At 49.0% G+C, this 132,511-nt stretch overlaps 8 protein-coding genes across 13 annotated transcripts in view; 3 read left to right on the top strand and 5 right to left on the bottom strand.

The window, feature by feature from the left end:
- Positions 1-10,905: 10,905 nt before the first annotated feature.
- On the bottom strand, positions 10,906-25,586 carry Ccs (copper chaperone for superoxide dismutase). The gene is made up of 8 exons (XM_021151626.3): positions 25,441-25,586; positions 25,072-25,144; positions 19,242-19,379; positions 18,414-18,591; positions 17,898-17,958; positions 11,481-11,558; positions 11,307-11,410; positions 10,906-11,201 (listed from the first exon to the last, which is right to left on the bottom strand). The coding sequence occupies exons 1-8, from the start codon at positions 25,477-25,479 to the stop codon at positions 11,048-11,050; spliced, it is 825 nt and encodes a 274-aa protein (XP_021007285.1). The 5' UTR covers positions 25,480-25,586; the 3' UTR covers positions 10,906-11,047.
- An 84-nt stretch (positions 25,587-25,670) lies between these two features.
- Ccdc87 (coiled-coil domain containing 87) lies at positions 25,671-28,833 on the top strand. Its single transcript, XM_021151628.2, has one exon. It carries the CDS (start codon positions 25,726-25,728, stop codon positions 28,291-28,293), a length of 2,568 nt encoding a protein of 855 aa, XP_021007287.1. The 5' UTR covers positions 25,671-25,725; the 3' UTR covers positions 28,294-28,833.
- A 13,793-nt stretch (positions 28,834-42,626) lies between these two features.
- On the top strand, positions 42,627-48,447 carry Ctsf (cathepsin F). Its single transcript, XM_029472899.2, has 14 exons — positions 42,627-42,968; positions 43,180-43,278; positions 43,552-43,636; positions 43,729-43,790; positions 43,985-44,060; positions 45,495-45,608; positions 45,716-45,861; positions 45,945-46,041; positions 46,121-46,201; positions 46,940-47,059; positions 47,139-47,203; positions 47,284-47,374; positions 47,778-47,836; positions 47,920-48,447. Exons 1-14 carry the CDS (start codon positions 42,750-42,752, stop codon positions 47,992-47,994), a joined length of 1,389 nt encoding a protein of 462 aa, XP_029328759.1. The 5' UTR covers positions 42,627-42,749; the 3' UTR covers positions 47,995-48,447.
- Positions 48,448-49,163: 716 nt separating this feature from the next.
- On the bottom strand, positions 49,164-65,570 carry Actn3 (actinin alpha 3). Its single transcript, XM_021151533.2, has 21 exons — positions 65,427-65,570; positions 60,457-60,571; positions 60,062-60,181; positions 59,613-59,699; positions 59,439-59,526; positions 58,933-59,011; positions 58,768-58,849; positions 56,697-56,782; positions 56,254-56,346; positions 55,422-55,652; positions 55,150-55,297; positions 53,192-53,342; positions 52,577-52,685; positions 52,349-52,489; positions 51,889-52,071; positions 51,323-51,457; positions 51,048-51,227; positions 50,231-50,377; positions 50,077-50,142; positions 49,499-49,657; positions 49,164-49,417 (listed from the first exon to the last, which is right to left on the bottom strand). Exons 1-21 carry the CDS (start codon positions 65,568-65,570, stop codon positions 49,259-49,261), a joined length of 2,703 nt encoding a protein of 900 aa, XP_021007192.1. The 3' UTR covers positions 49,164-49,258.
- Positions 65,571-66,413: 843 nt separating this feature from the next.
- Positions 66,414-73,144, top strand: Zdhhc24 (zDHHC palmitoyltransferase 24). Of its 2 annotated transcripts, none has more exons than XM_021151534.2 (3): positions 66,414-66,748; positions 67,826-68,103; positions 71,152-73,144. In XM_021151534.2, exons 1-3 carry the CDS (start codon positions 66,468-66,470, stop codon positions 71,445-71,447), a joined length of 855 nt encoding a protein of 284 aa, XP_021007193.1. In that variant the 5' UTR covers positions 66,414-66,467; the 3' UTR covers positions 71,448-73,144. The 2 variants fall into 2 exon arrangements, with proteins under 2 accessions (XP_021007193.1, XP_021007194.1); XM_021151535.2 differs by having other exon boundaries at positions 66,420-66,455.
- A 1,392-nt stretch (positions 73,145-74,536) lies between these two features.
- Positions 74,537-94,041, bottom strand: Bbs1 (Bardet-Biedl syndrome 1). The gene is made up of 17 exons (XM_021151793.3): positions 93,945-94,041; positions 93,533-93,609; positions 93,376-93,410; positions 91,030-91,302; positions 90,494-90,540; positions 90,362-90,400; positions 90,191-90,263; positions 88,136-88,267; positions 86,853-86,959; positions 85,197-85,317; positions 84,907-85,065; positions 82,677-82,746; positions 81,961-82,119; positions 80,557-80,690; positions 79,254-79,388; positions 78,602-78,688; positions 74,537-78,407 (listed from the first exon to the last, which is right to left on the bottom strand). Exons 1-17 carry the CDS (start codon positions 93,989-93,991, stop codon positions 78,321-78,323), a joined length of 1,782 nt encoding a protein of 593 aa, XP_021007452.1. The 5' UTR covers positions 93,992-94,041; the 3' UTR covers positions 74,537-78,320.
- A 571-nt stretch (positions 94,042-94,612) lies between these two features.
- Dpp3 (dipeptidyl peptidase 3) lies at positions 94,613-118,708 on the bottom strand. 4 transcript variants are annotated; one of them, XM_021151421.1, is made up of 18 exons: positions 118,654-118,708; positions 117,219-117,493; positions 115,017-115,106; positions 114,403-114,540; positions 113,653-113,727; positions 112,466-112,559; positions 109,537-109,667; positions 109,311-109,441; positions 109,163-109,221; positions 106,901-107,095; positions 106,707-106,819; positions 106,284-106,376; positions 104,950-105,012; positions 104,741-104,865; positions 104,512-104,632; positions 101,841-102,020; positions 97,264-97,426; positions 94,613-95,178 (listed from the first exon to the last, which is right to left on the bottom strand). In XM_021151421.1, the coding sequence occupies exons 2-18, from the start codon at positions 117,486-117,488 to the stop codon at positions 95,003-95,005; spliced, it is 2,217 nt and encodes a 738-aa protein (XP_021007080.1). In that variant the 5' UTR covers positions 117,489-117,493; positions 118,654-118,708; the 3' UTR covers positions 94,613-95,002. The 4 variants fall into 4 exon arrangements, with proteins under 4 accessions (XP_021007080.1, XP_021007078.1, XP_021007081.1 ...); XM_021151419.2 differs by having other exon boundaries at positions 118,659-118,701; XM_021151422.3 differs by lacking the exon at positions 118,654-118,708 and adding an exon at positions 118,502-118,628.
- A 1,448-nt stretch (positions 118,709-120,156) lies between these two features.
- The window catches only part of Peli3 (pellino E3 ubiquitin protein ligase family member 3), a 14,431-nt gene continuing 2,076 nt past the window's right edge, over positions 120,157-132,511 (bottom strand). For both annotated transcript variants that reach the window (XM_029472875.2, XM_021152000.2), the window contains exons 3-7: positions 128,602-128,731; positions 126,658-126,759; positions 125,453-125,647; positions 124,952-125,140; positions 120,157-123,415 (exon numbers count right to left, since the gene is read on the bottom strand). In XM_029472875.2, the coding sequence (XP_029328735.1) occupies positions 122,846-123,415; positions 124,952-125,140; positions 125,453-125,647; positions 126,658-126,759; positions 128,602-128,731 (1,186 nt within the window). In that variant the 3' untranslated portion in view covers positions 120,157-122,845. The remainder of the gene's footprint in view (positions 123,416-124,951; positions 125,141-125,452; positions 125,648-126,657; positions 126,760-128,601; positions 128,732-132,511) is intronic.

The raw sequence follows: 132,511 nt of genomic DNA, 5'->3' as shown, positions 1-132,511 counted from the left end.
TAATAAAAATATTTAAAAAATAAAAAAAAAAAAATAAAGTCCCGTTAGGGCCAGTGAAGTGTCTCAGTGGATATGGATGGCTACAACCTGTCTGATGACTTGAGTTTACTTCCCAAGACCAAAATGGTGGAGGGAAAGAACTGATTCCTTTGTGTTGTTCTTGAAATTCTACAAACACCTACTTCCCGCCCCCCCCATGCAAAAAAGATACATATATACATATGTATATATGTATGATTGTACACACACAATGTTTAAGCCCCTTTCTCCTAGATCAAAGGTGTGTCAAAGACTTTACCCAAGTTAGGTATGGCTATGTGACTCACTCTGGCCAATGAAAGTTCGAAGTGCTGTCCTTCGGCTGATAGTGAACAGCTAAGGTTTCTGTCATCCAGAATGACTTCAGTAGACAGAACCCTCACCTTCATACTGAGCCTATCATTACCTGTACAAACACATAACCATTATTAAACAGTAGAAATAAGCCCAAAGATGTTTCTAGGCAAGCCCCCTTGAAAGGCATTTCTAATAATGCATATGTCATGTGAAGTGTTTTTTGTGAAATATGATCTTTATGGTTAAATACAAATTGAGGGACTGAAGAAATTCCTCAGTGGTTAGGAGCAAAGGGTCTTCTAGAGGGCCTGCACTCAGTTTCCAGCACCAACATGGCAGCTCACAAGTCTGTAACTCCAGTTCCAGGGGATCTGTGGCACCAAGCCTGTATGTGGTATAAAGGTATATGCTTGCAGGCAAAATATTCATACACATAAAATCTTTAAACAAAAAACAAGAAAAGAAAGAAAATGCTAATTGACTAGTTTTTATTGCCATCTTACCTCTGGCAGTGCTTTCCAAAATGGTGAATACAATTCAATTCAATGTGTTTAGTGAAAATGCTTTGTTTCTAAATGAAATAAACTGAGTTTTACACAGTGTTGAGGTCTGCTCTGTTACTATGGATTGAATGCTAAATTCTGCATCTCAAGAAGAGCAAATTCTCACATATGCCAGGTTTTGTCCTGCAAACCATGCTCCTTAATTTAGAACTGTTGGTTGAATAAAGATGTTTAGGGAGAGTAGGCAGGGCTTTGGTTCCAGAGCTTGGGAATCTGAGGCGGATACATGAGAAAAGACGAGGAAGAAGGGACCATGGCCTGATGGTTTGTGTATGCCTGATCCAGGGAGTGGCGCCATTAGGAGGGGTGGGTCTTGTTGGAGAAACTGTGTCACTATGAGGATGACCTTTAAGACCCTCTTCCGACCTGCCCGGAAGCCAGTCTTCTACTAGCAGCCTTCACATGAAGATATAGACCTCTCAGCTCATTCTGCACTGTGCCTGCCTAGATGCTGCCCTGCTCCCACCTTGATGGTAATGGACTGAACCTCTGAACCTGTAAGCTAGCCCCAAATATATGTTGTCCTTTATAAGACTAGCCTTGGTCATGATGTCTGTTCACAGCAGTAAAACCCTAAGACAGAAGATGGTACCGGGAGTGGGATATTGCTGTGATAGTCCTGACCATGATTTTGCTGGGAAGAATGTGGATTTTGGGACTTTGGATTTGGAAAGCAGAGGAATGCTTTAAATGGAGCTTAAAGAGCTATGCTAGTAGGGCTATGGAAGACTTTGTTACTGAGAATGATTTGAATCGTGCAGAACTGGCCCAAGAGGTTTCAGGGGGGGGAATTTCACTATGTGGCCTAGAGACTGCTTTTGTGTGATATTTTGATAAAGAATCTGGCTACTGGGCTGGAGAGATGGCACAGTGGTTAAGAGCACTGTCTGCTCCTCCAAAGGTCCTGAGTTCAATTCCCAGCAACCACATGGTGGCTCACAACCATCTGTAATGGGATCTGATGCCCTCTTCTGGTGTGTCTGAGGACAGCAACAGTGTATTCATATACATATATATAAATAAATCTTAGAAAGAGAGAGAGAGAGAGAGAGAGAGAGAGAGAATCTGGCTACTTTTTGCCCTTGTCTGAAGAGTTTGCCTGAGACTAGGGGAAGAGACTCAAATTAAATGCCTTGAGAAAGGAAGTCTCAGAAACACTCATTATAGCCTTTGTTCTCTGGTTAAGTCTCAGGAAGAGCATTTTAAACAAGCATAGCAAGCTGAGAAAGGAAAAATAAAAAATAAATGGTTCAAGCTGGGCAGTGTGGCTCATGCTTTTAATCCCAGCACTTGGGAGGCAGAGGCAAGCAGATTTCTGAGCCTGGTCTACAGAGTGAGTTCCAGGACAACCAGGGCTACACAGAGAAACCCTGTCATTCATGTATGTGTGTGTGTGTGTATGTGTGTGTGTGTATGTGTGTGTGTGTATGTGTGTGTGTGTATGTGTGTGTGTTTGTGTGTATGTGTTTGTGTGTGTGTGTTTGTGTGTGTATGTGTGTGTATATGTGTATATGTGTATGTGTATATGTGTGTGTGTATGTGTGTGTGTGTGTGTATGTGTATGTGTGTATGTGTGCGTGTGTATGTGTGTGTGTTTGTGTGTATGTGTTTGTGTGTGTGTGTTTGTGTGTGTATGTGTGTGTATATGTGTATATGTGTGTGTGTATGTGTGTGTGTGTATGTGTGTAAAATCTGCTGAGGAAAGCTGCTAACAGGAAGTAGATCCAGCTTAGGAGAAGGAACTTTTCTGCTGCTAACAACGATGAAAAAGGAGTGGAGATCTGAATATTGGCATCAGACATGGAGATGCTTGGAGTTTGCCCAGTTGGTTTCCTGTCTTGCCTTGGGGATCAGAGTTAAGTGATTGGATGAATCTCAGAAGAGACCTTGAACTTTGGACTTTTAACATTGTTGATACTGCTCTAGGCTATGGGGACTTTGGAAGTTGGACTAAGTGTATTTTGCATTATGCTTTGTTTAGGTGTTGCGCCCCCTCCCCCCCATAAACTCCTATGTTTGAACAAGCCTGTGAAGTCCAGGGAGTGGAATGTGATGGTATGTATGTGCTTGGAAGAGGGAGTGGCTCTAGTAGGAGATGTGGCCTTGTTGGAGTAGGTGTGTCCCTGTTTGCAAGGGCTTAAGACCTTCACCCAAGCTGCCGGGAAGTCAGAAGTCAGTCTTCTAGCAGCCTTCAGATGAAGATGTAGAACTCTCAGCTCTACCTGCACCATGACTGCCTGGATGATGCCATGCTCCCTCCTTGATGATTATGGACTGAACCTCTGAACCTGTAAGCCAGTCCCAAATATATGTTGTCCTATAAGACTAGCCTTGGTCATGGTGTCCATTCACAGCAGTAAAACACTAAGACAGCTGGCCTGTTGGAGTAAGAGCAGCCCAGGTGGAACATTGTGGAGAGCCTGTGGGGGACCACTTGGCAGGAATCTGACATTGGCCAAGGACAGGGAAATGGGCTTCAGGCAGGAATCTGACATTACGCCATGACAAGGAAGTAAGTTCAAGCAAGAACCTAACTTTAGGCTAAAATAGGGAAGTAGGATCAGGCAGGAATTTTAATCTTAGGGTGGAACAAGAGAAGTAGGCTTCAGGCAAGAATAGGATTTTGGGCTTGGACAAAAATCTGGGCTGAGGTATTTTGGTCATTCTGACAAGCCCTTGGAAAGGACTGTCATGAGAGTGATCACAGGGCTTTGCTTACTGCCTTGCTAGTCCCTTGTACTGCTCCCCCATAACACTTGCATGTAAGGAAAATGGTATAAAAGCGGGTTGGAAAAAGTTAAACCTGGCTTCAGTCTCAGAATTGACTGGGGTCATGCTGCAGCTTTGTCAAGTTGTCTCTTTCTTTTCAATCCTTGCTCCTGCACTGGAGAACCTGTTGACTGACTGAGCGGGAACAGGCTTGGTCAGAACATGGCAAGTGAATATCTCAAGATTGCTGACAGAAAAGTAGACCAACTAGTGTAAGGGCTGATATCTGCCCACCTCTAGTCTTTAAGGCTTGTTATGAATATAAAAGTTTTGTCTTTTATTTGGGAACTAAATGATCAGAGGTGGGGTATAAACCCCCAAATACTACTAACCGTAACACACAGATTCAGCCAACCACAGATTGATAACATTCCAGAAGGGTGGGTGGGAAGGATGCAAACACCCAGCACTCCCATGTGAAATCCTCGAAACCCCAGGAAAAAACTAACAAGGCATGCTAACATTTACATAAAAAGCATCTATGTTACTGGGTGTGATAATGAGTTAAAGAAAAGCTTCTTGAACTGTGAGTCAAACCTTATATACGGGGTCGTATAACTTAATGTGGGGGGAGGTCCAGAATGAAAAGTTTCTAAAAACATGTTGAGCAAAAAAGTCAACTCTCAGTGCGGAGTCCGACTGAGAGCACCGGCACACACCTGCCCCTGCTCTTGGGAGGTGAAGCAAGTGAGTCTCTGTGAATCTGAGCCCAGCTTGGTCTATATAGCAAGTTCCTGGCTAGCCAGGGCTACACGGTCAGATCCTGTCTGGAATAAATATTAAAGGGCATACAGAGGTTCAGTGCAAATAAATATCTTACCATTTTATATATGCACTTGAGCATCTATGAATTTTAATATCCTACTAGGGTCCTGAATGGAAACCCTGTAGACACTGGGGAATGATTAATTGGAAATTAATCATTAATTTAATGTAAATTAAATGTGTTTTTTTTTCAGCTACATTTAGTAGCTCACTTTTCTTGCAAGGGTAACCATAAACAAGAGTGCATATGAAAGAACCTAGTGGGGAAACCCCCACTCAATTCCCGATTTGGCGTGCACCCAAGAATCACGAACAGACGACCATCTTGATGTAAAAGCATGAGGTTTAATGACGGAGTTCCTGCCGACACGTATTTCCAGCAGGAGACAGAGGTGTGGACCACAGGGTGGAGCCATAATGGCAGAGCTCCGATTCAAAACGTATCTCACGCAGGAGACAGTGGTTTCTACCCAAGGCTTGGAAGCTAGGGACTTTTATAGAAAAGGGGTGGGGCTGGGGGAGGAATTGGCGAGATTTCACCTGATCGGTCCATTTAAACATCAACAGACTGTCAGAAGGGCAGGAGATAGGGAGGCACTAGGCCAGTCAGGACATGTAACAATGGGCCTGCCCGGGAATGACCTGGCCTGTTCTGCTATGTTCTCAGCCCCAGGTATCAAAGCTCACAAAAACTCTTTGGGCTATTTGACATAAATTACATGAATCACATGTCTTAAGTTTTATTTCCTTTCACATGCAAATGTCCAGAAAGTGGGGAAAGAGATCTTGGGTCACAAGCTTTACAAGATTGGCTCCCTGGACCCAAGGAGAGATGAAAAACAACAAGCAGAACAGCGAGAAGGAACAGGGTCCGAGGTCTGACACTGCCAGATCGGGGAACTGGGAACAGAGCCAGGAGGCTCCAACTCCAGGCCAACTGTAAACCACTGCCCAGCTCAAATCAAAAGGGACAAAGTCTGGCAGCTCACACAATCATAAAAGCTGCTCTGTCAAGAACAGGCAAGCCTGGGCTGGAGAGATGGCTCAGTGGTCAAGAGCACCGATTGCTCTTCCGAAGGTCCTGAGTTCAAATTCCAGCAACTACATGGTGGCTCACAACCATCTGTAACAAGATCTGATGAAGAAGTATTGCAAAGTAAAAACAAAATTCGAGGCTTTTAGGCTCAGGCTTGGGAGTGTGGTCTTTGTGGCTTAGTGCTACAGGTGCTGGTCATAAAACAGATAGCGACATTCCTTCCTCCACCCACCTGCTTCCTGGGTTCAAAAAGTGTTCATTCAAAGAAAGTCACCCTGACCCACCCTGACCCATTGCTGGAACCTGCAATGTAAATGTGCTATCATTAGGGGCTCTAAGAAATTGTCTTGAGAAATAACCCTCACAATGTCATAGGTATTCCTTGTGACATTTGTGACTTTGCACTTCCTTGTGACTCTTAACTGGTATTTTTGGTATTTTCCAACAACGCCCTCCCCACCTCCTTGAGTTGTGGTTTCTTCCTTTAAATACCCCCTTACTCAGCTACTCGCGCGCCAAGGTCCTCTACCCCTGCGTGGTGTATGATCGTGGGCCCGAGAGTGCTCTTGAATCAAAATCCTCTTGCAGTTGCAGCAAGACTGTTTCTTGTGTGATTTGGGGTGTCGCCTCTCCTGAGTCAGAACTTGGGGGAGTCCTCACGTTGTGGGTCTTTCACTGACTCCCTCTTCTGGAGTGTCTGAAGACAGCTACAGTGTACTTACATATAATAAATAAATAATAAATAATTAACTAATAAAGACCCACATGCTGTTTCCTAGTTAGCAGCCATCGGCCAAGAACGGATTTTTGTTGGGAGTTTCTCCATGTAGCCTCAGGTTCATAGCCACATCGTCCTGAACTTGCGCCTCTCAGGTTCTTGGCCAGGGCAAGGTAATCTTAGCATTTGGAGGTGGAAATGAGATGACCTGGAGTATAAAGTCATCCTCAGCTTGTAGGGAGGAAGTCAGAGACTAGCCTGGACTACATGAGACCTTGTCTCAAAAAACAACAACAAAAAAAAAAAAAAAAAAAAAAAAAAGGAGGGGGAGATGACTCAGTGGTTAAGAACATTGTCTTAGTTAGGGTTTTACTGCTGTGAACAGACACCATGACCAAGGCAAGTCTTATATAAAAAAAAAAAAAAATTTAATTGGGGCTGGCTTACAGGTTCAGAGGTTCAGTCCATTATCATCAAGGTGGGAGCATGGCAGTATCCAGGCAGGCATGGCACAGGAGGAGCTGAGAGTTCTATGTCTTCATCCAAAGGCTGCTAGTGGAAGACTGACTTCCAGGCAACTAGGGTGAGGATCTTATACCCACACCCACAGTGACACACCCATTCCAACCAGGTCACACCTATTCCAACCAGGCCACACCTTCAGATGGTGCCACTCCCTGGTCCAAGGATATACAAACCATCACAAACATATATTTTTATTTCTGAAGAGCAAGGTTCAACACCAATATGGCAATTCAAAACTGTCTGTAAATCCAGTTTCCAGATCTATTACCCTCTATTGACCAATAAGGGCATCAGGTATATATGTGATGAACTGACATACATGGAAAGCAGCCAGAACACTGAATATAACTCATATTGGTTAGCTGGAGCTAAGAAATTAGTGGTGATTAAGAAGAGACCAGCATTTAAGTCCAAATCCCAGTATCAACAATGTTAAAAGTCCAAAGTTCAAGGTCTCTTCTGAGATTCATCCAATCACTTAACTCTGATACCCAAGGCAAGACAGGAAACCAGCTGGGAAAACTCCAAGCATCTCCATGTCTGATGTCAAAGCCATATTCAGATCTCCACTCCTTTTTCATCGTTGTTAGCAGCAGAAAAGTTCCTTCTCCTAAGCTGGATCCACTCCCTGTTAGCAGCTTTCCTCAGCAGACAGCTCACAGCTCTGGCATCTTGAATGTTTTTGGGTCCCCAAAATGTTACAGCTTCTTGTTTCAGTGTCTGGGATCCACACATGATCTTCTGGGTTCCTCCAAAAGGCTGGCCTCACTTCTCCAGCTCTGCCCTCTGTAGCATTCTAAGCTCAGGTTGATCCACTCCACTGCCACTGCCATTCTTGGTGTCATCCCATGGCACTGGCATCTCCAACACGATGGGGTCTTCCTCTGCAACTAGGCTTCATCAATAGCCTCTCGTAGGCTCTCTTCATGGTGCCAAGCCTCAACTTCTTTGCATGACCCCTTCAGTCTTGGGCCATCAAGTGCAACTGCACCTTCACCAATGGCCTTTCATGGCCTCTCACAGTGCCAAGCCTCAGCTACTCTTTTTTTTTTTTTTCAGCCGCTCTTCATGACCCCTTCATGCCTTCAAAGCCAGTAACACGTGGGTGATTCCTTTTTTTTTGTTTTGTTTAAGATTTATTTATTATTATATCTAAGTACACTGTAGCTTCAGAGACACCAGAAGAGGGCATCAGATCTCATTACAATGGTTGTGAGCCACCATGTGGTTGCTGGGATTTGAACTCACAACCTTTGGAAGAGCAGTCGGTGCTCTTAACCGCTGAGCCATCTCTCCAGCCCTCCAACCCCGGGTGATTCTTACACATTACTAAGTACAGCTGCAGCACGAGGTACAACCTTGGCTATCTCTGGAACACAGCTTCTTTGTGCTCTCAGTAAACACTTCCCAGAAGATTTCATCTCAGTGATGATGGTCTCTTTTTAATCACCACTAATTTCTTAGCTCCAGCTAACCAGCATCAATTGTCCCAGTAGTCTCTTCTATTTTACACTCTAAAGCCAGAGCCACATGGCTGAATCTGCCAAGTTCTGCTGCTTGCAGGAGCTGGGACATGGCTCCCTTGTTCTATTATTATCACTGGCTGTTTTCCAACTCCTTCACCACCTAAGCTTGGTTGCTCTGGATCTTGCTCTGTAGATTAACCTTGAACTCAGAGATCTGCGTGCATTTCTCCTGAGCATTGGGATTAATGGTGTGGTCCACCAAGGTTGGATTTAAGATTTCCTTCACCTAGAACTTGCTCTGTTCTAGGTTGGCCTTGAACTCAGAGATCTACTTGGCTTTATCTCCTGGGATTAAAGGTGCATGCCACCATGCCTGGATCTAAATTTAGCAGGGTAGCCCCAGAGGCCCATTCCCTTAATTGAATTTAATATCCCTGAACACAGGATTTAGCTCCATTTCACTTTCTGGTGCCCCCTTTAATACTTGAACTATATATTTTATATTTTTCCTTTCTAAGCTTACTATGCTTGTACAAAATGTTCTTCATGATATTTAACCAGAGAATAAAGTTTCTGCTGGGCTTTTTTCGAGACTTCCTTTTAAATCACTTTACCTCAGGTAGGCTCTTCAGACAAGGGCAAAAAGCAACCACATTCTTCACCAAAATGCCATAAACTGAAATGCCATAAACAGTCTCTATGCCACACACTGAAATTCTCCTCTGAAACCTCTTGGGCCAGGACTGCACAGTCCAAATCACTCTCAGCAACGAAGTCTTCCATATTCCTACTAGTATGGCCCATTAAGCCCCATTTAAAGCATCCTACCACTTTCAAATCCAAAGTCCCCAAATCCACATTCTTCCCAGCAAAAGCACATTCAGGCCTATCACAGCAATACCCCACTCCTGGTACCAACCTCTGTCTTAGGATTTTACTGCTGTGAACAGACACCATGAAAAAGGCAAGTCTTTTTTTTGGGGGGGGGTGTCCCAAGCTATTGTTCTCGCCTGCAAGAATACACTCGGACGACCGGATTCTTCTGCAGCAAAAGCTTTATTGCTTCTTCAGGAGGGAAGACCCAGAACCCGGAAAATGGTGCTGCTTATATAGCCCTCAGCGTGGCATGTCAGGCGTGTCAGCACCTGATTTGTTGCTCGCCCATCACCTCATTACTACGCCCCGAGATGGGCAGTGACTTGGCGTGAATTCACTCTCGCACCTACACACAAGGCTTGTTTACTAGTTAGGCACAGCAGAAGCCAGCACCATCTTGTAATCGAGGCTCTCTCCACGGGGGGGGGGGGGGGTTGTTTGTTTGTTTTTCGAGACAGGGTTTCTCTGTGTAGCCCTGGCTGTCCTGGAACTCACTCTGTAGACCAGGCAGGCCTTGAACTCAAGAAATCCGCCTGCCTCTGCCTCCCAAGTGCTGGGATTAAAGGCATGTGCCACCACGCCCGGCCTTTTTAAATTATTTTTTAATTTGTTTTTTTAAGATGTATTTTATGCCAGGGCAGTGGTGGCACATGACTTTAATCCCAGCACTTGGGAGGCAGAGGCAGGCAGATTTCTGAGTTCAAGGCCAGCCTGGTCTACAGAGTGAGTTCCAAGGCAGACAGGGCTATATAGAGAAACCCTGTCTTGAAACAAACAAACAAACAAACAAACAAACTCAAAAAAACACCAAAAACAAAAACAAAACAAAAAAGATTTATTTATTTGATGTATAGCACAGATGGTTGTGAGCCAGCATGTGGTTGCTGGGATTTGAACTCAGGACCATCAGAAGAGCAGTTAGTGCTCTTAACCACTGAGCCCAAGGCAAGCCTTAAAAATGACAACATTTAATTGGCTGTCTTACAGGTTCAGAGGTTCAGTACAGTATTGTCAAGGTGGGAACATGGCAGCATCTAGGCAGGCATGCAGGAGGAGCTGAGAGTTCTACATCTTCATCTGAAGGCTGCTAGTAGAAGACTGACTTCCAGGTAACTAGGGTTAGGGTCTTAAAGCCCATGCCCACAGTGACACACTTACTCAACAAGGCCATACCTCCAAATACTGCCACCCCCTGAGTCAAGAATATTCAAACCATGACAACATGTATGCAGATACACATGCAAACCTGCATGCATATAGCCAGGCACAACACGTACACACAAAATGAATAAAATAAATCAACTCAAGACAAATTAAGTTCTTAAAAGAGAAGGGATATGCATTGCCGGGGGACATAAGTGCACCTCTTGACTCTCAGGACAGGAAGAAGCTGGCTCTACAGTGACCCAACTTGAGGACTGCAGGGTAGCCAGAACTTTGCAGCAGCTCTCAGGTTCTCTCCAGGATCTGCTTCATTCCTGTGTCTTTTTGGCCCGGCTTTCTTCTGATACTCAGTTGACAAAAGAGGAAAAAAAGGGCCACTGTGGTTTCCCTAGTCCTTCCATGGGACCTAATGCTAGATCCCTGATTTCTTGGAGACATGGGGCTCAGGAAAGGTCAAGAGTTCTTTTAGTTCTAGTCATTAATAGTGAAGGACCCAGGGAGATCACACACAGACATGTGACTGCTATGGTCCACTATAATGACTTCAAGAGGATGAGGAATACCCAGGATATATGTAGACTTAAAGTTCGTTTGGTACCAAAGCCAAGGGGTGGTTCTGGGTAGAGACAGCAGAGAGATTCTACTCACCAGGCCCAATAAAGAACACAGAGACACAGAAACACAGAATGCCATATGAAAGTAACAATTTAATTTGTTCAGGCTACAACACTTATCTGCCCTGTACTTAGGCCTGTACAAGCAAGGGCCCGCAGCTCCCTCTGCAAGATGTTCAGCTACGAGGACCAAATAACCTGACATGAGGCTCTGTTTAGAGGTGAGCAGGGGGTTGGGCTGAGTCCTTTCGGCCTTGACCAGCAATGGGCCGGCCTCGCTCCTCCCAGATAGTGAGGCCATCACAGGAGCAGATCTGCTTGGGATTCTGGAAGAGGCCGGCCGAGCGTGCAATGATGCCACAGGCCAACCTGTGGAAGGATGTATGATCAGCAAAAGGCTCCTCTAGGCTTCCTCAGGCTTCCATGTGCCTCACTGGCATATCACTGCCTCCTGTTGGGGGTGGCATAACTCACCTCTTCCCAGAATTTCCTGTGATCTTGGATAAGGGATGGCCTCCCCGGCCCAGGTCATCTTCTCCCTCATCGATAACCAGGCTGCGGCCAATCACATCCCACACCTTTGAAGGGAAAAAACAGCCTTGTCTCCATTGTCCTCCAAGGAGGGTCCCCACACTCTTCCCATCTCACCTTCAGCTGTTTATCCTCTATCCGGAAGGTAGCTCGGCCACCAGCTTCAGCCTGGACATTGCCCAGATCTCCCCGGTGCTGAAATGAGACCCCATAGGGGAAAGAAAACGTTACAGACTCAAGAGATCACCAGTCACTCCTTTTCCTAGGAGTGAAATCCTGGGCAGAAAGCCACCATGCTGCAAAGACCCAGCATTCCCAGTCAGACTCAACCTCTTTCCCTATAAGCTTACTGCCAAGCTGGTTTCCATTCCCAGTCAGCTGAGTTCCTGTCCCTTCCCAAGTCCAAATGTTCAGGAGCTCTGGGATCCTTAGGCCAGCCTCCATTCCCTGAGGCTTAAGCTTTTTTTTTGGAGACAGGGTTTCTCTGTGTAGCCCTGGCTATCCTGGAACTCAGTTTGTAGACCAGGCTGGCCTCAAACTCAGAAATCCACCTGCCTCTGCCTCCCAAGTGCTAGGATTAAAGGAGTGTGCCACCATGCCCAGCAAGCATTCTTTTTCTAATTCCCAGCCTCAAGGAACAAGAGGGGAGAAATATGAGAGGGTGGGCAAAGAGATGGCTTTGCCTACTTCTCCCGAGAAGGTAAAAAAAAAGCCATAGGGCTGGGGAGATGGCTCAGTGGAGGTCATGAAAGTATTCAGGGCAAGAGCTCAGATTCCCAGCACGGAGATGAAAGCTGAGTGTGGAGGTACATGCCCATAATCCCAGTGCTAGGGATACAGAGACAGATCCTGGGGGCTCATACTGGTCAGCAAGTCTAGTGAAAACAGCAAGCTTCAATTTCAATGAAGAGACCCTGTCTCAAATTAAAATGAAGAGCAATAAAGATAGATAACCAAAGTCAACCTCTGGTGTGTGTGTGCACATAAGTGCACATAAACATACATTCACACACACACACACACACAATGTAAGGCATTCTGCCAGGCACAGTGAGCATTATATACAATGCCCTGCTTTGAAGAGCCTACAATATGAAACAGAGGTCATTAGAGCACAGTGAGGGGAAGTGACAATGAGTTTTGAGGTGACAGGACCCAAGTAGTGAGCCTCAGACACCTACATCCGTACAAACCAAGCATTCCCAACTTAATTCATGAGTAGACAGCAATGCCTGGCCTCGGGTGAGCTGGTCCCCACAGTCTCACTGCTGAGCAGTGAAGAATGTCAGTGCCTTCTGCAGTCATAGCGGTATATGCCTTTAATCCCAGCACTGGGAGGCACACAAATCTCTATGAGTTCAAGGCCAACCTGGTCTACAGAGTGAGTCCAGGACAGCCAGGGCTACACAGACAAACCCTGTCTCAAGAAACAAACAAACAAACAAACAGAAATTTGGCTTCAATTTCATCTTGTCTCTAAGGCACAGCTGACACACCTGGCACCTGTTTTGTTGTTGTTGTTGATTTGTTTTATTTTGTTCTGTGTTTTGTCACAATGCCCTATGCTAAAGACTTAAATGGTGGAGAGCCAAAGGTGGAGAAGATGACAGGGACCTTGCCGACTGTTTCTGGAGCTGAAGAACAAGCCAAGTAGAGTGACTGAAGGCATGATCTTGAAAAGGAATTAGGGAAAGGCAGCCTTTTCAATCCCTCCCCTAAACACACAGCAGGTAGACCTGGTGAGAAGCCTTCATGTCTGCAGGATGCTAGTATACTCTTGGGTCCTGGGGAACCAAGAGGGTTTCACATAGAGCATGGCAAGTCTCCTTGATGCTTCAGAGGACTAAGGGAGGTGAGATGGATGGGACCTGAGACACTGTTAGTGGGTATGCAAGAGACAGCCAGGCTTGGGTGCTGATCCTAGTGCCGCCTGGATGAAGAAGAAACCTGCTAATCCTGTGCTACGTTACATTACATTCTTATTCGTTTCTTACTTCACCTTCTAGAGAGATGGCTCAAATGGTTTTAAAAAATCAATAATTTTAGAGTCATACGTGCTCTATATGCTCTACAAGTAGACTACATATATAACTGGTTTTTTATTTTTACATTTATTCATGTACTTACTTTTTACTTATTTGGTGTGTGTGTGTGTGCGCGCATGCGCGCATGTTCACAGACACTCAGACATGAGCATATGGAATTCAGACAACAGCTTACAGGAGACAGTTCTCTCCATGTGTCATGTAGGTTGCTGGGGTCAAACTCAGGTTGTCAGACCTGGCAACAAATGTCTTTACCCCTGTTTTGCTTTGTGGGAAGGTTATTTAGTTTTTGTTTTTGTTTTAGAGACAAGGTCACCTATAACCCCGGGTAGCCATGAATTTGCTATGTAGCCAAGGCTGGCCTTAAACTCCTAATCTTCCTGTTTCTACTTCCCAAATGCTATGACTACAGCCATGTGTTGCTGTCACTGGGACACTCCTCCTTGGTGGTCTCTTCTGATCCCCGTCCCATGGAGGGTGTGAGGGTGAGCACCCCCCAGGCCGTCTTCCGCCTTTTAGGAATGCGTCTGCTCAGCAGTGACTTAGATGCTTTCTGCTGCCAAAGCTGCCGACCTGCCTCAGCCTTGTCCACACGCAGAGCTTATCATCACCCTTCAAAACCCCAGGAGGCAGAGAGCCTATGGACGCCTCCCTCTGCTCAGACCCTGTGGCGTCATTTCCTGCATTAGATTACAGCATGAACCTTTCTTCCATGTCGGATGCACTCTTACTCTCTTATGTCCTGGGAGACACCAGCTTATGCGTGGCGAGCTGCTCCAGGGAGAGGCTCACATAGCAAAGGACTGTTGTCTAGCCAAGGCCCCGAGGCCTGCCAACAGCAACACTGCCAACTGCCGATGCCACTGGGGAAACAGATCTTTCCCATGTTGAACTCTGTAATAACTCAGGCTCCAAGAGACTGAGCCAGAGGCACCCAGGTATCTGTCCCAGAAAAACTGGAAGATAACTGTTGAGGCCTGCTCCTTTCAACATAAATGGAGCCATTTTGCATTCAGACTCCATGTTCCTCACAAGGTGAAATTAAGTTCACAGCCATTACTCTGATACTGAATAATGATACTAATAAGCCAAAGAATTATGGTTGAATCACTTGTATCCTGTTATGTCAATGTTCTGAAATTCCCCTGTTCATCATCTATCCACCTTCTTACCTCACTCAGGATCAATCAGCTTTGAAAGTTAGCTGATAATACGTTGTCTAGGTAACCAAACATATTGTACCACTTCACTGCTTGCATTCTAACTTTTGAACTTGGTTTTTCCTATAAAAAGCCTGCCCTGAGCACAGACTAGTGCCACAATTAGGTTTTTCCTTCTTGTGGACCTGGACGGACGTTCAGAGAGTTCAATAAACGATTCTTGGAGTTGAATAAACGATTCTTGCTTAATTGAGATTGGTATTCATATGGTTTGAGTAGCAATTCCCAGACCCCAACGATAATAACAAGATGTCACTTTATGCCCCAATATTAGTGGAATTAAATTCAAGGCAACATCACTTACACACTGAGCAGAAGTGTGACGCTGTGCAATGGACCATTCAAAAGGACAGGTCTATCCCACCTCAGAGCAGAGGGGTGCTTTGACCATTAGAAAAGAAAAGAGCTGTTAAAAGCCTAAAAGATGAGTCAGATGCATCAAGAAACATAGGCAAGGGACAGGAACCCCCCAGAAAGCCCAACACAGTCAACTAACCTAGACCTGGGGACACTCAGAGACTGAGCTAACAACCAAAGAGCACACACAGGTTGGAACGAGGCCCTCGGCACATTATGTAGCAGACATGCAGCTCAGTCTCCATGTGGGTCCCCTAATGACTGGAGCAGAGGTACTCCCTAAAGCTGTAGCCTGACTGTGGTATCAATTCGCCAATAGAGATGCCCTGTCTGGCCTCAGTGGGAGAGGATGTGCCTAATCTGGCAGAAATGATGTGCCAGGGGATGGGGGATACAGGGAAGCGGGCACACTCTCTGAGGAGAAAGGAAGAGGGGACGGGAAGGGACTCTGTGAGAGGGGTACCAGGAAGTGGGAGCCAGTGTTTGAGATGTTAATTAATTAGTTAATTAATTAAAAAGAAAAGAAATAGCCAGGTGTGGTGGCGCACGCCTTTAATCCCAGCACTCGGGAGGCGGAGGCAGGCGGATTTCTGAGTTCGAGGCCAGCCTGGTCTACAAAGTGAGTTCCAGGACAGCCAGGGCTATACAGAGAAACCCTGTCTCGAAAAACCAAAAAAAAAAAAAAAATAAATAAAAAAATAAAAAGAAAAGAAATACATAGTGCCGGGCAGTGATGGTGCACACCTTTCATCCCAGCACTTGGGAGGCAGAGGTAGGCAAATTTCTGAGTTTGAGGCCAGCGTGGTCTACAGAGTGAGTTCCAGGACAGCCAGGGCTACACAGAGAAACCCTGTCTCAGAAAAACATAAAGGAAAGGAAGGACAGACACACACAGGCTATGGAATATTCAGCACCAGCATGTGTTATTTCTGTGCACTCTACTGGTGGTGGTGCTTTGTTCTGTTTTATTCTAGAGTATTTTCTTTAAAAACTGTTTTGAGACAAGTTCTCATCCTCGATTGGCCTAGAACTCACTCACCGTGTGGATCAGGCTAGATTCGAGCCCACAGCGCTCTGTTTTCTGTTGTCTCCTAAATGCTAGGACTAAAAATACGTACCACGATGCCCAGCTCTACCGAGTTATTTTTACTTTCTTCATATGTCTATGTTTCTAGATATGTGTGTGCACCACATTGTGGATGGGCGCCTGTGGAAGCCAGAAGACGCTGTGGGATCCCTTGGATTTGGAATTTACAGTCAATTGCGAGCCACCCAACATGACTGCTGGGAACTGAATTTATCTCTCAAAGACCAGCAAGCACTCTAACCACCCAACCATCTCTCTAGACCCACAGTTCTAGAACATTTGCATACACTTTACTGGTTGAGCACTCTTAATTAAAAATAAACTCTTAGCCAGGCGTGGTGGCGCATGCCTTTAATCCCAGCACTTGGGAGGCAGAGGCAGGCGGATTTCTGAGTTCAAGGCCAAGCCTGGTCTACAAAGTGAGTTCCAGGACAGTCAGGGCTATACAAAGAAACCCTGTCTCGAAAAAACAAACAAACAAAAAAAACTCTTAATAGAGTCTCAGAGTTTGGAACACTTGATCTCAGGCCTGCAGATAGCAATGTTCAAATTGTACCACAATTCTACTGGATTGGGATGCCTTGCTTGTACCAAGACTCCACTGATTTTATGCCAGGAAGTTGTGGATTGGCATCAAGATAAAAAGCAGGATACGGTGACTTTTGCCTATCATCTCAACATTTGAGAGAGAGAGGAAGACCAAACTTCAAGGCTATTCTTCAGTATGTAATGATTTTGAGGCCAGCCTGGCTACCTGAGATATTATCTCAAACAAACGAACAAAAATGATAGAAAATTAAAACAAACTCTGGAGTCCTGCGAGGATCTAAGAAGGAAGTGTGTTTTCTCTAGCTTTCAGAATGAGAACTCATTTTAGGGCTTAACTCCAAGTACAGGCAGTGGATGCACTGCTTTGAGAGAAGTCTCACAAGAGCACCAGGGAATAGAAAGTCTCTGAGCACAAAAGCGATGTTCTTGTGATGGCTCATCGTAACTATCGATTGGATTGAACTGGCGACTGCCAGGAGACTTGTAAAGCACACTTCTGGATGTGTAGACCGTGAAGGCTCTGACGTAACCAATGCATTAATCCCCTGATGGATTCGTGATATGTTGCCATTACTGGGAGGTGGCGAAGGGTAGGAGGTGGAGCTTTGTTAGAGGAAATAGATCCACAGGGAAATGTCCATGAGGGCTGGATTTCGTCCGTCCTCTTCCTATGACCTTTTGTTTCTCTGTGTTCAGACTACCATCATGCTCATTACCTCTGTGCTCCACTGTAACCTTCCTGCTCAATCAAGCAATTGCATAATTAACAGTACAGATGTACTACTCATTTAAGACAAAGACCACTAATGTGGCAGGAGCTCCCTGAAGACAGGAAAAGAATTCTACAGAGGAAACCTCAGCGTTACTGGAAACGCAGCTCCATGGCAGAGCACTGCTGAGCATGCGTGCAGCCTCAGGCTCCATGCCTAGTACAAGAAAAGAAAGGGCTGAGGGAAGAAGGGACAAAGGGGACAAAGAGGAAAAACAGAAAAGAAAGGAGCCCCAAGGGTCCCTGCCAAGAGTATTTTTCTACATGGCCATGGAATTTCCCCTGCTAGACTGAGCTTCCTCAGGACAGGCACTGGAGTGTACAGTATTGTATCCCTAGGGCCCTGATCACAAGACTTATCAAGTAAAATTGCTAAGCTAATCAACATCAGATGCAAGGAAAGACCCACACATAAAGGAATTACAGTGCAAGGCCCTAGAACTGACTGCTTACCTCTGAGTCCCTGGTTTCTCTCTATGTGCAAACCCAGCCCAAACCTACACTTACCCGATCAGTGTCCTGAGGACCCCCATGAGATGCTCCATCAGGGTTAAAATGGTCCCCACAGCTAAGGATGAAAAGTAGCAGATAGGTATCCAAATAATCATGTGTAGACCCTCTTCTCTGACTACCTTTGTTCTTCATTCATTCATTCATTCATTCACTCATTCCTTTAGTCAACAAACAGACCTATTCTGAACCAAGATTAGGGTGAAAAACATAGAAACTAAGCATGTGGATAGTGTCTTCTGTGAGTTTCTGCCTCAGGAGATGCCAAGGAGTAAACAACCAATCATATTACAGAAGACACCACTAGACACAGGGCCCCTTCCTTCCCTGTGTCCAGGAGTCACCCTGCATCTCAGATGTTGATTTGCATCCTCTGAAGCCTTTCATATGCCGCGTAACATCTGTAAGCCTCAGTTTCCTCATCTGCACACTGGGTATATGCGCCCTCCTCGTGAGGACAGGATGTGAAAGTGTGTAGCTGAAGACACTGCAGGGATGTTAAGGATGCCTTACCTATTGCAGTCCCTCGTAAGGTCCCCATACTCATGCACATGGAGTCCATGCAGCCCAGGCTCTAGGCCGTCGATGGTTCCCTCAATCAAGCAGAGTTCAGAGGATAGCTGTAGGAAGCGGACCACCCCCTGTATGGAGCCACAGCCCTCCAGAATGGCCACTGCTGCTCCCAGATTCTCTGCAAGGTAGGAAATGCTCACTGTCTTTCCATCTCACTCTAAAGGACCAGCCTAATGGCATTGTCAGATTAAAAGCCATCGGGTTACAAGGTCAAAATAAGTTCATTCCTGCTTTCTGTAAAACTTGGGTTTAACCATGTCTTGACATATTTTCTGGAATTTAACATGTTCCCACCCCCTATACCCTAACCTCCTCCCTGATAAGATAGGACACTCTGCTAAATAATTTTGAGATGTTCTGCCAAGTTACCAAAAACTCTTGGAAATCCTCTAACCTTATAGGGTTGTTTTGTTTGTTTGTTTGTTTTGTTTTGCTTGGCTATATAAGCCCCACGTTTTCCGATGTTCAATGCTATTTTCTCAAACCCTGCTTTAAGGGAAATAGTCTTGTCTAATGGGGGACGGTGGGGAAGCTTATTTAATTTGACTAAAAGAATTTGGGTAGTGGCCTTACTCTTGTTCAAAGGGATCAACATCCATTCCTTTCAGTGGCTCAGGAAGAGCAGGAAAGGAATCTCACAGAACTCTCGTAACTCCCCAAAGCCCAGCCCAGCCCAGTCCCGAGACTCCTATGCTTAGGTTGATACCAGTTCTTGCTCCAGAGCTCCAACCCCAAAGGCCAAGACCAAGACTATAAGCAGTCACTTACGTAATTGGCTACTGCCCATACCCTTGAGTACAGCCTGCCTCCCTGTGCTTTCCAGGAGTGCTTGTATCTCCTGGCTGGGCAGAGTCGTCTGCACCAACACCATCTGGTTCTCCAACTGAACGTCCACATTCTGGACACCTGGTGGGGACAGAGGGGAGGGGTCAGCAGAGGGCTGGCACTGCATGTGCGTAGCACAGCGTTTTCCTATCCCCATTTCTGCAAAGTTTTATATGGCCAGAGGTAAACCTGGAAGCTTCCTTCTAGTATTAAGAACTTGGGTGTGGTATTTTTTTGTTTTGTTTTGTTTTTGTTTTTTGAGACAGGGTTTCTCTGTGTAGCCCTGGCTGTCCTAGAACTCACTCTGTAGACCAGGCTGGCCTAGAAGTCAGAAATCCACCTGCCTCTGCATCCCGAGTGCTGGGATTAAAGGTGTGCGCCACCATGCCTGGCTGGACTGTTGCATTTCATGTTCAGGGAATTTATCTATTTTACAGATAAGGCTATCATGGCACAGAACAATGTAGCAATGTATGGAAAGTATACAGGTTGCAGAACTGGAACTCAGTCCAGGCAGAGTTCCAGTTTAACTACAGAGCAAAAACAATTAGCCCAAACCTTCTTCATGGTAGGAAGACTTTACCCACGCTTCCTGGGGCTCCTGGACACCCCCCCACACACACACACAATCCACTGCGCTCACTCTAGAGCTGAGCACGCACTCTCTTCTGATGACACTCCATCCATTGCTTCCCTCACTAGGCTGTCAACTCAGTGAGGACTGGAACTATGTGTGGTCCACGGAGGTCAAATTTAAATAAGTGTGTCAGATCAAAGCGCCAATAAAGTACTATTACCTTTGAAATCCTTGAAGTCACCTCGGTGTGTGTCCTATAAGATAATTCTTACATTCTCATGGAAATATTTTTACATAACTAATGCCAATATTATTCTGAATTATGACTTTTTAAAAGATTTATTATTTATTTATTTATTACATGTAAGTACACTGTAGCTGTCTTCAGACACTCCAGAAGAGGGAGTCAGATCTCATTACGGATGGTTGTGAGCCACCATGTGGTTGCTGGGACTTGAACTTCGGACCTTCGGAAGAGCAGTCAGGTGCTCTTACCCACTGAGCCATCTTACCAGTCCCGAATTATGACTTTTAATAAATTTTTTCTATTTTTTGAATGTGGGTGTTTTGCCTACACACATGTCTGTGCACCACATATGCCTGGTGCCTGTGGAGATTAGAAGAAAGCATTAGATTCCTTGGAACTGGAGTTACAGACAGTTGAGAGCCAGGATGCTAGAAATGGAACCTGGGTCCTTTAGAAGAGCAGCCACTGCTCATAACTCTAGAGCCACCTCTCTAGCACCTAGGCTTACTTTATTTTTAATTATGTATTTATGTGTATGTTGGAGTGTATATGCGTGTGCAGATATGTGGAGTGGGTGTATATGCGAGTGCCGATATTTCAAGTGGGTGTATATGCCAGTGCAGATATGTGGAGTGGGTGTGTATGCGAGTGCAGATATATGGAGTGGGTGTGTATGCGAGTGCAGATGCTTGTGGAGTGTGAGGAGCGGGTGTGGCAGCAGTCCCAAGATGGCGCCCGGGACTGCAGCTAAGTCTTACGACTTGCACCTGACTTCCTCATACACCTGAAAATAAGCCACGACCCTGAGAGCTGCGCAGGTGCACCATGATGCTGGCAGTGTAAACAAGTCCATATTTGGTGGAGACATGCCCCTGCCGCCCTGATTGGCTGAAGCTGCGTGCCTGGTGAGGTGATGTGGCCTGCCGTGAGTAGATGGGGGCTGAGTGCATATAAGCAGGGCTCCCTGGGCACCCGGGGTCCCCGTAGAAGCATCAAGGCGTTCCTGCAATAAAGGCTGTTGAGAAGAATTCGACTGTGTCGTGTCGTTCTTGCTGGTCGAGAGCAGACACGACAGTGGAGTCCATAAGAAAGCATCAATCACCTGAAGCTAAAGTTACAAAGTAACTGTGCCTCCTGGATCACCTGAAGCTAAAGTTACAAAGTAACTGTGCCTCCTGGCATGGATCTGGGAACCAAACAGGTTCCCCTAGAGAGCAGTAGCACTCTTAACCACTGAACCATCTCTTAGCTACACACCTGTTTTTGAAACATGGTCTCAATTTGTAATTCAAGTTGGCCTTGAATTCACACTCTATCTCAGCCTCTCCAAGATCTACAAGCCCAATCCTCTCCAAGGATTACAAGCCCAAAACAGTTTTCAGGGCACTGAAGGGACATACTATGGAAGCCAGGTTTGCTTAAACCGTGTTTTGGAATGGTAAGTGAAGATCTGATGGAGTTGGAGCCATTCCACTGAAAGTAACATATTTCAGCCAAAGTTTTTCCAAGGAGCATTCTTGCTGGGGAAACAGTCAGGTGGGACTTTGGTTGGACACAGAGCAATTTTAAGGCCTCCGTAGGCTTCTTAGTCACCAAAAGGAGACTTCAGATAACCATGTTTTCGGGTCTCAGTAAGTGAAATCAACTTGTTTTTTTCTTTTCTTTTTTTTTTTTAAAGATTTATTTATTTATTATATGTAAGTCCACTGTAGTTGTCTTCAGACACTCCAGAAGAGGGAGTCAGAAGAGGGAGTTATGGATGGTTGTGAGCCACCATGTGGTTGCTGGGATTTGAACTCGGGACCTTTGGAAGAGCAGTCGGAGCTCTTAACCACTGAGCCATCTCGCCAGCCCAACTTGTTTTTTTCCTAGCTGAGCAGGAGAGTTTCAGTTTACAGAATACACTGAGAGTTGCCTAAGACCTCAGGAAAGCGAGCTTTATTCTCCTTCCAAAGGTCATGGGAGGAGCTTGTCCCTGAAGCCCTTCACGTTTGCCCTACAGTAACTGCGCCTTCTGTTTTTTTCTCCACTGAGCCCTCACTAAAGGCTGGCTTGGCTCTACTCCCAAATCCACCTGCCAACCAGACCCACCTGCTGCGCTGCTGGAAGCCCCTCCTCCTTCTGTTTCAGAGTGAGGTGGGCAATTCTAAAGGGGATAGTCACAAGGAACCTTCTACTCTGGCCCTCCCACATCCAGAGCATAGAATCAGCTCCTCCTGGGAGATCTTGGGTCTGGGAATCCATGCTATGCCAGGCCAGACCATCAGGACCCATATCTGCTGTGTATGCAAAACACAATCAGGCCTCAGCACTTATCCTAGACACCTCACTTCTCCTTAGCCTGCTCCTGAACCCTCTCTATGGACTTCCAGTTTTCTTTCTTTTTTTTTTTTAAAGATTTATTTATTTATTACATGTAAGTACACTGTAGCTGTCTTCAGACACTCCAGAAGAGGGTGCCAGATCTCGTTATGGATGGTTGTGAGCCACCATGTGGTTGCTGGGATTAGAACTCTGGACCTTCGGAAGAGCAGTCGGGTGCTCTTACCCACTGAGCCATCTCACCAGCCCCAGTTTTCTTTCTTTAGTCCAGTGATTCTCAACCTTTCTAATGCTGTGACCCTTTAATACAGTCCCCCATGTTATGGTGATCTCCAACCATTGTTGCTACTTCATAACATAATTTTGCTACCATTATGAATCGTAATGTAAATATCTGTGTTTTACAATGGTCTTAGGCAAACACCAAAGGGGTCTTGTCCCATGTGGGTTAAGAACCGCTGTTTTAATAGCTGTCCACATAGAAGCCAAGGAGATGGTATGTATGTGTGTATGTATGTATTGGTGTGTATATGTGTGGAGTATGTGTATATGTGTGGAGTGTGCACGCATGTTCTTGTGTGTGTGTATATGTGTGGAGTATGCACGCATGTTCCTGAGTGTGGGGGCACTTGTGCGGGTGCATGTGGTGTCCACCTGTCTGCCTTAATTGCTCTCCACCTTTTATGCTGAGGGAGGTTCTGTCACTTGAACCCAGAGCTCACTGACTTGGTTAGTCTAGCTAGCCAGCTTGTCCTGAGATCCCTATGCCTATCTTTTGAGGGCTGGGACCACAGGCGGTCTGTCTGCCACACCAGTCTGGCATCGAATCTGAACTGGACTCTCACACTGATGTGGCTATCACTTCTGCTGACTCAGCCATCTTCCTTGCCCCTGGCAAACACAGGGTTCACAGACACAGGCACGCAAAACACCCATACATATCAAATAAAACAAATTTTAAAAATAAACCTTAAAAAAAAAATTCATCCCAAGCCAGGTAGATGGCTTAACGGATGAACTTTTTGGGTTTGGTTCTGCTTTTTGGTTTGTTTGGGTTTTTTGTTTTTTTGTTTTTTTCTTTTCTTTTTGTGCTTTTAAAAATTATTGCCGGGCGTGGTGGTGCACGCCTTTAATCCCAGCACTCGGGAGGCAGAGGCAGGTGGATTTCTGAGTTCGAGGCCAGCCTGGTCTACAAAGTGAGTGCCAGGACAGCCAGGGCTACACAGAGAAACCCTGTCTCGAAAAACCAAAAAAAAAAAAAAAAAATTATTTTATGTTTTATGTATGTGAGTACATACACACCAGAAGAGGGCATCAGATCCCATTACAGATGATTGCTGGAAATTGAACTCAGGACCTCTGGAAGAACAGTTAGTGTTCTTAATCGCTGAGTCATCTCTCCAGCCCTGGGTGAACTGTTCTTGCTACACAAGACATCTGGAAGCAGAGAACCAGCTCTGAAGTTGTTCTTGACCTCCACATACACAAGCCCTCCCCAAAGCACATCATGTACACACTCACTAATAATAAATCAAATAATAGTTCCAGGTCAGGTGTGGTGGCACACGCACGCACGCACAACTTTCATCTCAGCACTCGGGGGTAAAGGTAAGCAAATCTCTGTGAACTGCAGGCCAGCCTGGGCTACATAGTGAGTTCCAGGAAAGCCAGGGCTATGTGGAGAGAGACCTTATCTCAAAATAAAACAAAACACAAAACAATCAGTCCCCCTCAATCTTCCTCCTAAACCCCACCTTTGCCTGTAAGCTTTTCTCCTCTTTCCTCTTACAATCCCCTGAAACTGAGCGGGCTCTCACTACATGCTCAAGACTTGTATCAACTAATTTACTCCTCATGACAACATTGAGCTATGAACACTGTTCAAACACTGCAGAAACAGAAACACAGAAAATAAGCACGAAGCTGTGCATCTGTGAAACTATACGCGCTGGGGTTCCCCACCCCACCCCACCCCCCACTCCCCCCGGGCCAGTGTCCTGGACCAGTGTCCTGGCTTCAGACTCTTATCTCCTTCTTTCCCTTTGCCACCATGGCTTCCCAAGGAAGTGTTCTAGGAGCGCCCCTTTGCCAAAGCTTATACGATCTTTACCTAAGCATAGGGGTAAGCATTTCCCCTCAGAAGCCCCCAGTGTCTAATCTATACTGGCTGAAAGGTTGAATGAACATTTAACAAAATCAAAAAAAGCCAGTTTCTAGCATCAGGAAAATGACTCTGCCTTTCATATCTTTCCTCTTCTGCCAGGTCACCCACCTGCAGACCTCCTGGCTTAAAGTCCCCGAATTGGGCCAGGGATGTTGCCTACTTTCTCAGAACTGTGCTATTTTCCCAAGCCAGACCTCAAATGTCCCCACCCCCTCCTTCCCCCCTCCCCCCAGAATGCCCTTGGTAGGAAGTGCTCTATACTCTAGCTAGTCCCATGCTGTTCAGCAGCTGGACAGGCAGTTTGTACTAGAAGAAAGCTCTGGCTAGGCAAAGCTTGAGGCCTCCACTCTGCATCTCGAGGACTCTGAGAAACTCCCTTTCATTCTTTCTGCATCTGAGCAACCGGAATACCGCTAAACACAAACCCCTGGGCTGATCCCACAAAGATTTAGTCTGCTCTTACCTGCCACCCCTTTCAGGGTCTTGTGCACAGCGTCCACACAGCTCTGACAACTCATCTGCACTGCAAACTCCAGCTGTAAGGGAAGCAAGGCCGGCCGGGTACATGTCAGACATGATCCTTACTCGCCACCTCCTCCCCTATGTCTCTTAGCACACATTGCACTTGACTTCTCTTCAAATTCCTCCTTAATTATCTCATGAACATTCCAGGATCGTGGTCATACCTCCCCTCCCCCCCCCCCCCCGGGGCATCCCCACCCTAACCCCGGAATTTCACCTCCCCAGGAGCCTGTTCTTTCCTGGCTTCCCAAGATAATGATCACCCCAAGGGCTGAAGTTATGCGAGGCTCCACATGAAGCTTTCACTCACCGCACACACAGTCCCACCGTCCCCCGACTTCGAAGCCATCCTGGCTGTTGTCACTGCCTAGGCCGCACAGAACCGGTAGGGTCCAGAGACCAACACAACTCTGCTTTGTGGGATGGGCGGAGTCTCGGGGGCCGCCCTTAGCTCCACCTCCTTGGCGCGTGCGCTCGTTAGGCTGAGGCCTCTGAGCTATCGGGTAGCGCTACCGGCTGCGCAGGCGCATTGATGCAGTTTCCTTAGTAACCATTTGGCGTCCTCTACCCGCTCAGCCGGAACCACCTGGTAAAGATGGAACCACACAGTCAGGAACCTGACCTCAAGCCGATTTACCACCGGTTGCTGAGTCCGCTGTCGCTCTTCCCCAGCAAGGCGAAGCCTCCTCCAGAGCCTCCGAAGCGCCCCTCTCAAGATGCCGCGCCTTTGCAATCAATCCCGCTGGCGAAGCTGAAAGTTGGGCCGCTGTGCCGCCAGGTGTCCAAGCGGCTAGCAAGCAGTGGGCGGGCGGCACGAGTAACTGCCAAGGACCGACTTCGTCTCACTGAGGTTATTCTAGAAGAGCTGAAGTGCAACTGGCGGGAACCTCCTATAGAACCCATTCTGGACTACGAAAACAACCAGAAGCTGCGGCAGCGGCTCGAGTCCTACGTGCTGATCAGTAGTGAGCAGCTCTTCGTACGCTACCTGCACCTGCTGGTGACCCTGCCAACCTCTAGAAGGGTCTTCACTGAATCAGCCACCCTCAGCCGGTTGGCAGTCAACCTAGCCAGGGATTGCACAGTCTTCCTCACCAGTCCTGATGTCTATCGCTGCCTGCTGGCTGATTTTCAGACCCTGCTAAATTTAAAGCACGCCCAGGGAGGCATAGTCAAATTGCGTCCTCCTCCTTGTCCCCCTGGGACTTTCAAGCTCTGTCCAATCCCCTGGCCTCACAGCACTGGCTTAGACCACATGCCGTGCTCTAGCCTCAACCTGAACTACCTAGTCCAACTCAGCCGCCCATATGATTTCCCCAGTGAGCCCGAACCTGATCCAGTGGAAGAGTTGAAATCCATCCCCCAGCTGAAGAGTAGACAGCAGCTCCTCTGGGTGCCCTCCATGATAAAGGAAAAAGAAATTGAAGCGAGACCCTCACCGATGGTACCACTGCCTAGCCATTCTCCCAGCAGTGAGAGTCGCCAATTCCCCACCTTACCAGTCTATTCCTGGCTCCAAAGGGGGCAGTCCATGCCCTGTCTTCATGAGGGGTGGAGTCTGGCAGATGAGTTGAGCCTTCTTCCTCCCTCCCCTCATCCCCTCACCCCGCTGATCTTGGCTTCAGAGAGTAAACCACTGCCATTCCGGGACATAGTGGCTGAGGATCTGAAGCAGAAAATGAAGATCATGACAATGGAGTGGAGTCGCTACTCCCTGCTGGACTCTGGCCTGCCTCCCCTCCTCGGGGTCCTTACCCGGCGCCTAACTGCCCAGCAGCACCTAGAGGAACTGCAGCAAATGATCAAGAGCCTGCAGGAGGAAGAAGCCTCCGGAAAGTGGGATCTCCAACCCCCAAGAATCATCGCACTTCACCCACAGCCAGTCACTGTTGCTTTGAAGGTACATGATCAGGTCACAGTCCAGGTAGCTACTGTGCAACTCTCTGAAAGATACTTTAATGACTCTTTCCACGTTGAGGGGGCTGGAGTCCTATACAACCATCTGACTGGGGAACTGGATGGTAAAGCCATTGAAGAAATGGATGCGGATCGTCTTGTTGGGAACACCACCAGAGAGGTCTACAAGGAGTTGATGAGCCGAGTCTCTGTTAGTCACTTATCTTTTGAAGAAGGAGCCCAAATTGAGCCTTCAGCAGATAAAGATTGGTCCTCCTACTTGGCCTCATACTTTCTACACCAAGATAAACATATGCCAATCATCAACCATAACCTGGTTGGACTTTACTCCAGAAGAACAAGCCCTCCGAAGCCCGTCCCCGAGAAGGCGCCTTCTCTCACATTACTCCCAAGGCACAAAAGCTGGGACAAGCGAACAGACAGACAGAGTGTATGGATGAACTGGCTGAAACCCTCCGTGTCTTCAGAGGACTACTTCAAGTACCTCTCCTTTCAGGAGTCGGATTTCCTCCATGTCATCTTCCAAATGTATGAAAAAGAGGCTCCTGTGGAGGTACCAACCCCTGTCCAAGAGTACCTAGATATTCAGCAACCCCCTCCCCTGCTGCAAGATGAAGAGCTAGAGTTCATGCCAGGAAAATGGGATTGGAGCTCAGTGATAGAGGATGGCTCAGGACCTGGGAGAGCCTACATTCATAACTTGCAGCAGCGTCTCAAACGACTGTGGGTCATGCTGGAAGTCCCTGAACAGAATCGGCTAGACATGGTTATTAAATACAGCTCCAATGCTCGCCTGCAACAGCTACCAGCATTGATCAAGGCTTGGGAGCAGGTCCTGAAGCCCATTCAAAAGAGGGAGTTGTTGCTAGGAAGACTGGAGTGGTTTGAGCAACAAGCCTCTGACCCCAATCGCTTCTTCCAAAAGCCTGATTTGTTGATGAATCGGTTACTGGAGGAGAATCGGTTCCGTAGCTATCTCCAAAGGAAGCTCAATCAAATGGAATCTAATTTAGTTTCCTTGTTGGAAAGGATAGAGTCAGTCTTTGGGGAGCCAGTGACCTTCAAGGGGCAGAGCTATCTGAAGAAGATGAAGCAGGACAAAGTGGAGATGCTTTACTGGCTCCAGCAGCAGCGGCGGATTCGCAATCTGACCCAGGCCCAGAAAACCTTCCACCAATCATGCACGTTCACAGAGAGCAGCAGCCAGGCTTTAGTAGCCCCCGGGAATACTCCCACTACTCGCTAAGGGGGCCACGTGCCCCCAAACCCTTCCTCACCCCCAAACGCTCACATAGAACTCTCAATGACTTTGGAAGAAATATAGATTATCTTTAAAAGAGATTGAGATTCTTTTTCTTGATATTCTAAATAAAACTTGGTATTCCCATGTATGTCAACCATCCTGCACAATACAACCAAAATCCTATATCAGATGGTCCCTTGGAGTTCATGATAATAGAGGTCAGACAGAACAAGCCATGATCCTTAAAAAAATATAGTGACTTTCTCACTGCGCTGAGTTGGCTGTTTAGAGCTCCAAATCACTCTTGTTTAGGCCCAGTAGCATAATCCTTGATTGCTAGGGCTCTGAAATTAACAGACATATGTAAATCCTGCCTGTATAACTTATGGTAAGTCACCTAACTTCTCTGTGAGGATCTGGGTCCATGTTGTCACTTACATGCTTGCACATTGTTGGCAGGACTTGTTAATAAAATCGCTTGGTATATCAAGGTGTATACTGAAGAGTAAGTCTCTAGGGCTGGAGAGATATAGCCTAATATTTAAAAAGACCTAGTGGATTCTTAGCACCCACACTGGGGGCTTGCAACCACCTGTAACTCCAGCACCTGACACCCCTGGCCTCTGTGGGCACCTGTACATATCACACAAACACACAATTAAAAATAAGAAAAAGACAACAAACCCTCCAACCCTGTCTTAGTCAGGGTTCCATATTGCTGTTCATCACCATAGGAAGCCAGGACTGGAACTCAAGCAGGTCAGAAAGCAGGAGCTGATGCAGAGCTATGGAGGGATGTTCTTTATTGGCTTGCCTCTTCTGGCTTGCTCAGCCTGCTCTCTTATAGAACCCAAGACTACCAGCCCAGAGATGGTCTCACCCACAAGGGGCCTTTCCCTCTTTGATCACTAACTGAGAAAATGCCTTACAGTTGGATCTCATGGAGGCATTTCCTCAACTGAAGCTCCTTTCTCTGTGATAACTCCAGCTGTGTCAAGTTGACACAAAACTAGCCAGTACAATTGACCCCTTGTCAACTTGACACACAAACACATCTCTAGTAAGCCTCAACCCTTACATTCTTATTCATCCCCAAGATCTAAATAACTTTCAAAGTCCCACAGTCTTTACATATTCTTAAAATTTCAATCTCTTCAAAATATCCATCTCTCTTAAAAACCAAAGTCTTTTTACAATTAAAAGTTTCTTAACTGTGGGCTCCACTAAAACAGTGTCTTCCTTCAAGAGGGAAAATATCAGGGCACAGTCACAAAGCAAAAATCAATCTCCAACCGTCCAAACCCCCAGTTTCCTTCTTTGCAAAACAATTGTTATCAGTTTCTGTACTGTACTGGCTATTTTTGTGTCAACTTGACACAGCTGGAGTTATCACAGAGAAAGGAGCTTCAGTTGAGGAAATGCCTCCATGAGATCCAACTGTAAGGCATTTTCTCAATTAGTGATCAAGGGGGAAAGGCCCCTGGTGGGTGGGACCATCCCTGGGCTGGTAGTCTTGGGTTCTATAAGAGAGTAGGCTGAGCAAGCCAGGGGAGGCAAGCCAGTAAAGAACATCCCTCCATGGCCTCTGTATCAGCTCCTGCTCCCTGACCTGTCTGAGTTCCAGTCCTGACTTCCTTTGGTGATGAACAGCAGCATGGAAGTATAAGCCGAATAAACCCTTTCCTCCCCAACTTGCTTCTTGGTCATGATGTTTGTGCAGGAATAGAAACCCTGACTAAGACATGTACTTAGCAAGTTTTGTTGAGGCACCTACAGGACATTAACTGCTCACACTGTGTGTTGTTTTCCTCTTCGTTCTTTTTGTTTGATTTGGTTGGTTTTGTTTTGGACAGGGTCTCACTGTGTAGTAGACCAGGTTGGGCTCAAGTTCACAGAGATCTATCTGCCTTCCTCTGCCTCCCACTATTCTACATTTTTGTTGGTTGTTACTTTCTGTACCACTCTCCACCTTTTGCAAAGAGAGGTGTCCTTGATGAGGGGTTCAGACTACGCTATCTGTGGGCATAAAGACAAATGCCTCATTTAGTAAAGTGGTGGTTGTAAATTCTCCTCCAAGACCTGTGACTCCGCTAGCCCCAAGCTAGCTACACTTTCAACTCCAGGAATGGTTTGCCTCTTGTTCAGTGGGCCTTGAGTCTAATTAGGGTTATCGTGCCGTGCTGGAAGCACAGGTGTCATAGTGGCTAGGACTATTGGGTGTCTCCCTCCTCTGGAAGCTTGAATGAATCCTTCTAGTACAAACATGAAAGCTGGTCCTCAGGAAGGCTCGTGTCTTTTCTACCACCTGGGACTGACCACCCACTTCCGGGGGAGGCGTGGATAGCAATAGGCTGTATTTTCTATTTTATTTATTTATTTTATTTTATTTATCTTTGGTTTTTTAAGACAGGGTTTCTCTGTGTGTAGCCCTAACTGTTCTGAAACTTACTCTGCAAGACCAGGCTGGCCTCAAATTTGGTGATCCACCTGCCTCTGCCTCCCAAGTGCTGGGATTGAAGGTGCACGCCACGACTGCCTAGGTAGCTGTATTTTTTAAAGCTTTTATAACTTTATAACTTTGTACTATATTAGTCAGGGTTCTCAAAAGGAACAGAACTTAGAGAATAAATTTATATATGTATGTCTATATCTACACATAGATATAGGTAAATAGACAGACAAAAATTTATTAGAGAGCCGGGCGTGGTGGCGCACGCCTTTAATCCCAGCACTCAGGAGGCAGAGGCAGGCGGATTTCTGAGTTCGAGGCCAGCTTGGTCTACAGAGTGAGTTCCAGGACAGCCAGGGCTATACAGAGAAACCCTGTCTCGAAAAACAAAAACAAAAAAAATTATTAGAATGGCTTTATAGGATGTCCAACAACTAGCTTCCAGCTAGTCCAGGAGTGGTTGTCTACCAATGGAAGGCCCAAGAATCCAGTAGTTGTTCAGTCCATGAGGCTGGATGTCTCAGCAGGTCTTCAGTGTACATTAGAATCCCAAAGAAATCACAGGGCTCCCAATGGAGAAGCTAGAGAAAGTACCCAAGGAGCTAAAGGGATCTGCAACCCTATAGTTGGAACAACATGATGAACTAACCAGTACCCCGGAGCTCTTGTCTCTAGCTGCATATGTATCGAAAGATGGCCTAGTCGGCTATCACTGGAAAGAGAGGCCCATTGGACTGGCAAGCTTTATATGCCCCAATACAGGGGAATGCCAGGGCCAAAAGAATGGGAATGGGTGGGTAGGGAAGTGAAGGGGGGATGGGGGACTTTTGGGATAGCATTGGAAATGTAATTGAGGAAAATACGTAATAAAACAAAATTAAAAAAAAAAAAGAATCCCAAAGAAGTCAGCTCTGATGCCAGTGAAGGGCTGTTCTTGTGAGAGTGAGGGCAAGCAGGCAAAGAGAAAAGCTTCCTTCTTCCAGGTCCTTTTTATAGGCTGCCAACAGAAGGTATGGCCCAGATTTGAGGTGGATCTACCTACCTGAAAAGATCTGCATTAAAGATGTGTCTTCCCACATCAAAGATCCAGATTAGAAGTGGATTTCCCACTCCAAATGATTTAATTAGGCAAAAATTCCTCACATGTGCACCCAGTTATTTTTCAGTTTTAGTTAATTCCAGATGTAGGTTGACATCCAAGAACAGCCATCACAGATACCAACATATTTAAGGACATCAAGAATATCTTAGAGCCAAGTGTATTGAGTATAAAATTTTAGTCACAGCCCTAGGGAGGCAGAAGCAGATGGATTTTTGTGAGTTCAAGTCTAGCCTTGTTTATACACTGAATTCCAGCCAGGGCTATGTGGAGAGACTCTGTCTCAAAAAAAGGGGGATCTTTGTGTGTGTGTGGGGGGGGCGGGCTGGAGCTACAGATCAGTCAGTGATAGAGTGCTTATCTAGTGCACAGGTTTGGATTCAATTGTCAGTCTTGCAAAAATACTTAAGTGAGTGAATAAATGTCTTAGCTCTCAAGCTAGGAAAATGCCTCAGAAGGTAAAAGTACTAGCTATACAAGTCTACTAGCCTGAGTTCAGCCCCCAGAACCCAAGTAAAAGCAATGGGCCAGCCAGCTTGGAGTGAACCAGGCAATGGCAGATATAAAAGAGACCATACCTTGACAAGGTAGAAGGCAAAAGCTGACCCCCAAGAGTCGTCCTCTGACCTTCACAGGTGTGCTGTGGCATGTACATACCTGTGAACACACACACAATTTAAAAATTGTCATATCTTGGAGCTGAACATGGTGGCACATGCCCATGACCCCAGCACTTGGGAGACTGAGGCAAGAGAATCATAAACAAGTTGAAGACCAGCCTGGACTGGCTACTTAGTGAGAACCTATCTCAAAACTGGGGGCAGGGTAGACCAGAGATGGAGCTCAGACATAGTCTGACCTAGTGGCAGAACTCTGTAACCTAAGAAGCTAAGGAGGAAGAGGTCCACAATTCCACTCTCTGCCTGGACCACAGAATGGGTTCAAGACCAGACTAGGTAACTTAGTAAGACACGAAAGCAAAAAGAAGGCAGTAGGGTTGCCAAGAAGCTCACCTGAGATAGATAATGAATTCCAAGTTCAACTGTAGCTATAAGGTAAAACCCTGTTTAAAAAAAAAAAAAATGCCGTAGGAGGACATGCCCTGAGCCCAAGCCCCGAGCCTTGAGCCCTGAGCTATGAGCCCTGAGCCCAAGCCCCGAGCCATGAGACCTGAGCCCAAGCCCCGAACCCTGAGCCCAAGCCCCGTACCCTGAGCCTTGAGCACACTTCACTGAATTTCCCATTCCATTCTAGATCCATCACAGCTTTGGAGTTTCGTTATTTTTAGCTTCAAATTGCCCAATTTCATCTTTTTATATTTAGTGTTAATGACTAAAGAAGCTCTATTTTATGCTAGACATTCATTTTGGTACCTACCAGCCATTTGTCTCTGTCTCACCAGCCATTTGTCACAATCCCTGGAAGATAAGTCCCCAGTAACCCTGAGTCAGTGACTCCTCCCACATACCCAAAAATGTACAGCCGTGACTATCTACTTATAATGATACGACTAACTGCTTTTTTTTCTTCTGTAACTTACACAGATACCCAAATATTGTTTTGAGTTGCGTTAATCATTTAACCTGGTAGAACAGACCAATTTTTGCTTGCTTGCATAGATATTGAAGTCCTTCCCCAAACCATTCCTTCATGGCAATCTCCAATTTGACTCAGGGATTGGTTATCCTAGTGGCAGCGAATCAGTGAATCTGTTAATTATAATTGGACTGGGTCTATGGTCTTTTCCCAGGGGTCACAAACTCTAACACTTTCTCATATAGAAACTTAAGAGCATTCTCTAAAAGGATAAATCAATGTTGGTCTATATTCATTCTAGTTTGTTCTGTTTCATGGCATGTTTATTCTTACTCAAGGTTTTGATTTCTTTAACCTTTAAACATTTTTAAATTGTTTTATGTGTATAGGTGTTTGGATGCATGTCTATACATGTGTGGTGACAGAACGGGGTATTGACTACCCTGGAACTGGAGTTTTAGATGGTTGTGAGCTGCCATGTGGGAGCTGAGAACTAAACCACAGTCCTTTCCAAGAGCAGCCAGTGTTCTTAACCACCAAGCCATCTCTGCAGTGCCCCTCCTCCAGGTTTTGGCTTTTATTTTCTCAGTTTCTCGGGGCTCTTTATATATTCAGCATCCATTGCTTAGTGCTGCCCCTGGTTTTAGGCTGGGTGGGTCTGGTACTAATCAAGTCAGTGTTTGCCCATGCTTTGCCAACTGCAACATGCTTTTCACAGCTGACTCTCGGTTAAATCTAATCCTCCCTTAAAGCAGAGAATCCATGAGTCTTTGTTTCTGAGACAGAGTTGCCTGCAGCTCCGACTCAGCTTGAACTAGCTATGTAGCCCAGGATGGCCACAAACTACCTCCTCTTCTCCATCTCCTCCTTTTTTCAGACAGGTTCTCTGTGTGTAGTCCTGGCTGCTCTGAAACTCCTTATGTCGCTTATGCTAACCTTGAGCTCACAGAGGTCCCCTACTGGGACTAAAAGGGTGTACCACCACATCTCAAATTTTTAATCTTTTTTTTTTTCTGATTCTCTCTTTTTGGGGGGAAAGCATGAACACAGTCCCCCTCTACTACAAACTATACAGTCAAGTTTCCGACTTGGGGAAGTTGCAGGGGTCTGCATATTCAGAGTGGGAGCTTCAAATCTTTTTTTTTTTTTTAAGATTTATTTATTTATTATATGTAAGTACACTGTAGCTGTCTTCAGACACTCCAGAAGACAGAGTCAGATCTCATTACAGACGGATGGTTGTGAGCCACCATGTGGTTGAACTCCGGACCTCCGACTGTAAGAGCAGTCGGGTGCTCTTACCCACTGAGCCGGCCCAAAGATTTATTTATCTATTTTATAAATATTTATTTTATATATGTCAGTACAGGGTTACTATCCTCAGACACACCAGAAGAGGACATCAGATCCCACTACTGATGGTTGTGAGCTGGGAATTGAACTCACGACCTCTGGAAGAGAAACCCATGTTCTTAACCGCTGAGCCATCTCTCCAGCCCCGGGGGGCTTCAAATCTTAATCTCCAGGCCTTCAAGGAGTTTCAGGGCTTCTAACACTGGATGGTGCAGGATTCAACCTCAACAGTGTCACCTTGTGCCAGTGAGGAGTCATAGCAGCAGTGGACTCCCAGCTTCCTCTTGCTCCACCTGAAGGAGAAAAAGTTCAACTAAGAGAAAGAGTACGCTATATGTGGAACAACAATATGAACTAACCAGTACCCCCAGAGCTCGTGTCTCTAGCTGCATATGTATCAGAAGATGGCCTAGTCAGCCATCATTGGGAAGAGAGGCCCCTTGGTCTTGCAAACTTTATATGCCCCAGTACAGGGGAACACCAGGGCCAAGAAGTGGGAGTGGGTGGGTAGGGGAGCAGGGCAGGGGGAGGGTATAGGGGACTTTTGGGATAGCATTTGAAATGTAAATGAAGAAAATACCTAATAAAAAATTGAAAAAAAGAGAGAAAGAGTAGGAATTATGGGAAACTTAGAAGTGGCAAGGAAGAGGGAGGATCCTCAAAATAAACACATACTAACCAGCAGTGACTTAACGGGAAACATTGAGTGAGGTAAGCTGGGCACAGAAAGGCAGATCCTCCACGATCTCACACGCTTGATCTAAAGCAAGGAACTCACAGAGCCTGAGTACCATGACGGCTAGCTACCAGAGCAGGGGGCAGAGCAGCGGGCAGAGCAGGGGATGGGGGAGCTGTGGCGAGATGAAAATCAACGGTCATGAAGCTTTAAGCGTCAGACAAGGGCTAAGTGTCGAAATTTCTTTAGAAGATTATGAAGGTTAAGTGTCTAGATTCTTCGCCTTTGAGATCTATAACAGCTAATAAGTGCTGTATATCTCCACAGACCAAAGAAGAATAAGTCTCATATATCCTCATTCCCTCAAACATCAAACATTTGAGTTGATATATAGGTTAATAGCTTGATTTAATCATTCTATGTTATATCAAAAATTCTAAATTCACTTTGCACTTTACAAGATATCTTGCTATAATTTGTTTTTTGGTTGGTTGGGTTTTTTTTTTTCATTTCTCTTTTGTGTATGTGTGTTCGTGTGTGCATATGTTTGGCTAAAATTCCTTTCCTGGGGGTGATACAAGTAAAGTCTGTCTCAATGTCTACCCTGCCCCTAGGGTCCCAGCAGCCAAGCAAGATGCTATCCCACCAAAGTTCCCTGCAGAGTCGGAGTTCATCAGGCTTTCTCAGAGTCATGGGTGAGAGGCTAAATTAGGAGCACCTTAAAGCAGCCGCCCTGGAAGCTGGAAGTGATGCACCAGCATGCATGAGGCATCTTAACTGTTATGCAATATAATGCAGCAGCAGCAGGCGCAAGGAGTTAGCTGGCAGGCTGTCACCAAGGTGTCCACTGAGACAGGTGACAGACCTGGCAGAAGGGAGGGTTATTTGGGAGGGGAGGGGAGTGAGGACCCGGAGAAGGGGTAGACGTAGACAGAGCCATGAGGGCAGAGAAAGCTGGGACTGAAAAGGACAGAAAGAGAGGCCAGCTGGGAACGTGTGAAACAGAGAGAGAAAAGAGAATGAGAAGGGGGTAGAGAGTCAGGGGCTGGGGTAGCAAGCTATCCTTTTTGTACATGGCTGCTGCTGCATCTGGCTACTGCACAGCAAGCAATGGCCAGCAGTGTATTGCTAGGTCCCTAGGAGGAGCCAGAGGATTTGTATGTAAGCCAACAGGTATGACTGTGTAAGTAAGTACAGCTCTGTCCCCAGTCCTTCCAAAACCATATCCTCAAACCAGTGGTTCCCAACCTTCCTAAGCTACAACCCTTTAAACAGTTCCTCGTGTTGTGTGAACCCTATCCATAAAATTATTTTTGTTACTCCTTTATAGCTGTAATTTTGCTACTATTATGAATCATAATGTAAATATCTGATATGCAGAATTTTGGGACACACAAAACCCTGTGAAAAGGTCGTTTGACCCTCAAATGAGTCTCAACCCACAGGCTGAGAACCACTGCTCTAGCCCTACCCAGAGACTATGAACCCATGTGCAATTAGGATAGAATTGCAAACAACTGGTTGGAAGGGTAGCCGAATACTCAAGTGAGGGCCTCATGTCCTGCCCCCTCCTTCCAAGAGGCCCAGCTGTGATGGGGGGTGCACTCTGTATCCAGATGCTGATTGCTGTGCCCAGAGGTCTCCTTGCAGTCTAGACGTAGACATTGTCGTGATATTTGGAGCATCTCCTGTCTCAGTGATGTATAAAACTTCTTTTCCATTACCCTTGAATGCTTAATAAAGAGCTGATTCAGCCTAAAGATGGGCAGAAGTGCCAGGCAGTGGTGGCGCACGCCTTTAATTCCAGCACTTGGGAGGCAGAGGCAGGTGGATTTCTGAGTTTGAGTTCCACCTGGTCTACAGAGTGAGTTCCAGGACAGCCAGGGCTATACAAAGAAACTGTCTTGGGAAAAAAAAAAAAAAAGATGGGCAGAAGAGAATAGGAGGAGACTTCCAATCCCAGTCAGGGGGCCCAAGCAAAAAGAAAGAAGCAGAGAAGAAAAAAGGAAGGGAGGGTTCAGGAGGATTTGCCAGGAGTCACCATGAGGACACACATGGATCAGAGCCAGCCAGAGCAAGACTCAGATGGCAGGGAATGGCTGGGAAGTAGGCAGCTGTAGAGGGCTAGAGTAGACGAGCATCTGCCCAGCATGCTACCTGCAGCTTGTTCATAAACTTATCAGGTCTCTGTGTCATTGATTCAGGAGCTAAACGGGCTAGGGCAGGCGTAGAGATGCCCTGTTGTTATGTGAGAGCAAAAGGGCAAAGAAAAGCCCCAGGTTAACATCTGCACTGGGGTGATCTTTGCAGCAGGCCCAGAAGAACTGCTTAGGATGCTGGTAGTTTGGCTCAGAGGACAGTCCTGGACAAGAATATCTATGGGCAGGCCAGATGAAGACTTAGGATGTTATCTGTGTGTGTATGTGTGTGTGTGTGTGTGTGTGTGTGCGTGTGGAGGTGAGAGGACAGCCTAGGATGTCATCATCAGGAAAGCCTTTCACCTCCTATGAAACAGGTTTTCTCACTGGTCTCGAACTCACCAATTAGGCAACACTGGATGGTGGATGGCCCATGAGTCCCAGGGATCCCCTTGCCTTTACTTCCAGGCAAAGGGATTATAGTGAGTGTGCCATGTGTAGTGTGTGTGTGTGTGTGTGTGTGTGTGCCGGGGCTTGAAGTTAAATTACCAAGCTTGCAAGGCAAGTACTAATGCGTCCCTTAGCTGGCGCTGGCAGTACACGCCTTTAATCCTAGCACTAGGCTTTAATCCTAGCACTAGGGAGGCAGTGAGGCAGGTGGATCTCTATGAGTTCAAAGCCAGCCTGGTCTACTGCTACAGAAGAGCCTCTATTGGGTCTCCAATCTGTAGGTAACAGGTTTCTGGTTGTAGGTGAGCAAGGGTCGGCGAAAGTGGGGTGACAAACAGACAGGACATGAGGGACTGTGCTGAATCTGAGTGTAATGTCAAATTGAACATCAAACTTTTTATACAGAAGAAAATAGGGAAGTTAGATGACACATCAGCAAGGTACAATGAGGTTACCGGATGCTTAATGACTCTTACACAAAACGGAGGAATGCAAACACAAAGACTGGCAGGAACTGGCCAATAAAACAACTGAGACAAAGTCAGCCCTATCTAAGGTCAGCCATATTCTTAGAAGCCAGGTGTGAGATCTTTACACTCCCGGGGCAAGGGCTTTCATGCCCAAGTCATGGTTCTAATTAGAGAGTTCCGCTCTGGCTCACCTTCTCATGAATAATGCAATACTCTAAAACCACAGCCAGATCTACTTCCTAAACCATTGTAAATTCCTGTATATGGGAGCAACTTGGCTTTTATTCTAAGTGATAGTGTGGGGGGACTTTCTACTAATAAGTAACATAGTCTGCCATATATAACTATAATAAGAATTCTAAACTTACTTTGCTAAGCTTGCCCTGAGAGTTCTAATTCTGTGTAGTAGATAGTAAAGCCTGATTTCTTTCACTATCTCTCTTACAATACTAGAGGCAATTCTGAATGTTACTGAATAGGCAACATCCTTACTGAATTCCAAGCCCAGAGTGAAGGCCAGGAAGCAAAGTTCAATTTTGTTTAGGTATTTGGCAAGTCATTGCTTGGAGGCTTCTGTAATAAGACAATACTGGAAGGAAGCACACAGATCCATTTGCAAGGACAAGTTTGGAGCATACATGCTATAGGATGCCACAGTTCCAGGAGACTAAGTTTCCGTGAACTTTTTGCCTAGGGACTGCATCCAGGCTTTTGGCTTGTCATGCATGTCACTACTGGAGTGGATGTAGCAGTTCCCCCTATTTTTTATTTTCTAGATGGAAGTTCCATAATGTCCCGCCTCGTGGTAGCTATAGATCTCAGAAGAACTTCTAAAGATGAGTGAAAACACAACAATTACTAATAAGGTAATAACCAATAATAATAGCAAGCAGGATTATATACTGAACCCAACCCACAGGATTCAATGCACTTAGGTGATTCTTTAAATCTCTGGCCAATTCATCAATGTTCCAAGTGTCCAAATGACTTCTGCTAATATCTGAAATTTCTGCTAACCTAGCCTTAATATTTGCTATATCCTGTCTCAATCTACTGCTAACATAGCATCACAGAGAATTGTAGCTAACTTTCAAATATGTCTCTAAAATGACCAGACTCAGCCTTCCAAATGAAGAAATAACAATTTCTAATGCTGGATTGATTATTAGACCAGTGCATGACTAAGTCAGAATAACTGTCACATCAAAGGAAAGAGAAGGCTCATCATAGCTTCTCTTTTTGATGAAGTTTTTGAAGGCGGTTTCCAGTCTCCATGTTCTCAGTCCCACAAGGTAAAAGTTTGAAGCAAGGCCGTTTGTCCAATCTGAGATCAGGAACTTAAGTCCAAAACAGCCTTCCTGTCTCCATTGTCAGGGCACTCAGCAAGCTCACAGGTCAGCATCATTCTTTGTCCCAGCATCAGCTTGTCTCACCAATCACTCTGGCAGCTGGCATGCTCCTGCAGCAGCATTCTGTGGAGAAAACACAAAACTGCCCTCTTCCTCATATTAAATTCCTGAACAGTATCATGTCATATGCCAATATGTGGATCCTTTCATTTCCTGAGTATGCCTGGTTGTAGAGTGCCATCGACACTCAGAGAGATTTTTGGCATCCAAATTTAAATTTTTTTAAAGATATATATTTAAAGCTCCACAGTACCTTTTCCTTAAGAGTTATAAAAAATCTCAGTAACATGGGTAACATTAAATTGTTGACAAAACATCTCAAATGCTTGGCTGTAATAGCCAGTTCCAATACCTATTTTAATTTGATTTGGAACACCAAGCATAAAAAAAAAAAGTCAACATAGGCAATGACTAACTATACTTTTAGTTGCTTTTCTTGTTAAAGCAGTTGTAATTAGAAAGACTAAAAAGGTATCAATAGTCACAATGTACATATTTCATTTTTCTAAAATCAAAACTAAGTATCTATTTGCAATAATTGATTAAGAATTAACACCAGCCGGGCGTGGTGGCGCACGCCTTTAATCCCAGCACTCGGGAGGCAGAGGCAGGCGGATTTCTGAGTTCGAGGCCAGCCTGGTCTACAAAGTGAGTTCCAGGACAGCCAGAGCTATACAGAGAAACCCTGTCTCGAAAAACCAAAAAAAAAAAAAAAAAAGAATTAACACCAATGTGTGGCACAGGTAGACACTGAGGACACTGAGAGCAAGTCTTTACAATATGCCATGCACATTCTCTAAAAATACCAAATTATCTCAAGCCATCACTATTTTGATGATATAAATAATGAGATTACATGGCCAATTATTTTTTGGGTAAGGCCTATAATCTGCCTGGGATATAAATCTGGGGTGGCCTCCCCTTAAGAGATCTTGTCCAGGCAATCTAGAATAAGTTCTTAAATGTCCAAAGACAGTCCTTTAAAGGAACAGAATTTTTTCTTAACTTGAGTTATATATGTATAAACAATCGCAAATTTGAGAATTAGCAGTATCTAAAAAATGAACAATTTCAAGAATTTTAAGTCCTGCGCTATATATATGTTTTTTGGCTTTCAGTATACAAATTAAAGCTTGATTTTTTAACATTTCAAAACACTGGCTACAGCACACTATTCAATTATCTGTGTTGAAGTAGGAGGAAACTCAAAAGAGCAAACGTGATCTAGTCACATAAACTTCTCTCCCATAGAAGTGCTGCTTATAAATACAGCAGATGCATTCTTAATGGGATGCATTGTGGAGAGACCTATAGGGTTCCGCTAGGCAGGAATCTGACATTGGCCAAGGACAAGGAAACGAGCCTCAATCTTTAGGTTGTAATCGGGAAGCAGGCTAAGGCAGAAACTCCAATCTCGGGGTGGAACAAAAGAAGCAGGCCCTGGGCAAGATCCAGGCTTTTGGCCTGTCATGCATGTCACTACTGGAGTGGGGCTAGCAGTCTACATAGGCCCTGTTTTAAAGACAAACAAACCAAGGGAACTGTCTTAAAGACTTCAAAAACCTCCTTCACATATACATACTCTGCACACTCCACGCATATACACAAGATTTCTGTGACACGGCTGATTTTAACGCCTTTAGATAACATACAACAGCTCCTTCAATGAGCTGAGGAGAATTTTTGCCTCTGGATTTTTGTATCCAAGCAGTTTATGGAAATTTCCCTTTCAATAATAAAAAACCTTCCTTTCCGGTCCCTCTCCAAGTGTGCAGAGGCTTACGAGAATGCCTCTTGGTTTATGATTCATTTTGTTGTTCCCTCATACATTTTTACACTTTGGAGATTTTTTTTTCCCCACCCTCTGTTTTCAGTTGTGACGCTGTCCCTTGGCAGTCCTGGAACACAGTGCTTAAGTGATTTAAGGTACGATCCCACCCTTTCCACAGTTTTGTTGATTATGTATATAGATGTCTTTTAAGCCTCACAACAGCCAGACTCATGTAGCCTACGCTCAAATTCTCTTAGGTATCCAAGAATGACCTTGAACTTCAGAACTTTCTGTCTCTTCCTGAGTGCCTCACCAGGCTAGGTTTATTCCGTGCTGGGGGGTGGTACATAGGGCATTTGTGAGAGCTAGGCAAACACTGTCCACTGAACTAACTACATTCTCTGGTCCCAGAACCCATAATATTACTGACCATTTCGTGAATGACAATAGGTGCCTCAAAGGTGAGATCACACCGCGAAGGCAGGCTGAGGACCCAATTGTTTTGTTTTGTTTGTTTGTTTGGTTGGTTGGTTGGTTTTTCGAGACAGGGTTTCTCTGTGTAGCCCTGGCTGTCCTGGAACTCACTCTGTAGACCAGGATGGCCTCGAACTCAGAAATCCACTGCCTCCGCCTCCCGAGTGCTGGGATTAAAGGCGTGCGCCACCACGCCCGGTTGACCCAATTGTTTGGGTTCACCTCTAATTTTTTGGGTTCACCTCTTATCAGCGTCATCTGTAAGCTTCTTTTTCTTTATCTATGCAATGGGACCGCATTGACTTCACAGGTCTGCCATGGTTAAAAGGATCTGGCTTTTCCTGCGTAAGATAGAAAAGGGCGTAGATTCTTATTTTATTGTCAACCTAGTGCCCTCTCCCCTCACTCCACCTCCCCCCCCCCGCGCCCCCCCCCCACCGCACCCCGAGGTCCACGTGCCTCGCGTAAATAAGCGAGAGCGCAAGCGCCAGGAATCGGTGCCCATTGGCCGCCCCGGCGTTCTCCAGCGTTGTAGGGAAACTCTCTGTGGCCTCTGACAGCAGGCTCCGCCTCGGGTCTCTTGATCCCTGCGTTTGTGGGTCAGTGAATCCGGGCGAGCAGCTTCGACCTCGCTATGGCGCCCCTACTGCAGCTTCTGTGGCTGCTGACGCTGCTCTCGACTGTGGCCCTGAGCCCCGTCCCCGCCAAGCCCTGGGCGGATGACGAGCAGGCCTGGAACTTGTCGTCCCAGGAGCTGCTGGCCCCCGCCCGCTTCGCGCTGGACATGTACAATTACGGCCGTGCTGCGGGGACAAGGGCTGTGCTAGGGGCGGTGCGCGGGCGCGTCCACCGGGTGAGGACGCGCAGGGAGCGGGCGCGGGGCCTGGGCCCAGGAATGGTGCAAGGTGGAGTTTGGCTTAAATTTGGGGTGATGGCCAGGACAGGGGAGGGAAGGACCTGTTCAGACCTGTATCCGGTAGGGAGGCACAGATGGGCAATGGTCTCCTAAGAGGAGTAAAGGGGGAGGGGATGGCTGGGCCAGCCCCAACTTCTTCTCCATCCAGGCCGGCCAGGGCTCTCTGTTCTCCCTGGAAGCCACACTAGAGGAGCCACCTTGCAGTGATCCCCTGGTGTGCCCACTGCCCGAGACGAAGAAAACAGTGGTGAGTGAAGAGGTCAGGTATTGTTGGCCCTAGCTGGCAAGCAATTGGAATGGTGGGTCCTGTCGAGGCATCGGTTACTCCTGCGATACCAAGTTAGAGACCAAGATGCTCTGAAAGGGCGGGTGTTTGGGTGCTGGGTGTCTGCTGCTGGCCTCCCTCTTTCACCAAGTTATGACAGCCTTCCATGTGGCTCTCCTTTGAGGAACTTCTAGCTGCTCTTGCCAGGACTTTGTTTCAAACTGTCCCGAGACCGTCTTCTTTCTTTGCCTCCAGCTCTGCAGTTTTGAAGTCCTGGAAGAGCTAAAAGAACACTTGCTGCTGAGGAGGGACTGTAGCCCAGTGAATGCCAAGGTTACAGGTGCTGGGATTGCTCAAGGAGCCTGGGAGAGCCCAGACCATACTTGAGTCAGAATCCAGCCTTAATTACTTCTCTGTTCCGACCCTATCCAGAGTTTAGAAATGCGACTTTCAGCTCATTCCTTCCATTGTTGGACAAGGATCCCCTGCCCCAGGTGAGGACCCTGTGTCTAGGAGAGACAAAGGCCCCTTGATCCTCTTTCCCTTCTCTTCTCTTTCTCTGCACGCCCCTTCTCTCTCTTCCCCCTCACTTCCTCTTCCCATAGTGACTTCCCTGTCTTGGTCCTCCAGGGTAGAGTTCAGTCAGCTCACTGGGGTCTGGCTGGACTTGTAACTTTCGCCTTCCTAGGACTTCTCTGTGAAGATGGCTCCACTCTTCAAGGGCTTCATGACTACCTATAACCGGACTTATGAATCGAGGGAAGGTAGGCCCCAGCCTTGTCATCCGTCTCAGTCAGACCTGGGCCTTCTCCCGTCATGGCATCTTGATACTGAGGAGATAAAGTACACACTGATAAGTTATTTCTCCGGTGGTAAAGGGAGCCAGATCAAGCCAGATTAGATGATATGAACTGCAGGTTTATTGGGAAACTGCTCTCTGGCGAGTTCACTGGCCCCAGTGATTAGGCCACGGAAATCACCATGGGGAGAGCAGGGGAGGGAGAGAAGGGGAGAAAGGGCCCACACAGAGAGAGAAGAAAAGAAGAGAAAGGGAAAGAGTGAGGAGACCAAAATGTCTGGATTGTATCTGGAAGAGCTTCCGGGTGTGCCAGGGTAGGGACTGAGGGTGCTGGGAGAAGCTGGAGCTTCCGGGTGTGCCAGGGTAGGGACTGAGGGTGCTGGGAGAAGCTGGAGGCCAGGTCTGCCTTGATATGTAACATATGCACCTCAGTCCCTGGTCCAGGTCCGAAACCAAACAAAAAGGATCCTGTGTCTCTCAAGGAGCCCATAGCCCTAAGGTCCTATCCAGCTTTCTAGGCAGCCATCTTGTCAAGGAGTGGCCTGGCTTCCTCCTTCTGTTTTGTCTTCCTAACCAGAAACCATGGGCTTCATCCCTCTAGGCAGGATGGGTAAGACTTAGACCAGATTTTCTCTATGGATTTCCTCTGTCATGGCCTTTCCGGTAACCTCTCCTGGGTGACACCCTTCAGTCTCATTTAGATTACTGGTTTTATATTCAACAAGTCATTGTTCCAGTTTGGGCCCCCAAAGTTGAGCATGCCTCTCACTTTGAAGTCGGCTTCCCTCATGTCTTATTCTGCTGGCCCCAGGGATCTATCCTTACAAACAGCTTCAGGGACTATAGCAGGGACTCAGTTAATAAAGCCCTTGCCTTGGAAGTGTGAAGACTTGACTTCAATCCCCAGAACCCACCAAAGAAGCCCGATATGGCGGTCTGGACTTGTAACCTCAGCAGCAGTGAAAAAGGAGAAAGAAATAGACTTATGGCAGCCCGTCTAGCTCACTTGAGCTCCAAACCAAAAAGAGACCATTTGTGCCTCAAACAAAAGTGGAAGGCCTTGAGAAATGACGCCAAAGGTTGCCCTTTGATCTACACACACACACACACACACACACACACACACCACTTACTCCACACACACATGTATGTATACAGAAGTATACACAAAGGCACACACTCATCCATGCACATACACAAAGGTACACACACACCACACATGTGCATGCATGTATGTGCATATATGCATACACAAAGTCACGCTCTCATGTGTGCACACATGTTAATTCACACGTACACTCATACACACAATCACTCACACTCAGACGCTTACCCCCACTTATTGCTCCTTTTATGATCTGGTTGGGTTCAGGACCCTCTCCCTCTCTTTGGTCCTCAGAAGCCCAGTGGCGATTGACTGTCTTTGCCAGAAATATGATACGAGCACAGAAGATTCAGGCCCTGGACCGAGGCACAGCTCAGTATGGGATCACCAAGTTCAGTGACCTCACAGGTGGGGATGGTGACCAAAGCTGACACAGAACTTGTGCTGCTCAGGCTCCTCATGAGGGCTGGCTTCAAATACTCACTCCTCTCTGCCCTGCCCTTCTCTACCCACAGAGGAGGAATTCCACACCATCTACCTGAATCCCCTCTTACAGAAGGAGTCTGGCAGGAAGATGAGTCCAGCCAAGTCCATAAATGATCTCGCCCCGCCTGAATGGGACTGGAGGAAGAAAGGGGCTGTCACTGAAGTGAAGAACCAGGTTGGAGTCCCAGAAGTAGGAATAGGAAGGTAGAGTGCATGGGGCCTGAAGAGAGAGCCTTGACTGTGACCATTGTCTTGCAGGGCATGTGTGGTTCCTGCTGGGCCTTTTCTGTCACAGGCAACGTGGAGGGCCAATGGTTCCTGAACCGGGGGACTCTGCTCTCCCTGTCAGAGCAGGGTGAGCATCCTGCTCTAGTCCCTTTTCTCCTGACCAGCCCCTTCAGAGGGCCCCTTGGAACCAGTCTTCTGTCTCCTAGAGCTCTTGGATTGTGACAAGGTGGACAAAGCCTGCTTGGGTGGATTGCCCTCCAACGCCTATGCAGCCATAAAGAATTTGGGTATGTGTTAATCTGGTTAGGCGGGGCAGCAGGTACCACCTCTTTGCAAGAGGGCATGAGGGTCACACCAAACTGGGTTCTGGTCTTTTGCTGACCCTTTCTGACTGAAGACCTACAGTAAGTGAGTTTTGTCAGAGCCTCAGTTTTCTTAGCTATGAAATGGGATCTACAATGTCGTGTCCAATGGCAAGTGAGGTAGTGAATAGATGTAAGATTCTGACGCATGGCAAGGACCCAGTGAGTCTTGCTGTTTTCATGTCCTGGAAGTCTGTGTTCTTATTATTCCACCAAACTAGACAGCAACGCATCTCTCTCCTGAGGGGAGGTATTAAATTCAGCCATGGGCTGTGGTAGTAAAAGGATGGCAAGCTAAGAGCCGTCAATAGCTTAGAAAGAAGCTGGTCCAGGCGCCTCCAAGGGTGTGAGCTACATCAGCAGTAGACTGTCAGCAGGACAAGCAGCAGAGGGCAGAGGTGCCAGGCAGCCTGAGATAAGGCCTCAGCAGGGAGGCAGAGGTGGGAGTGGAGGCCTGCCTTTGTTGATAGACACTGTAGCTTCTTCCCCACACCCTCTCATCCCTAGATGTGTCATCACTAGTCTGAGGAGATTTCTTCAGAGGGGTGCCGGGGCCCTGGGGTTATGTAAGGAGCATGTGACCTCATGTCTGTGGGATGCTCGGCAGTCTTCTGTCTGGGAGAACGTGAGTAAGTCATAAACAGAAGTCCACTTATTCCCCAGGAGGGCTGGAGACAGAGGATGACTACGGCTACCAGGGCCATGTTCAGACCTGCAACTTCTCAGCACAGATGGCCAAAGTCTACATCAATGACTCAGTGGAGCTGAGCCGGAATGAGAATAGTGAGTGGGGGTCGCTGTGGGTGGGTCCAGGTCAATACTGCTGGGCCAAGGTACCACTGGCACTGCCTTCCCCTTTCAGAGATAGCAGCCTGGCTGGCCCAGAAAGGACCGATCTCAGTTGCCATTAATGCCTTCGGCATGCAGGTGAGGTCCTGACCTCTCTGTCCCTCCCCATCTCGCCTGTGCCTTCCTCCCTTGTCCTTGATGCTTCGTTTTCTTCTCAGTTCTATCGCCACGGGATTGCTCACCCATTCCGGCCCCTCTGCAGCCCTTGGTTCATCGACCATGCTGTGTTGCTGGTGGGCTATGGCAACCGTGAGTTCCACTGGCCTCCTGCTTCCCTTCCGTCAACCTCAGGCCCCAGTCAGAGGCTAGATAGCAGCCTCTCAGGCCTTCTGAGGGGGATCACCCTGGTAATGCCTGAGAATCTTGTCCTGAACCCCAGCCTCAGAAAAACACCCGTGTGTTTTGTAGGCGGAGAAGCTGGGGCTGGGGAAGGTTGGAGGGTTGTTCTAGAGGCAATTGGACAAGTGCTTTCTCTAAGCCTTGTAGGTGCATGGGGTCTCCATGAGGATGGTAGGTGAGCCTTACAGGCTCTTTGCCGTTTTCCTATTTCCTGTTACACCATAGGCCCACTGACGATATTTAAAGGGTGCAGTGTATGAATCTCTGAGTGGAGAAGGGTCTCTGACTTCTCGTACTCCATATTGTTCCCCAGGCTCTAACATTCCTTACTGGGCCATCAAGAACAGCTGGGGCAGTGACTGGGGTGAGGAGGTGAGTTTTGCCTGGTTGGCCTCTGACCCCCCTCCAGCCTCTCCCTTACCCAAGCCCTCTAACCAAGCCCCGCTGTCTTGCAGGGTTACTACTACTTGTACCGTGGATCTGGGGCCTGTGGTGTGAATACCATGGCCAGCTCAGCCGTGGTGAACTGAGAGACTTGCTGGCTCAGGACCTGATGTTGTCACAGTGGCCCCTTCCTTAGCCCGACTCATGCCCAGGCCCTTCCTCAAGAGACAGAGCTGGTTGAGGACCAGGCACTTTGTACCTCAGGGCGAGCAGTGGGCCCTGGGCCCCTTCTTCCCTCTTTCCTCTAGTGCTCATCGGAAGTTCCCCAGCTGCATCTGTGTTCGATTATGGTAGCTAGGAGGATCCTGAAGTGCAGGAGGCTTTCATGGAAGCCAGCGCCGGGGCAAGAACCTGGGCTACAGCATGATGCAGGATGAAAATATGCTCGTCGTAAAACTAGATCTGTCCTCAGCAGGCTCTGTCTTTCTGCTTTGGTGCTCCTCGGTCTGATGCTGTCAGTTTTCTGGTCCCTTTCCACATCCAGGAAAGTTGTAACCGGCCTTCTCTAAGGGCAATAAAGAGGTAGCCTGCTCTCCTTGTGTGGCGTAAGTGCTTAGTCTCTGAAGGAAAAGGTGGGTCCTTAGGGACCCCTGGTGGGTCAGGGTGGGGTAGACGGCCCACCAAGGACCTCCAGGGCTCAGGTTCCCCTTAAGAACCAAAAGCTGACTGCTTTTCCAGAGGTCCTGAGTTCAATTCCCATCAATCACATGGTGGCTCACATCCATTGGTAATAGGATCCAATGCCCTCTTCTGGTGTGTCTGAAGACAGTGATAATATACTCATATAAAATAAATCTAGGGCTGGTGAGATGGCTCAGTGGGTAAGAGCACCCGACTGCTCTTCCGAAGGTCCAGAGTTCAATTCCCAGCAACCACATGGTGGCTCACAACCATCTGTAACGAGATCTGGCGCCCTCTTCTGGAGTGTCTGAAGACAGCTACAGTGTACTTACATATAATAAATAAATAAATCTTTACAAAAAAAAAATCTAAAACAACAACAAAAACAAACAAAAACAGATGGGAGGGCTGGTGAGATGGCTCAGTGGGTAAGAGCACCCAACTGCTCTTCTGAAGGTCCAGAGTTCAAATCCCAGCAACCACATGGTGGCTCACAACCATCTGCAACAAGATCTGACTCCCTCTTCTGGAGTGTCCTCTTCTGGAGTGAAGACAGCTACAGTGTACTTACATATAATAAATAAATCTTTAAAAAAAAAAAACAGATGGGAGAGGCCCACAGCTTGATCTTTATTCAGAAGTATGGCACTGGATGACCTGAAAGCCTGGCCCTGAGGGACAGCAGAATCCACCACAGGAAGTGCCCTCTCTCCTTTTCCACGGAGAATGTCAGAGGTCACTCTCTCCATAGAGGGCACTAGAGAAAGCCACGTAGTCTAGAGCTCCAGATGGAGCCCCAGATCCCTTGTAGGGCGCCATCCGACGGATGCAGTACTCAGCCTGCTCGGCTGGGAGCTCTCTCCGCAGCTCCTCTGGGGTAATGTAGTTCTAGAAAAGAGGAGACATTAAGGGACCATGGGTCTTGGGTCATGTCCTAGCCTTGCAGCCCCTCCACTGAGTGAGATTCACCTTGTCTCCTGCCAGGATTTTGAAGGAGGCTACCACTTGTTCAGCCGTGTCTGTCTCGGCAGTCTCTCGGGTCATGAAGTCAATGAAGGCTTGGAAGGTCACAACCCCAGCAGCATTGGGGTCCACCATGGTCATGATTCGAGCAAACTCCACTTCTCCCTGCAGAGATAGACATCAGGCACTGTGTCCATGCTAAGGGAAAGAGGTCTTGCTCCTCATGTCCCCTCCTGGGGATTTTTCATACTTGGCTTATATCACCCCAGTGACAAGATATCCTCTTCCCAAGACATCATTCAGTTTGGCTTTAAGGAGTCCATGCTAGGCAGAAAGAAGTAGCCATTTGCCTGTGGCAATTCCCTCTCTTGCTTCATGGTTCAGATATTTTACAATGTAGCATTGTTTCTTAGAGGGGGAAAAATGGTCCAAGCTAAGGTCACACTGGACTGGTTAATTTACCTCTCAGTATCTTAGCTAGCCTTTGCGTGAGTGTGATGAGCAGAAAAGGTAATTTGTGTGAGGAGGCAGCCAGGCAGAGGGAGGGGATCTGATGATGCTTCTGAAGTGGCCATGGCACTCACCAGATCGTAACCCATGGAGATGAGACAAGCTCGGAAGTCGTCGGGCTCCATCATCCCATTCCGCTTCTGTCGAGGGCAAATGGATATCAGGTCTGGTCTCCAAATCCCACCCGCCCTCAAGTCTGTCAGCCCACAGGAGTTAGCCCCCACCGACCCGGTCAAAGTGGTTGAAGGAGGCGCGGAATTCGTTGAGCTGCTCCTGGCTCAGGCCCTTGGCATCTCGGGTCAGTACCTGGTTCTCGACCTCATTGATGGTGCGGGCAATGGAGGTGAGCAACTGCTCCCAGCCCACACGAATGTGCTGGAAAGTGAGAGACAGGGCAGTCAGGGAGTAGCCAGGTCTCAGGGTCTCTATGTAGCCCTGGCTGTCCTGAGACCCTCTATGTAATCAGGCTAGCCTCAAACTCATGGAGATCCACCTGCCTTTGCATCTCAAATGTTGTGATTAAAGACACGCACAACCATACCTGGCTGTCTAGTTAACTGTATTCTTAATTCACTGTGTGGCATTGGGCAAATCCTCCCCCTTACTGGACCTCTTAACCCTACCTCAAGGTTCCCTTAAGAGACTCTAAACTTTCTGTCTTAAAGTTTGATTAAGTATTGACTGTTCAGCATGGCCAATCCTGAGTTTAGAATGCTTTGTGACTTTGAAAATGTCTCTCTTCTCCCTCTCTCTTTCCTTCCTTGCACCATAAAGTCCAAGCTGACCTTGAACTTTATGAGAATACATAGCTGAGAATGACCTTGACCTCCTGATCCTCAAGCATCTCAAGTGACGGCATAAGAGATGTGCATCACCACACCTCGTCTAGACAAGTCACTTTCTACTGCGGGATAGCCAAATTGCCAGAGGGATATTACAAATGGTTGCCAGGCTGAATATGGCGACCCTCCTGGGACACACAGGCTCTCTCCAGCTGTCATCAGGCCAGGCTTCCCTTCCCTTTCTCCCAAGGGTGAGACCCTACCTCCATGCTGTAGACTGTGTGCTTGTTGTCAAAGACTAGGCTCTCCTGCAGCAGCTGGTGGTCACCCTCCAGCCGGTCGATGTTGCTCTTGTAGTTGATGATGTTTTGTTCCTGCTGCCGCAGACCTGCCATCTGCTCCTCCAGAGAGCCGGCCAGCCCAGCTGCCAGCCGTCCTACTTCCTGCAAGGGTACCCAAGAAGAATAAGTACTCTCACCTCCCAGTGGGCCAGCCCTCATGCCAATCCCTGTGCTGGCCCAGCTCTCCCAGCCCTTACCTCCACCTTTCCCTGGATCCAGGGTCCTATGGCATTAGCCTGGGCTGCAAACTGTCGCCGGAGCCGCTCGTTCACCTGCTGCCGGGCCAGCTCCTCCTGCAGTGTCTGGTCACGGCTGGGTACCAGCTTTCTGACCTGGGAAGGAGAGTGGTCATATCATTGCCAACTGTGGGGGCCAGGAGATGGTGCTGAGGCAAGATGTCCTTCAGGCCCTCAAACCTCAGTTATTGTTTTCATGAGTCAAAATGGGATATGTGGGTAAACTCCGAGGGAAATGGCTTCATATTTATAGGCTTCAGGTTCCTCATCTGTAAAATGGGGACCAGTGACACATAGGTGGGTTTGTGGATGGATGGTACGCAAACAATATTCTTTCTATATGCCTGTCAGTCCTGATAGAGGAATGATGTTGGAGGCTTATGCAGTGCCACGTGTTATCTGTGGCAAGCCCCAGATGGATGGGAGTGGGCTTTAGTTACTGCCCATATCTTTGGACATCAGAGGCCTCATTGAATCAAATGTGCGAGAACAAGTGGGGACCACGCAGGGCTGCTGGTTGCACTCACTGTATCCCACTTATTGTTGATGTCCTGCGAGCTGAGGGTGATGTAGGGGTTGCCGGACTTTGGCCGCAGTCCGTATGTTTGGCAGATCTTCTGGATCTCTCCTTGGATGCCCAGGATGGCGCCTCGCTCTCGATCAGCCTCGGGCAACGTTGCCTTGAACTGTTCGTGTGCTGTTAGCAGGCTCTGGGGGAACAGGAAGAATCAGCCAGCACACCCATTTATCACAGGCCACAGGGACAGAACACAGAGCTAGGACACCTAGTAGTTGGTTCAGGACTCGTCCAAAACCCTATGCCTCTTGCCTCTCACCCAGCACTCTATAATTGGGTTGTTTGATTTTCTTCCTGCTTCGTATTTCTATTATTCGGGAACACAAAGGTTTGGTTGATGAAATGTGAGACCAGTTTTCCTCTCATCACATCCTGTGCCTCCCAAACTTTTCCCTAATGCCTTCATTCACCTGGGTCTCCTCCACAGAGTGCACGAGCCACACATCCTGCAGGTCCTCAATAGCCCCATCCAGCCAGTTATTGAAGGGGGCTGCCCGCCGAGCAAACTCCAGCTGCAGCTGGTCAATGGTTTCCAGGAGCTTCTCCATCCTCTAGAGGCCAGAGGGACCAGGGATCAGATCCTTCCCAGCTTGCTGGCCTCATCACCTTGCCCTCAGCTCCCTGGCCCTCCTGCCCACCTCTAGTGCGTCCCTCCTCTTCTGGGTCAGTGTACCCAAGTTATCCCACTGGTCACAGATGGCTTGGCAGCGGCTGTTCACCGAGGCTGCCTCATGGTAGTCGAGCTCACTGACGGGACAAAAGTGTAGAGTGTAGAGTCAGACCCTGGTGGGACCCAAGGCAAGGTAAGGGTACAGGAGTTACGGGGTTAGGTAGCCAAAGCAAGCATGGGGCAGAGGAGCTATTCTTCTTGGGCTCTCTCAGTGTGTTCCTTCAGGAAGACTGGCACTCAGAATCCTCAGCTCCAGTCCCTGGAGGTGTCCCGATGTGGCACCTGCTGTTTCAGAAGCAGGGTTGTGGGAGAAGGGAAACTGGAGGTTGTGGATGGTGAGGCCAAGGCTGACTGGGGTGGTAGGCTAATATCCTGAGGTGGAAAGGGTCCCCATGGCGTGGGGACAGTGGAGTACAGGCAGCAGAGTGGGTAAAGGGCTGGGGATGGTGTTTCAAGAAGGGCATACGCCAGTAATGGTGCCAGAGAAAACAGGATGCAACCACTTGTTTACCAAGGGTCTGAGGGAGAAGTAGGGAGGAGCTCAATGAGGAGGGGGTGGGGCAGGGTCTCTGGCCACGCCTACTTGAGTTCCTGGGCCAGGGCCGCGATGTGTTCCACCCGGTCTTGGTGTGCAGCCAGGTCGCTCTCAAAGGCCTCATGACGTCGCAAGAGCGCTCGCACCTCCTGCAGCGAGGCTGACTCGTAGTCATGCTGGTTTAACATTTCCTCTTTGCCTGCTCGGAAAGAAAACAGGGTCCTGCCACCCAGAGGCCGCCACAGCTGGAGAAGGTGCCAGCCTGATCTTTTGCTTCGCTTACCGATGATGTCAAGTGTTCCCTGACCCAGCACCGGCTAGGCTGACCTTTGCTACAAGGAATTTCTTGATTTTGAGCCCCCCCCCTTTTGTTGTTAGTGTTTGCTTTTTTTTGTTTGTTTCTTTGCTTGCTTGGCTGGTTGGTTTGAGACTGGGTCTCTATGTAGTCCTGGAGTACTGGAACTTGCTGTTTTGACCAGCCTGACCTCGAACTCAAGAGATCTGCCAGCCTCTGCCATCACCACCCTGCCTTTGAACTACTCCATTCCTCTGTGATGCCCTCAGTCTTTCGACCTGGTTTCATTTACACACCTTTCACATTACAGCCCCTGGCACAGTGCCTGACAGCTTGGTGGATGGCAGACCCTCCATGAATGATTACTGTGTGAATGCATCACACGCGTTTGTGTGTGACATTGGTTTATAAGTGGTGATTACTATAGTTTTATAAATCAAGAGCAGCAGCAACAGTGGTGGGAACCTTCATTAGCGGCCCCTGCATTTTGCAGAAGGTGACAGGTATAAATGTTCAGAGATTGCCCCAGGGTTACCTAAGCTGTACATTTCAGAACTTCTCTTTTTGTTTATTTGTTTTTGAGACAGGGTCTCTCTACTGGCTGTCCTGAAACTCTCTATATAGACCAGGCTGGCCTCAAACTCAAAAGATCTGCCTCCTCTGTCTCCCCATGTTGGGGTTAAACGAGAGTGGCACCATAACTTCAGAAGTTCTTATAAAAATGTCCAAACTTGCCGGGCGTGGGGGCGCACACCTTTAATCCCAGCACTTGGGAGGCAGAGGCAGGTGGATTTCTGAGTTTGAGGACAGCCTGGTCTACAGAGTGAGTTCCAGGATAGCCAGGGCTATACAGAGAAACCCTGTCTCAAAAAACAACAACAACAAAAAATGTCCAAACTACTGTTATTCACTATGCCATAATCCATTATGAATATTTGTTTGTTTGTTTTAGCTGAACAGACTGGTCTTTAAGGAGTCGTTCTTTTTAACATTTGTCTTTATGTTTATGTGTGTTTTGTCTACACACATATATGTACAACACGCACACGTCTGGTGCACAGGAAGAGTGTTCTGAATGCCCTGGAACTGGAGTTACACATGGCTGTGAGCGACCATCTGGGTGCTGGTCCTCTGCAAGAGCAGTCAAGCTCCTAACTACTGAGCGCTTCCTCCAGGCCTCATCCTTTTGTAGGGCTGAAATCTCTGACAGACTCCGAGTGGATGATGTTATGGGGAGCGATATATTTGACTCATGCAGTTAGTTGTCTGTATCAATACACTTAGAATATGGAACTGATGTTGAGATTAGGGGCAGGTTTATCTTTGGACACCTGTTTCACATACAGAAGCTATGCAACAAATTAGTCAAAAGTACAGAGGACCAGAGCCTGGGACGAGGGAGGTTAAGTTTATAGATAACAAAACCAGTCCCAAGAGGAGCCCGGATGGATTGCATAGCAGCAAGTCAGGATGGAATGAAAAATCTCATCTCCAGCCAGGTTCAGTAGCTCATGTCCTTAATCCCAGCACTCAGGAGGCAGAGGCAGGTGACTCTCTGCCTGGTCTACATAAGGAATTCCAAGCTAGTTAGCACTAACTATGTAGCAAGGCAATTTCTGAAGTGAGAGTTGGGGGGAGAACATTTTGTCTCCAGTTCCCTGCAGAGCATCTGCCCATGTCCTGTGCATTTTGCCCCATGAACTGTACCTACCCCGGGTCCAAGTTTCATGCAGGGAAGCCTTCTGTTGGAACTTCTCAGCCAGGTGCTGAAGCCTCTGCAGACGCCTGATCTCCGAAAGCAGCCAATCCTCATAGCCCTTCTCTACCTGCTCCAGCCCCCGCCACGCATTGGCTATGTCCTGAGTGGAAAACAAAGGTGGCCTCCATCACGGTTCACCCATTATGCAGATGGGAATCAAGAACCCAAGGTCATCCAGGTCATATGGGCAAAGCTAGAGCACCCTCATGCCCAGCCGAGCTCACCGAAACCAGCTTGCCCTCGGAGGGCATGAAAGCGGGTCGGTGGCTCAGGCGCAGCTTGGTCTGCAGCGTGTTGAAGTTGATCTCCAGCTGGCACTTCTCCTGCACACGGGGAGGCTTGTGCAGGCGTCGATAGTCTCGGAAGTCCTCCAGCTTGCGCTGCATGGCACTCATGCTGGGTTCGCCCACGCGGTTCTCTAGCCATGGGACAGTGCGGCGGATCCACTCCAGCAGCTGCCAGGATCAGAGCAAGACAGAGAGTTCTGAGCTGACCTCATCCACCCATCTCCACTCCACACATAGATGGTGGGCATAGAGTCGGGCCTCAAATACATGGAAGGGACTTTCAAAACTATGGAGCACAGAACAGGGTACTCTGTCCTTACTAGTCAGAGAAGGAATAGGATGTGTGTGTGTGTGTGTGTGTGTGTGTGTGTGTGGTGTGTGTGTGTGTGTGTGAGAGAGAGAGAGAGAGAGAGAGAGAGAGAAAGAGATTGGGATTTGAATCCAGGGTTTCCCATAGTCTAGACAAGCACTCTTCCAGGACAATCTCTGAGTCCAGGGGCCAACATAGATTGGCATGGAGACAAAGGCCTTATGGCTGCCTAAATACAAGGGAAGGAAGGGATCAGTCAGTGAACGAATGAGCAATAAGTGAATCAGTAATGACCAGGTGAGTTTTGGTTGACAGAGGGCAGGAGATGGTGAGGAGGCAGGCCAGAGAAAAGCCAGAAGGCGGCTCTGCAGACTCATGTCAGAGGTGAGAGGAGCTGGGAGGGTCAGTGGGGACAGGTGAGGCGCACAGTGGGAAGGGGCCCTCTGGCCCCAGCCTCACCTCACTGGCCAGTTTCTCATACTCCTCCATCAGCTTCTCATTTTCCTGGTTCACGGCTAAGACCTTGCAGATTCTGTTGGCAGCAGTCTCTGCCTGAGGTAGAGAGAGCAAGAGGGCTTAGGACAAGCTACCCCGGACACCCCAACCTTCCTCCCTCTCTGTAAAGTCCTTAAGAGCCTGGCCCATGAACAAACTGAGGACAGGTAAGCACATCTTTAAGGTAAGAGGAAGCTCTCAGGACAAAGGCTTCTGCCACCCCCAGCCCCAGCCCCACCCCCAGCTCCCTGAAAACCCATTGTCTAAAACGGAGACGGTGGCCCTCCCCCCCCCCCCACTTATATGCCTTGGCACCTCCAAATGTTGGGCTAACACCAAGGTTGGGTCATCAGCCCCTACATAGGCAGCAATGCCCTCTGTGAGGCAGCAATGAAGTTTTCCTTTACCTGCTCAGCCCCAGCAAACGCATGGTAGAAGCAGGAAACATAGGTCATGATGGCTTTCTCGTCTGGTTTGGGGGTGTTCACGATATCTGGGGGAGGACAAAAAAGTGGTGTTTGTTTGTTTGTTTGTTTGTTTGTTTTGAGGCACTGGGAATCAAACCCAGGGCTTTTCTCATGATAGGTAAGTGCTCTACCACTTAGCGACATCTTCAACTCTTCCCTTGGAATGTGTGTGTTGACCAAAGCCAGAGTGGGGAATGAACTGAAGACTCTCCCCTCCATGCGGAGACTGTCCTCAGAAGGACAGAATGACGGAAAACTCTCTAAGGTCACCCCAGCTCCTGGTGTGAGACCACGCATGAGTGTGCAGCCACTGAGACCCTCGTGAAGGATCAGTGCACACTGCCTGGTGCTCCCAGCCAGTCTGCAACTTAGTCTCTGTCTTTTCTCTAAGTCTTATGATTTCCTTGGGGTAGGGGGCTGAAAGCTATAGGGGGAGAAGCTGATACTAAGTCTGGTTCCCTAATTGGTTCTTGATTTGGTCAATAAAGAAGGTGGGAGCCAATTGCTGGGTGAAGGGTAAAGGTAGGACTTACAGGTCCCAAGAGGAAGAGGAGACCCGAGGAAAGAGAAAGGGCTTTTTTGGCCAGGCTTTGGAACAAGGAGCACCCACCAACCATGTAACATCTTGGGGTAGCTAGAACTGGCAGCCTCTGACACCAGTGGATGGCTGATATAGGCTAGCTGATAAGGTTAGGGCCGGAGATTCTGTGCCCAGCAGTTGTGTTATCTGGCAAGTTCAAAGATAATAAAGATGTCTGAGTGTTTTTCATTCTGCAAAGCAAAGACAGGTAGAGACAGTAGCCGGGCCACAGTTGGCGGCTTGGCAAGTGGGGAATGTGGCTAATGGAGCTAGCCATGAAGAACAAAAGAAAAGGAGTCGGTAAGTAAGGGGACAGCAGCTCCCAGCTCCCAGCTTTCCCGGGAACCAGGAGAGGCCAGAAGGCAGGCCAAACTCCCAGGAAAGATAGAAGCATGTTTTTAAAATTACACACAACAGAAAGCAGTTCTCCTGCCATATCCAGAGATCCATCCCATGATCAGCATCCAAACATTGACACCATTGCATTCACTAGCAAGATTTTGCTGAAAGGACCCATATATAGTCTCTTGTGAGACTATGCCGGGGCCTGGCAAGCACAGAAGTGGATGCTCACAGTCAGCTAGTGAATGGATCACAGGGCCCCCAATGGAGGAGCTGGAGAAAGTACCCAAGGAGCTGAAGGGATTGGCAACCCTATGGGTGGAACAACATTATGAACTAACCAGTACCCCCGAGCTCTTGACTCTAGCTGCATATGAATCAAAAGATGGCCTAGTCGGCCATCACTGGAAAGAGAGGCCCATTGGACATGCAAACTTTATATGCCCCAGTACAGGGGAACGCCAGGGCCAAAAAATGGGAATGGGTGGGGGAGGGTATGGGGGACTTTTGGGATAGCATTGGAAATGTAATTGAGGAAAAGATGTAATAAAAAAAAAAAAAAAGAAAGAAAGCAGTTCTCCACGGTACACAGGCATCCAGGGTACCATGCAGCAATTGCTCAGAAAATATTTGATGCTTCATTGACTGAACATTGCGTGGACCCAGGATCCACAGGCAGACTGTGCCCCAAAGAAGCTTCCAGTCATAGGAACCAATATTATTCTGGATAATCAGGGAGCTTTGATATATGACAGAGTGAATCCCTTCCATAGAGGAAAGCCAGGAGAAGGAGGGCAGGGGAGAGTGTAATGGAAAGCTCATGGAGAAGAGGAATGATGGCAGGAAACATTGTAGCACATGTCTATAATTCCAGCACTTGGGTATAGTAGAGGCAGGAATGTCAGGAGTTCAAGGCCAACCTGAGCTACATGAGGTTCTGTCTAAAAAGACATAAGACCTTGAAAAGAAAGAAGGGGATAGAGTAGGAGGCAGGAATAAATATCAATAGAGGAGGAGAGAGTAGGCGACTATGTGAAGGTTGGACTGGATCAAGGGAATACTTAAGGCTGCTCTCATTCATTGACCTACCTTCTGCATCCAGCATCTTAGGGATGTCCAGGTATTTCTCTGCCACCTCGAAGGCAGTGTTCAGGTTTCCAATTGGGTCATCCTAGATAGGCATGAGGGGGAACAGTGAAAGGTCATCTGAAGGCAGAGACTGCAGAATTGGGTCTGTGAGTTATAGAGACCCACCTTGCGAAGCTTGGCATAATCAATGAGGTCTGGCCGGTGACGGTGGATGAGAGCACAGAGGGCCAGGCCATCCTTCCAGCTGGACAGAGAGAAAGGGTTGACAGGCCCTGGTTCAGGCTGAGGCCATGTCCCACCCCTATCCTTGAACTACTTCTGCAGGACAGCCTTTTCTGTAAGAAGCAGTCAAGTCCAAAGTCCTTTGCACCCCATTGCCAGCTTCTCCCAGGTCCTCGTGATCCCTTCCCAGTCCTAGGGCCCACACCAAACCAATTTCTAGATATGTAGGCTCTCCCTATCTTCTGTGGCTGAAATATATTTCCAGGGATGTCACAACTGCTCCTTGCCCCGGAAGTGTTCTGCAACCCCCTTATTCCATCTCATTCACTTCCATAGATCCTGAGTCCTTGCTTCAGAGGCTGTTCAAGAACTGAACCAGAGCCCCTGCTGTGGTTTGGGGTGGGGCCAGTCTTACCCTCACTGTGCCCCCTGGAGGCCATCAAACAGACCTGGTATGGAAGTTCTGTACGTTGACATTGCGGTACGGTGCTGTTTTCCGCTGACACCAGAGAAGCAAGCCTTCTTTGGCTGAGGTCTCTGGGTGGTGAAGAGGCAGAGGTGTTAGCTGGGAAGTGGGAAAGAGTCTGAGCTGGCCCTCTCCACATGGCTCCTCCTCTCCTCACCTTCTACAGAGATGTCCTGAATGGCAAAGCGGAGGATGATGGTCCAGATCATGCCCAGGGTCATCTTCAGGTTCCCGTCAACAATTTCTGCCAGGGAGAGAGGTCAGGGTTGGACTCCAGACCTTTGTGTCCAGGCCTTGGTTCACAATCCTCTGGCTCAGCCTCCCGGCCCTTGTGTCCCTCCAAAGACCGGGTAGCTAGTAGGTAAATACCTACGAAGCACACGGGAGTCAGCTAGTGATGCCTACGAAGCACACGGCAGTCAGCTAGTGATGCCTAATTTTAGGATGGTTTGTTGGACACCTGCTAAGTACCAGGTGCTGGGCTAGCATTTTTGGTACATTTGCTTCTGACAGACAGGAATAATTATCTCCACTGTTTCTTGTAGGTAAAAGAAACCTCTCGACTCCCCTGAGTCCTTGCCAAGACCCCTCTTGTCCCCTCCTCACCTTCAGCACCGATGGACACTAGCTTAACTCCTTTGCTGGCAATGAAGTCTAGGGCTTTATTGACATTGGCGATTTTGTGGAAGCGCATCTTGCCTTTGTCGGGCCTAGGCAGCCTCTCTCCTGAGTATAAAAGGAGTGGGTAAGGGTCAAAGGTCATGAGAGGGAGCCCGGGATGTACCTCAGTAGTAGAGTATTTGTCTAGCCTGACTGCAGCTCTGAATTTGATTCTTAGCAATAAATAAATAAATAAATAAATAAATAAATAAATAAATAATAAACCAACCCCGCTGTTCCCAAGCTGTCCCTTCTCCAATACAAGCCTCTTCCAGCACTCTGCTGCCACCATTCCCATAGGTCTCCGGATTCCCCTGACCACGGTGTATGCCCGCCCTCACCGGAAATGACCTCCAGGAGCAGCATGAGCTTCAGGCCATTGCGGAAGTCCTCCTCGATGTTCTCGATCTGCGTGCCTGCCTTGCGCAGGTGTGAGTTGCACCAGGCAGTGAAGGTCTAAGGGCAGAGGACAGTGATTGGACTGTAGGACTGGCTCTAGGGACGGGGATGCCTGGGACTGAGTCTGGTACACACAGGCCTAGCTCCTCCGCTAGGACAGGTCATATATATATCCAAGGCCTTGAATGTAAATCCTGGTTCAGCCCCTGGATTCTACGTAATCTTCACTCCTTTCCCTTCTGGAGTTTTAGTTTCTGGAGAAAAGAGAAATGGCCCTGGGGCCTCTGTGCGTACCAGTTTGGATTTGGGACCTCTCGTGTCAGCACTTCAACTTTATCTAATCTTAATCACTGGAGATGGGACTAGGAAACATTAACACACTTCCAAGTGCGGCGTTCCCCGAGGTTCAGGCAGCCTAGCGGTACGGTCTCTAAACTGAGAGATACTCAGGGGAACTGCATCTAGATGAGAAGTAGGAATCACCTGCCAGGGAGACTCTGAAGGGAAAAGCATTGCTCCGATGATCAACAGTCTATTGTTGTTTCAGAATGATTCGTTAAGCACCTAATTATCCCCACAGCGTCTCAAAGAAGAGGCCTGTTGATGCCTGCCAGGTACTGCGGCTCACATGATCCCTTTCTCTACAGCCAGCCTCAGCGTCCACCTGAGACAAGAGGAACTGGGTTATACCTGCATCTGTTGGGAATGGGGGTGTTCTATGATGACACATGTACTTGCCAACCTACCAGGTCTTCAGACCCTGAGCACTACCACTAACTGGATCCTTGATGGAGTCCAGGGCTGGGCTCCAATCTCAGCTGCCGTCTCTCTCCATGATCTAAGGCTACCCCTTGATCTCTCTGTCCTTAGGTTTCCGTATTCGTCCAAGTAAGGGGTGGGGGAGTCAGACTCTATAATGTCTCTGGTCATTCTTCCTCTGGCCTGGAAGGGTCCTGGAAGTCAGAAAACAGATGCTCCTGAGAGGTGCCCTAGAAGCCAGTTGGAATTCTCTCCTCAGCCAGATTTCCAGGTGTGCTGGGAGCTGGAGTCAAAGAGGATGCTATAAATACTGGACAGCTGTGGTTGCTAAGGGAACTTGGTGAGCTTCTGTTACAGGGGGTGTATAAGTGGATCCTTAGTCAATAGGGACCAAGCACAAGAGACTGCATTCATATTTACTGCAGTTGCTTCCACTGCTGGAGTCTGGACGCCCTGGGTCTACAAATGGCAGGGGGGTAGGCAACTGGGGGTGGGGGGAACATGAGAGTTTTTTTGTTTTTTAAGACAGAGACTTATGTATCCCAGGTTTCATCTATTTTTTAACTTAATGGGTAGCCAGCAGTGACAATGAACTTCTGATTCTCCTCTCTCCATCTCCTGAGTCCTGGGATGACAGACCTGCACCACCACACCCAGTTTATCTGATGCTGGGGATCCAAGCTAGGTCTTCACTCAAGCTAAACTCAGTCAAAACTTTATTAGGAACTGAGCTACATCCTTGGTCTCAAATGCAAGTTTCAATAAGATGTAGCCCTGTCCTGAAGGGGTTCACAGCCAACCAGAGCCATGTTGGTCTCTGAGGTGTACTGACAGAGACATGCAGAGGAACCAGAGGTGGAGGGGGAATGTCTCAACTAGGTGGAATTTTCTTGATGTAGGCTCACATTGGATCAGAGCAGTGATGGAAGAGCAGGAGCTTGTGCAGGCCCAGGAAGGGCAGACAAGGGCATGCCAGGCAGAGGCAGACACAGGGGAAGTGTGCAGTGAAAACAGTTGTTCTGTTTATGGGACTGCACTATGGCACTGCTGGAATGAAGCTGGGGGTGTTGGGCTATCAGTGGTGAGAGACAGACCGGAGGGTTGGCAGGGGCCAGGTCATGCATGATCCTGGGTGCTAAGCTGGGGAGTTTGAACTTGATCCTGAGAGCTACAGAGAGTTGGCAAAGCTTCAGGCAAGAGGGAGGCACCAGAACTTAATTATTTTTGAGACAAGTCTCTCCATGCAGCTCTGGCTATCCTGGAACTCCTTATGTAGAACAAGCCAATTGACAGAGATTTGCCTGCTTCTGTTTCCCAGATGTAATATAGAATGGTACATTTAAGAGCTCACTCTGGCTGGGCAGTGGTGGCGCACGCCTTTAATCCCAGCACTTGGGAGGCAGAGGCAGGCGGATTTCTGAGTTCGAGGCCAGCCTGGTCTACAGAGTGAGTTCCAGGACAGCTGGGGCTACATAGAGAAACCCTGTCTCGAAAAATAAATAAATAAATAAATAAATAAATAAAGGCTCACTCTGGTGGCAGAGCAGGGATGACGGTTGTCAGAGCAGAAGGGAAAAATAAGGAGGTGGGATGGATACAAGGGGTAGAGAGAGATGGGAGTGGGAACGAGGAGGTGGGGTTTGTCTCTGTTTCCTTCTGCCACACCGCCTATGGCCTGCTTATGGGCTTGAGCGGGGGTGAGATGATCGCTCAGATTGCTCAGTGGTGAGATTACTTGTGGCTCAGCCTGGATTCCCAGCACCCATGCCAGGAGGCTTAGAACTGCTGTAACTCCAACTCCAGAGATCTGACATCCTCTTCTCTCTCCATGGGCTCCCATGTATATACACATAGATAAAAATAAATCTTTAGTGGGAGTTCTGAGATGTAGCTGGGTTGGTAGAGGAGAGGTGGCTCAGCGGTTAAGAGCACTGATTGCTCTTCCAGAGGTCCTGAGTTCAAATCCCAGCAACCACATGGTGGCTCACAACCGTCTGTATCGGGATCTGATGCTACAGCTACAGTGTACTTATCATATATATAAAATAAATAAAATCTTAAAAAAAAAAAAAGCAGCAGCAGCCCCAGGCTTGACTCCTAGCACCACTTACAGCTTGATGTGGGAGTGCATATCTGCACCCTCCACTTAGAAAGGAAAGACCTGGAGAGATTGCTCTGTGATTAAGAGCACTTGTGCTCTTGCAGAAGACCCAGGTTCAATTCCCCACATCTGTTTGACGTCTCATTACCACCCGTAACTCCAGGTCCAGGGAATCTGATACCCTATTCTGACCTCCGCAGGCACCACACATGGAAGTAAGGCACATACTACATACATGCAGCCAAATCCCATATTTTTTTTTTAAAGGGGAGGCTGGGGATCAGAATTCAAGACCATCTTGGGTTACGTGAGACCTTTTTAAAAAGCCTAGACATGTTTATGAACCAATTTTTTTTTTAATACTGTCAATCGTAGTGGACTCTGGTATCAGGGGAGAACAGAGTGTTCCGAAGCTGGGAACCATAGATATTGGAGTCACTGGTAAGTGAGGACAAATGCAGGAGCAGGGATGGATGGGGCAGGGTGGTACCTGCTGTACCACAAGGATGTTACAGCTTTGAGATAAACAAAGTGGACCGAGGGAAGAAAACACACATGTCCACCCACACACAGGGCATGCTAACTGGTTTTCAGAGCATCTGCCCCGTTCTGTTGATGGATTAATGTGGACTTGGGTTGGTGGTGGACATCATTGGTGGACATGGATGGCTAGAAATTGGAATGAAAGGATGGTTCTGATATTTTAGATGACAAAGGCAAGAAAGAGACTGGCAGCTGTTGTAGTGGGAACACATGGACTTTGATCTGGGAGAGGGATGGATGGGTAGGGTGAGGGTTGTTGAGGAGCCAAGGGCAGCTGGAGCCAGGGGCAGGGATGACATCACCCGGGGATTGCAGGAACTCAGGGACCACAGCCATGCTTGGAGACAGGTGCAGGGGAAGGGGGAGGGGGCTGGGGGGAGGGTGGATCATCCCAGGCCTCATTCCATTCAGCTCAGGCTTCTCACCCCTGCAGTCAGCTCCTGTCATCTAACACAGCAGAAATGATCTGCTTGTAAATTCTGGGGTTCTCAGGTCCTGCAATGCCCTCTACTTTCCTAAAAGCACGCACAATTGGCAAAAGGCAAGTCCCATGGCTTCATGGTGCCCACCCTAAGCCTGGCCTTCAGAGCCTCAAAAATTCCTCAGTTCGGATGGAATCATTTTCTCTTCAGGGAACCCAGGTGTCCTGCTCCCTCCTCTTGGGAGCCAGGGGTAAAATGATCCAGGAAAGGAGGGGGCAGTGCCCTGCAAGGCTGAGCCTGGGCAACGGCTGCCCTCATGGCCCTCTTGAGCTCCCACAAAGGCGCTGCCTCAGCACAAGTGTCCATGTGGGAGCCTGGGTTAGGTTACTGGTAAGGGGAGCCGGGGCTCCCCTCCTCCTGACCTTCTGGCCTTTTCAGCAGACTCAGGGCTTCTAGACAGGGAGGGGCATCTTGGGAAAGAGTGGGGTGAGGCAAGGAACAAAGACCCTCAGATGGGGGCATTCTTTTCTCCCTCAGTACACAACAGGCTGCCTATCTGTGCCCTTTTCTGGGCCTCAGTTTCCTCCATTGTCAAGCCAGTAGAGGGATCCACCCGTAGCAGAAGACAGAGTAGAGGATGGGAAAGAATATGAGACGGCTGTTCTCTCCTGCACCCCAAATCCACTGGTTGTATGTCTGGCATGTTCTCCTCAGGATGGGGTCTAGGGATACTGAACTGGAGACTAGAGGGACATAACTTTCTGAGAACCCCTCACCTCCCATCCAAGAATGAGTTGGGTCTCTTGGACCTTGTCCAAAATCCACTTTTACCAACACAAGAGGGGCAGTGGGCTTAAAGTTGTTGGGGAGTCACTGAGGGACTCCACGGTGTCCTTGATAGCCTAAATCCCTATGAGAACGCTTCTGATCTTTGAGGACAGCATATAGCTGGTGGGCAGAGCCTGGTTTGGGGAGCTGCACTCTAGATTACAGGCAGGCTCTGACCTTGAACTGCCCAGATGCCCGAGAAGAACTGCCTGGCCTCCCAGCCTCAGTTTTTGCCTTTGGGAAATGGGTGAGCACTCACTTTCCGCTGCTGTTTCTCCCAGGCCGGGTCCAACAGCAAGTCGCGGTCCCAGTCCTCCTCCTGTTCCATGTACTCGCCGCCCCCACCGCCAGAGAAGGGCCCCTCCCCGGCCCCCAGACCCTCGGGCTGCATAACCATCATCATCTTGCTCAGGCTCTTGGCTCCGCTCTGCTTCACTGGGCGAGCTCCTGCACACTCAGGCCGGGTTAAGTAGGGCCCGGCCCAGCCCCCAGATCGGGTTCGTACTAAATATGGGGTACGTGGGTGGGGCCAGATAGGGGGCGAGGGAGGTTGGGTCTGGACCAGAGAAGAGATTGTGCTGGAGTCAAAGATTGCGGAATCGCGGGGGATGCTGGGATGACTACTGGCCTAGATAGTGGGTTCGCATTTCAGCTCTGTGGTTAACTTGCTGTGTGATCTTGGGACAGCCATGGACTTTGTCTGTTTCCTCATCTATTAAGTGGAGTCCAAGTGGTGGCTGTAGGCATCCTAAAGGATGCCCCTTGGACCTGAGTCTGTCCCTCCTAAGCATTGCGCTCGAGAAACAGACCCCTATTTCTATTTCACAGTCTGTAACACCAAGGCAACAAGTTGTTTGGGGAGTTTTCTAGGGTGATGGAGACATCCGAGCATGGGGAAGGGCTCAGGGCCAGATGATAGGGCCAGCCAGGTCTATTAATACCGGGGCGGCTGTAGAGGAGTGTAGGGAGAATGTGCTGAGCCGGGAAACCCCGACGCCCCGGGGGCTGCAACTCAATCCTCATGGAGTGGCAGCAAGCCACACCAGGGGCGGCCACTGCAGTACGCTGGGCGGACTGCTTCTTTTTGACACCTGGGCAGCATCACCAATCGGATTTTCGAACATCTGGCCAGTTAGCCAATCACTTCTCCGTATCTGTGGCCCCTCCCTATAAGTCTGGCGCGCGCAACGCACCCCCTGCAGAGCTCCTATTGGTCGCAGCAGACATCAGTCCCTTGCTAGGCCCTCCCCAATACGGAAGCAGTGGGATCCCAGCGATTGGAAAGCCGGTGGGTCCGACCATGGGGGAGCCCTGGGCAGCTCGGGGCGCAGAAGGAGCGCCCGCGCAGATGCCACTGGTGCTCACCGCGCTGTGGGCCGCCGTCGTGGTCCTGGAGCTGGCCTACGTGATGGTGCTGGGGCCTGGGCCACCCCCGCTGGGACCACTGGCCCGGGCCTTGCAACTGACGCTGGCTGCTTATCAGCTGCTCAATCTGTTGGGCAACGTGGTGCTCTTCCTCCGCTCGGATCCCAGCATTCGGGGGGTGATGCTGGCTGGCCGCAGCCTGGGACAGGGCTGGGCGTGAGTGTTGGGCTCCGGGAGTCGGCGGGCAGAAGCAGGGGGTCTGGTGGTCGCTGGTACCAAGAAAGGACCCAGAACTTGAGGTGTCAGTAACTAGATGACGTTAGCATCCGGGTTGTTAGAGCCATAGAACTCCTTTAGAGCCTGGCACCCGCTACTTATTCATCCAGATATTGAGCAGCCACTGTTCCTAGGACTCAAGTGAAAACAGATGCCCGACCTCCTGGAGTTGATTTCAGTGGCGGAAGGTGCAGATAATAAAGATAATAATAAACCAATTAAAAAAAAGCAAATTGCATAAAATAGATGGTAAAGAATGATACAGAAACAAAAAATAGAGCAGGGTAAAAAAGGCGAGAAGTTATCTTTATTATTTGTGTCTGTATGTGTGATGTGTGTCTGAGCCCAGGCGCGCATGCCAGGGTACACAGGTGGAGGTCGGAGGAAAACTTTCCGCAGTTGGTTCTCTCCTACCACGTGGGTTCAGAAGAGTGAACAGGCCATCAAGTCTGGGAAGCAAATGCCTTTAACCACTGAGCCATCTCTCCAGCATAAAGTTTCAATTTTAAATAGATGGTCAATTTTCAGTACAAGACTTTTAGGTGATTAGCTTTAGGTTAATTAGCTTGATTAATTAACTTACATTTTACTAAAAAGCCATAGCATCCGCAAATATATTAAGACTAATTTGTCCACTTGCAACTAAAAACTAAAAATAAATAGGTGGACATCAGGCATTTGCGGTGGAGTCAGCCACTTGGGAAATTTTGAACTGGTTTCTGGGAGAGGGAAGCAGACCAAGAAAAGGCAGAAGCCACTGTATGCCCAGAACCACAGGTCAGCGACTGGAGTGGAGAGGGAGAAAGAGATGTTAGTGGTGGAAGTACTGCGAAGCCTTTGCAAACTTTGCTTTTCAGAAGGCTGGCCCACAGGAGGGAACCACTAGCTGGAGGTGCCTGGTGAAGACTGACTGTTCTTGCTTTCCCAAGATGGTCTCTGAGGCTGAGGTTGGGCGTGGTCTGGGACACTGAGAGCTACTGGGGCACTGACCTGTGTCCTTGCCCCCACCCCCTGCAGTTACTGTTACCAGTGCCAAAGCCAGGTGCCACCTCGTAGTGGGCACTGCTCTGCCTGCCGTGTGTGCATCCTACGTCGTGACCATCACTGTCGCCTACTGGGCCGCTGTGTGGGCTTCCATAATTACCGGCCCTTCCTGTGTCTCCTGCTTCACGCTGCTGGTGTCCTGCTCCACATCTCAGTGCTGCTAAGCCCTGCCCTGTCAACCTTGCTGCAGGCCCACTCAGCCCTCTACACAGTGGCTCTCCTGCTGTTGCCCTGGCTCATGCTACTCACAGGTGGGGAGCTTTCTGAACTTTTTTTGGGGAGCCAGAGACCCTTGCACTGGACTGGGGAGCAGGGCCCTTTCCCATGGGAGGTGTGGTGTCTAGCTGGTTCTCTTGGCCAATGTTTTGGGGATCCAGTCCCAGGGTCATTTAAGGAAAGAGGGAAGCCTGCTAATTAGTTGAGTGTTAAGTACTGTACTTTACCTGGTGCTCCAAGATCAGAGCAGAGTTCTGGCTCCCAGAATCAAGAAGGACCCCAGGGCTACAGAAGAGGAAAGGCTGATTTGAGAGCCCATGGGTTGTTGGGGTGTTAGAAGGTTATCTTAGGGGAGGTGGACCTAATGGTCCAAATATCCCCACTCCTAACACAGAGAATGAGTGCCGTTACATGTACACACACCCTGAAAGGAACAAACGCCGTTTCACGGGCACCATGAGAATGAGGGCTAGAATGATAGTCAGGACTGGGTGGTAGAAGGCATGAATGCTGGGGAGAGATTCTGGTCTGATTTGATGGGGCGAGGGGAGCCAGTGAAAGTTATGGGCAGGGAAGCCCTTTCCTTTGGAAATTGGGAGGAGACTTGGTTGGGTTACTGACAGACTTCTGATGGTGTGAGTACTCCTCTTTCCTCTGACACCTCTGTAAAAGTTCCATGGATTTGTGTATTCTTTGTCGCTTCTGGCCAGAACACTTAGGGCATGTTTCCTGAGTCCTTTCTCCGGAGCTTTCCACTGTTCCTGTTAACCTTGTTCTGCAATCTCCCTGGCCATTCTGAGAAATCACTGTGCCTCCTTATCCTATTGAATCCCACCTCTGTCCCAAATGCTGCCCCCACTCCCACTGCGCGCACACACACGTGCACAAGCGCTCTTCTTGGTGGGTCTGTGTTTTCTGAGGCTGAGTGCTTTCCTGTAGTTATCATAGCTTATCTCACTGTCCCCAGACACTGACTTAGGCTCTCAGCCTCTCAACCCCAGAATCTGTTGGACCAAAAGCACCAACTGCCAGCGGCCTTACCCATGTCCAGAAGGCTTGCTTGGATATTCCTCTCTTCCTTTCTTCTCTCTCTCCGTCCTGCCTTCCTGCCTGCCTGCCTTCCTATACAGTCTTGCTGTGTAGTCCAGGCTAGCCTTGAACTCATAATCTGCTTCATCAACTCTCCAAATATTGGGCTTACAGGCATGTGCTCACTTCTGGCTTCCATTTCTTGGCCTGTGTTTCATTTCCCCAACTGTCACATCCACACCTACTTCTTGTCAGAACTCAAAACGGGTCAGGTCACTCTTTACCTTGCCTGTCCCATCTTTACTGCTCTGGTTTAGCTAGCACAAGGCCCTTCATGTCCACTTTCTCCTGCCAACATCTCAGCATCCTAGCTCAGCCTCCCTGCCTGGCTGCTGAGGGCTGTCAGATATGCACGATGCCATGTTCACACTCCGGTTCACCTTATTCTCCGTATGAAACCCAGGTTGACAGGGGCATCGAGTATTTGTAGGTAATCTGTGGAGCTAGGAGCTAAAGATGAGCCTGAGCTATTTTTGTCTCAAAAACAAAAGCACAACAATGTTCCTGTGTTCAGCTCTTCCCCAGGGGTGGGGTGGGGGGCTTTGGAAAGCTGGTGCCCCCCTTGCTGGAGGCCTCTGCTTATTTTGTCTACTCCTGTTCGTGTGCCCAGCTCTCTTCATTGGTGTTCTTGGGGGTTCCCCTACACCTCCTTAATTTGCCTTCTCCTTTCAAAGGACGTGTGCAGGCTCACAGCTGCTTTCTTCTCGCTCATTCTCCTGGTCTCCGCTCTGCCCTTCCTCCTGGGATGGCACAAGCCAGGCTGTCTAGAAGAGTCCAGCTCTCTTCTTGCTTTAGGGACATCACGGGTTCAGGTGCTTCCAGTGCCACCTTCTTAGCCGGTTTGCCCTTGGCATCATCTACATGGTTTTGATATTTCCACCTCCACTTTCTGTTTTGGGCTTCCTTTCATCTGGTCTCCACAGGCTTGGTAACTTGTACTTGAGTGCAGGGCACCTCTTCCCTCACTCTGGCACGTCCTGCTATTCTTGGAGCCCCTCCTTTCAGGGTCCAGTGCATACAGACCTGGAACAATCTGCCAGACCATTGACACTGACTCCTAGGAGAGACCCTGGACGGGATGTTCTCTCTCCCTCTTATCAAAACAGTGCCATCTATTCTCTCTACCCTTATTAGTATTTTTTGCACAGCACTTCTGCCATGGTTTGGGGATGTGTGCATGCGTGTGCTTGTGCATGTATGTACTTGTGAAGGTCAGAAGACAATCTTGGGCACCTTCTGACTAAGGCAGTGTCTCATTGGCCAGGCCAGCTAGCCAGCAGGCTCCAGAGATACACGGTGTCCTCCTCCCATCCAGTCATTGCTGGATTTACAGGCCTATGTCACCACATCCAGATTTTTATGTGGGTCTTGTGGATCAGAGCCTCGAGCTTGCAAGGCAAGCAGTTTACTGCATGCGCCATTTCGTCAGATCAACAGCTCTTATTGATAACAAAACACATCATTTTAGCCAGTTGAGTACAACTCAGCAGGTTTTAGTATATTTCAAAATATACTAGATGCCTGTGTTTAGTATGGAGTGTAGTACAGGCATCACCACTATCTAATTTCAGAACATTCTCACTCCAAAGAGAAATGCTGTGCCCAGTGAGAGCCTCTGCCATGGCTCCCTAGAGTCCCTCAGCCCCAGCCATCATTAGTGTGCTTTCTGTGCATGCGTTTGCCCATCCAAGACAGCTCACAGCAAGCATATCCCACAACCCACAGCCCTCCATGCCTCGAGTCTTTCTTTTAACACAGTGTTTCATGGCCTCTGGAAGTCGATTAATTATGCAGCAGGAAGTAGCTGCCTACTAAGGTCAGGATGGCCAATGATGTACTTTCCCGTGTAACCCAGATCCCAGGAGTAACTAAGTGGCTGAATTCCCAGGACGGAGGCAGGCAGGAGCTTCTTTGGTGGGAGGAGAGCAGGACTGGGGTTTGGGAAGGCCAGCCAACTGATATTCCCTGAGCCCCTTTCTGTTTTCTCCCCACAGGCAAAGTGTCTCTGGCCCAGTTTGCCCTGGCCTTTGTGGTGGACACGTGTGTGGCAGGTGCACTGTTGTGTGGTGCCGGGCTGCTTTTCCATGGGATGCTGCTGCTTCGGGGACAGACCACCTGGGAGTGGGCTCGGGGTCACCACTGCTATGACCTGGGCACCTGCCACAACCTGCAGGCAGCCCTGGGGCCTCGCTGGGCCCTAGTCTGGTTCTGGCCTTTTCTAGCCTCTCCTTTGCCTGGAGATGGGATCACTTTCCAGACTCCAGGCGATGTGGGTCTTGTGACTTCCTGAGTCCAGGTAGAGCCAGAACTGAACAGGGCAGAAGGGAGCAGAGGATCGAACTGAGAACTTCTTTTTAGCTTCATGCCAGCCACAGGAAGAAGGCCAGATTGCCCTTCATGTGTGCAGTGGGCAGCTTTAACTCCTTCTTTGAACCTGCCCAATGTGGGCTCTTCTATCTCTGTAGTTGGCCCTTTTGTCAGAGGATGGTCTAGCAGAGGGGCTACTTGGCCTGACCGACTGCCCCTCTGCAGGGTAGTAAAGTGTCAACCTGGTTCTTGGCCTCCCCCATCTTTGCTGGGTTCCTATACCTCACTTTGTTGTTTTGGTTGCTGTTTCCCAGGTCCCATGTCAGGCCTGGAGACTACAGAAGGCCTGAGATCCCAATGGGCCAGGGCTCTGCCACCTCTGGCCCTGGAAGGGTGTGGTGGGATCCAGGCAAGGAGAGTCCAGACTTGTTCTAGAGATTAGCATTCCATAGAAACATGTCCTCAGCAGGGGGTGAGGGAGCTCTAGCAGCTCACCTGTATGCGGGACCACAGTTCGAATCTTTGTTCTGTAAAAAATAGAAAAGCCCTGCTAGGCCATGTGACAAGATTGCTGGTAGAAATGTAGACCTTACTGGCGTCAAACTCAAGGAAATCCACTGGCTTCTCCTTTCCGAGTGCTAGGATGAAAGACCTTTGCCACCATGACTGGCCTAAGAGATTAGATTTGAATCCTTCCAGCTAGATTGTTTTATTAAATAAATTCATTATGAAATTCTATTTATTATTGTAAAGAGAATAAAAAAGGACCCAATCTTGGGCCTGGACGGAGAGGCCAGACCACAGGAGTCTCAGGCTGTGTCCCTTGGGGCCTCTGCTGTGGCTGCAGATGGCCTTGCACACCCTTCACAGAGAGGCCTGGTCTTTGGTCTTTGAATCTGCTTTACTTTTGCACAGCTGGAGTGAAAAAGGAACATCAGGGCCAAAATAACTAGCTTCCAAGCACTCCAGAGTTCATGAAGGGTGATTTTAATATGTGTGTGTGTGTGTGTGTGTGTGTGTGTGTGTGTGTGTGTGAGAGAGAGAGAGAGAGAGAGAGAGAGAGAGAGGGGGAGAGAGCGCGAGTGAGCATGGTTGTGTGCATGGGCATGTAATGTGTGGGTACTCATGGCAACAAGATATTGTTTCTGAGATGTGTCCAAATTACTGCATGTAGTGATATGGTCCTCTTTTTCTCTTCCACATGGAAATCTGAATATACCTTAACCAAACATTTTCTATTTTCTTCCACTGGTCATTTTCCTACCTCACCCCGACCCCATGTACACTCCCCCCACGAAGTGGGAATCACGCCCTAGGAGCCCTTGCTCTTCCATACCAATCTGCGAATCAGCTCCTCAGATCTCACCAATGAAAGCCCACCTTGAAATAAGCGGAATCCAGTAGACTGCATGTTAGTGAGCTCGGAGAAAATAAGCATCTATGAGACTCAACCTTTCAGATCATGAACGTGGTTTATCTCCTCAATGAATAGTTTTATTTTTTGAGACAGGGTCTTACTTTGTAGCTTTGTATCTGTGGTTAGCCTAGAAATTACTATTTAGACCAGATTGGCCTCAAACTCAAGAGATTTACCTGTCTCTGCCTCCTAAGCACTGGGATTAAATATGTGAACCACCATGCCAGCTTTCGATATTTTCAATAAAGCTTTTTTTTTTTTCTGACAAAGATCATTCATGTCTTTTTTTTTTTGGGGGGGGGTTGTTTTTTTTCGAGACAGGGTTTATCTGTATAGCCTTGGCTGTCCTGGCACTCTGTAGACCAGGCTGGCCTCGAACTCGGAAATCCGCCTGTCTCTGCCTCCCGAGTGCTGGGATTAAAGGTGTGTGTCTCTCGAGTGGATTTATTTTTATATTTTAATGTCACTGTAAAGGATTTAGGAAGAGAGTGTTGAGCACACATAAAGAACACTAAATTTTTCTAAAGATTAATTTTCCTTTTGTGTTCGTGGGAGAGGCATACCTGTACCATAGCACCTGTGTGGAGGTCAAAGGGTAACTTGGTTTTTCCCATGAGGAGGGACCTGGGATTGAACTCAGGTCAGCAGGTTTGACAGTGGGTATCTTTACTTGCTGGGCTGTCTCAATGGCCCCTCATTGTAGGTTCTTTTGTTTACTGTATTTGTAATCATAACATCTTTGTTCTTCCTCTAAAAACCTATTTTGGTGGAGACAGCAGTTCCGACTGACCTGGAGCTCTGTAACCCAGGATGGCTTTGAACTTTCGTTGCTATTCCTGCATCAATGTTCTGAATTCTGGGTTTAGAGGTGTGAGCCACCACATCTGGCTTCCTTTTCCATTAAACTATTTTTATAGGGGCTGGAGAGATGGCTCAGTGGTTAAGAGCACTGACTGCTCTTCCATAGGATGAGGGTTCAATTCCCAGCACCCACATGGCAACTCACAACTGTCCGGAGCTCCAAGATCTGACGCCCTCACACATATGCAAAGGCAAAACACCAATGCACGTAATAAAAATAACTTAAAAAATATTTTTTATGGTTCTTGCGTCTCTGCATGGGTGAGATCACTGTGCAATGTAGAATGTGCCTTCACTTTTTTTAACTTTCTACTTTAAACGTTTTATTTTATGCCTATGAGTACCTACATGAATGTATGTGAACCACGTGGGTGCCTAGTACCAAAAGAGGTGGTCGGATCCTCTGCAAGATCAGCAACTGTTCTTCATTGCTGAGCCACACTTCCAGCTAGATTGTTTTATCAAATAAATTCATTATGAAATTCTACTTATATAGTAAAGAGAATAAAACAGGACCCAATCTTGGGCCAGGACAGAGAGGCCAGACCACAGGAGTCTCAGGCTGTGCCCCTTAGGGGCTCTGCTGTGGCTGCAGATGGCCCTGCACACCCTCTACAGAGAGGCCTGGGTTTTTGTGCAAAAACAAAATATCGCCCTCCACCTCTCCCCACCCCAGATGCAGGGCTCTGTACTTTTGCTTTATTCTCTGGCCTCTGGTTCAATATCAGTTAAAGCCCCTGAGTGCTTCCTATTACCCCCCCCCACACACACACACAAAATAAAATAAATTCATCATGAGTTTTTGTTTAATTAGATGCTGTTAGGCTACTTACATATAAACAAATGCAAACTTAAAGAGAAGAGAATAGAAGAACTGAACACAGGAACTAAGAAAAACAGTTTGAAACTTAAGAAAAGCTTACAAAATTCTCATTCTTAGAAAACAAAGCAAAAAGATGGCCATGAAAGAAGAGAAGAAAATTAGGATCAATGCAGTCCTCTCAATAGCGACCATCTGTCAGACACAGAGCTTAACTGGAGCCCCAGAGAGAAAATAACAGCCAGCCCTGAGGAGGAATGCCCATTACCCCCACGTCAGAGTAACAACTGGGACAGAGCACAGAAGACAGGGGAGCTTCGCCTACAGGAGAACTGTTCCCGGCTTGTTTTACTATCCAGACTGTCACAACAGCATCCAGATAAGCAGTGATATAAAGACTTGGGTGGTATCTTGGTCAGGGTTCTCTAGAGTCACAGAACTTATGGAATGTCTATATATTAAGGGAATTTATTGGAATGACTTAGGCTGCAATCCAAGTAACCCAACAATGGGCAGCTGTGAATGGGAAGTCCAAGAGTCTAGTAGTTGCTCAGTCCCACGAGGCTGGGTGTTTCAGCTGGTCTTCTGTATAAGGTGGAATCCTGAAGAAGTAGGCTCCAACAGATGTGCTGCCAGGTTAGTGCAAGCAGGCAAAGCAGCAGCAAGCCTTCCTTCTTCCATTGTCCGTACTTATGTAGGCCGCCAGCAGAAAGTATGGCTGAGATTAAAGGTGTGACCACCACCCCTGGACCTAAGATGCTCTTTACTTGGAATTTGTTCTGTCCCAGGCTGGCCTTGAACTCAGAGATCTGCTAGCCTCTGTCTCCTGGGATTAAAGGCATGAGTCACCTTCCCTGAGCTTTTCATGGTCACTATGCTTCAAGGTCCAGATCAAAGCCTGTGCCTTCCAGCCTCAAGCTCTGGATCACAGGGGTGCTCCAATTCTGGATGGTAGTTCAGGCCAGATACAGTCAACTTGACAGCCGGGAATGACCATCACACGTGGCTTTTAGAATGAAGTTACCCTGGGTATGTTTTACCCAATGAGGGCGGAAGAAGGAAGAAGACATGGAACCCAGGAATCAGGGGATCTAACCCTGGGATAACAGGAAAAGGAACTCTCTTATAGGGGAGTCTGCACAGAAGCAAGTTAGGAAGGAAGTGTCCCGCCCGCGAAAAGAACTGAGCTAGGATGGGGGGATTTTCAATGGTATATTAGAAAACTTAGCAATGAAAGAAAGAAAAGTCAAACCAAGTGCCAATTCCATGAAAACATCTAAAAGTTCAAAAATGGTTATAGTTAATTCTCACTTTACTAAGACTTTCAGGAATCAATATAAACAGCAATGTAAACAGTGGGCACTGACTACCTAAAGCATGGAGAGCAGGGGAGGGGTCTCAAGAGCACCAAACGCTTATATGCTGCAACAGGGATCAACAGGTAATGTCTAAGACAGATGACTGAAGCGAGAGCATGGGGCTGGGGAGGCGCTCAGAGGATAAGAGCCCTTACTCTTGCCAAGGACCCAGCACCCGTACTGGGCAGCTCACAACCACCTGTAACTCCAGCTCCTGGGGATCCAAGGCCCTAGAAAAGGCTTCCTTGGGCACCTGTACCCACCCACACACATAATTTTAAAAGAATCTCTTTATATATATATATATATATATATTTTTAAATAGTTAATGGCTGGGCAGTGGTGGCGCACGCCTTTAATCTCAGCACTTGGGAGGCAGAGGCAGGTGAATTTCTGAGTTCGCAGCCAGCCTGGTCTACAGAGTGAGTTCCAGGACAGCCAGGGCTACACAGAGAAACCCTGTCTCGAAAAACCAAAAAATAAAATAGTTAATGAAGATGGCTGTTGTACAGGAATGGTCCTGTGGAATGGGAAGAGGGCATTTTACTTTAGTCTCTTCTCACCCGTAAGGTTCAGTTTCCTAGAGCTCTCACTTCCGTGGGTCCTGGACACTCTGCACTGTTTATGCTTCATGTTCTTTTACGTGCATAAGGTGCATGGCATGCATTTCTTACTAGGCACACATAGTATGACACTGTGTTTTATGGTAGGACCTGGTCATATGTCTCAGCCCTTGTATCATCATGAGTGCACACATCAAATATTTTTGTTCTGATTTCACAGCATGACTTGGGTGAAAGGGACTAGGATGTCATGACCCAACACACAACCTGGCCCCATGAGAGCACAGCCCTGCTCACATGACAGTGACAAGGGCTCAGCAACTTGGGCAGGCCTTCCTGTTTTCTGTGCAGGTTAGGCTGGGGTTTGTGACTCACAGCAACGCCCCCTCCCCTACCCCATCTTCCCATCTCCAGTTAGACCTCCAGCGTGGTCCAGCTGTGCCTCACTGGATGATGCACAAAGAACCCTTTGCTCTCCTTGCTCAGGTAGTGCCTGTCTCGAGGGAGATGGGCAATAGGAGAACGAGGATGTTTCTTTGGTCCAGACCCACTGTCTCTTAGCCTGGGCTCTGAAGTACCCTTTGGAAGGGTCATCCTGGTCCCCGAGTGGGCGCAGAGGCTGTTACTGGGCAGTGGTGGTCAGCTTGGAGACATTGGTTTTGTGGACAAAGCTGTGCCATTAAGTCTCACCTTCTCGGAGCAAGGCTTCCCTTTCTCCTGAGGAGCTGCCAAGCTCTAATGGTGCCAGGGCTGACAACGGCTTAGAGTTAATCCAGGCAAGTCTCTCTCACACTGCAGAGGAGGTGGAAGCTTGCAAGCCTAAGCTGGGTGCCACACACCAGGCTGAACCTGATCAGACTGGGAAAAAATGTTGCTCTCCAGGGAGCAGGGCTCCTGCTTCTCAAGTGATTCAGAACAGCCTCTGAGGAGGGCCAGGGGTCCTGACCCTTGAGATCTGAGCACACTTCCTTCAGTCTTCGGCTTCGTTCCCTACCCCTGGTGTGCACCTTTTCCGTGAGCCCAGGCACCTGCTGGCCACTGCACAGCCAACATTCCACCCGCAGGACCATCTCGGGCGCCTGGACCTAAGTGCATTCCGACAGGCACTTGTCGGCATCTGCCTCCTAGGTCACTTCCCAGGTCTCAGGTCCAGACCTCTCCCAGTGCCACCAGCCCCAGCTTCGCTATCTAGCTCCGCATTCCATTTCAGAACAGTGCCTCTGGCCATGGGCACCCACTCGGGAGCAGCTGCTGTGTGGATCTAGCTCCTCACACGGACCCCGTCTACTTCTGGCACCAGCTCCTCTGACAATCTCTGTGGCTCGTCTAGGACCTGGGGACTGAGCCCCGTGACTCCTGGGCTTCAGGGTAGAAAGTGGAGACCCTCTTCAGCTGAGAAAGCTTAGCACGTGCCTGTAAACCAAGATGGCAGCACCCACACCCCTGCAACTTCAAAGGGCAACAGAGGATCAGTACCAGCCGACATCTAAACCCTCGATCAACTGTGCTCTCAATCTGAAATAGGTGAGTGGAAGGAAGGACGGACGGACGGACGGACGGACTGAGGCTATGCTCGCCCTGACCACCTGACATCTCTTCCTGGGACCTGGGGAGTGGCAGGCAGCAGGAACTGAGGGCAGTGTGTGAGTGGGTTCCGAGGAGAAGGAGCTGATTCTGAGCACCCCGTGTCTTGTTGCTCAGGCCACTGGCAGACGTGGGGAGCAAGGGTCTGTGTCAGAGAGGAACAGGGAGCTGATGTCTCACTACACTGCTGCTGGGGAAGTAGTCTGGCAATCCTGGAAGTCACTGGATCCGAAAGGCTCCATTTTGTGGAGGCTCAGGCTGCTGCCAGACCCTCACTCACAGGCATGTTGATGTGGGCACTCAGCAGGGGCGCACTCTGGCCTTCCCGGAGCACGAGCACCTAGGGAGGAGAAGACAGGCAGGGGGGCGACTTGACCTCTCCTCCTCACTAACAGCAACTCTGCCAGCCGGCTCAACTGACAGGCTCCCAGCTTACCTGCTAACACCGCATCACAGCCCTGGGTCCCATAGTCTTCTCCAGCCTCATCCTACTGCTTCCCCAGGGTCCCACTTGCCTCTGAAGTAGCCACCTACCTTGATCATGTCTGAGACGCCCTTGCTACTGAGACTCTCCACAAAGGTTTCCAGTGGGTAACTGAGTCCTGGTACCAGCAAGGGAACCTATTTGGGGAACAGAAACAGATTAGCCCTCAAAGCCCACAGACCTAGACAGCATCTGACAGATTACAAAGCAGTTATGGCTGTCCTCTCAGGATGCTTCAGCCTGAGCAAGCATGACCAGCCAGCTCCAGGCAACAAGGTGCAGGGAGGCCTCGGGCCCACGTGTCTGTGGTTAAGCCTAGACTCCTCTCTGTTCCAGAGTTTTGAGTATTGCTTCTCCCAACTTGAGGACCCCTGGGCCCTGGGGGAACCGGGTCCTTTGCTTCTGTAGTGATTGGGGCAGAGTGTGGCTCCTTTTCTTCAGCAGGAACAGCTGGGAAGCAGCCTGCCCTCTCCAATCAGGGGTGCAGAGGAAAAACTCACACAGCTATTTTCCAGCCCCTCCTGTGTGGCTTCCTGGGGTCTCTCTGGCTGGGAGAAAGGTGGTGGAGGCAGGGGCTGAGTCTGGTCTCTGTCTTGTGTTGGTCTACTGGTCATCCCCTTACTCTTACGGCAACTTACTATGGGCACTTCATTAGCCCCAGCCCTGACTGTTGGAGCCCACGTCAGCGTGGAGATCTAGTACCTTAAAGACGGCCCGAGGCAGGGCATAGAGCGTCTTGTTGTACAGGAAGCAGACCTGCAGCCCCAGGACCGGACGGGCCGTTGAGGTATTCTGCAGGTGAAGTGTGAGCTTAAAGGTGGGGCCCAGGCCTTGAACCTGTGGAGAGAGTAAGATGGACAGGCACTTAGGACCCATTGGCCTTGAACACTGAATACCACCATCATGCCTGCTGCCTCTCCATCAAGGGCCGCCAGATACTCGTCTCCAGTTCCACCGCTCTGCTTCTTAAAGAGCCCAGAAGTAGAGCGATGTGGCAAAGGCACAGATCAGGGAGGGTCTTGATGGAGTCTACTTAGCAAGATCAAGTACAGCTGGCTCAGGGCTGCAGCTGTGCTCATCACTGGCCCCAGGCACTTCTGCCTAACTTCCCATCCTGGTGGCTCAATGATTTAAGGCCCACCTCCTCCCATTCTAAGGGGCTCAGGAACCCTTTCTTCAACCCTTTCTTCTGTATCTAGCCACTTTCTTCAGAAAAGAAACAAGTGATGTTGGGCATGGTGGCACATGCTTTTAATCCCAGCACTGGGGACTGGGATAGCAGAGGCAGGTGGATCTCTGAGTTTGAGGCCAGCCTGGTCTACAGAGTGAGTTCCAGGATAGCCAGGGCTACACAGAGAAACCCTATCTTGGGGAGAAGGGAGAAAAAAAAAAAAGAATAGGTGCAATCAGAATACAGGTGGCTCTGAAAACACTCAGAACTGGTGAGGACCCTCAGGCTTGTGTGTGTGTGTGTGTGTGTGTATGTGTGTGTGTATGTGTGTGTATATGTGTGTGTATGTGTGTGTATATGTGTGTGTAAGTATGTGTGTGCATGTACGTGCGCGTGTGCGTGTATGCGTGCAGCTGTGTGTATACCTAGGGTTGGGTCAGGGTGAACCTTCCCTGTACCAGGCAGTCCTAATTCTGTAGGCTGCCATGCCAACAGAAATCACTCTATGCCCTCATCTGTGGCCAGGAGAGTCCCTCCAGGTCCCTGGGATGCACAATATCCCACTGTGACTACTCTGTGCTGGTTATGCCCAGCTTCTGCCAGCGCCCAGTCTGTCTGAGGTACAGCATGTGCACCTCTGGAGCAGCACAGAAGAGGAGAGTAGAGAAGGCTGAGCAGCCCCCTTAGGAGGACAGGGGTTTTAGGCTTAGATCTGTGAGGAGGTGAGATGGGAGCACAGGGCTAGGTGGCTTGGCAGTGGCTCTGGGTGCTTACAGTGCAGCAGGGAGGATGCCACTCATCCCTACCCTAATGTCCCTACACCTGGATACTCACCACAGCATGCAGCTTGAGGGGCTCCCGAGCTGTGGTTGACATGGGGCTCAGGCTGGACTCCAGGGCCTGGACATAGGCTCTGGCAGCTCGCAGGCGCAGCAGGTAGAGGTCGGTCTGGAAGGTCCGGTGCATGGCTGCAGAGGCAACAGGAAGCAGTGAGAGGTGAGAGCGTTCTTGCTTAGATTCCATGAGAATAGGAAAAGAAGGCATGATGGGAGAGGCAAGGCAAGGCCTGCAGGTGCTGGGAAGACTGAGATAGGGAGGGCCATGCTGCACGCTGTGGACCACACTCTACTCCTTCCTGGTTCTCCTACCACCTCACTGCTCACATAATCTCAGTCTCCATCCCTGGTCCTCTTGTTCAGCGCTCAAGACTAAATTTCACAGTTTCAAGGCTGATTTCGGCCTTGGTCTTCTCTCCTACCATCTTGTTCTCTAGATAGTATAGGACTTGCCCTGACTCTGCCACCCCAAAGAACACCAGCTTCCAGCTCCTAAAGGCTTTGAACTTGTTCCCATATCCACACACCAAGTCCCAGATGTGCAGACACTACTGTGTGGTGTGTCTCTGGCAGCTGGTGGGTGCCCAGGCCTGCCTCTGCTTTGAACTGCCTCTTAGTCATCTCCATCTAAGGTCCTATCCATGCCAAGCTCAACCCACCCACTGCCCCCATCCATCCCTAAGTCCCCTTGTTTGACCCCTTAGCCCTAACACTTGTCAGCTCAGGCGACCCTTCTTCAGACCCACCTCTAGCTGTGCCTAGCTGCATTGGCACTGAGTTCTGAGGTTGCCTTGGGTCTCCGTCAGGGTCTCACTATGTGGCCAAAGCTGAGTGTGAGCCTGATATGCTGCTACCTTCCACCTCCCACGAGCTAGGATCACACGTGTGTGCCACCACAGCCATCATGAAGGTGAAGGCAGTTTTACAATTTTCTAGGCCCCCGAGATCTTTCAAACATTGGACCACCAACCAGGCAGCATACACCAGCTGATATGAGGCCACCAATACACACATACAGCAGAGGACTGCCGGGTCTGGATTCAGTCAGAGAAGATGCACCTAACCCTCAAGAGACTGGAGGCCTCAAGAAGTGGGGAGGTCTGATCGGGTGGGAGATGAGGACATCCACGTGGAGACAGGGGCATGGGGAGGAGGTATGGGATGTGGAAGAGTCAGAGGGTGGATGCGGGGTGAGTGGAATAGAATATGGAGTGTAAAAAATTAATTAATTTAAAAAAAAGAGAATTTCTACATCTGAAAGGGACTGCTGCCTCTGGTGCTCTCGCCAGCATCACCCTCTGCCATGAGGATTAGTCTGTTACCTGAGGGTCTTCCCACTGGCTAAGATCTCACTCACGCCCCAGGCACCCAGTGGGACTCTGTGTTCTTCCCTAGGTCTCACCTGTGCCAGCTTCCCGCTCCCGCAGGGTCTGATCCACATACAGCCGGGTCTTTCGGGGCACACTGAGTTTTGTGGTTTGTGCTAGCGGTGGGCCCACCTCACCCGTCCCTTCCACAAACACTGCTGTGCGCTTCAGGATCTTGATGATCAGGCCGCCACCTGAGATGTGGGCAAACAAAACATCCACTTCCCTGTCCTACCCCACATTCCCATTCTTCCTCAAACAACAGCACTCTTGTCCAAGCATGTTGGTCCTTCTGAAGAGACTCACTTTCTAGAAGACATGAAATATCTCAAGTCTGTCTTTTTTTTTTCCTCCTGAAGACAGGATCCATATAGCTTAGGATAGATTTGATCTCCCGATCTGCCTGCCTCCACCTTTCCAAGTGCTGCTATTATAGCTGTGTGACAGCACTCTTGGCTGTCAGCAGTCTCTTATCACTCAGTCACTCACTCACTCACTCAGCCACTATTCATGAAGAACTGTGATGTTCTTGGTGCTCAGGTAGATGCTGAAGGTACAGGCTGGAGAGGCGCTACCTGACCAGGATTAGCTCCTTGGCAAAAAAATCCAACTATTATGATCTGATCCAATCGTACATAGGGCATGTCCGCAGGCCTGGGGTCCCACTGTCTCTATCCATGCCCCTCCTTCCCCACAGAATCTCATCCCCCTCACTCCAGTCCCACTGTGCTCCCCAGATCTGAGTCCTCACCTCTAGTAGTCATGATGAGGGTGTTGTCTTCCCGCCCGTATCGGCCAAAGCACAGGCTGGTTACTGCATCCTACGGGGGAACCAGACTTTAGCTGGGAAAAAATCTTGAGAAAGAAAGCAAGACGGGCTGGAGGGGAGAGCCCAACTGAAGTTCAAATGCGAAGGCGTGGGAGAAGCAGCAGCAGTGTTGTCTTGGAAACACTGCTTGGATTATTCATTTCCCTTCTAATCTCCCTGGCTGTGCCGAAGTTCTACACTAGGCACCCCTACCCTCTTTTGGGGTGGCCTTCTAATCAGTCTCCTGGGCTGCCTGGGCTGCCTGCACTGGGTCCTTGGTTACCTTTGCTGCCTTTCAAAACCACAACCCTCCAACGCTTTTCCTCTGCTTAGCAAGATATTTCAGGTCCTCCAAATCAGATTCCAGTCTGTCTTACCCAATTTCTCCTCTTTCGCTCTCCCAACCCCGTACCTTCTCAGGACCACAGGACCAACCACTGCTTCCAGATTTTATACAGTGACATCAAATTCCAGTAGGGAGTTAAGTTCTATGAGGTGAGAGGGTTTGGAGGGTAAAAGCTCTCACTGTGCAAGTCCGACAACCTAAGCTCAGTCCCCAGAACCCTTGGAGCCCATTCTTTTTTTTGGTTTTTTTTTTTTTTTTTTTCGAGACAGGGTTTCTCTGTATAGCTCTGGCTGTACCAGGCTGGCCTCGAACTCAGAAATCCGCCTGCCTCTGCCTCCCGAGTGCTGGGATTAAAGGTGTGCGCCACCACGCCGGGCTAGAGGAGCCCATTCTTAAAACTTGTCCTCTGATCTCCACATGCTTGTGGTGGCACATGGACACACACTCAAAACATATTATTTATAGTATATCTAAAGTATATACTATAAATAAAATGAGCCCTGGAACTGGAGAGATGGATCAGGAGTTAAAGGCACTGGCTGCTTGAGCAGAGGACCCTGGTTCAAATCCCACATCCACATGGTGGACCCAGATCCAGGGGATCCTATGTGCTTTTCTAGCCTCTATGGAAACAGCATATGTGGTGCATAGACGCATGTAGGCCAACAGCTATACACACAAAATTAATTAAAAAATAATCCCAATTGGTTATCCAATACCCAATAGTCAGCCCTGAAATTTAATATGTACTATATGGACTGATCAGATTGTAATAGTGTGCCTGTGTGTGTGTGTGTGTGTGTGTATGTGTACTGATCAGATTGTAATAGTGTGTGTGTGTGTGTGTGTGTGTGTATGTATGTGTACTGATCAGATTGTAATAGTGTGTGTGTGTGTGTGTGTGTGTGTGTGCGCACGAGCATGTGTAAAACAATGACAACTAAAAGAAGAGACCATAATTTTGAGAGGGAGCAAGGAGAGTGATTATGTGTAAAGGGTTGGAGGGCGGAAAAGGAAAATGATGAAATTAGATGATGAAGATGCTGAGGAGGAGGAGAAGGAAGAGGAGGAGGAGGAAGAAGAAGAGGAGGAGGAGGAGGAGAAACAGGGCATAGTGGCACAAGCCTGTAATCCTAGCACCCAGCAGGCAAAGTCATGTAGAGCTTTGTGAGTTAGAGGCCAACCTGGTCCATATAGTGAATTCCAGGCCAGCTAGAGCTTTGTAGTGAGACCCTATCCCTAAAACCAAAGACTTATTATGCCCCTCAGCCTTTTTTCATGCTGCTCTTGGTCTAGAGTGTTCCTCTGCCATCCATCCACTCAGGCCCCGAGTCACTCAGCCCCCTGCTTTGCTCTCACCCGCTCTGTGTGTTCATTTGTCTCTGGCTGCTGTCACCACGTATAAACTCCCTGGAATCAAGTGCTTAGTCATTAGGCCTTAGCTCCTTAGCTCAGGTGAGGCCTCATAAGCTTGTGTTCCACACTGCTGGAGGTAGGGGACTCATTCTTATTCAGGGGTGTTGCCACCAGTAAACTGGCCTTGACCCAGTAAATAAACCCACCCCATACACATGCAAACAGCCTTAGTTAAACTCAGTGGATTCTATGAACAAAACACAACAAAGCCCCATGAAAACAGGGAGCTCTGTTGGGGAAAAGGGTATCACAGGGAGTTGGGGGCAGATAGGAAGGGAATGTGGGTGGATGGGATCAATTACATTCACGTATGAAACTATCAAAGATTAAATAAAAAATCAGAGAAAAAAATAGGGCTTGGGTAAGGAGGAGGCAGCAGCAGTGGTGGTGGCGGCATGCCGTCACACTCACCGGGGCATGGATGACATTGAGCAGGGCCTTGTCTCGGTAAATTCGGACTTCCCCATTGGCCAGAGCAGCCATGACAGCTTGCAGGCCTCGGGATCGCTGCTCCAGGAGGTTCATGGTCAGGATGGCTGCAGGCATCTGCACTGTCCACAGCTTCTTACCCTGGCAAGAAACAGCCAGTGTCCGCAGGGAGCTCAGGGATTCACACGGAAATAAGGGGTGGCTGGAACGGTAACGGACAGCTCTGGGCTCACAGGGCAGACAGCGTGGAGGGGAGGGGCTAGAGACCGCACCTTGTGGGTGAAGCCATGCAGACTCTCTTGGGTGCTGCCCACCACCAGGACCTTGTGTACCCGGACCAGCCCCACCGGCTGGGCACTCAACTCGATGCAGTACTTGGGGTGTTTGGAGTCTCTGTGGAATAGAGACATGATCTCTCAGCCCAGAGAGGTCTTGCATCTAGCTCCCTGGCCGACCCATCCCGTCTTAGCCCCACTAGATGAACCCAAGAGCCTGCCTGGTCCTGAGCAAATGATGAGATCATTTCTCCACCTACCTCAGAAGACGTGTGAGCCTAGACGACACCAGGCTTGTTTACCTACTGTCTCCTGCCCTTCACTATGGTGACAAATGTCCTGGGGATCCAGAGTTCTGAATGCATTTACCTTAGAGTGGTCTAGCCAGTGTTAGTGGACTTGGAAAGTTTACTGGTTATCAGCAAAGGATGGTCCATCAGTTTTCTGATCTTTCCTTAGTTTTTCCTTTTTCAAACAGAGGGGCTAATTTCTGCCTTTCAACCATAGCTGTGACCCACTTTCTCCAGGCTGTATAAAGACTACATCTCTGGCTTCTGGGCTCTGGGAATTCTCCTTTCTTAGCCTTCTAAATGTTGGGACTACAGGTGTACGCCACCACCTTCATGCCACCAACCCAGATGTTGCTTGTTTTCCCACTGAGCCTCCATTTCTCCTCAAAAGTACTCATCTAGCTTACACTACTTTTACTGTGTCTTCCCCAGGAAGGCAGGAACCATATTTCCAGCATTCCACTTACCAGTCAATCTCCAACCCCATGTACAGTACTGAATGCATAGTAGATGCTCAATAAATGTCCTGACTTAAAAGACTATCTGGAAGGGTGGAAAGCTCGCTCAAAGGTTAAGAGTACTGATTGCTGCCGGGCGTGGTGGCGCACGCCTTTAATCCCAGCACTTGGGAGGCAGAGGCAGGCGGATTTCTGAGTTCGAGGCCAAGCCTGGTCTACAGAGTGAGTTCCAGGACAACCAGAGCTACACAGAGAAACCCTGTCTCAAAAAAAAAAAAAGAGTACTGATTGCCCTTCTAAAAGACACAGGTTCAATTCCCAGTCTATATCATTGCTTACAGTTAACTGAAACTCTAGTCCCAAGAGGCTGATGACCCCTTCTGGCCTCTGGGTATCACATGCATGTGGTATACAGACATGCACATGGGCAAAATACTCACGAACATAAAATAATTCAGCTGGGCAGTGGTGGTGCACACCTTTATTCCTATCACTTGGGAGGCAGAGGCAGGTGGATTTCTGTGAGTTCAAGGCTACAGAGGTCTACAGTGCAAGTTCCAGGACAGCCATAGCACAGAGAGACTCTGTCTCAAACAAACAAACAAACAAACAAACAAACACTGTCTGGAATATCAAACGAATATATGTGTCACATACATTATAAAGGAATATAACAAATATAAGAGATTGTATCTGACTGCTTCCTCCACCTTCCGGCTGTGCTGCTCTCGTATTACAGTCCTCATAGCAGGCTCTTAGCCATCAGGCTCCTCCTCCTCTACCCTCAAATGCTCAGTCTCCTTTACAAAATTCTCCTCTTTTCAATCTCAAATTCCAGCCTAAACCCCTGTTCATCTTGCAAGCTTCTGAAACCACTGGGTGTCTGGGGCCACAGCTGTAGCTACCTTCTCAGGATATAGATGTTCCCATTTCGGCAGGCAGCAGTCAACCGGAACTCCACATCAAACTGGCCGGAAACCTCCAGGAAGACAGGGACACTGGGCAGGCTCATCTGCAGAGAGAACGGCTCAAACCTACTAACCACGGTCGGAAGAGACTGTCAATTCTTGACTAAAATCCTGACCTCTCTTCACTTCCTACTGCTGACAGCTTTAAGTCTACACCATTTGGCTAAACCCTGTCACCTCCAGCAAAGTATGAGAGCGATGTAAGTAGAGATAAAGGCGTCTGAACAAGGAAGACCTTGGAGCAGCATTGATAATAGTGAGAATCATTTACGTGGACACCAAGTGGCCAAGTAAATACATGTATGTTTGTATGTATGTATTTACACATATAACTACATGGAGAAGGGCTGATATGAAGCTGCAGTGGTGGTACACCCCATAATATCAGCACTTGGGGAAATGGAACCAGGAGGATCACAGTTCAAGGCTATCCTGGGCTATACTGCAAAAAAAAAAAAAAAAAAAAAAAAAGACAAAACCAAATAACGACGAAAAGGTTGGCGTGGTTTTGTGAACCAAGGAAGACACTAACGTTCTACAGTAACGTGAAGAGAGCAAACTGTGGGCTCTGCACATGAGCCTGCCTATCTAAGGACACTGTACGGCTTGCACTCACGGTCAACTTTACCAAACATAGACTCGCCGAGAGGAGTTTCAGTTGAGGAGCTACCTAGGTCAGGCTGCCCTGTGGGCAGCTGTCTTGACTGTTAATTGAGCTGTCAAGGCACACCTTGAATGTGGGCAATATGAACTCACTGGTTGGGCCCTGAGCTGTTTGAGTGGAGCAAGCCAGATGATGCCAGTGCTGACAGACAGCCTGCCTGTGTTCCTTTCTCTCTGCTCTCCACTGTGGATATGCTGTGACAGCCTCCTCTCTTCCCTGAAATGGTAAGCAATAACCCAGAGCTGTCAGTCAATCAAGCCCTGTCCTCCCCACTCTGTGATCAGAGTGTTTTATCACAGCAGCAGTAATGAACTAGAAATATACCTCTCTATAAAACAAGGTTTGAACCAAGGTAGACAACTAGTCCACACATGAGAACGTCTGGAAGGATCCCTACTATACCTTTCACACCAGACTTAGGAGTGGTGAGCTTCTGGGCCATCTAGTCTTTCTTTATGCTTAGCTACACTTTCTGAATAGATGCTATCCACACTGGAAGAGCAGGAGGACCACAGCCTGGACCTTGTGTATAACCAGGGACAGACCTGATACTGACCTTGGCCAAAATGGTGAAAGCCTCAGGGTCCAGCACTAGGAGTTCCTTGCTCTCAGTGCCTAGCAGCAGACAGGACGCTGCGTCCTCATCTGCCAGGTTCTTCTTCAGGGTGGCCATGGTGGTGATGACTGTCTGCAGAGCATTCCACCGTGTTCCCAGACACCCCAGAGCCAGAGGAGAGAAGGGAGAGGGCAAAAGAGGAACAAGCATGAGAACTGTACCTGGATGTTGATGGCAGAGGTGTTTCTTCTATAAATCTAAATGCTTAAGAGTAACTATTGTTCAAGCCACTTACGAGTTACAGAGTCAAAACCAACTCGGCCACACATTAAAGAGCTGGGTGTGACTCACACCTGTAGTCAAATAATTGTGGCAGCAGGGGCCAGAAGATTGCTGGATGTTCAAGACCAGCTTGGCTTAAATCTCTAGTTCCAGGATATCCCAAACTACCTAGCAAGACCTTGTCTCAAATAAGCAAACAAACACTCCAAACAACAAAAGCCACGTTTTAAAGGAGAATCCAATGACACGGGCACCTGCAGGCAGCTGGCACACATGCAGTGCGCATGCGGGCAAACATTCATACACAGAAAATAAGAATTAAATGTATCTTTTACAAATGTCTACAACCCAGGAGTGGTACTTGCCTTTAATCCCAGCAGTCAGGAGGCACAGACAGGTTAATCTCTGTAAATTCAAGGCCAGCCTGGTCTACACAGTAAGCTCCAGGATAGCTGGGACTATATAGTAAGCCCCTGTCTCAAAAGCAAAACAAAATGATATACGTGACCACATTTTTAAAGAGTTTCTCTATGGAAACTAGCAGAAGCAAAATGCTTTTCTTTGAATGAATGTGTTGTATGCTGTACAGGCATCATTACAACAGCACAGAAGGGTGCTGAGGGGTGGTGGATACACATGGTGAAGCGAACCACTGAGGGTGGTGGTGCAGGCCTGCAAACTCAGCCCTGGGGGGCAGAGGCAAGAGGATCCGTAGAACAAAGACAAACTCAACTAATGAGATGCTGTCACAAAACGGCAACCGGCCAAATCAAACAAATAAAAAGAATTATAACCAACTAAATAATTAACAAGCTACTAAAATTAGAGTTCTCGGGCTGGTGAGATAGCTCAGTGGTTAAGAGCACCAACTGCTCTTTCAAAGGTCCTGAGTTCAAATCCCAGCAACCACATGGTGGCTCACAACCATCCGTAATGAGATCTAATGCCCTCTTCTGGTGTGTCTGAAGACGACTACAGTGTACTTATATATAATAATAAATAAATATTTGGGCTGGAGTGAGCAGAGGTCCTGAGCTCAATTCCCAGCAACTACATGATGGCTCACAACTATCTGTACAGCTACAGTGTGCTCATATACATAAAATAAATAAACAAATCTTTAAAAAAATTAGAGTTCTCAAAGGCTATGTAAGGCTCAAAATATGGTGTCCTCACAATGTTACTCAAGGAAAGCAGCATAAATGCACACCTGCGAAGGAAATGCTCAGAAATGGCAAGAAGAGGGTGTCTCCCTGTTAACTAGAAAGGTAGAAGAAGGCTCTCTGCTTTGAGACCCCAGACATTAGTGTTAGTGGAAGGAAAACTACAGAGTGCCACTGGCCAGGCTCAGTGTTAGAATTAACTGCTCATTACATGGTTTGTTTGTTTGTTTTAAACAGGAGCGTTTGGAGCTGGAGACACAGTTCTGTTGGTAAAGTGCTTGCCTGGCGAGCAGGAGCTGAGTGTGATCCCCAGAAGCCATGTAAGAAATGCCAGGCACGGTGACACATCCCTGTAAAACCAGTGCTGGGGAGGCTAAGACAGATGGATCCCTGTGGCCTCCTGGCAGGCTATATGTAGCCTAATTGGTGAGCTTTATGCCAAGAGAAAGCTTATCTCAAAGGAGATGGACAGCATTCCTGAAGATGACACCTGAGGTCATTCTCTGTCCTCCACACCATGCACACACACATGCACCTGGCTGCATATGAACACGTACAATTTTAAAAATGTAAGCACCTTGATAGGGCAATAAAAAGAGAAAGGGTATACCTGGCGCTTGATAACCTTGGACTTGTGTTGGTTCACAAACGCCTCCATTTCACTCAGCTCCAGCTGCAGAAACCTGCAGATACACAGAACAGGCACCGGCATGCCGTGGCCTGGCTGCCTCTAGGGTAGTCCACAGACATCCCCTCCACCCTGCCCCCAGTGGACTCCTACCTGAGTGACTGCACAGACAAAGGCACGTCTGCCTTTTCCCTGAAACGAGAATGGCCGACATGGCGGCTTTCATGAGGGTTCAGAGGAGAGCTTTGGGATGAAGGGGTGCCAAGTAGGGAGGTGGGCTCTCACCTGATGTCCTCCAGCATCTCCTTCAGGGTTAAGGGGTCAATCCGGTCCTGTGTCAGCATGGGGAGAGGCTGTGAGCTCTGGCAGCCATGGCCTCAGCCGGCTCACTGTGTCTATCCTTGCTCTATACTTTCTTCCCAGTGGCCTGGCACTCAACCCCAAGTCTGAGATCTTGCTTTGAATCCATCTCAGGACATGCTCACACCCATCAGCCTCTTTATTGTTGCCTCTTATGTGTCCCTCTCTCCAGGGCCATCCCCCACTCCCTCAGGTGAGCCTTTTCCCTCTTTGGTTCCTCTTTCTCCAATAGGTAGGAAGGGATGTAGTTACTGCAGAGACATCTGATGACTTCTGCTCTCCAGAGGACCTAGCTCAGTGCCTTCCTGGAAGGCACTGCTTAGGGTCAGCACCTCACTGTTGTTCCAGAGCTGGGCTATGGCCCACCTTCCACTCCCGTGAGCCCACTCTCCTGAGAGTCTGGTCCTCTTCCTGCGGTAGCCGCTCGCTGTCTCTGAGTTCTTGTTTGCTATGTCACCTACCTCTTTGGCTTGGTTCCAAAGGTCCTGTTCCAAAGGGTTTGGAGGTAACTGGGGCAGGCTGAACTTGAAGTAGGGTCTAAGGTTCTTATAAACATAGACACAAGGCCCTGAGGCGAGTGCCAGGGCAGGTGTCCTGGGCTCGTGTTGGTCCATGAGGAAGGTGGCAGCCGAGGCCGGCAGGGCAGGCAGTGGGCTTTCCGTCAGCACTGTGGGTCCTTTGAGCACCTTCAGGCGGGGCTGCTGCCCACCTGGGCCAAGGTCTCCCACCACCAGCTGCAGACAGAAGAGAGCATTCAGCATAAGGGCCGTCTCACTCACCCTTCCTGTCGGTGCTTACTAATTTACTTAGCTATTCTGAACTCACGTTACTCTCTTGCAAAATGGGAATGCCGACCTCAGGACACCTGGAGGAAAACCAAATCCATCCTGAATTATAGGCCTGGCGAGTGCTCAGGGGCACATGAGGGGTTTATCCATTCATTACTCATTCCTTTCCTCCTCCTGTGGTAGGAGATTGAACTTGGGACTTTGAACATAGCTGTAATGTTCTTCTCTATTATGAGGCTAAGATATATTTACTTTATATTTACATTGAAATGTTTTTTTACTAAGGAAAATGTCCAATTATAAAGAACAGTAGAGAGAAAAGTATATGGAATTCCACTCTAACACCTGCAGCCTCTATGGTCACCAGCCTCGTGATGATCTACGTCCTCCCGAGAAACGGAAGAGCCTCACTTCCCTGAGCTCTGTTTCCCTCCACATTCTAAAGTACACATATGTATGTGTGTGTGGGGACATCCATGCCGCAGCACACATGTGGAGACCAGAGGGCAACTTCCGGGAGTTGGTTCTTTCCTGCTATCCTGTTCACCCACGGGGCTGCATTCAGGTCATCAAGCAAGCAGCTTTACCTAGTGACACTCTAGTGCCTGTTCCCAGTCAAGACGGTTCCCTACACCAAAGAATCGTAGTCACCCCCAGTCAAGACGGTTCCCTACACCAAAGAATTGTAGTCGCCCCCAGTCAAGACGGTACCAAGACGGTACCCTACACCAAAGAATCATAGTCGCCTCGGCAGCACATGTACTAAATCCTGAATGATACAGAGAAGATTATTAACATGGTCTCTACTCAAAGATGCCTTTAATTCCAGCACATGGGAGGCAGAGGCAGGGAGAATCTCTGTGAGTTGGAGGCCATCCTGGGGCCTGGACTATATATTGAGTTTCAGAACAGCCAAGACTACTACAGAGAAAAACTTTGACTAAAAAAAAAAAGAAGAAGAAAAAAGAAAAGAAAAGGTTTGTGAATCATTTCCTATTTTAAGCCTATTATTTTGTATTATAAACTAGAAAGTTAAGCAATAATGATTAGACATAAAGAACTGGGACCTGCAGTGGGTAAGGGTGCGTACCACCATGTCTGATGACCTCAGTCATCAGTCACTGGGACCTACATGACAGGAGAGAACCGGTTGTTACCGGACCTCCACACTTCATGCATCCTTCCAACACTAGATAAATTTATTTTGATTCTAACTGTGTTTTGGGATGCAGATTTCTCTGTTTGTTAGTTTGCTTTTGTTTTTTTTGTTTTCGATGCAGTTTCACTAAGCAGACGTGGCTGGCCTTGAACTTCACAGGTCAACCTCAAACTCATGGATCTCCCTGTTTCTATTGTCCAAGTGCTGCAATTAAAGGCATGCACTACCACTCCTGGCCCCCAAATTATTTTTTAGAAAATCATATGTCAGCAGGGCAGTGGTGGTGCACGCCTTTAATCCCAGCACTTGGGAGGCAGAGGCAGGCGGATTTCTGAGTTCGAGGCCAGCCTGGTCTACAAGTGAGTTCCAGGACAGCCAGGGCTATACAGAGAAACCCTGTCTTGAAAAACAAACAAACAAACAAAGACAAAAAAAAAAAAAAAAAGAGAAAATCGTATGTCTTGGTACTATAAATCCACAACATCTTGCTGTTTAACTTCTGCAGATCATGTTATAAAATTAATGTTCACTTTCCAAATTACTAAGAAATTCTGCGGTTAGAGAGATGGCTCAGCAGTGAAGATCACTGGCTGTTCTTCCAGAGGATCCTGGTTCAAACACCAGCACCTACAAGGCAGCTCTCAACTGTATGTAAATCCTGTTGTAAGGGATCTGAAACCTTACACAAGCACACATACAAGCAAAGCACCAACGCACACAAAATAAAAATGCATCATTAAAAGAAAGAAGTTGCAACGAAGTGTGCCTTTTAGTACTGATGAGTTCCAGAGTATGTTGAGCCTCTTTGCAAATCTCACTTCTGAGTCACATACACACCACTCAACTTTCTGATTGCCTACCTTGTACTCCCCATCGCCATGCAAATCTGCCAGTGCTAGAAAACACAAAAGGGTCGAAAAGGAGTCTCAGAATCTCAAAGATTTCTCCATGAAACCGTTCCCTGTTCCTCCCATCCTCCTAGAATCTGGGTGTCCCTAGGTATGTCTAGAGACTCACACAGGCAGGAGGAGAAGGTGTGGATGTTGGCCATGGGGTCGTAGTGTGCGTCCAGCCATTTAGAATTGGCTTCGTTGCTGAGAGGGAAAAAAGAAAGTGGGTCCCATGACGAAGAAAATAAATAAATAAATAAATAAATAAATAAATAAATAAATAAATAAAAGCTCTAAGCGAGATGACGCCTGAAACTGAGAGCACAAACACCGAAAGGATAATACTAAGTCTAGATCTGCGCTCAATTGGCGCCTGGAGTGACCGGCCAATCACATACAGATACTTCTTGGCCATCAGCTTTCGTCTGATTTCTAAAGGGCCCTCCCAGAACTTCCACCGCTGCTCGAAAGCAAGAGCCCAGAACCCGCTACCAAGCACCATCTGAGGGAAAGGAAGCGGTGAGGACCCGGGACTTAACCTCTCAGCTCGCCCGCTGTCGGAATCCGATGAAGACGCCGCAGCCATTTTCCCAGGCGTCGCCTTGGCAACCAGCTCAGCCGTCGCGCAACGCCCAATAGAATCCGGGCATCCGAAAGCACAGGAACAAAGGTTCCGGGGTAAAATTGTCCCGGCTGGGACCAAATAAGCACTGGTTTCCTTGTCCTATGCAACGTTGACTTATGGTTTCTGCATTAAAGACAGGGGCCTGGGCTTTGAGGTCTGGGGAGGAGCCCTTTTTAGGGGTTAAGACTAGACTGAGAAACAAATTAAAGGGTGGGTTCTCATGTTAGTGCCTTATGGTTCTTTGGCTCCGGAAACATTTGAAAGTAAGAGTGCTTACTGCTCTCGCAGAGGACCCTGGACTGCTCAGCACCCACATGGCAGCTCACAATTCTGTAACCGTAGTTCCAGGGCATCTGATGGGGTCTTCTGGTCTCTGCTGCCGCCACCACACCCATGAAGAAAATGCACACGAACACACAAATCTTAAAAAATATATCACAAAGGAGAGCTCCGGAACACGTTGTGAGTTTGTGCCCTCCTTTGGAAATGATATTCAAAATCTTATTGTGGATTGGAAGCCAAAAGCGATGTACTGTGCCCTCCCCTGGCTTTGAACTGGACGAGAAAGAAACACACTTCAGAGATGGTGGTCGTCATATTTATTTTTCTGGCTATAAAAGTAATACACGAAGAGCGCTGGATTTGGTGAGAATGCTGAGCCCTGGCTCAGTCACATGCCACCTGCCGGATCTAGAACAGTCACTTCTCAGTATTGCCACCTTCCATGTGGAAAACCAGACTAGGCACCCTGTTGAGCTCCGGCCATAGATGGCAGTGCAGATCCAGAAACTGAGGACATATGGTAAACTGCAAAGTGCTGACAAATGGAAGGGGTTCGCATCACCACCCTCAGCTGAGGTAGCACCAAAGTCCAAGCTCCTGCCCCTCCCTCCCCTGACTCCTAATCACACACAACTCAGAGCTACTGACAGCCCTGGTCTGACAAAGAGGGGAGAGACCACACAGATCTTCTCAAGCCTGGCCAGGTGGGGCCTCCTGGGCATGGTCCCTCCAGAATCGGGCATCTGCTGCAGCCAGCTGGATAAGAACCTCCTCCAACTCCGGCCCATCATCGGGAAATCGCTCACAGAAGGAGCGGATCAGACCAGCGGCGGAGGCCTCATACTCTACAAGCTGTACTTCTGAGCCTAGGGGTGGAGAGAAAACAGCAGCGCAGAAAGAGAGATCTGGTTACTTAGTAACACTCGGAGGGGCAGCGAGCTCTGACTGAGCTCTATGGCACAAACTGTTCCACGTTCAGGAGAGTTATCTAATTAACTACATCAGAATAACCCTGCCAGGAAGGCAGAATTACATGGGGGGAGACTTAGACTTAAATGAATTGCCACTTGACCTCATCCTTCCCTTAAGTCAAGATTTAAATCATGTCTGGCATGGTAGCACACACCATAATCCCAGCACTCAAGGAACTGGGTGAAAAGGATTAATTTTAAGGCTAGCCTAGGAAATCCTGGTCTCAACAAAGCCAACATAACCCCAACAATCACTAACAAAAATGACTGATAAAAGCGCTCTGTCAGGGCTGGAGTGATAGCTCAGGGGGTTAGAGTACAGGCTGCTCTTAGCCTGGCCTCCCGCACCCACATGGTGGCTCACAATCATCTGTAATTCCAGCCCCAGGGGATCCAATGCCCTCTTGTGGCTTCCAAGGGCACTGCATGCACATGGTACATACATACATGCAGGGAAAACACACATCAAATAAATAAATCCGAAATCAAATTTCAAGTGCTATGTTAGATCAAACAAGAAGTCCTCAGCCTCTTGAAACTCACAGTGCAGCAACTGCTTCGTCTGTCTAGATCATGGGCAAGTTTCCCAGTTGCTCTCAGCCTCAGTGCCTTGTGGGTAAAGTGGGGCATGAGCATAGAACCTCTCCTTCTTGTGCTACGGGGACTGCGTGGACAGAGCATCAGAGGGGTGCTCAGCAGCTGCTCTGCACATCTGTGCATCTCACCTGTTAAGTGGGCCTGACTTGAGGTCCCTGGATCAGTCCTCAGCTGCTCAACCTTTGCACTCTGTGAAGCCTGGGGCACTGAGAGGGGCACAGTGGCTAACATGGCCTAAATTAAGTCCTGGCTCTGTGAAGGTCACTTGTGTGTATTTCAGTTCCCAGATGAAACTGATGAGGGGTATTGTAACCAGTCTTCACCAGGCCTGGGGACTTCATTTCTGAAAAGTTCCTTTCTTTTCTTTTCCTTTCCTTTTTCCTTTTCCCCTTCCCTTCCCTTTTCTTTTCTTTTCTTCCCCCCCCCCCCCCAAAGTACTGGGGATAGAACCTGTAACCTTATTTGGCAGTGCAAAGCAGGCCACCAGTGAGCCACAGTCCCGGCCTACTGTGAAAACACTTCACCCAGTACCCTAGAGCCTGCAAGTCCTCTGTCACCACCATTACCACTACTACCAACTATCAAAGTGCTGGGGGCGGAACCCAGGGCCTCTTAAATACTGGGCAAATGTTCTACCACGGACCAGACCCCAGCTCACCAGTACCTTTGAAAACTCCAACCTGTTCCTCAGGTCTGGTCCCTTCCACCACTTCCTCCCAAGACCTTGCCTGGACACTCTGAAGCCATAGATGTGATTTTTATCCAAGTGTTCAGAGCACTGTCTATCCTTTAAACATGTGTGATTAATATCTTTGTTGAGTTTTTATCCCTAATGGGCTCTGAACTTCTTTAGAAAATGACCTCAGCTCCGTCCACAGCTCCATCCCTCAGTGGCCTCCCTGAACTCCATGTTGCCAAAGCACAAAGAAAGTGGAGCTGAGAGATAAGAGACTGAAGGGATTATTTTGTGTTGAGGGGCTGGAGACAGAATGTCTCAGGAAGGTGCCATTTAACAGGGACCTGACCAGCCAGAAGAATCAGACAGACACAGATTTGAGGGACACTGTGCCAAGCAGAGGGTACAGCGTGTACAAAGGCTATCGAGTAGAGTGGCCTTGGTGCATTGGAGAGCTAGGGCACACAAGGTACCGGCACCATGCAGGAAGGGTCAGGGATTCTGAAAATGGAAGTGTTACTTGAGAAGGAGGAACGATCCAGGACATCTCCATCTTGAATGTTGCTGATTTAAATTCTCTTATGTCCTAGGAGGCCTGAGGTCTGTCTGAAAGAACGTGGCAGAGGGAGCCCTCTCCGAACCGAGTACATCATCAGCTTTCTGGAGAGACCTCAGGTAGGTCCAGCAGATGGCATAACATCCATTACCTTCAAGGCGAGTGTTGGGTTGAACAATAAGCTTCCGGGACTCCTTGCGCAGCAGGACCGTATCCCTTAGGGTGAGGAAGCACTCTGGGGGTGCGTCAGTGACTGCTGCATAGCCCTCGTACAGGGCCCGCCCCGCGACCACGTCCCCCGTGGACTTCAGCACCTGCAGGAAGGAGGAATCAAGTGCCTAGGATGGGAACTCACCTCTGTCAGCAGCCATGGTCAGTGGCACCTAGCCCTGGGGAGGACGTGCTGCCGTTTGTCCTTTATAAAACTTCAGAGCTACCAATCTAATGGCTAAGCTGGGTATGGTAGCACCTAGAATCCCAGCACTTGGAAGGCAGAGGCAGGAGGATCAACAGTTCAGGGCCATCCTTCTTCTGCTATGTGGACTCCAGGGTTCATCTCTCTCACTTCTTGGTAATATGTAATCTCTTCATACATGATCATCACACCAACAAGCCAGACCTGGAGAGCTCAAACTGGAGAGTTAGCTACATGGATGCCAAAGGAGCCGGTAGCATCAGGAATGATTGAGCAGAACAGACTACTGGGGATGGCTTTCCAATACCCTCAATGGATCACAAAATCGGAATGTCTAAGTCTCTAATCCAAAAATGGTGTGCTATATGCATCTTCTGGTACAGCCTATTTTTTTTTTTTTTTTTAAAGATTTTATTTATTTATTATATGTAAGTACACTGTAGCTGTCTTCAGACACTCCAGAAGAGGGCGCCAGATCTCGTTGCGGATGGTTGTAAGCCACCATGTGGTTGCTGGGATTTGAACTCTGGACCTTCGGAAGAGCAGTCGGGTGCTCTTACCCACTGAGCCATCTCACCAGCCCTGGTACAGCCTATTTTAAATCACATTTGTTTATTACACATTTTAAACATTTATGTATGTGTTTGTGTTTGCTGTATGTGCACATGTGTGTTTGCTGTGTGCAGAAGAAACCAGAGAAAGACGCTAGCTCCTATTCTACCATTCTCTACCTTATTCCCTTGAAACGGAGTTCTCACAAATCTGGAGTCAGAAAACTCCAGCGATCCTCCTACCTCCGTGGTGCTGCAGCTGCAGAGGAATGCAACCAGGCCTGGTTTTTTACATGAGGACTGGGGATTTGAACTCAGGTCCTTATGTTTATGCGGCAAGCATTATTATCCACTGAGCCATCTCTTCAGCCCTTCTTTTTTTTTTTTTTTTAAGTGAAGGGTGACCCTAAACTCCTAATCCTCCAGCCTCTACTCCTGAGTGCTGGGGTCACAGGTATGAGCCAACACTTTTATGCAGTGGTGAGAATGGGACCCAGGGCTCCATGTACAGTACACAGGCACTCTGACAACTGCCCAATAGCCCAGGCCCTTAGATTACTTATAATACCCAATGTAATGCTATGTAATTAGTTATTAATCCATATTGTTTAGAGAATGATGACAAAAAATTGTGGATGTCCAGTACATACGAGATGACTCCTGAATCTCTGTGTGTGTGTGTGTGTATGTGTGTGTGTGTGCACACGCATGTGTGCGGTTGGCTGAATTTATGGATGTGGAATTGGGGGCTCCAGAATAGGGACTATAAGAATAATAGGAATCAGGGAATCTCTGGACCTATGCCATGTCTGAACATGGGGCTGCCACAGTTCCAGCCAGCTAGACACATAGGTATTGAGCCCACTGTTGCCAGACCTTCCAAGAAGCCACAAATACATATTCAACCTAATCTTTGCTAACATCAGAAACACAAAAACCAAAAACAACCAAAACAACCAAACAAACAAACCGTGGCTCGCACTATAAACACTAAACACTATAAAGAGCTGGATCAAAGATGATGTCACCTTCTGTGTCTATAACATACTGCTGAGGAGACTGAACACAATGAGGTAAGACTGCCCTGCACAAGGACCAAACTGGGCCCCTCACAGCGCCGGGGAGACAGAAGCAGGTCAGTCTCTGTGAGTTTGAGGCCATCCTGGTCTACACAGAGCCAACCAGGGCTATGGAGTGAGAGCCTGCTCAGGGACTGATTCAATCCTGCCTAGGAGCTGGTAGACTTGGTTCTTACTCCTAATGCTCTAACAACAGCACTTGCCATTTGCAGAAGCATCTTTGATTCATAGAACTGTTGCAAAGGCGGCAGAGCTTTGAGAGTCTGAGCTCTGAGCTTCCAGAGTCGGCCAGCACAGCTTGTTTGCCACCAATTCATCATCAATCAGATGGTTACTACCAAGAAGACTGCAGAACCCACCCAGGTCTGTCCCATCAGCTTTGCCAACAGTGCCCCTGCCTATCTCAGAGTCCATCAAGGACACTGTGTTTCTCATCTAGTGGCTCTTATCCTAATTTACTTTTTTGGTAGTGGAGGGTGAAACCCGGGGTCTCACATTTATTAAGTCATACTCTTCTATCCCCAGCCCCTAATTTAATTTTATTTAACTTTACAACTAAGTGTTTTAGTTGGGTGTAGCAGTGCACACCTACAGTCTCAGCACTTGGCAGGCAGAGGTGGAAGCAGGAGGAGGACACGAGTGAAGACTAGCCTGGTCTAACATAGTGAAGACTAGCCTGGTCTAACATAGTGAGGTCTAGGCCATCCAGGGAAACATGTAAGACTGTCTCAAAATATTAAAAAAATTTTAAAAAGAAAAACTAAACAAAAAAGAAAAACTAAAATCAACAAACAGGGCTGGTGAGGTAGCTCAGGAGATAAACATGCTTGTTACACAATCCTTGCCCCAAACTCTACATAAAACCATGAAAGATCAACTCCACAAGTTATCTCTGACCTCCATATACACTGTGGCACATGCACAACCCCTCAATATCACACACACATACACACACACACACACACACACACACACACACACAATTTCAAAAGCAAAAAGACCCCAAACTCCCACACGTTTTACCTAAAGATGTTTTCAATCCTTCCTGGAAACAGATGGGCACAGAATCACAAAGACACACTTTACTTCCTCATTCAAACAACCCTGACTTTAGGACTTAGGATGTGTGAATTGTTGACAGAGGCTGTTTTTGTAGAAAGTCCTACACCGGAAAGACAAGTTTCCTCATGGAGCTGGAGAGATGGTGCAGAGGCTGAGATGGTGCAGAGGCTGAGATGGTGCAGAGGCTGAGATGGTGGAGAGGCTGAGATGGTGCAGGGGCTGAGATGGTGCAGTGGCTGAGATGGTGCAGTGGCTGAGATGGTGCAGGGGCTGAGATGGTGCAGGGGCTGAGATGGTGCAGAGGCTGAGATGGTGCAGAGGCTGAGATGGTGGAGAGGCTGAGATGGTGCAGTGGCTGAGATGGTGCAGAGGCTGAGATGGTGCAGTGGCTGAGATGGTGCAGTGGCTGAGATGGTGCAGTGGCTGAGATGGTGCAGAGGCTGAGATGGTGCAGTGGCTGAGATGGTGCAGTGGCTGAGATGGTGCAGTGGCTGAGATGGTGCAGTGGCTGAGATGGTGCAGAGGCTGAGATGGTGCAGAGGCTGAGATGGTGCAATGGCTGAGATGGTGCAGTGGCTGAGATGGTGCAGAGGCTGAGATGGTGCAGAGGCTGAGATGGTGCAGGGGCTGAGATGGTGCAGGGGCTGAGATGGTGCAGGGGCTGAGATGGTGCAGAGGCTGAGATGGTGCAGAGGCTGAGATGGTGCAATGGCTGAGATGGTGCAGTGGCTGAGATGGTGCAGAGGCTGAGATGGTGCAGAGGCTGAGATGGTGCAGGGGCTGAGATGGTGCAGAGGCTGAGATGGTGCAGTGGTTGAGATGGTGCAGAGGCTGAGATGGTGCAGTGGCTGAGATGGTGCAGAGGCTGAGATGGTGCAGGGGCTGAGATGGTGCAGTGGTTGAGATGGTGCAGGGGCTGAGATGGTGCAGTGGCTGAGATGGTGCAGAGGCTGAGATGGTGCAGAGGCTGAGATGGTGCAGGGGCTGAGATGGTGCAGTGGCTGAGATGGTACAGTGGCTGAGATGGTGCAGTGGCTGAGATGGTGCAGTGGCTGAGATGGTGCAGAGGCTGAGATGGTGCAGTGGCTGAGATGGTGCAGTGGCTGAGATGGTGCAGTGGCTGAGATGGTGCAGGGGCTGAGATGGTGCAGTGGCTGAGATGGTGCAGTGGCTGAGATGGTGCAGTGGCTGAGATGGTGCAGTGGCTGAGATGGTGCAGTGGTTGAGAGTGCTTTTCCAGAGCACCTGTGTTTGACTCCCCCGAGCCACATGGCGGCTCACTGACCCACACGGCGGCTCACAACCCTATGCAACCTATGCAAGGGACTCAGTGCCCTCTTCGGCCACTGCACGCGCCAGGCCTTCCTTCCCAGTCTTGCTCACCATCACCCGCAGCAGTGTTACTGCCATTCAGCTCCTGTTGTGGTCTGAAGGCGCCCTGCTTACTTTGTTTCCGTTAGTTGTCTGCAGTCCCACATGCCCATGTGAGAAACTGCACACAGCTATTCTGTCACTAGAAAGACTTGCTGGATGAGGAACTGACCAGGAGGTTAAGAGATATTGACAGGTGGGAGAGAGGGACAGGAAAGAGGCTGGTGGAAGACAAGAGACCGTCACTTACCTGGAGTCTCCGCAGGAACCGCTCCAAGGCAGGTCTGCCCACTGACCGGATCTTGCTGCGGTCCAGGCGGACCCGGGCATCTGGGCGCCCATCAGAGCCTGTGGTGGGAGTGACGGTAACGAGTCCTTCACCAGCCTCCAGCAAAACCCTCAGGATCACAAACCGGGCCTGCATGTGGGCCTGCCAGGGGAAAGAGGCCGCGTGTAGCGGATATTGAGTGCTTAGTGCACAATTTGCTAATGTGTTCAACATGCCAATCGTCAGATGACATCATCTGTTTATTCCCCCATACCCTGGGGGTCCATTCTGCCCACTCCTCTGCCCTCAATTTCCTCCTTTCTCCAGTGTTCACTGAGGCGGGCTGTGTGCAGAACCTGGTGCCCTATCGCCCTCATCACTTGCCACACTTCTGAATGCTTCAGGCAGCAGCTACTCATGGGGCCCCTCACTAAAGACCCCGAGGACTCGCTCTCCCCATCTTTTTTGTGCCCAACAATGGAACTGAGTAGGCACTACTACCCCACGTTTATATATGACAAAACACTGAGGCGCAGAGAAATGAAGTGACTGCTTCAAGATCACAGAGCTGCTAAGGAAGTCTGGAGTCAAACATCAGTCCAGACTCTAAAATGTGTATTTTCTTTTATGTACATATGTGTGTGCACAGACATAATTTTCTTTTCTAAGTTTTTAAAAATATATTTCATTTTTATTGTATATGTATGGGTGTTTTGCTCACATGCATGTGCATCCCATGTATGTCTGTGCATCACATGGTGTCTGTGCATCACATGCATGTCTGTGCATCACATGGTGTCTGTGCATCCCATGTATGTCTGTGCATCACATGGTGTATGTGCATCACATGGTATCTGTGCATCACATGTATGTCTGTGCATCACATGTATGTCTGTGCATCACATGGTGTCTGTGCATCACATGGTGTCTGTGCATCACATGTATGTCTGTGCATCACATGGTATTTGTGCATCAAATGTATGTCTGCATCACATGGTGTCTGTGCATCACATGTATGTCTGTGCATCACATGGTATCTGTGCATCACATGGATGTCTGTGCATCACATGGTGTATGTGCATCACATGGTGTCTGTGCATCACATATATGTCTGTGCATCACATGTATGTCTGTGCATCACATGGTGTCTGTGCAACACATGGTGTCTGTGCATCACATGGCGTCTGTGCATCACATGGTATCTGTGCATCACATGTATGTCTGTGCATCACATGATGTCTGTGCATCACATGGTATCTGTGCATCACATGGTATCTGTGCATCACATGTATGTCTGTGCATCACATGGTGTCTGTGCATCACATGGTGTCTGTGCATCACATGGTATCTGTGCATCACATGTATGTCTGTGCATCACATGGTATTTGTGCATCAAATGTATGTCTGCATCACATGGTGTATGTGCATCACATGGTGTCTGTGCACCACATGTATGTCTGTGCATCACATGTATGTCTGTGCATCACATGGTATCTGTGCATCACATGGATGTCTGTGCATCACATGGTGTATGTGCATCACATGGTATCTGTGCATCACATGTATGTCTGTGCATCACATATATGTCTGTGCATCACATGTATGTCTGTGCATCACATGGTGTCTGTAGATCACATGTATGTATGTGCATCACATGGTGTCTGTGCATCACATGGTGTCTGTGCATCACATGTATGTGCATCACATGGTGTATGTGCATCACATGTATGTATGTGCATCACTTGCATGCAGTGTCTATGGAACCCAGAAGGAGGTACTGGGTTCCTTGGAACTGGAGTTGCAGACAATTTTCTTAGCTGTCATCTGGGTCCTGGACTTGAACCTGGGTCCGCTGGAAGAGCAGCCAGTACTCGTAACCACTGAGCCATCTCTCCAGCCCTCTTTTTTCTTTTAATATGGGATCTTGCTATGCCACTCAGATTTCTCAGGAATTTCTGGACTGACATAAACCCCCTGTTGTAGCTCCCTGGTAGCTGCAGGACTTTATAATCTGCATCCCTTGATGACATATACTGACTCCTCAATGTAGTTATTTGATTTTGTTAAAAAATGTAAATAAAAAGGCCAGCAAAGTGGACTGACGAGTAAAGTATTTGCCATGCAAACCTGACAACCTGGATTTGATTCCCAGGACTCAAAATGGAAAGAAACAACTGGCTCTCTAAAACTGGGCACACACACGTGCTATACATAATGTAAGTTAAACAAAAATTAAATCAGTGTTGGTGAACATAGTTTCAAACAATATGTTGGCCAGGTATGGTAGCACACATCTTTAATCTCAGCACTCAAGACACAGAGGCAGAGGGATCTCTGTGAATTCAAGGTCAGCCTGGTCTACAGGGTGGGTTCCAGAACAGTGAGGGCTACAGAGAAACCCTGTCTGGAAAAGCACAAAACAAAACAACAACAAAAAACTGTGACTGAATGGCTGAGCCCAGTGGCTAAGAAGGAAGACTACATAAATTTGAATCCTGACGCTCTTCTTCCAGCTGAGATGTGATAGAGCTTTCCCTACAGTAGAGTCTGGGGTTAGAGTTTAAGTTTATCTGGCTTTGGGGGGTGCACTTGTCCCATCCCTGCACCCAGAATCCTGACAGTGGCCACATAGCAGGATCCTCGCCCGTCTCACCTGTCGCCAGTTGGCTGCCTCTGGGGTATAGAACTCCAAAGCCAACAGCCCAGCCCGAACCATGTTAAGCCAGTTCACGTAGATTACATCTTCTGCATCAGCTCCCTCAAAGCCAAAGATCCTGGTGGAGCGGAGACAGGGATGATGAAATTAGCCCCATGCTCTGGTACCTTCAGAGCGGCCCAGCATGGGGACTCAGCCCACTGCCCCTCCAGCCCACAGTTCCTACTCCAGCACTTGGGGGTTGAGACAGAGGTAGAGGCCCACACTCTCGGCCCGGCACTCTTCGTAGCTGGAGGCAATGGTGCTGAATTTGCTATCCCATGTCTCTCCACTCCGGTACCAGCTCTGGATCTAGAAGGATGACCCAGGACCCAAGAATCAGGGCCTGCCTGTGTCCCCCATCCCAGCTGCCTGGCTCCACAGGGACTCTCTTACCTGCTCCCCAGTCTCTGGGTTGATCACAGTCTCCTGGTCAAAGTTGAAAGCACCTTTCTCGTCCTGTAGAAGAAAGGCGGTGAATGCGGGATGGGCTAGGGACAGTGTCCCTGGGCAGGATCTGAGTGGCTCAGAAAGATAAGGAAGGGGAAGCTCTGAGGGTATCCTCAGAGCTCTGGGATGCCAACTACTCCTTCAGATCCCTCAGCAATTAGGAACCACCCATGCACTTCACTGTACAGGGGGAAAATGGGGTCCAGACAAGGGAAGGACCACCTGAAACTGTATGGAAACTCACTCTCCAGGGCTGTGGAAAAGACACCCAATATGTGGGCCACCGAACATGGCTGCTTCTCCCCATGTGCCTCTGGTGCTACCACTCATGCTGCCAACACGGCCCTCCCTGCCATGCCAAGCATCTTCCACAGTGACCTCCTGGGGAAGCCTCTGTCACTGGTGGGAAGACGGAGGGAGGCTCAGAGACCAAGAGCCCCAGCCTGATATCAGCCCAAGTAACCTCTGTGCCTCCCAGATACTAACAGGTTGGCTAAAACCCCACTGTGCCAGGGCTTATACTTCACCTCCCCTTCTTATCTTCACAGGAGTTCATAGAATGGCGTCAGGAACCCCACTGTACAGATGGGTCCACTGGGTCCCAGCCGGAAGAAAAGATGTATTTAAGGCCATGGCCTGAATATAAGACTGGATGAGACACCATGCTGAGTGCGCCCCTTCAGCTGCCCTCTGGATTCTCCAGACAAACCAGGGGCAGCTCCGTCCCTCCCTCATCTAGGGAGGCAGCCCCACCAGTGAGAGCAAGCCCAGCCCAGAACCCCATTCTCGCTGATGGACCTTACTCTCCTAGAGTTAGTTCAGCTATGTGGCTCCATGTTGGGAACCTTCAAATCTCGCCAGCATGCTATAAAGACTATCAACCTCTCCATGATACCCAAGTACAAGCCAGGGGGGACGTGCTCTGGGGAGACAGCCCCTTAGGCAGAAGAGACGTGACTTGACCTCCCTACAACATGCTCCAGGAGCCCAGAGAAATGAATGGGCAGACAGGGTTCTCCGAGAAAACTCAACTGGTGGCTGCTGACCGAGAGGGATTGCTGGGCTCAGGCTGGGGAAGCTCCCCTTGAAGTGTGACTCAGGTGGCCCCTAGACAGAGACCGGGAGGGGCCAGTGTCTGCCACTGCCTGTGCCAAGGCCACAGGCACTGTCTGTCTCTGCACCTTGAGCCTGTATTTTTCCAGATACTGAAGGGAGCCATGGCTCACTAGGAATGAAAGGCTTCACCTATGCGTGGGACAGGTCAGGTGGTCCCTGCTCACCTGTACAAAGAGCTTGCCACTGCCATGGCCCAACAGCTCGTGTAACCCCACCTGCACATCAAAGGATGGCCCCTTCCAGCGGATATACAGGTCCTGTCAAGACAAACAAGGACACCACTGACCACCTCATTGTGGTCACAGTACGCACCAGTCCTCCCAGCAAGGCCCATGTGGGCAATGTGCTCTCTGGAAGCCAAGCTTATTTGCCTCCACACTTGTGGAGTGACCCATCTCACCCCACAGTGACCCTCCACTGTGCATCCAGGCAGGAACGGAAGCTTCCCAGTGACAAAGGGTCCGTCACGTGGCAGGAGTGGCTAAGCCAGAACCAAAGCTGGACTCTTGATTTCACCACAGGACTGGTCCATATACCTTCCCAGACTAGTATAGCTTAGCCCCAGGGCTCAGGTAGCCAGTGCCCACCTTGTCTTCTTCCTCCAAGAACGTGAGTTTCTCCCGCTTTGTGGCATAGGCCACAGCCAGCACATTCCCCAGAGATACATTCTTAAAGCCTTCTGTCTGTCTCAGGTCATCGTCTAGAAGACAGGGGTGAGAGCTGACAGAGGGAAGGGCAGAGGTTGAGAGGCACCGAGAGAAGGCTGAGGGGAGGGACTCACAGTTGGGGATGTTGATGCCCGCAGGAATGCCAGAGCCAGCAAAGGTGAGGACGTCCAGGGAGGTGAAGTCAGGGGTGAGGAACTTGTCCTTCTCGAAGGCAGGAGGCCAGGGCAGCTCCTTCAGCAGCTGCTCAGCGCTCGCGACTAGCCGCTCGAACTTGGCACTCATGGCTTTGTTTACCATGGCCACGAAGCCTGTTGGGGGGTGGGGCTGTGGTTTGCTAGCATCCTGGGATCCCGCTGCACCCTCCCCAGTTCCTCCATGCATTATATTTATACTGAACACAGCTGTCTGCAGCAGCCTATGCTGGCTACTGGGGACCACAAGCCCCAAGTCCCAGGCCCCAGACGGGAAAACAACAGGCAGAACTCCTTCATGTTCCTATGACCTCAGGTCTGAGCTCCTAGGTACGGCTGGCACTTTCCTTCCTCCTGCCAGGCTAATCTCTGGATTTAGCAACTCTATATCCAGCCTCTCTATACAGAATGGGGAGAGCAAGAGTAGGCAGAGAGACCAGTCTGAACCCTCCAGCAATGACGTGCCTATGGGATGATGACTGAGGCAGTCTGCTGTCGGTCGCTAGGGATGAAAGCTACCACATCAGTCTCACAGGTGTGGCAGATCCACCCCTACCCGCTGATCCACTCCTATCACTGCACACAGGACTCTGTGATGCTCACAGGCGTGGCAGATCCACCCCTACCCGCTGATCCACCCCTATCACTGCACACAGGACTCTGTGATGCTCACAGGCGTGGCAGATCCACCCCTACCCGCTGATCCACCCCTATCACTGCACACAGGACTCTGTGATGCTCACAGGTGTGGCAGATCCACCCCTACCCGCTGATCCACCCCTATCACTGCACACAGGACTCTGTGATGCTCACAGGCGTGGCAGATCCACCCCTACCCGCTGATCCACCCCTATCACTGCACACAGGACTCTGTGATGCTCACAGGTGTGGCAGATCCACCCCTACCCGCTGATCCACTCCTATCACTGCACACAGGACTCTGTGATGCTCACAGGCGTGGCAGATCCACCCCTACCCGCTGATCCACCCCTATCACTGCACACAGGACTCTGTGATGCTCACAGGTGTGGCAGATCCACCCCTACCCGCTGATCCACTCCTATCACTGCACACAGGACTCTGTGATGCTCACAGGCGTGGCAGATCCACCCCTACCCGCTGATCCACCCCTATCACTGCACACAGGACTCTGTGATGCTCACAGGTGTGGCAGATCCACCCCTACCCGCTGATCCACTCCTATCACTGCACACAGGACTCTGTGATGCTCACAGGCGTGGCAGATCCACCCCTACCCGCTGATCCACCCCTATCACTGCACACAGGACTCTGTGATGCTCACAGGTGTGGCAGATCCACCCCTACCCGCTGATCCACTCCTATCACTGCACACAGGACTCTGTGATGCTCACAGGCGTGGCAGATCCACCCCTACCCGCTGATCCACCCCTATCACTGCACACAGGACTCTGTGATGCTCACAGGCGTGGCAGATCCACCCCTACCCGCTGATCCACCCCTATCACTGCACACAGGACTCTGTGATGCTCACAGGCGTGGCAGATCCACCCCTACCCGCTGATCCACTCCTATCACTGCACACAGGACTCTGTGATGCTCACAGGCGTGGCAGATCCACCCCTACCCGCTGATCCACTCCTATCACTGCACACAGGACTCTGTGATGCTCACAGGCGTGGCAGATCCACACCTACCCACTGATCCACTCCTATCACTGCACACAGGACTCTGTGATGCTCAGAGGCGTGGCAGATCCACCCCTACCCGCTGATCCACTCCTACCACTGCACACAGGACTCTGTGATGCTCAGAGGCGTGGCAGATCCACCCCTACCCGCTGATCCACTCCTATCACTGCACACAGGACTCTGTGATGCTCAGAGGTCTGACCACTTGGCTTATGGTCACTGAATGGATGATGGGCAAATCCAGGCTAAGAAATCATGTTTGCCTTGTCAGGTTAGCCACAAAAGGTATAACAGCCAAATGGCTCCAAGTCCGGGTAACTGGGCTCAGCCAGCACTATGGTCAATCCACAGGTAACTTGGTGCTACACAGTGCCTGGGACATTACGTAAGCTGACCCAGGCTGCTGTCATTACTTCTAGGAGAAAGGACAGAACTCTCGAGGAAGAATGGGAGAGTGAACTTGGACCTGTGCAAAGGGATTTTCACCCAACCTCCCCACTCCACAAGAAGTTACCTTCAAACTCTCCTCGGGAACCAAAGGGGTCACGGTAGCTCTCAATGAAGCCAATGTAACTAGAGGAGAAAAGGGGAGAGATGAGGGCAACCTGGCAGAAGGCATGGGATGGGGGTTGTGGGGGAGGAAGCAGAGGCTGACACCTCACCTCTCTACAATGGGGCCTTTGTCCTGAATCCAGAAGCGGGAGCCCCTCTTATGGGCCTCAATGGAGCCCTGGGTGAAGCTCTCCATGTACTGAGCCAGCATTTGCTCCTGGTGGCTATTGGCTGCATAAGCCTAGAGGTGAGAAGGGCTTTGGTCAATCCTGGACCATCCACCTTCGCTGCCCAGAGGGGTTTTGAGTGCCCCCCTCAGTCTCCAGCCAGCCTTACCTTAGCTTTCTCCAAGTGTTCTACCACCTTCTGGAGGATGGGGGCATAGTCCCCCCGGGTGACCTGGAAATGGTTTCCCTGGAACTCGTATCTCTTCAGCTTGGAGGTCAATTCAGAGTCGAGAGCAGGGTCTAAGGAATGAGGCAACACTCAGGAACAGCATTTCGCTCTGGCCCACTAAGAACTTTAATGGCTCCCCATTGCCAACAGAAATTAGGATAAATCCTCTTCTTCAAACATGCATATATTAGAGGCTCAATTGACAGGGTGCTTGCCTAGCATGTTCAAAGCCCCAGATTTGATACCTAGCACCGCATAAACCAGGTATGGTGATGCACTCCTGTAATCTTGGCGCTTGGGAGGTGGAGATGGGATTACACCGAGTTTGAGGTCAGCCTGACTAGAGTAAGGCCTTGTCTCCAAACACACCGAGGCTGGAGATATGGCTCAGAGGGTACAGGTTCTAACCATCAAACCTGACAGCCTGAGTGTAGTCCCTAGGTCCTCCATAGAGTGAAAGGACAGGGTCAACTTCTGTAGGTCATCCTCTGACTTCTATTTCAGGACATCTGTGCACAGGCTAAATGTTTAGGAAGAAAGGAGAGAGGGAAGGAAGGAAGGGAGGGAGGGATGGAGGGAGGAAGCACGCACGCACGCACGCACGGCCAGCAGAGTATGTTCCTGCACGCTGCGCCACCATCAGTTGAGAGGTAAATTAGGAAGAGAGGGAGTTCAAGGTCATCTCAGATATACTCAAGGTCATTTCAGGTAAAAACACAATGAGTTTAGGGTGGCCCCAAAGATTGCAGAAGATGCTATCTCAAAAAACAAAAATAACAAAAAGATAACCTCCACAGAAACCCATTACTCCAGCGGGTAGCAATGCATGTCTTTAATCCCAGCACAACAACAACAAAAGCCCAATACTTGGTACGTACACATACCAAGAGCTGTGATGGGCAGATCTCTGAGTCCAAGGCCAGCCTAGTCTACAGAGTTCCTAGACAGCCAAGGCTAGACAGAGAAACTATGTCTTGGGGGATGGGGGTGGGGAACACATTTTGTTCTTGCAAAAGACCTAGGTTGAGTTCCCAGCATCTGATGTGGGCACCTTGTGTCTCACAGTCATCTGTAACTCCAGTCCCACAGGAGCTGACACCCTCTCCTGGCCTCGAGCACCTTCACGTACACTATACACAGAAAAATAAATCTTCAAAAAGAAAAAAGAGGAAGAAATCAATCTTTGAAAGAAACAAAAGAGTAGGGGCTGGAGAGGTGGCTCAGTGGTTAAGAGCAACGACGGCTCTTCCGAAGGTCCTGAGTTCAAATCCCAGCAACCAAATGGTGGCTCACAATCATCAATAATGAGATCGGATGCCCTCTTCTGGGGTATCTGAAAACAGCTACAGTGTACTTAGATATAATAAATAAATCTTTAAAAAAAAAAAAGAGTCACATCTTAAAAACTATGAGAGCTGAGCATAACTGGGGAGCAGAAGTCGGTGACTCCTGACTGTGAGAGACAGGAAGGGACCACTAGCACAGAAGTCAGTGACTCCTGATCGAGACAAGGTAGGGACCACGAGCCAAGGACGACAGACACTGAGGCCATCTTCTAGAAGTTGGAAAAAGGACCGTGTTTCACTATGTGGAACAGAATCCAGGGCCTTGAGCACTCGAGGCCAGTGCTCTACCTTTGATTCACACTGCCAGCCCCAAAGCCACTCCTGGCCACCACCTTAGCCTGCAACCTGTGCTACAAGCATGGGATCTATTTCAACTTGCACTGTAACAGGATCCCTTCTGTTTTCCGGACCTGTGTCCCTTTTCTTTCTTTCTTTCTTTTTTAAAGAGATGTTTTGTTTTTGTTTTTAAAGACAGGGTTTCTCTGTGTTGCCCTGGCTGTCCTGGAACAACTCACTTTGTAGGCCAGGCTGGCCTCGAACTCAGAAATCCGCCTGCCTTTACCTCCCAAGTGCTAGGATTAAAGGCGTGTGCCACCATGCCCAGCTAAAGAGTTGTTTTTATCTGGTGTATGTGTATGAATGTGTATGTACGTGTGTGTGTGTGTGTGTGTGTGTGTGCGCATGCACATATGTGCATCACATTCATGTCTGGTACCTAGGGTACCTAACCCAGATCCTCTAGAAGAGCAGGAAGTGCTCTTAACTGCTGAACCATGTCTCTAGTTGATATATCCCTTTTTTGTCAAAACAGCTGTCCCCTAAGTTTTGCTATCACCCTGTTGCAGCTCATACTGTCCCCCTCTGTCTGGAGTGCATATGGCATGTTCATTTGCTATATGCAAATACCCAACATTTACACATTGAATACCTGAGTATTACCAAGCACTGGGCACTGGGAAAGACTGACAGAAACACACAGCCCATTTTAGCAGAGGGCTTGTCATCAAGACACAGACCAACAAGGGCACTAGTGTGAGTGTTGGTAGGATCCCTGAAAAGGAGCCACCCACATCCAGCTGTAGAATGGAGAGGAGCTGGCTGGGTAAGCAAGATGGGCTTGCAGCTGATCTGGGCAGGAAGTAGGCAACAAGCTGTATAAAGACTTGGTGATGAGACGTAGGAACCAGAAGCTATAGAACGTGGCTAAAGCAGAGTGCTGGAGATGTGCACTGACCAGGGATGTGGATGGGTGAAAATGAGCGAGCAGAGGGTGACACAGAGGCCTAAATATATTCGCTATCCTTGCTTTATAAACCAGGCAGAGCCAATCAGAGACCCATGACCGCCCACGAGTATGGGCTCACATTAATAAAGGACTCTGGAGAGTCGAGAGCTGTATGAAGCTGTATGAAGAAACAACTGACACCAAAGAGCTCTTTCCTTCCGCTGGGACAACCGGGCTGCTGGCCTGAGCCACATGGCTCATTAGCTGGCTGACGTTGGACATTAGGGCCCCAACGCACCTGTGTTGAGGACCGAAGCCAGCCGCACCTCATAGTGGGACTTCCCTTCCTGGCCAACGACCTTGAAGAGCCGTGTGTTGTATGCACTGAGGTTCTGGGGGAAAAAATAAGAGCAGGGTTTGAAGGCTGGTGAGACCAGGGAAACTGAGGAGAGTGGAGGAGTGGCCGTCCTAAGACAGTGAAGCAAAGTAACCAGGGCCTCTCAGGAAAATTCCTAAGCCCACAGTGGAGGGCAAGGGATGACTGCCATTAAGTGCACCGCACACTAAATGCTAACTTAAAAAAAAGTTAGTACACGCCTTTAATCCCAGCACTCAGGAAGCAAAGGCAGGCAGACTTCTGTGTGTTCCAGCCAGCCTGATCTATATAGTGAGACTTTGTCTCAAAAGAATAAACTAATACAATATACTAGGGCTGAGAGGCGGCCCGGCTGAGAGGTGGCCCGGCTGAGAGGTGGCCCAGCTGAGAGGCGGCCCAGCAGATAAGATGCTTACTGCACTGTTCTTGCAGAGGCCCCAGCTTTGGTTCACAGCACGTAAACAGGGGCTCACAACTGTCTCTAACTCCAGTCTCAGGTTAACCTTGGGCTCCTACATACAGGGGTGCACACTACATACTTCAGGCACGCACACACATACACGCACACAAACACACACACTAAAATAAACAGACTTTCTAATTTAAAAATACACATCTAGGGGCCCACACATGTGCCACAGTGCTTGCATGGAGGCCTCAATAGCTTTGAGAGTCAGTTCTCTTTCCATCATGGAGATCCCAGAAGATCAAATTAATGTCACCGGGCTTACCGGCAAGCACATCTGCCCACTGAGCCATTCATCAGCCCCCTGAGCACTAATGTTCACAAGCTTAGGCTGTGTGAGGCACAGCACCACCTCAGTTAACTCTTAGCTGTGTGGGATGAACTTGGGAGACAGCCACAGAGCTGTCATGTGGTCGAGGAACACAGGACAGGGTGGATGTATCCTGGTACACATGTGACATCTCTGTCTTTCTGATTGGTACAGGCTTACCTCTCGTATCCTTTAAATCTTGTCCTTCTCAAGGACCTAAGGTGCCCATATGTCTTTGAGTTCAGGCTGGGACCCGAGAGCAGGTGGCAGTGGTGAAAGGGTGGAGACAAGAAGCCCCATCAAACTAGTGTCCCAAATTGCCAATTCCCAAACCTGAGAGTCCAGAAAGTCCTGGGCCAGCTTAGCATCTTCCATGGTACAATCCCCAGAGAAATAGGTGGTGACTCCCTGTGGGGAAGGGACAGTGAGAGAAAGGTGCACAGAGAGACAAGAGATGGCATTACTAAGGGCGCAGAGTGACCCTGTGAGGCAGCTGATGGCTTCCTGCCCAGGCTCTGCATGTCCTCCCAGCACCTCCACCCTGCCCTGCCCATTTCTAGGGGGAAAGGTTGTAAAACAGATTTTCTTCTTGGACATTTTCAGTATTTCAGTATTTTCTTCTTTGAGGTCAGGTCTCACTACGTAGCCCCACTCCGGCCTCAAACTCACACTCCTGAGGGCTGCGATTACAGGTGACTCCAGGTGTGCCACCATGCCTAACTCAGTCTTTCTTCCACCCATCCTCTCTAGCTGGCCCACCTCTAAGGCTTGCCACGGCTTCTTCCCATGCAGTCCAAGCAACCCCTACAGGCAGGAACCCTGGATCCTCCCATCATTCTCTCCTAGACTCCCTTATCCTCCAAGCTCTTCTACCTTCCCTCTCTATGCACCCACATCCTGCCAGGACTGACCTGGAAGAACATTCTAGAAACATTCCATGCAGTTCTCTGTGGTGCCAAGTGGCTTTAGTTCAAGAGTAGGGGGAAGAGCCTCCTGTCTCCCATTATCAGCTGCCCTTCCATGCATACCAAGCAGCCTCAAGGATGCCTCCACTTTACCAAGTTCTTGGAGGGCGGGGCTCACCTCCTTCCCCAGCCCAAGATGTCGGAGCCTCGGTTCCAGGGAGAACATAAGATCCCCACAGGTCTGCCAAAGGTCCCTGACTTCTTCTGGCTGCTGCTGGGCAGCCTTACTCCCCAGGATCACACGTCCCAACTTTTCCTGCAAGGAGAAAGGAGGGCATTGGTCTGCCTACATGTCCTTCAACCTCCCTGAGCCTCCCTCTCCTTGAATCTAAGACCTCACAATATAGCCCCGGGAACAGCAGCAGCAAGCCCTGAGAAGAGTTGAACTTCAGGCTACCACAGAACTAACTACTCAGTCAGACACTGCATTCAGCATTACCACAAGAGGCATTAACATCTGAGGAGCCACAGTGCATGGACTTTGCCTATTCCAGTGATGACCAGCAGGCGTCTAACCGCTCACATTTGCACAACCTACACTTGCTTGGCTCTCAGATCAGAAAGGACTGTGCTTTTCCTTTATGTGTCCATCTGCGGCACCTGGGGATGCCGAGTGACACCACAGTCCCAGTGTCCCAGTGACAGGGCTAGGGGTCACTCTGCACCTTTGACTCCAACAAAGGTCCCTTCTTTATTCTTCAACCACAGCCCACTGCTGCCTCCCCAACTCACCTTGGGCAGGTTAGGAACAAACTTGGTGTCACCAAAGGACTTGTAGTTGCCCATGTTGGAGTAGACCCCTGCTGCGTAGACCAGGAATGCCTGCGCAGTGGAGATGACATAGCATCAAACATATGAGACGACTGCCTTTCCCTTTCAGGAAAAGGTGGATTTTTTTTTTTCCAGGGCATACCAGTGTGGGAGAGGCTGAGAAATCACAGGGCAGAACCCTGACTCTAGGAGGCCCCAGTCTGGCCGAATTTGTTGTCACAGATGAATTTTTACCCCCACCCTACTGGGTAGCAAAACTGGTCTCAGCAGCTACCAAACACACCTTCCTAGGCTGGTGATAGCAAGAAGCTGCCTCCCACAGCTCCAAGGGTAGGCATGTAAGCTGGCTAGGCCAGTCAGAAAATCACCTTCTCTTGCTACAGGCTGACTGAGAATGGCTTGAGAAAACTGAGAGGTGGAGACCACATCTCAAGATAGCATCCAACAACTGAGTCTACCTGCACCTGAAGCCTCCTTAGCCCTGGTCCTCGCAATTATGTGAGCTAAAAAGTCTTTTGTTGTTGTTCTTTTCTTTTGTTTTGTTTTGTTCTGAGATGCAGTCTCACTGTGTATTGCTAGCTATTCTGGAATGTTCTATGTAGACCAGACTGGCCTGTAACTCACAGAGATTTGCCTCTGTCTGCTTCCCAAGTGATTCAGTCCCAGGTATATGTCATCACACTAGGCTCATGATTCTCTTTAAGCCACTTTGTATTGGGTCTCTGCTACTTACCACCAAAGGCATCCCACTAAAAATAGTTAACACTTGGGTATTACTTCCTACTTACAGGCATTCCCACAGAGATTTGCCCTTTTTAACAGTAGACGAAGGCCCACAGACAGGACGCAATAAGCAAAAATTCCAAAGACATGGAAGAAATAGTAACCTTGGCTCAGAAATAAACAATCTGATCAATTTCATAGAAAACTAGGTCACATTTCCATATATTCCTCGTGGGAATGTAATGTGTTGAGCCATTTTTAATAAAAAGGTCTCACTATATAGCCCTGACTGGTCTCAAACTACGTAGATCAGGCTGGCCTTGAACTCACAGAGATCCTCCTACCCTTGACTCCAGAGTGTTAAAATTAAAGGTGTACACCACCACGTGTGGCCTTAGAAGATAATTTAACACACTCAGATCATTGTAAATGTTCAGAGCCTTCAACCCAGCATTCCTAGCTCTACAAATAGTTCCCACTTACACGCTTACACACGTACACACTTACACGAGAATGAGCATTGTGGCATTGTTTGAAAGAAAAGCTAGAAACCATCTAAAATATTCAGCATTAAAAAAAAAAAAAAAAAAAAGAGGCAGAGGCAAGTGGATTTCTATGAGTTGAAGCCATCCTGGTCTACCGAGCAAATTCCAGAACAGCCATGGAGAGACCCTGTCTTGAAAAACCAAAAAACAAAACAAAATAAAACAAACCAAACAAACCAACCAACCCAAACTAGCCAAATACTTATTTGATTACAATGCACACTGCTTTAGAGTGTTTCACAGCCAATAAATGAAGTGGGTATTGCCTTTCCCGGTCCTACAGGATATACTCCCAATGGAGATTCTCCAGGATACAGGGATCTGCAAAATGGGCAGGATCCAGAACTCTCTGAAAAGGCTGAGCATGTGTGACCTTTTGTGTTTTGTATGTTTCTGAATTGATGCAATATAATAAGATTCAAGTATGGTATTTGGCTAATACACCCACAAACAAGAACTAAGAGACAAACAGAACATTCTACCCAGGTCCCTCACAAACCCTTGATATCTACCCAGGCTGCCTTCCTCTGTCCCTCAGTATCAGCTGTACAGTCATGGCAGACTGCTAAGAACTATGATACCTAGGCTGGCCTCAAACTCACAGCAATCTTTCTGCCTCAGCCTCTCATGTATGGGAATTAAAGGTGTGTGCCATCATGCCTGGCTTGTTTCCCTATATCTTGAAGCAGGCACTATACTAAGGCAGACCATATGCACATTCTACAGAAAACAAGCCTGAAGCTGTGTGTGTGTGTGTGTGTGTGTGTGTGTGTGAACTAGCACCCTTTAGTCTAATCCTCTACCTAGTTGGAGAGAGACCTGTGCCCCTTGTTCATGGTCCTTCGCACCCTTCCAGAAGCCCCTCAGAAAGCCAGGCGAGCCTGAGAGAACTGACCTGGTACTCTTCTTCAGTAAGACCCTCAGCCAGGGCATGTTGGCGCAGCTGGTCAGGGTCCTGGGCACGGAAGATGCGGCTAAGCAGGGCATAGATGTAGGGGGCTTCAGGGGATGTCTGGAGCAGCACTGCCAGGCCTCCATACCAAGCAGCTCTAGACAGGTGATGGGCATAGAGGCGCTCTGTGGGTGACAGCAGGCGGAATGCCTCCCTGCAGTCCAGGCTAGACACACCGATGTCATTGGGCAGGATGTACTGGGTATCTGCCATGAGCCCTGCAAGAACACATCACAGTCATCTCAGAGAGCACAGCATCTTCGCGTCTGCTCTGAAAGCTCATGAGCTAACCAACTTCTTCCACCCAGAAGCCCAGGAGGGAACAATCCAGTCGCATCCATTTACCTGAAATGCTGAAATTCAAAGACTCAAATACTTAGCCGGCCAGCTTTGGCCTGTGGCCTCTCAGACTTAAAATCTGAATCCAATCACTTCTTATTACAGATGAGGACACTAAGGCCCAGGGATGCCAAGTGTACGAAGGAAGAACAGGCAGAACAGAGCCTCGTTACTAGACTCCCATCCCCAGCCACTCCCTGTCTCATCTCCACCTTCTCAGATGTCCTAGTCTCTGTTCAGAATTTCCCAACACCTCTAGCTCATCACAACTGCTGACAAAGGCTTCATGCTGGATATCCACCCCACCATACCAACCCCGCTCCACCAAAGGGTCTAAAACCCAGGGCAGCCGCTTCACCTCCCTGCACTGCTCTTTGCTCCTCTGCAACACTGACTGTGAGTATGACACCAAGCTCAACAGCTGGGTATGAAAACTAGAAAAGGCCTTTCCAGGACAGGGACGTGACCCAGTTGGTAGAGTTTGTCTAACCAACGACCAGGCCCAGGGTTAGATTCCAAGGTCAGTCTGGGGTACATGAAACCCTGTCAAAAAATAAATCAAAAACAGCAATGATATTTTGTCCCAGTTTCCCTCCTAGCATTTGCCCCAGTCTCATCTCTTTCTTCAGCCCTTCACTATCCTGTTTTCTTCTGTTGCTCTGTTGGGAAGCCATATAAAGTCACAACCCATTTTCCAGATAGGTACCATATGGTATTTGGAAAGCAACTTATCCAAAGCTTTTCAGCTCAGTTGGGACCCAAGGAATTCCGAACCCACCACGTTCTCCACGCTCCGCCCCTGGCTAAGTTTCCACCCTCAGTACTCCTTATTCGCGCGGCTCCGCCCCATCTACCCCTTCGCTCGGAAAGAGGTGTTAACTCTTTACTGCCTGGAAATTCTCCTTGTCCAAAAGCTGGGAGAGATTTGGAAGAGGCACTGAAGGGTGGACAGGAAGGGGATGATCTTGCATGCACAGCCAGGCCTCGCTCTGATCTCCTGAAGATGACAAATCGTGACCCCAAAACCAAGGTGCTGTACCTCACCTGCTGCAGCTGCTCCGTTCGCAAACTCACTTCCTGCTTCCGGCTCCCCGCCCCATTCATTGGGACACAAGCCCCGCCCCTACCGACCCGTAGTCGCCCCAGGGATCAGACGGACAGCAGCTACAGCCAGTAGAAGAACCGAAGATAGTTCCTCCCCTCATCTTCTCCCCGCCCCCAAGCGCTACGGGTGGTGCCTGCTTGCAAGGACCCGGAGGCCTTGGCCTTTTGTCTGCTGGCCCTCACTGCACAGAGACGTGGCGTAGGGCGATGTTTGGTGAAGAAGTTTGAGTTTCTCAGTACCCCGCGTGGCTGCTGCCGGGTACCGACAGAGGGGACTGACAAGGTCCCCAAACATAAGAGTTCCTATACATCGGGAGCCTCCACACATGAAGCTGGAAGCCTGCTCTCTTTGGGGTTTCACCTTCAGTGTCCCTACCCTGGATTTGGCAGTTAGGAACCTCCACTTAGAGAAGACTATAGTAATGTGGACCCCCCCTCCTCCCGGATTTAGGGTTTGGGGATGCTATTTGGAGACTACGAAGCTCTTACAAAGAGTGTAGGCTGTGCTAATAGTAGTCCCATCCACCAGTAGTCCCAGGGGTGCAGAAAAATGCTACAGGTGCTCCACTGGGTCGCCATCGGCCTAGAAGCCATCCTTAAAACATTGGGAACCCCAGTTTCCTCAACGCACTCGAAGTCGAGGCCAGCTAGTAGCTGGCACTTTGTTAGTGTGACCACTTGCTAGCTAGAACAGAAAAGCGGTCTCCAGTGACTCTGACTCGAGGGCAGCCCAGGATGCAGACAAGCGTGTTCTTTACTCTTGGTAGTCAGGGAGGAGTCTTTCTGGGCGACCCATGACTCTTGCAAGTACTTGCTGACCAGACTCGGTAAGCACTGCAAAGAGCTGAGGCCTGACTTAGGCTGTCTCCGGTTCAATCAGATGTCTGTCTCCTAGCAGCTGTGTGACTTTAGAGAGCTCACTTCTCTTACTCTGGAACCCTGTCAGCTTTACTTCAGGACTAAGTCTACTCAAGGGATGGGCAACCATCAAGAGGTAGTGCTGCCCCCTAGAGTTGTGTAGGAGGTAGTGTCTCGGGACTGAAATCCAACACACCTTCCTTACCTTGCCTATTTAGAGGGGCCAGAGCAACCATGTGCTTAAGGCCAGCCTTGTCACCACAGCGCTAGTAGCTCTTGGTTCTGATTGGTGAGTGTCATTATTACGGGGGAATTCTGTAAAAGTGTGTCCTGAGGAAAGTCCTCTTCTTTCCTTTTGCCTGTTCTCATTGTTTCTCGACTAGGTATAAAGTCGTCTGACTGAGATCCAGTTGAAATGTAACTGTAACCAGATAGGAGAAGGAGGGCTATCCATAGCACCAAGGGCAAGTTCAGGCAAGTGAAGGATCCCAGGACCCAAGACCCCCAACCAAGCTGCATGGTGTCATGTTATAACCGCAGTTAACAGGAGTGCATGTTAAATGAAGTCCTTTACCAGCGCTTGCCATATAGAATTTCATTTAATTCTTGCAAAAACCCTGAGATAGCATATCACTGTTGTACCAATTGCACAGGTGAGAGAGGACCTTTGATTTTATAAGACCTTCCACTATTCAGTTTCCACTTCTGCAGCAACACACATTTTCTCTCTCTCCTTCTCTCTCTCTTTCTCTCTCTCTCTCTCTCTCTCTCACACACACACACACACACACATTCTCTCTCCCTCTCTCTCTCCTTCTCTTTCTCCTCTCTCTTTCTCACACACACATTCTCTCTCTCCTTCTCTCTCTCACACATATTCTCTCTTCCCCCCACCTCTCTCTCTCTCTCTCTCTCTCTCTCTCTCTCTCACACACACACACACACACACACACACACACACACACACACACACCCCACATTCTATTTTAATGGGTCATGGCTTTTCTGTATATTTACATCCATCTGGTAATGAAAATACTTTTTGTTTTTGTTTGTTTGAGACAGAGTCTTGCCATGTAGCCCAGGCTAGCATTGAACATAGTCCTCCTTCCTTAAAGCCTACCAAAACACTGGAATTACCAGCACAAGCCACCATGCTTGGTTTTAGAGACTGTCATTCCACTGAACAATCCTGGAATCTGAAGCTCCGAGCTCTGGCTTCTACCACCAGCCTGAGTTCTTTCTAGAGCCAGTCAAGTATGTTTTGTTGGTCCTTTCTCCCAGAGTCTGAGATTCAACACCAGAAATGAGATCGGAATGTGTTCCCATGCCTGGACCCCAACACGATTGTTAGCAAGAACTGGGTAGAGTTCCATTTCCAGTGTTTCGTGGGAGGGTTGAAATGTCCCCAACAGTTCTGCCATGCTTCGCACTGTAGCTATATGACACTTTGACTACCCTTTGGTGGCTCCCTATCAACAGCCCATCTGGTCTTTATGGCCTCAACCAGCAGCTGTGTGGCTTTAGGTGCGCTCCTGTGGAATCTTCGTCTCCCTGAGGCTCTGGCTTCTGTCTTGCTCTAAGGACATTAGTCCTACACTCAGAGCCACTTCCTTTGTTCCCTCTCTATTTTGTCTACCTGATTTCCTGGTTTAGTTCTCCTTGTATGGTCAGGGGAAAACCCCATCTTAGCCCTTGGCTCAAAGGAAGCCCTGACTCACACAGGAGGCCCGGGGAGGGACTCACCACTAACTTGACTCTATAGTCACCAAGGCCCACCAGGTCCCAGCCTAACCCTGGTCCCTTCTCCTTTTTTCTGCTGACCTGCATGTTGGCTGTGAAGCCTTCTCCCTGCTGTCTTATGTTAGTGCCCTCACCCAGGTTGCCCTCCATACTCCATCCTATCTCTACAGTGTCTGCCATTCATTCGCAGAGCAACCCCAGCAGGTACAGATGTGTTAATCCGAGTCTGGCAATAGTCCTCCAGGTCCCTCCTCTGACCGGAAGCCCTTGCTCATCACTGGGGCTCTTATGGCCCTAGGCACTGAGCAAGTGGGTAGCTATCTCTCTGTTCCACAGCTTTCCCAGGAAACAGACCCTAACCTGCCTTGCCTCAGTCTTGCCCAGCCTTAGTATGATCTGAGAGGGGCGGTTGTGGCTTCCAATAACAGCTTCCAGCTAGATTATAATTCTCTAAGAAACCAAGTAGGGCCAATCTCCTTTCCTAGATCACTGGATCTTGGAGAAGCAGAGCCCTGGTACCTGGTGGGTGCAGCTGTGGTTACTGCTAGGCTGGGGTGGGGGGGCACACAGTGAATACTCAGCAGTGGTAGCCCTTGTTTCAGAGACGGTGCTGGGGAGCAATGAGCCCTCCCCCAGCTTTGACTCCTGACTGTCCATAAATGAGGGTCTGAATTCACCATTATGCATAGCCACACCCCGTGCTCCCCTTAATCTGTTTCTCCACCCCTGCTTCTTTACCCTGAACCTATTCCAAGAGGGTACAGACCCCTTACCTTGTGGGCCTGTAAGATTCCAAGCCACCATGGAGGCTGAGCTCCTGTTTTACCCACCTCCATGAAGCCTCTTACTTTCCCAAACCCAGCAAGGGCTGCTCCCAAGCCCTAGAATTCCCTGATCCAAACAAACATGAAGCTGTCCACCCTCCACTAGGTAGAGAGCCTGACTGTCCAAGTGTCCCCCACTTGTCACTATCCTGCCTGTACTGGAAGTCAGCAAATGCTGATCTCAGCCTGCCTGCCTGCCCACTTGTTACTTACTCACTAGGGGCTGGAGGTACTGCATGCATTTGGGACACGTGGATCTTTAAGGGCAGCTGAGCAGCAAGGTTTATAGAGTAACCCACGGCAGCAGCAGCAGGAGGGAGGAATAGCTGTTCCTGCATTGGCAGGTTTTGGGCACAACCAGTCTAAGCTGGAGGTCGGGGGCCATGGCCCCTTCATTCCCCCAGGGGCACAGTGTATGCGGCATGATGTAGGGTACTCCAGGAAGGGCAGAGGCATGGGGTGCCCTCCATCAGCCTGGGGCAGAGCTGGTGCTAAAGTCCCTATCAGTATGACTGGGATCGAGATCTCAGGGACCCTCTGAGAGGCGAGAGCCCGAGGGGAGGGCCACAGCCCAACCAATGCTTCCAACTGCCGTGGCTATTGCCAGCAGGCAGAGTCCCACATGCAGAGCTCCCTCTGAACAGCAGGAGATGGGGGACCTGGGTGGGCAGGCGAGCATGGCAGCAAGGGCCCCGGGAGAGCCTAGTCCAGTGGCCCCTGGAAAATGAGGCGGACACAGCCAAGCTCACCGGTGAGCCAAGCTCCACAGAAGGGGCAGGCAGCGTGGAAAGCATGGGTGCCGTGCGGCAGCGGTGTCTGAGCCCAGTAGCGGGCAGTCTTCTCCGAACAGACGTGACCACAGGGTGCAAAAGCGTGGCTGGGTGGCCCAGGGTCCAAGCAGAGACCGGCCTCCTGGCCGAGCCACAGTGGCACATAGGGTCCCACAAGGCGGCAGAGAGGACACTCTCGCTCCTGGGGGCCTCGCTCCCTCCGGCAGCCCCAGCCGTGATAGCCATGGACATGACCACAACGGACGTAGACCCAGGGTTGCTGTTTGTCGGGTGCTGTGCGGCCACGGGCTGGGCTGGGGAAGGCCAAGGTGCTAAGGCCTACAGGGCACTGGGGCCGTGCTGCGTTGGCCTCCTGTCGCTGGGCCTCCAGTTGTTTCAGTGTGGGTGCCCTCAGCAACCCTGCTGGAGTGCGCCACAACAGTGTGGCCCCACACAGGTCGATGAGCGAACCGTCTTGCAGGACGTTGGATTCGTTTTCCACCTGCCGGAGGCAGCAGAAGGCCTTAGCCCAAGAGCTCTCTGGCCCTGCCAACGGGCAGCCTCACCCCAGAGAAGCCACCTATCTGGCCAGTGGCATTCCCTGAAGAGAAAACCCTAGGCCAGCAGGCCAGCTGAGACAGGAAGACAGATGCCCCCAAATACATACAGCCCCTTACTCTCAGCAGGGCCTGGGCTTTGGTATCTCCACAGATCAAATCAGGAGGTCTGGCCCAAAGCAAGGTTCTTTTCTGAAACGTTTTCCAAAGCTCTCCCAAAATGTCAGAAGTAGGATATGACAAAGAAAACAAATACTTCCCATGGGGACATGAGGACTGAGCCCAAAGCGAGTGAGTGTCCCATGGGGACATGGGTACTGAGCCCAAAGCGAATGAGTGTCCCACGGGCCAAGAATCAAAGCAAGAGCTCTAGAGCCAGAGCGCCCCGATTTGAATCCCGATCTTGCCATTCACTTACTCAGTTACCAAGAAAATAATTTAACTTCTGTATCCTGGTCTCCTGGACCTGAAAGTGGCTTCCATATCTCAAGTGGGCCTTGTGAAGATTAAATAAGCCAACTGAAAAACATGGCCCGATCGATGCCTGGTAGACAGTGGGCACATAACAAGCATATGTCTGTGTTACATTCATGTGCGTGGTTCATTTTGTTTTGTCTTTTTCATTTCTAACTTTATGGGTGTCCTGCCTGCACAATGTCTGTGTGTTACATGCATGCTTGGTGCCCATGGAGGCCAGAAAGGGGTGTTGGATCCCCAAGATCTAGAGTTATGGATGGCTGTAAAGCCACCATGTGGGTGCTGGGAATTAAACCTGGGTCTTCTGAAAGGACAGTCAGTGCTCTTACCACTGAGCCATCTCTCCAGCCTCTGGTTTGATTGTGAGACAGGCTCTTGCTGTGTGTGCAGGCTGGCTGAGAACTCATAATCTTCCCATGTGCTGACACCTGGGGAGAATTCTGTGGCCCAGTCAATGAACAGAGCTAGAAGGCCCTATGTTTTTTCCTAAAACTTACTCCCAGCTCCCACCATTAGTGGTCCGAGTAGCATCAAAGGGACGCTTCCAGACCAGCAGTGTAAGAGTTACTCCCAAGGCCCTTTTACTCCTGCTGGGGGAGAAGAACACCCTCCCCAAATGTGACAGACACACTCGAGCTGCCAACACTCTGGGAAATACACTGCTCATGCACAGGCCAAGGGTCATCCTTGGAAAACGGTGTGATGTTCTAAGCTGCTGGCAGCCTCAGAGCCATTTGGTTCCACACAGTGCATTTGCATGGCTCTGTTACATATCACCTGCTGCATCCCCAGCAGTCTCAAAGCATCCCTAGGGACCTTGCTGTGGTCCTGTCTGTGGAGTAAGTGACAAGTGTGGGGAACGGTCTGAGCCTGGGGCTCACCGAGCAGAGCCTGGTGGAACTCTCTCAGAGAGAAGCGCTGTAGATCATCTCCCAGTGTGAAAAGGCAAGGAACTGATGATGGGGGCCCGGGAAGGGTGGGGAGAAATGGAGGAGGCCACCTACCAGCTTCCCCCGCTGCTGAGCTGATCGGCTATCCCGAAGTGTGTACACATTCCCGCAGACAGAAATCTCCCTCCAGACACCTGGGGCAGAGTCCTCGGAGAAGCCACCTGCTGGGTGCATCACCAGAACCCCGTTGGTTGTCAAGCCATCCATTAGACCATCAGGAGTCCTCCATTTGGCTGCCCGCTCCTAGGACCACATGAAGGATAAGCTCACAACTCCAAGAGTTCCCAGGAGGTTGCATGTTAGAGACGGTGTTACCCCCCCCCCCCGGCTTCGAGGTCTGGGGTTTCCCAGAGAGTATTTCAGGTCCTGGGCACCACTTGACCTCTTTGTTCTTCCCTTTGCTTCTTAAAAAAAAAAAGGCTGCTAAGCCTTATGGGAGAGTAAAGAGGAGGATGGCTATGTACTGGTCCATCACTCCAGGATGCAGCATCTCCCTGCCTCCCTCCCCTCAGCTCTCTCTGTTGAAGGGCTAGCCATACTGGGGGAATCACTCACTCCAAGAAAGATGTTGCTAGAGGCATCAAAGCCAGCAGCGTAGATTCGGGCAGTATAGGGTGGCCGGCGGTCACAGAGAATTCTGCAGGCATAGCGGGAGATGGTACTTTGGGCAGAAGGGCCCTCTGTAGCCCCTCCACCAGGAGATGTGTCTGTTACCACAAAGTCAATCATGTTTTCAGTAGAGCGGCCAATCTATAAGGAAGGAGAGCCAGAACACATGCACAGGCAAATTTCACCGTGCTCTCACCCATTGTCACCCATAGCTACCAAAAAATGCTCGTCCTAAAGAGAGCAGTGCACACTGCAACTCTCTAGAGTCTAGACCCTGTGGGCTTGCATGTGGTATGAACCAACTTCTGCTCTGTGGCCCACAGCTCTGAGAAACACCCTCACTCTACCTCTGCCTCCATGTCCTGGGATTAAAGTTGTGTATACAACTAGCCAGCTCTTGTTGCTGTTGCTTTTACTAAGCAGGGTCTCACTGTGTAGCCTGCACTGGCTATGAATGTGCTATGGATACCAGGTTAGCTTCAAATTCACTTATCTCTACCTCCCAAGTGCTAGTATTAAAGGGGTAAGCTACCACGCTCTGCTTCTTATGTTTGCATATGTATGTGTTTCTGAGTGACCTTATTGCACTACATGTGTGCAAGCACCTATGTAGGCCAGAGGGCATGGGCTCCCTGGGAACTGAGTCACAGGCAGCTATAAGCCAGCAGATGTCGGTGCTGAGAACTGAACCTGAGTCCTTTGCAAGAGCAAGAAGTGCTCTTAACCTCTAACCGAGCTCTCTAGGCCTAAGCTAAGCATTTTAGGTACAAGACCTCAGCCACTCATGGGGGGGACTACTATGGGCCTCATTTTACAGATGAGGAAAACAAGACTCAGAGATGTTAAATGACTCCTGCCCCAAGTCACCCAAAGCTAAGTGCACAGAGCTAGTACCTAACTAGGCATGATGAGGCTTCCCCCTTATACTCTGAACTGCAAAGCCCTAGAGCCTCCTACTCTTTAGAAGTCTTGACTCTGAGGGATGCTGACTTGGTATTGACTGCAAAGTCAGCCACCCAGTCTAAGGCATTCTACTTTCCATCTGAAGGGCAATCCACTACACTGAGTGCTCAGAAACATCTTTCCCAGGCCCTGTGCCTGTGACCTGATCCTGAACACCTGCAGAGCAGAGGTTGAGGGGGTAGACATACCTGGAACATGTCTTTGTCGCTGTCATGTGTGTACTCCACTATGACTGAGTGACTCCGGGACAGTGTGAATGAGATGCTGTGCTGGCCTCGGTTACTCAGGGCCTGGTGGAGAGAAGGCAGTCACTTCTCAGGGTACAGGAGAGGTGTAAACTTCTGATCCAGTGGCCTGCTCTAGGCCAATAGCCACTCCCAGGGAGGGAAGCTCCGGCCTATACAGAGGAGACTTGTATAAAAGGAGCTCTTAGCTGGTTCTCTTGTTTAATCCTTCAGTTACCTCAGAAAAAATGTGCCTACTGTCCCATTTTTACAGTTGGAAGTTACAAGTCAGAAAGGAGAAGTGGAGCTCCGTCACAGGGCTGCAGACAGCCGAGACTTGACTTCTGCACTAGCTCTCTGAAGCCCAAGTTTTCTCTGTGGCACTGTGTGCAGGAGCTGTTCTTGGTCGTCAGTGTCTGCAGTGAACTAAAACCCAATGAATGGCACAGCTGTGAGGGATTTTTGCTTCATTAAATCATTTGAAGTAAGCCGGGCGTGGTGGCGCACACCTTTAATCCCAGTACTCAGGAGGCAGAGGCAGAGGCAGAGGCAGAGGCAGATGGATTTCTGAGTTCCAGGCCAGCCTGGTCTACAGAGTGAGTTCCAGGACAGCCAGGGCTACAGAGAAACCCTGTCTCGAAAAACCAAAAAAAATCATTTGAAGTGGTGAGACCCACTTCTAATCTGGATATTTGAGGTAGGAAGACAAACCTTTAATCAAGATCTTATCAAGGGGGGAAATCCACCTTTAATCTGGGCTACACCTTCTGCTGGCTGCCTATCCACAAAGGACACAGAGGGAGAAGCTCTCTCTCTGCCTGCTTTCCCTCCCACTAGCAGCTCCATTCCTTCACTGGCATTACAGTCCGCTGTTTTGGGATTCAGGTGAAGATCAGCTGAAACATTCATCCTTATACACTGAACATCTGCTGGCTTCTTGGACCTTCCATTGGCAGACAGCCATTGTTGGATTAGCTGGACCACAGCCTGTAAGCTATTCTAATAAATTCCCCCATAGACCAACACAAACAGAGAAAGACATACAAGCAGACAGAGATTCATTCTATATGTTCTATTTCTCTAGAGAACCCTAATACATTGTGTGACATCACATCCCACTCTTGGAGCCTTGGCTACCTCTAGAATAATGCTGATAGGTGCTAGAGAGATGACTCAGTGATTAGGATCACTGGCTGCTCTTGCAGTGGACCCTGGTTTGATTCCTAACACCCATATGGCAGCTTACAAGGGTTTGTATCTCCAGGTCCATACCTTCTTCTGGCCTCCACAGGCACTGCATGCTTACAGTGCATACACATTCATGCAAGCATTCATACATCTACAAACATAAAAATAAAATTTAAAAATGTTAATAAGTAAAACATCTAACCAACAAATGGGGCATGGCAGCCAAGAAGTATTTGAAAGGCTGTTAGGGGTTGGGCACACTGCAGAGGATGTCTATTATCACCATTTTGGGGTGTATCTGTTCTGTGGTACATGTGCATGCGTGTGCATGGGTGTGCCCACAGAGGCCATTGGGTGTCTGCCATTATCCTGATTTATGTCTGTCACTGAACCTGGAGCTTGTGGTTTTGGGTTAGGATGAGAGCCAGCAAGCCCCAGCTACCCTCCTGTCTTCGCCCTCAACAGTCCTGGGGTTATAGCCACACGTGCTTTTAATTGGCAAGTGCTGGGGATCCAGACTCAAATCCTCGTGCTTGCACAGCAAGCCCTCTTACCCTACTGAGCCATCATCTCTCCAGACCCATCAGCACCATTTCCTGAGTGAGTAATGACCAGTGGGCAACCCTGCTCCACAGAGGCCATGGCAGGTAGGAGACTGAAGCCCTAGGTCTGGGCACAAAGGACAGGATGGCGTTCAGTCTACTGGGAGGAGCAGCTTGCCTTGGAGACGAGTGGTGTGGAGATGTGGTGCATGACATCTGGCTTCACTCCGTTGGCATGTGGCCGGCGGCTCAGTGCCAGGCGGCTTCGGCGGCGGCCCTTGTCTCCACTTGCCAGACACCCATTGTAGCTGTGGATGTGGTGGTGAAGAGATGGTGGAAGGAGAGAAAGGAGGAGAGAGTGAGCCCGTAAGAGACCCGAAAGAAACTGCCAACTTGGGGCAGACCCTACCTTGATGAACAAGGGCGAGAACCATCTAAAGCTAGAAAAGCCCTGAATGGCAAATGGCTGAATTGAGGTGGGGGGTCCCTCCTTTAAAGGGCCAAGTGTTCCCTGCATACCTCAGCTGTAACAGCAGGTGCTAGGGTGGCAAAGCTGATGCACCACGGCCATGCTCAGTGGAGGAAAGGACTGAGGGAACCCAGGCACCACCTGCCATGACCCAGGAACAAGTCACACACACACAAGGCCCAGTGGGAGGAGGTGGGAATAATCCCAGAATCAGGATTCTGGGAGAGGAAACGCCTGTGTTGGGCCTTGAAGAACTGTAAAGACTTCATCTGCAGCAAAGGAGCTTTCATCACACGACGTCCGAAAATGACCAAGAAGAAGAAAACACCTTCTAATTCCTCCTCATTATCTCCGCACGTGTCTAATTTCCACCTTTCTTTCCAGCTTTTATTCAGGGGGAATGAGCATGAGAATCAAGGCTGAGGTGAGCCATTGCCTTGCTTGCTGCTGGGGCTGGCTGCCTCTGTTCCTGATCCTTCGTGTTTTTAATTACCTAATGGAATCTGCAGAATGTCCTGCCAGGCAAGTGGCGTTCTTCCTACTTGATAAATTAGACAAGTGAAGGCCCAGGGAGGTAAAATGAGTTGTCTCAAGCTAAGAAGCAAAGACAATAACAGCAGCAGCAACAACAACAATAACAAAACAAAAGGCTGGACTGTGGTCACTGGACTGTAGTCACACTCACCTAGATTTGCCAAAAATTATTGGGTTCTGAGCCAAGGCCCTGAGGACTAAGATTTAGTGACTTGGGTGGTATAGTGATAAGAATAACAAGCTAAGAATGCTTTTCTCTAAGTAGTGGAGAGTCACAGAAAGCTTTGGAGAAGGACATCAGCAGTGGCTGAGCCTAGGGCTGGGGGTGGAGCTCGGTGGGTAGAGTACTTGCCTAGCATGAGCAACACCCTGAGTTCCGATTCCAGCACCACATACTGCAGTCTGCTGGCTCATGCCTGTAATCTCAGCACCACATACTGCAGTCTGCTGGCTCATGCCTGTAATCCCAGCACCGCATACTGCAGTCTGCTGGCTCATGCCTGTAATCCCAGCACCACATACTGCAGTCTGCTGGCTCATGCCTGTAATCCCAGCACCGCATACTGCAGTCTGCTGGCTCATGCCTGTAATCCCAGCACCACTTACTGCAGTCTGATGGCTCATGCCTGTAATCCCAGCACCACTTACTGCAGTCTGCTGGCTCATGCCTGTAATCCCAGCACCACTTACTGCAGTCTGCTGGCTCATGCCTGTAATCCCAGCACCACATACAGCAGTCTGCTGGCTCATGCCTGTAATCCCAGCACCACATACAGCAGTCTGCTGGCTCATGCCTGTAATCCCAGCACCACATACAGCAGTCTGCTGGCTCATGCCTGTAATCCTAGCACCGCATACTGCAGTCTGCTGGCTCATGCCTGTAATCCCAGCACCGCATACTGCAGTCTGCTGGCTCATGCCTGTAATCCCAGCACCACTTACTGCAGTCTGCTGGCTCATGCCTGTAATCCCAGCACCACTTACTGCAGTCTGCTGGCTCATGCCTGTAATCCCAGCACCGCATACTGCAGTCTGCTGGCTCATGCCTGTAATCCCAGCACCGCATACTGCAGTCTGCTGGCTCATGCCTGTAATCCCAGCACCACTTACTGCAGTCTGCTGGCTCATGCCTGTAATCCCAGCACCACATACTGCAGTCTGCTGGCTCATGCCTGTAATCCCAGCACCACTTACTGCAGTCTGCTGGCTCATGCCTGTAATCCCAGCACCGCATACTGCAGTCTGCTGGCTCATGCCTGTAATCCCAGCACCGCATACTGCAGTCTGCTGGCTCATGCCTGTAATCCCAGCACCACTTACTGCAGTCTGCTGGCTCATGCCTGTAATCCCAGCACCGAATACTGCAGTCTGCTGGCTCATGCCTGTAATCCCAGCACCGAATACTGCAGTCTGCTGGCTCATGCCTGTAATCCCAGCACCGCATACTGCAGTCTGCTGGCTCATGCCTGTAATCCCAGCACCGCATACTGCAGTCTGCTGGCTCATGCCTGTAATCCCAGCACCGCATACTGCAGTCTGCTGGCTCATGCCTGTAATCCCAGCACCGCATACTGCAGTCTGCTGGCTCATGCCTGTAATCCCAGCACCGCATACTGCAGTCTGCTGGCTCATGCCTGTAATCCCAGCACCGCATACTGCAGTCTGCTGGCTCATGCCTGTAATCCCAGCACCGCATACTGCAGTCTGCTGGCTCATGCCTGTAATCCCAGCACCGCATACTGCAGTCTGCTGGCTCATGCCTGTAATCCCAGCACCGCATACTGCAGTCTGCTGGCTCATGCCTGTAATCCCAGCACCGCATACTGCAGTCTGCTGGCTCATGCCTGTAACTTGGGAGGAATAAAGATCAGGAGCTCAAGGTTCTCTTCAGCTACACAGGGAGAGTGATGGAAGCCAGCCTGAGCTCTGTGAGACCCTGTCTCAAAGAGGGAGAAAAGAAGATGCCCAATATAGGACCAATTAGAATTTCCTGGTTAGTTTGTTTAAATCCATATTCTCTAGACCCATCATGAGATTCTGCCTCTCGAGGTGTGGGGTTCCTCTCTACATCTCCTTTTTTCTTTTCTCTCATCTCTCTCCTTTATTCCCTCTCTCTTCTTTTTGTTGATTTTGGGGACAAGGTTTCAGGCAACCATGGTTGCTCCCTCGTGAGTGCTGGGATGACAGGTGTGTGCACTACGCCAGACTCTGTGATTTCCATGTGTTCCCTATTAGCACTGTGTACAGTGTGGCTTCCCTCCTCCTCTTATGACAGAGAGCTGCCTTCACCCAGATAGAAATACAGCCCTTCCCTCTGTCAGGACGTGAAGCAGCTGCTTTTCAGATATACGCTCCTCCATGAGGAACATCTCATTTACCCTTGTGAGCACTTCCCACATACCAGCAGCGGCGAGCCTAGAGGAAGACAGGCCAGAATGCGGCTGAGGGCTCACAGGAGCCTGGCACACACCCACTCTTCAACTCATCACACAGCCTCTATGAAATGGGACTCATCTGGCAGAACCTACTCAGGATATTGATTTTGAGAACTAAACAAGATAAAGTGCTTTAAAATGCTTGACAGAGTTTGCTATTCTTATAGCAAGGTCTTGATATGAGTCGGCTATTGTGGGTATTTGAAAAAAGGCAAGGTGGCACATAAAAGTGACCAAGCGACAGCCAAAGTTACATAGTTAATCTTCACCATGATCTGACAGCGGATCAGCAGAGGGAGACACATCTGTGTCTGGGGGAAGGGTTTCATGGAAGATGCAGGTATCCAGGCAGGCAAAGACCAGAGCAAGTCCCGTCGATTTCTCTGTAATAACCTCCACTTTCTCGTCTGTGACATGAGGAGGAGCTGCAGCTTAGTGATAGTGTGCTAGACCTACAATTAAGAAGATCTGGGTTCAAATCCCAACCCTCCCACTTATGAGCTGTGTGCTCTTAGACCAGTCACTTCCCCTCTCTGAGCCTCATTTACCTCACCTCCTTCCTCGCAGCATCTTTGTGAGGATTGAAATGAAGTAATGTCCACCACTTGGTACTACCTGCCTCCCAGATGTCTGGTATGTGCTGAGTGACA

The sequence above is a fragment of the Mus caroli genome, unplaced genomic scaffold, assembly GCF_978045245.1.
Source record: "Mus caroli unplaced genomic scaffold, Mus_caroli_1 scaffold_20, whole genome shotgun sequence".
Classification (NCBI taxonomy): domain Eukaryota; kingdom Metazoa; phylum Chordata; class Mammalia; order Rodentia; family Muridae; genus Mus; species Mus caroli.
The sequence above is the reverse complement of the archived record's forward strand: the minus strand, read 5'-3'. Positions and strand labels throughout refer to the sequence as shown.

What these genes read in the sequence shown, in the direction of transcription:
- Ccs (XM_021151626.3), bottom strand. Translation starts at nt 25,479, where the DNA reads ATGGCTTCGAAGTCGGGGGACGGTGGGACTGTGTGTGCG. An exon ending in GACCCTGAAAGGGGTGGCAG is followed by an intron (nt 19,380 to 25,071) that starts GTAAGAGCAGAC and finishes TGTCCCCACCAG; the next exon opens with GTGTCCAGAATGTGGACGTT. An exon ending in TATGGGCAGTAGCCAATTAC is followed by an intron (nt 18,592 to 19,241) that starts GTAAGTGACTGC and finishes CCTACCTTGCAG; the next exon opens with AGAATCTGGGAGCAGCAGTG.
- Ccdc87 (XM_021151628.2), top strand. Translation starts at nt 25,726, where the DNA reads ATGGAACCACACAGTCAGGAACCTGACCTCAAGCCGATTTACCACCGG.
- Ctsf (XM_029472899.2), top strand. Translation starts at nt 42,750, where the DNA reads ATGGCGCCCCTACTGCAGCTTCTGTGGCTGCTGACGCTGCTCTCGACT. An exon ending in AGTGAATGCCAAGGTTACAG is followed by an intron (nt 43,637 to 43,728) that starts GTGCTGGGATTG and finishes GACCCTATCCAG; the next exon opens with AGTTTAGAAATGCGACTTTC. An exon ending in ACAAGGATCCCCTGCCCCAG is followed by an intron (nt 43,791 to 43,984) that starts GTGAGGACCCTG and finishes TCGCCTTCCTAG; the next exon opens with GACTTCTCTGTGAAGATGGC.
- Actn3 (XM_021151533.2), bottom strand. Translation starts at nt 65,570, where the DNA reads ATGATGATGGTTATGCAGCCCGAGGGTCTGGGGGCCGGGGAGGGGCCC. An exon ending in AGTGTCCATCGGTGCTGAAG is followed by an intron (nt 59,700 to 60,061) that starts GTGAGGAGGGGA and finishes TCTCCCTGGCAG; the next exon opens with AAATTGTTGACGGGAACCTG. An exon ending in TCTCCATGGGTTACGATCTG is followed by an intron (nt 49,658 to 50,076) that starts GTGAGTGCCATG and finishes CTATCTCTGCAG; the next exon opens with GGAGAAGTGGAGTTTGCTCG.
- Zdhhc24 (XM_021151534.2), top strand. Translation starts at nt 66,468, where the DNA reads ATGGGGGAGCCCTGGGCAGCTCGGGGCGCAGAAGGAGCGCCCGCGCAG. An exon ending in AGCCTGGGACAGGGCTGGGC is followed by an intron (nt 66,749 to 67,825) that starts GTGAGTGTTGGG and finishes CACCCCCTGCAG; the next exon opens with TTACTGTTACCAGTGCCAAA. An exon ending in CTGGCTCATGCTACTCACAG is followed by an intron (nt 68,104 to 71,151) that starts GTGGGGAGCTTT and finishes TTCTCCCCACAG; the next exon opens with GCAAAGTGTCTCTGGCCCAG.
- Bbs1 (XM_021151793.3), bottom strand. Translation starts at nt 93,991, where the DNA reads ATGGCTGCGGCGTCTTCATCGGATTCCGACAGCGGGCGAGCTGAGAG. An exon ending in TGCATGGCTTCACCCACAAG is followed by an intron (nt 85,066 to 85,196) that starts GTGCGGTCTCTA and finishes GTTTCTTGCCAG; the next exon opens with GGTAAGAAGCTGTGGACAGT. An exon ending in GCGTCTCAGACATGATCAAG is followed by an intron (nt 78,408 to 78,601) that starts GTAGGTGGCTAC and finishes TCTCCTCCCTAG; the next exon opens with GTGCTCGTGCTCCGGGAAGG.
- Dpp3 (XM_021151421.1), bottom strand. Translation starts at nt 117,488, where the DNA reads ATGGCAGATACCCAGTACATCCTGCCCAATGACATCGGTGTGTCTAGC. An exon ending in GGCTTCGGTCCTCAACACAG is followed by an intron (nt 109,668 to 112,465) that starts GTGCGTTGGGGC and finishes CTCATTCCTTAG; the next exon opens with ACCCTGCTCTCGACTCTGAA. An exon ending in GGTTCCTGCGGAGACTCCAG is followed by an intron (nt 97,427 to 101,840) that starts GTAAGTGACGGT and finishes TCCTTCCTGCAG; the next exon opens with GTGCTGAAGTCCACGGGGGA.